Source organism: Chionomys nivalis, chromosome 20, assembly GCF_950005125.1.
Source record: "Chionomys nivalis chromosome 20, mChiNiv1.1, whole genome shotgun sequence".
Classification (NCBI taxonomy): Eukaryota; Metazoa; Chordata; class Mammalia; order Rodentia; family Cricetidae; genus Chionomys; species Chionomys nivalis.
This window is the reverse complement of record NC_080105.1, coordinates 17,800,965-17,945,143: the sequence shown is the minus strand read 5'-3', so window position 1 is coordinate 17,945,143 and position 144,179 is coordinate 17,800,965. Positions and strand designations below refer to the sequence as shown.

The 144,179-nt window shown below is 37.0% G+C and overlaps 1 pseudogene; it reads right to left on the bottom strand.

The window, feature by feature from the left end:
* Positions 1-118,423: 118,423 nt before the first annotated feature.
* LOC130863209 (glycolipid transfer protein domain-containing protein 2-like) lies at positions 118,424-119,463 on the bottom strand (annotated as a pseudogene).
* Between the last annotated feature and the right edge of the window lie 24,716 nt (positions 119,464-144,179).

Below are 144,179 nucleotides of genomic sequence, written 5' to 3'. Positions count from 1 at the left end.
GCAAATGCCAAGGTCTGATGTTTGAGAATGTGTGTCCTTAGAGTAGGCCATGTCATTCAAGCTCTGAAGTTTGGTATTTTCAATTACCTATTAACATTTCAGCTTGAGTCCCTCAGTCACTTCTCTATCAGAGAGAAAATTTTTACATTTTACTTTGATTTGCATTTACCTTCATCTCCCACTTGTCACTCAAAGATGCCATCATTACTAAATTTTATCAACCTATAACTTGCCAGTCATTAAGGAAAAAGCCTTCTTTCTCTTATTGTTTCTTTGTTATCGGATTTCCACTAATTTTAGATTGTATTTTATGTCCTCTAGTTTTGCATTATTTCCCTCATCAATAGCTCAATTCAAATTGCCATTATCTTTTATCTAAGATAACAGAATAAACCTAATTATGTTCACCTTTCCTTCTTTCCTCCCTACCTCCTTCCCTCCCTTCCTTCTGTTCTCCCTCTATACCTTCTTTCCTTTGTCCTTTTGCAGCAGGATTTCACATCGCACAAGATAGTTTTAATCATGCTATGTGTATAAGATATGTATTTTGTATTTCTGATCCTGTATCCACATCCCATGTGTTGGAAGAAGAGACACATGACTTCTTGTCTGTTCTTTACCATTATCAGCCACTTTCTTATCTAGAGCTAGAAATGAACTGCATTAAAGATAATATTGGTATATTCCTCATTTTGCTGAAACTATATCCAACAAGAGTTAACCATGATAATTTTACCAGGATATGCTACACTTTCACATGATTCACTAGTAAGTTACAGAAGGTTAAATAATATTTTCAGGAAAAGACATGGAGCAGGAAAAGATAGTACTGATGTAACACAAGCCAAGAAAGTGAAACAACGTATGTTCTAAAACATTTTTAAAATAAAAAGTCCTAGAAAACACTGTTATCAAACTTCATGTCTTTATGGTGGGATTTGATGCCATCCTCATTTCCTTTTTTTAAAATAAATTTGCAAAGAACATGACTTTTTCATGGTTGATATGTGCTGTTTTATAATTAGGGGAAACAATTCTGCCGATATCACTCACTGTTGGTCTAAAATGTCACAGAATGAAAAGCCGAGGAGCACTGTCCCCATGACTTCACCTCTTAAACATGTTCATTGTCTTCAGGCCACATAATTTGAAAAAGACAGCTAAAATTCATTTATAATAAAATGTATACTTAGGAGAAAAGTAGTAATATAATTAAAATCTGATTGATGAGTTAGAGGTGTTGAAGTCATCAGTTCATGGCAAGTTACCTGATGGAGATTTATATCTTTAGTCCAGTCTGTTTAATAAGTGCTGCCTCGTCCATACTGGCTCAGTGTGTGCGTCATGCCATTCTTCTGTCCCCTGGGTTTGTCTTATTTAATTGTAATTCATTTGTTTCTTTGTGTGCAGCTCGGCATTGGCCCCAGGGCCTTGTGAACATTAGGCAACTACTTTGCCCTGACTGTTTCTTACCCCCCATGATTATGTTTTAAATTTTGTATATTATCTCTTAGCTTCCAGGAAAAGCATTATACCGTTTCTTCCATGTTTATTTGTTGATACTCCAATAAATTAAAAAATGGATTCATTGCTTCCTGGTTATCTCGAAATGGTGGTTGTACTGTTTTGTTCTGGACTACACATCTTCTTGAGTCTGAACTCTGGCTACTTCTCTAACAGGTTTTAGTGCCTAGAACATAATACTGACTCCAAAGAACAGTGATTAAATAAGTGAAAGCAACAATGTGTTTTTTGTCTTACTTAGTACTTTAGGAAAATAGCATAAAGATGTTACTTTCATAGGTTGAAGATCTATGGTTATGCCGAAATCGAATAGAGCCTTAAAATAAAAATATTTGCTGTATGCAAATTCAGTGTTTTCCACCCCAATCTGTCTTTGTCTTTCAGAATTTGCATATGCTATCATTTGCGGTGTGTGTGTGTGTGTGTGTGTGTGTGTGTGTGTGTGTGTGTGAGAGAGAGAGAGAGAGAGAGAGAGAGAGAGAGAGAGAGAGGGAAGGTGGAAGATGGGAGGGAGCAAGTCCTGTTATAATGCAGAAAATGGTTAAAGAAACCCCACGAAAGTAAAGGTTAAGCATTCAGTCCTTTTGAAATAATCCAAATGGTAATATCACCATTTGGTCTTAGCTTGAAAATCTAGCATGACTTTTACAAACCAATTTTCTGAGCTGCATTGGCAATCAAATACTTAGCTTTAGCATGCCGTGAATCCAAATGGGCACATCAAGTCTAAAACGGCATGTATTTTAACATTTTTCCACCTCTGCAAGTCTCTTCAGAATCACAGGGAACCAGGGCTTCATTGAACAGAAACACTGAGTCAAGTGTTGTGCTGGAATCTTCTCTTTAAAAAGATAGTTTTTACATTGCTTAAATTGCCTTCTGTTGTATAATGGAAGTAATATAAAGTCACATCCATTCAATGCAGGAAATATTCAGGTTTATTACTATTTTAAGAAAAAAAGATCTGATATGCCAGAAATCACATCTGCAAACAATCACAAGGCAAACCTTTTCTCATTTTACATCATTTTTGAAAGTATGAGAATTGCTAGATTTTATGAACTCTAAAGATGATCTTGTTGGAACTACAATTTATCCCCACAGCTATACCACTGATAGGTAGGTAAGTGTTATTCAAACCAAAAGGCACCATTGATACCAATGATTATGGTTTCAAAACCATGTGTGCATTGTGTGAATAACTGCTGCTATTATGGCATGAATACTTGCAAATTTTGTGCAGTACATAATGGTAAAAGGATATCTTATGAGGCTATAGGAAAAACATCAAACTAATCCCAGCTTACTCCATTTGTTCCACAGGCATAAATGTGCTCTGTTTAGTGAAGCAATTAAGGCTGTTCCAAAACACCAATAGACTTTTAAATAGGGCTAATAAAGTAAATTAAAGTTCACATAAAGAAAGCTGATGATATTAAAATATAAGTGATGCTGCCTACAAAAGTCTTCTAGAATTAGGAGAAACAGATTACAGTATGAAGCAATGGATACACATATAAAAAAGCAAGACTATCTCTAAGGCATTATTAGACTGATGTACTTAAACAGTGGTGTCTCTTTATGTCCTCTATACTTCTAGGGTTGTACAATTATTTCCTTGTTCTCATGAATAAAAAGTCTGATTGAATTCATATTTCTACTAAATGTTTTCATTCCTTCTTGATTTTTTTTAAACCACCGATTCTGAATGTTTGGGACTAATTTCTCTCTGCCTTTGGCTAGGTCTCGGAACTGTGTGTTGAATTTTAAAATGCAAAACAAACCTGTGTGTGTCTTTCAGAGTTGTTATGGGACTTCAAGCTCATTGTAAGAACTGTGTCATCAAAGCTGAAGAACAGCAGAGAAAGTAACAAATAAGGCAGCACTGAACACTGATTGAATTCTCTACAAAATCCATTTCCCATTTCACCATCCCAAATTCTCACTCTGTAGCACCCACAAAACAAAAGAAAAAACAAAGGACAATAAGCGTAGATTGCTTGTTTAAAAATGCAACACTATTGTTTTTCTTTGCTTGTTATATGACCTTCTAAATGCTTTGTCACTTTACCAACCAGTATGTGTGTGTGTGTGTGTGTGTATGTGTGTGTGTGCATTTGTATGTGTATGTGCATATTTGTGTACAAGACCACAGTAGCCAGATGAGGATGTTGGGTGTCTTTCTCTGTCATTTCGTCTTTCTCCATCTTTTGCCTTGGCACAGCATCCCTCACTAGGCCTGGAGCTTACAGTTAGACTCAACAGTCAGAAGCTCCAAGGATCTGCCCAGGTTTTCTTTGTTTCCTCCTGTTGGTCTTCTGCAAATTGTGGTAAATTTTATCAGTTAATGCAATATTTCCCCATGCAGCTTAGCTTTTTATATTAACACACATCTACAAAGTCAAAACAGATGCATAAGAAAAGAGTGATCTTCAAATGTTACATTTTAAATACTATGACTTTCTGAGTTCAATAGCAACTCATTGTTCTGTAGTGAGAATTATGCCCATTCTTAAAATAAAGATGGAATTCTTAACAGAATAAGTATTTAACACAAACTTTCTAGTTCCAGCATGTCAGTGCTCAGAAAAATGAGAAATGTAAAATGTGGTATATCTCCTCATAACAGAACATTTTTACAATAGTGAAAGAAAATAGAGTGAGGCTAGAGCCGTAATAAATTTCCAATTGCCACTTGTTTGCCAGGCCAGGAAAGCTATTTACCAGTGGCAAATTATTTAAATCACATTAGATGGCAGCAGCCGCCTCAGAGATGTGTGGAGAGAAAACAAACTTGTTTAATATGATTATCTTTTCAGTCAGAGCAGCCCGACAGAGAGCAGAGGGCGTCAGAGGCAGCATCAATAATCAATTTGCCTTATTTTTTTTACAAGGAAATGACATCAAGTGTTTTTTGTTGTTGTTGTTTGTTTGTTTGTTCTTGATAAGTTCATAGATGTTGCTGTTCTCATCAGCTGTCCTTCATATGGTGACTCAATGCTGAGTCTAAACAGCACAGAACTTAACTTCTAAAAGTGATGTCCAGAGAACATGAAGAACTAAGTTTATTTATTTATTTTTTTATTCTTATCTGAGCACATGGGGAGATAAAAGGGAGATACGCTGGGAGGGGATTGAGATTTGAGCATTACCTACCTGAGACAAAAATAAAAAGTGTCCAACATAGGCAAGTGGAATGTGGAAAAGCTTATCTGGACAAATTTATTCTCCTTAAATGTGAAGGGATAATAAAAATGTGAAAAACTAAAATCTGACTATTTTCTATCTTACTATTTATCAGCAAGTATTAAAATATAATGGGATATTTTATGTTTTATTTAACCAATGTTGTTAGCTTGGCTCTCTCTCATGAACCCCATCATTCTGACTTTTGTGAATTTTTGTCTTAAACTGAAGTTGAATGTACAGATCCAACCTGTTACATAAAAATATAATGTCTTCACAGCAAGAAAAGGGCATTGCAATACTGAGGTAAAGAGGAAGTGGGAAGTACACTTGAATGCATTGACACAGGGAACCACTTCCTAAATATAACCTTAGCAGCACAGACACTGAGAGAAATAATTAACAAATGGGACCTCCTGAAACTGAAAATCTTCTGTAAAGCAAAGTACATGATCAACAAGACAAAACTGCAGCCTACAGAATGGAAAAACCCCACATCAGATAGAGGTCTGATCTCCAAAATATACAAAGAAGTCAAAAAAAATGAACACCAAAATGATCACATAATCCAATTAAAAATGGAGTATGGACCTAAATGGAGAACTCTCAATAGAGGAATCTAAAATGGTCGAAAGACACTTGAGGAAATGTTCAGCATCCTTAGTCATCAGAGAAATGCAAATCAAAACAACTTTGAGATTCCATCTTACACCTGTAAGAATGGCTAAGATCAAAAACACTGATGACAACTTATGCTGGAGAGGTTGTGGGGAAAAGGGAACACTTCTGTTTGCTGGTGAATGCAAGCTGGTACAACCCCTTTAGATATCAGTGTGGCGATTTCTCAGAAAATTAAGGAATATTTTAAATGGATTTGTTGGGAAGAAATTCTGATTTATATTGCAAGCTTGTTGACTCTTACCTTCCAAGAACAATTTCAAATGCTTTAATGGATATGACCTGTCTTGAAAGGTATGACATCTTCAGATAGGTTGGTTGCTGATTATCATAAGTAATAATAAATTTAACAATTAAAAAGTTACAAATAAATAATCACTATGGAAGTTTTTACGACTTTCTCACTCAATATTCTTTAGAAGAGGTTAGTTTTCTTGTCTTCATTTTCTTTAAGTTTATTAATGGAAAACTGTAAAAACCAAAGAGGTGATTACAATCCAAACACATTAAATACATTCATGAAAATATTTTAAAGAAATCTATTATTTTATACCATTAATATATTTTAATTAAAAAAAGAAAATGAAAAACCCATTCAGGGCTAGAGAGATGACTCAGTGTTTAACGACCCTATTAGCTCTTTCAGAGTGCTAGTGTTCAGGTTCTTGCACCCACAGGATAACTCATAATCCTCTGTAACTCCAGTTTCAGGGGATCCAATATCTTCTTTTAGACCCCATGGGCACAAGACATGCATATGACACACAATCATACTTACAGGATAAAACATGTATACAAATAAAATAAAAATAAATAAACCCTAAAATCTCAACCACTGATCCTAGCATTCCATGATTTTATTTTCTACTAAATAAAAAAAATTGAAATGTCTGAAATGAATTTTTGTTGGCTTTCTCTGTTTTCCCCTAAGTAAAATGCAAATTCTACAAACACAGGGATCCTTCCTGTTGTTTTTGAACTCTGTGTACCAGCTTCCTAGAAGAATGTGAGCAAGATAGTCTTGAAATAAACAATGGTTGAATAAATGAACAAAAAAGAATAAGATTATCTTTAAACTTTTGAGGAGGAAATCCACATATCCTAATCAATTAGCACAAATGTTCCTCTACTTTCTAATATGGGGTTTTCTTTACTGTACCATGTTGGGAATTTTATACTAGCAAAGATTCCTCGTGTTTTTATCAGCATTTTGATTGACTGCTGAAGTTCTCATAGAAAAGAGCTTCTAATAAATTCTCCAATATCGCCATTTTTTTCTAGGCTGTGCGAGGGGCACACGGCACTTACAAAGAACCCAACGTCCTTCCCAATACCCACAGGATGCCTGAAATTCTATCTTCAGAGCATCTAGCACCCTCTTCTGTCCTCTCTGGGCACTGTGCTCTCATTTCTCTTAATGAATTGGGTCTTTTTCTGGACAGTAGTATTACATTAATGTTGTATGAAGCTGCGGTGGGCTGCGTTCCCAGCGCCCAGCCACCCGCACTGTTAGCTTTACCTGAAATAATTACATGGAAACTGTATTCTTTTAAACACTGCCTGGCCCATTAGTTATAAGCTCTTATTGGCTAGCTCTCACATATTGTTCTAACCCATTTCTAATATTTCTGTAACCCCACGAGGTGTGGCTAACCAGGAAAGATCTTAACCTGCGTCTGTGTCTGGTGGGAGAATCATGGCGACTGATTGACTCGGCTTCTTTCTCCCAGCATTCTGTTCTGTTTACTCCACCCACCTAAGGGTTGGCCTATCAAATGGGCCTAGGCAGTTTCTTTATTAATTAACCAATGAAAGCAACAGATTAGAAAGAAATCACTCCCACATCATTTCCCCTTTTTCTGTTTAAACAAAAAAGAAGGCTTTCATTTTAACATAGTAAAATTACATATAGCAAAACAGTTATCAAGCAAGAATTACAGTTACAATATTTATATCTATTTTATCTTTTATCATAACTAAGGATAACTACAAATATGTATCCATTCTTCAACTCCATCAAAGACTCCAGAAGGATATAATATTACCTAAGTAAATAGAAATAAGAAACTTCAGACTCTAGAAATGACAGAGACATCTTGTTGCCTGGACAGTCACCCAAAGTTCTTTTGTACTGTTGCAGCATCCATCTTCAGCCTTCAGGCCCATAGTATCCAGCAGACATTTTCATCAAGCAGGAAATTCCAAAGACAGTTCAGGCACTTTTTGCTGTGTCTTGCAGAATGTCTCGCAGACTCTTTCATGAGTCAGGAACACCGAAAGACCATCTCACCTTTAGGCAAGTTCAGCAGTCCTCTTTCTGTGGGTTCTTTGTGTCCAGTTTATGCAACAGTCCAGGCAAGAACAGTTTCTTGCCCAAATGGCTGTCAAACTCCATAAGGAGCCTCTTCAATGCCCATCTTCCTCTTGAAGTAGCTTGGTGCTGCCATGAGCAGACATGTCTCATTGTCATGAAAAGCCCTACATTATTAAAACATTTAAAATGCCGTATTCTGCAGTCTTTGAGAGATATGAAGAATGCCTATCCAACTGAAATGTATCTCTATATATCTAGAAAATCTAACTAACATGACTACAAGCTTTATTATTATTGATGATTATCCATCAACAACCTATATTTCCTATTATACATTTTTAAATGAACTATACAATCACAATACCTTAATCAATATCAGAAATACATATACATATAACAAAATTGATCTTAAAATCCATACCAATGAAAATTTTTCATATCTATATCATACCCCCCTTTAAATGTAAAAGAACATTTATAAACCATATTTGGGAACATGGTTGAAGTTTTTTTCTCTCCAAACTGCTTCCTGCTGAATGGGGGCATCGTTAATTAGGTCTTTCATGGTATAGCCTGTGTGCCAGCGTCATCTCAGTTGGACATTGAGCAAAGTAATTTTTTGAGGGTGTTCACAGCAACCTTTCAGGAGAGTGTGGTCTATCACACCATATTGGGATAGAAGCAATCCACAGGGTTTCATCCTCTGTGAAAACAAAAGAAGACCTTCTCCAAAGCATCATATCCTTAAACCCAAATTCTGAAGTCATAATACCTTTAGAACATATAGGTTGGTTTAGTTTGGCAGCCCATACAATGAAATGTCTCCCTGTATTTAGCTCTTTTACAGTCAAAAAATTTAAAGAAAACACAATGTACATAATCCAGACTCTCTGTGTATTTTCCATTGTTACGTGGCTTATTTTTCTTTATTTCTTTTAATCTATAACTATCTATACTCTGTCTCTTTAAAGACTTTACCCCCCTTTTTTAAGACATTAACTTTATTCTTTATATTCTTTTTCTTCTCTCTCCCAAGCCTACGTACATTCATCCAACACTGTGACTCATTTAGTGGTCTTTTATGTCTGAATCTGTTTTATTGTGAATCTGTAATTTTTTTTACTATCCAGGAGCATTTCTTAAAATGTTATGCAGTTCTTAAAAACTTAAGTTGCACCAAGTAGGGGTAATATGGTATTGCCTGTGTCCTGCCCAGTCTAAACTTTAACTGCGCTGTTATTATGGTAATTACGGTAGTTCCTGCCTGAGACCTGCACAGTTCAGCATGGCTGAGCTGAGCTGCTCCTGCCTCAGAGCCATTTGGTGCCCCTGAGCCATTCACAGTTCCAGGCACATAGCAGTCCACATTGCCATCAAGTAAGCCATAGCACTTTACTCCAAATGCTCCATTTAAAAGCTCTGTCTCCTGCAGGAACCAGACAGAGATTGCAATGTCAGCACAGCCCAGAAAGCCGGCATTTTAAAACAGCCAGTTTTTTCCTGTTGCTGAGTCAGGACAATTCCTTTGCAGCAAGCCACCCACAAACAGCAAAAAGCTGCGTTAAACTCTCTCTCCCCCCTTTTTTTTAAAGCCCTCTCAGGTTTTTAAGTGGATTTAGTCCATCACGTTGAAGCGCCACTCTGTAGTAACATTCCCCCAAGACCAATTCAGGTTACCATGTACTTTCATAAATAACTTATTAAACCATATCCATTGTGTCCACTATGGCTGTTGTAAAGTTTTAGTGGCAGAAGTGCATAATTGCAATGAAGATGGCATGGCTCGGGGAACTACAATATTTCCTAATGAATTTGCAAGTAGAATTTGGGAATGTTTACACTATAGAAGAATATTGTAAATTTAGTAGACCAACATTTATGTTCTATATACACAAAAATTGTTACCCCTCTAGGCCAGATATTAGCTTCTCTTTCAAGAATTTTACAATAGCTTTATATATTTCTAGGCAAACCAAACATTGGTGGCTACTGTTTTCCTTTCCTTGCAAAAGATGTCAGAATTTTACTTTCAGTTCTTTTACTACATTGAATTATTGTTAATGTCAAAAGTCAGAACACTGGATTATATGTTACCTTTTAAAGGTGCTTTAAAGAAAGAACCAGGAGTTAAAAATATATGTACTTAAAGAAATTCCATATGGGAGCAAAGAGGAAATGAACTTGTGTCAGTGCTGATCAGAAAAGCTATTATCAAAGCACAAAGGCTTAGGCTTTAGAAGTAACACTGGACACAGTGTACTGGTAAAGATGAAACAGGAAAAAATAGATTCCTAAGCTCTTGCAGGGTTTCAGTATGCCATTTCTCTCCTTTCCATTAGACTAGTCCGTGCAAAGCGTAATAGAAAAGGGTAAGATAGAGATTAGAACATTGTATAATGACAATGTATTCTATGATATTTGGCAGGATTTCTTCATTCTAAAGACTACTCAAGCTAAACAACAGAATTTTTTGAAATGTGAATTCTTCTCAATAGGATGTAAGTGAATAAATGCACAAACTGGAACTTGATGGAGGAGTTAATTTCATTGGTTAAATAAAGAAACTGCCTTAGCCCTTAAATAGGACAGAAAATTAGGTAGGCGGAGTAGACAGAACAGGATGCTGGGAGAAAGAAGCCGAGTCAGAGAGTCGCCATGATTCTCCCACTCCAGACAGATGCAGGTTAAGATCTTTCCTGGTAAGCCAGCTCGTGGTACTACACAGAATATTAGAAATGGGTTAGATCAATATGTAAGAGCTAGCCAATAAGAGGTTGGAACTAATGGGCTAGGCAGTGTTCAAAAGAATACAGTTTCCATGTAATTATTTTGGGGCATAAGCCATGCGGGCGGCCGGGTGCCGGGGATGCAGCCCTGCCACTCCCACTTCAACAGGAACTGAGCTATGGTGGTTCTTTAAAGTATTCTCTCAAACAAGTGAGAGGACATCTAAATCCTAGATTGACACCCACAAAAAAGTGACAAAGAATAAAGTGGTTTGCTTCAATAAAACCAAGACATTCAATTCTCACAGAAAGAATATTTTTTCAAGACAGGATGTCTCTGTGTAGCTTTGGAGCCTATCCTGGAACTCACTCTATAGACCAGGCTGGCCTAGAACTCACATAGAACTCACATTCTTTAGTCCCAAATGCTGGGACTAAAGGCAGGCACCACCACTGCCCAGGTAACAGGAGGAATTTTTACAGAGAATTCTTCCTCATAAAATCTGAAAGATGAAATACTGGACAGTGCACACAATCTCCCCAGCTTATTAGTAATTAAGACGAAATGATTGATACCAACCAAATGCCTCATCTTTCATCCTTCATCTATTGTGTGAGTATATTGCTCTTCATGTCATGTCATGTTTTAGTTAAATTTGTATGTATTATGTGAGTTTAACCAACATTAATCAAGCAGCAAACTTTGTAAGAACATATTTTATTTTCCTTTCCTAATTTCTCCAAAACTTTACAAATAAGATATTAACAAATACCTGCTTAATTATGGTGAATTAAATCACCACCTCCCTGTCTTCATTAGTGTACTAAATGTATTATTCTTATTCTTTAGTGTTTCTACTCACTGAAGCAAAGCTATGGGAATGTGATCAGGTATCTCCGGAGGTCCTAGTCAATTTAAACTGCAAACATTTCTTTCTTTTATGATTCAGAATGAGATAAAGTAGATCAGAATATTAAAATAATTTTGTATTCATTTCATTGTTCCCAAAGCTAATTTTTAAGATTATGCTGCCATGAATTGGTTTCTTTTAAAAGAATTTTATAATAAAAAAGAATGAGTTGAGAAAAAGTACATAATAGTTCCAAAACCTTGTCATTGATTATAATTGCAGTAATTTGAAATGCAGACATAAAACTCAGAAGCTTAAATGCATACTTTCTCAATAAACTGAGGTGTCCGGAGGCTTGGCTTTGTGTTTTGGCTTGATTGTGTTCTCTTAAAGATTTATTGTCTTCTTGAGACTGCTATATGAAGAAATCATTTAAAAATCATTTTATATCTCACTGTCCTCCCTTCCTCCAAAATTTGTATCTTTTTTACCTGTAAATAATTTCAGACTAACACATTCACAGAAGTCCAACTTGAAGTTTAACCCATCATGTCTAGAGAAACTATCATTCTTGTCCTTCTTATAAATACACCAAATGTAACCTTTTCCTTCAATGTCCTCAAAGCATTTCACAATGTAGACTACATGGTTTATCCTGATATTGAGCTTTCTGAATACAAAATGGTGTAGTTTAGTTTGAATTTATTATGAACGTCTTTCATGCTTTACTGAAATGTCCAAACTCTCTTGTATGACACAAAGTGTATGAAGAGAATAGCATTGCGTCACTGACATTCATGGGTAGCGATTATTTCCAAGGTTTTATGTGCCGAATGCAAAGCAGAAGGTGAAGCAGAACAAGAGAACTTAAAGACTATCGCCCCCTCAAAGGTGATCCAGAGAGAGACTGAAGACTGCCACGTTAAGGAGGCCAATATCCATGCTGAAATGCTATGGTCTTTAATTTTTTAATAATTCAGGGTTGATCTTCCAGTTTCTTGAAATAAATGACTTAGTTCTTGAAATGTGAATAGCTCAGGGTTGAATAGCTTGAAAAAAAAAAAAAAAACTCAGATGTGCCCACTCAGTTGTCGTGGTTACAGATCAGAACAGAAAGGGTAATGGTGTTAATGATGAGGACAGTGACCACACCAGCACGAGCTCATATTGTTTAAACTGTTCTAAATGCCAATCCATCTAATAATGATGTATTTCCTTTGAGGTACAGGAGGATGAAATGCATCTAGAAATATACCTCTAATTTTCTTTCACTAATACTCTAAATTTAACTGGAGGACTGACACTAAAGTTCAATGACCCCACCTACTAGAAATCAATGACCTGAATGAAACCTCTTTTACAGGTCTGCATAAAAGAGAGGTAATGGGCACATGATTTTATACCATGCATTTGGCACTTACATAAATGAACTGACTGGATCTGTTAGATTTTTGTGGGCTTGTGTGAATTAAATGAAATTAAAGAACTTGCTTTATTTCTGACTATGTCTCTACCATTTAATATGTTAATCTGACTGGAAAAAACCTTATAATCACTAATATATACTTACTTTCAGATTAGATTTTGGTTTAATACAGTGGTGCATCTCACTGGTATTTACGTCCCATTTACAGCTTTCTATTTTTAAATATTTTATGCATAGAGCAAAGGGTGTTAAAATATGGTGAACAGTTATAACTTCCTTTCCTGCTTTTGAAGCTAATACATTAAATAACCACAACTCAGTTATCAAAATAAGGAACAACACTGTTAAGTACTCCGTAGCTCATATGCAGCATTTGACAATTGCTCTAAGAGCATCAGTTGTATTTCATTATTTTCATTTCTCCTTGACTTCTGTCAACCAAGAATAGCTCTCCACACTCTCTTTGTTGTTTATGACATGATTCCAGAAGAGTTACTTTACATCTTCTGGTGCTGTTTCTACAAGTGATGTACTTTTTAGATAAGAGTACAAATATGCTGTGTCTTTCTCAGTATGTCAGTTATTAATAAAAATGATTGTGTTAACTTAAATGATCTCCCTCATTGTGTGTGTGTGTGTTCAAGCTACAGGACAATTATACGTGCTATTCTTAGTCATGCCATTTCGAGACAGTGTCTTTCCTTGACCTGGAGCTCACCTCTTAGGTAATGCTGGCTGGCCAGTGAGGCCCCCTGTCTTCTTTTTCTCAGTGGTGAGTGCAGTTGGCATCTTTGGGCCACCAACTAGCTCCCAAGTAAAGACAAACATACATATTATTAATTATGAATGCTCAGCCTTAGCTTAGGCTTCTTTCTAATTAGTTTTTTTATTGTAAACTTAAATTAATTCATTTCTATTCATCTATGTGCTTTTCTGAGTCTCATTTACCTCATCTACATACTGTCCATCCTGCTTTCCTGCTTCCCCCATGTCTGGCCGTCTGGTCCCAAATTCACTGACTGGCACCCCTTTTCTCTCTGCCTTGCATACCTGCTTATCCCTCCTCTGACTAACAAATGGGCCTTTAACTTTTTATTAGATCAATTGGATGCATTAGGCAGGTAAGGTAAAACAACAACATATCTTTGCACAGTTAAACAAATAAAGCATTAACAAATGTAATACATCTTTACATAGTTAAACAAATATTCTATTCCATAACAGGTCAGGTTAAAAAAGAATCACATAACATGAGTTTTTTTTTTTTTTTTTTTTTTTTTTTTTTTTTTTTTTTTGTGTGTGTGTGTGTGTGTGTGTTCCAGCGTTTGACTCAGTTTTTGTTGCTTGCAAGGCAAACACTTCATCAACGGAGCTATTCCCAGGCTCCAACTTGAATACTTTTTAAAGATTAGGCCTCACAGGTGTTTCAATTGGAACACTTTCAAATGATAACATGTTGCCCTTAAAATAAAGTTTCTGTTTGTTCTGTTTGCTCTCACCCAATTTAGCACGTAATTCAATACTTAGCATTCATTATTGATTCTTTTTTGTGATAATTTTTAATTATTTCAAATAATTATTAATCAATAATTAATCTAGGCCCAGTAAGATGACTTTCTCTGTTCATTACATATTCTATACTTTTAGTTAAAAACACACAATAAGGAGAAATCATACTTTTGCTATCTCTCTTTGTCTACATGTTTTACCAAGATTTCTCATTAAAAAGAGTAAAGAGTTTAGAGTACATACTGTTTTTGTTAAGTCCTGGGTTTAGTTTCTATTACACATATCATGTGGGTCACAACCACTGCTAACTCCAGTTTCAGACAACCCAGTGCCCTCTTTTGGTCTCTGTAGGCATCTGCATTCACATGGTGTGCATATCTACATTCAGGCATACAAGAATAAAATAAGTAAATCTTTGAAAATACTGTTTATTGATATACATTTTTTGGCTATGGTTTAATATCATCATTATAATGTTGCTCAAATTGCCCCCAGATACTATCATTTAGAGCACCTTAAAATATGTTTCAGTATCTCTGATGAAACCTCCTTTTCACATTTTATCTTTTTCCTCAAAATAATTTTTAAAAAATTAATTCTTTCATTAATTAATCAATTAATTATTTTTCCCATTTCCTTTACAGTTTCCTCTCCATCCCTCCTTTTCTCTCAGCTCCTCTCCCCAATGTCACTTAGGTACACATAGTTACCACCCGCTCCCCTTCTCCCCTTTCCCTCCCACTCCCCCCACTCCCCTCCCCCTCCCTCTCCAGTCCTAAGAGCAGTCAGGGTTTCCTGCCCTGTGGGAAGTCCAATGTCCTCCCCTCTCCATCCAGGTCTAGGAAGGTGTGCATCCAAACAGACTAGTCTCCCACAAGGCCAGTCCATACAGTAGAATCAAAACTCAGTGCCATTGTCCTTGGCTTCTCAGTCAGCTCTCACTGTCAGCCACATTCAGAGAGTCCAGTATGATCACATGCTCCATCAGTCCCAGTCCAGCTGGCCTTGGTGAGCTCCCATTAGATCAGTCCCATTGTCTCAGTGGGTGCACACACGCCTCGAGGTCCTGACTTTCTTGCTCATTTTCTCCCTCCTTCTGCTCTTCATCTGGACCTTGGGAGCTCAGTCCAGTGCTCCAATGTGGGTCTCTATCTCTGTCTCCATCCATCGCCGGATGAAGGTTCTATGGTGATATGCAAGATATTCATCAGTGTGGCTATAGGATAAGGTTAGTACAGACACCCTCTCCTCTGCTGCCCACGGAACTAGTTGGGAAAATCCCCTTGGCCACCTGGGAACCCCTCTAGAGCCAAGACTCTAGCCAACCCTAAAATGGCTCCCTTGGTTAGGATAACTTCTTCCCTGCTCCCATATCCACCCTTCCTCCATCTCAATTATCCCATTCCCCCAAACCTCTCCCCAATCCTCCCCTTCTCCCTTCTCTCTGCCATCTCCCCTTTCCCTCAGTCCACCTTCACCACCCTGCTCCCAACTTTTGCCCGACGATCTTATCAACTTCCAATATCCAGGAGGATAATTATATGTTTTTCTTTGGGTTCACCTACTTATTTAGTTTCTCAAGGATCATGAACTATAGGCTCAATGTCCTTTGTTTATGGCTAGAATCCACTTATGAGTGAGTACATACCATATTCCTCTTTTTGGGTCTGGGTTACCTCACTCAGGATAGTGTTTTCTATTTCCAACCATTTGCATGCAAAGTTCAAGATATCATTGTTTTTTTACCGCTGAGTAGAACTCTAAAGTATATATGTGCTACACCTTCTTTATCCATTCTTCTATTGAGGGACACCTAGGTTGTTTCCAGGTTCTGGCTTTTACAAATAGTGCTGCTATGAAGAAAGTTGAACAAATGCTTTTGTAGTATGATTGGGCATCTCTTGGGTATATTCCCAAGAGTGGAATTTCTGGATCCTGAAGTAGGTTGACTCCCAGTTTCCTGAGAAACTGCCACACTGCTTTCCAAAGTGGTTGCACAAGTTTGCATTCCCACCAACAATGGATGTGTGTTCCCCTTACTTCACAACCTCTCCAGCATAGGCTATCATTGGTGTTTTTGATTTTAGCCATTCTGCCCAGTGTAAGATGGTATCTCAAAGTTGTTTTGATTTGCATTTCCCTGATCGCTAAGGAGGTTGAACATGGTCTTAAGTGTCTTTTTGCCATTTGAATTTATTCTGTTGAGAATTCTCTGTTCAGTTCAGTACCCCATTTTTTAATTGGGTTAATTAGAGTTTTAATGTCTAGTTTCTTGAGTTCTTTATATATTTTGGAGATCAGACCTTTGTCTGATGCAGGATTGGTGAAGATCTTCTCCCATTCATTAGCTTGCCTTTCTTTCTTACTAACAGTGTCTTTTGTATTACAGAAGCTTCTCAGTTTCAGGAAGTCCCATTTATTCATTGTTGCTCTTATTGTCTGTGCTATTGGGGTTATACGTAGGAATGAGTCTCCTGTGCCCATGTGTTGTAGACTACTTCCCACTTTCTCTTCTATAAGGTTCAGCGTGGTCAGATTTATATTGAGGTCTTTAATCCATTTGTACTTGAGATTTGTGCATGGTAATAGATATGGATCTATTTTCATTCTTCTACATGTTGAAATGCAGTTATGCCAGCACCATTTGTTAAAGATGCTTTCTTTCTTCCATTGTATAACTTTAGCTCCTTTGTCGAAAATCAGGTGTTCATAGGTTTGTGGGTTAATATCCAGGTCTTTGATTCGATTCCATTGGTCAACATCTCTGTTTTTATGCCAATACCAGGCTGTTTTCATTACTGTAGCTCTGTAATAGAGTTTGAAGTCAGGGATGGTAATGCCTCCAGAAGTACTTTTATTGTATAGATTTGTTTAGGCTATCCTGGGCTTTTTGATTTTCCATATAAAGTTGTTTATTGTTCTCTCAAGGTCTGTGAAGAATTGTGTTGGGATTTTGATGAGGATTGCATTAAATCTATAGATTGCTTTTGGGAGAATTGCCATTTTACTATGTTGATCCTCCCAATCCAAGAGCAAGGGAGATCCCTCCATTTTCTGGTATCCTCTTCAGTTTCTTTCTTCAAAGACTTAAAGTTATTGTCAAATAGATCTTTCACTTCCTTGGTTAGAGTTACCCCAAGATATTTTATGCTATTTGTGGCTATCGTGAAAGATGATGCTTCTCTGATTTCCCTCTCTGCTTCTTTATCCTTTGTGTATAGGATGGCAACTGATTTTTTGGAGTTGATCTTGTATCCTGCCACATTACTAAAGGTGTTTATCAGCTGTAGGAGTTCCTTGGTAGAGTTTTTGGGGTCACTTAGATACACTATCATATCATCTGCAAATAACGAAAGTTTAACTTCTTCCTTTCCAATTCAAATCCTCTTGATCTCCTTGTGTTGTCTTATTGCTATTGGTAGAACTTCAAGCACTATATTGAAGAGGTATGGAGAGAGTGAACAGCCTTGTCTTTTTCCTGATTTTAGTGGGATGGCTTTGAGTTTCTCTCCATTTAATTTGATGTTAGCTGTTGGCTTGCTGTATATAGCTTTTATTATATTTAGGTAAGAACCTTGTATCCCTAATTTCTCCAAGACCTTTATCATAAAGGGGTGTTCAATTTTGTCAAATGCTTTTTCAGCATCTAATGAAATGATTGTGTTTTTTTTTCCTTTCAGTTTATTTATATGATGGATTACATTGATAGATTTTCTTATGTTGAACCAGCCATGAATCTCTGGGATGAAGCCTACTTGATCATAATGGATAATTTTTCTAATGTGTTCTTGGACTTCTTTATAGAAGAAGGTATGCAGGTTTACAACTAGGTCTTAGATTTGGTTCTATTGATTCAATCTCTCTATTTTGATGGCAGTGTGATGAGGCATCTTACTATAGCTCTGTAGTATAGCTTGAAATGACAGGCGGTAATACCACTGGAAGTTCTTTTATTGTACAAGATTGTTTCAGCTATGCCGAGATTTTTGTTTTTCCATGTGAAGTTGAGAATGTTTTTTTATGGTCTGTAAAGATTTGTGTTGAAATTTTGATGGGGATTACAGTGATTTTGTAGGTATCGTTCAATAGGATGCTCATTTTCACTATGTGAATCCTACAGATCCAGGAACATCCATAACCATATTATTTATTCACCTTTGTGAAAGGTGTTGTTTCTCTAATTTCTTTCTCAGCCCATTTGTCATTAGTATATAGGAGGGTTATTGATTTGTTTTTTAGTTAATCTTGTATCCACTCACATTGATGAATGTGTTTATTTGCTGTAGGAGTTCCTTAGTAGAATTATTGGCAGTGGTATATGTGTGTGTGTTTGTGTGTATGTATGCATATATATGTATATATATGTATAATCTGCAAATAAAGGTAATTGACCTCTAATTTATAATTGTACTCTTGTAATCTCCTTCAGTTATCTTATTGCTTCAGCTATAACTACAAATACTATATGGTATAGATATGGAGATATTAGACAGTCTTATCCTGTTCTTAAATTTGATGGAATCACTTTGAGTTTCTCTCAATTTAATTTGATGTTGGTTGTTGACTTGTAATAATTGCTTTTATTATGTTTAGGCATGTGCATGTATCCCTGATCTTTCTCCAAGACTTTTATCATCAAGGGCTGTTAGATTTTGTTGAAGGCTTTATCAGCATCTTATGACATGATTATATGATGTTTTTCTTCCAGTTTGTTTATATGATGGTTTACATTAATGGATTTTCATATGTTGAACCATTGCTACAACTCTGGGATGAAGCCTACTTGATCATGGTGGATTATCTTTCTGATGTGTTCCTGAATTCAGTTTGCAAGTCTTTTATTGAATACTTTTTCATTAATGTTCATAAAGGAAGTTGCTCTGAAATTCTCTTTGTTGAGTCTGGGTGATTTGGGTATCAGGGTGACAATGGCCTTATGATATGAATTTGGCAATATTCCTTCTGCTTCTATTTTGTGGAACAATTTGAAAAGTATTGGCATTATCTCTTCTTTGGAAGTTTAGTAGAATTCTGCACTAAAACTTTCTGGCCTGGGATTTTTTTATTTTTATTTTTTTGTTTGAAGACTTTTAATGACTGTTTCTTTTTCCTTAGGGTCATTTTCTTTTACTTTTTAATTTTTCTCATATCACTGGCTAGTCCAATATCATTGTATTTTTTCCTGTTTTCCATCTTTGAAATTGGTCATTTTTCTTCATTGTATCTTTTTTAAAAATTATTTTTAAAATGTGAAGTTTTTAAACACCGATACAATATATTGTGTTTTTATTCACTCCCCTTTACTCTCCCTGTTTCTCTCCCATTACTTCTGACCCTCCTTTTATTCCCAGGTATCCCCCTTACCACTAACATGTCTCTCTACTTTTCATTTGCAGCACATCTTGTGATTGCAGCTGTAGCTGCAGTGAGTTTATGACAATAACCACCATGTCGTCTCCATAAGACCATGCTACATAGCACATCTTCCCCATCTTCTAGATCTTGTAATCTTATTCACTTTTCCATATTGTTTTCTAGGTATTAGAGAGATTATACAGATCTCTTAACCCTAAAGATTCACCAATGATTTATTGCTAATGCTTTGCCAGGTATGAGTCTTTGTCTCAACTACTGACCACTAAAAAAGAAGCTTCCCTGCCCAAACCTGAGAATAGAGCTGGCCTACTCTATATAAACATAAGTAATTTTATCAAAATGTCAATTTAGGGCATGTTATCCTCTTAGCCATATGCTTTTGATCAGATTTATTATATCAGGTATATATTTCCTTTTGTGGAAATTTGATCAAGTCACAAATTCAATCAGAAAGTAGAAGGTTATTCTCCAAATAATCACATCACTATGCATCAGCTGGCATATTTGATGGGGAGGTTGGCACTGTAAGATTCTGGGTTCAATGCTGGATAAAATTGTTGGTGTTTTCCCTCAACCTAGCTAACTGCATAGTACTTTCTGACCTGATAATCACTAGCCAGCAGGAAGGAATTTCTACTTAAGTCCATCTTGGATTCTCTGGTCCTGTATCCAAAGTGTGTACTGTTTTCAGCAACATGATCTTCCTGTTTCTTTATGGTGAGCAAACAGGACTCAGACCCATGGCATATATTTTTTGTAATTTGAAGACACATGTGCCTTCATTATTGCTGTTTCTAGATCATCTTCATGAATAGAGCTAGGAAAAAATACATGCTTATGTATATGTATCTATACTTTTGACACTGATGCTCTAGAATTGCAGATTGACATGATTCTTACTCATCTTCTTAATTTTAAACTCTTTGACCATGAAAACCTAGGACCTTAAAATTTGCAAGTATTTATTTGCTTATACCAAAAGCACACATAGAACTTTTGCCATTTTTTAAGTGGGACACACTTTACAGATAACTAAGTTAGAATAAATTATTCTCTTACTTGTGTGTGCATATTTATGATTCAGTCTTTAGGTTTATAGTCTGCAGTTGAAATGTTGCTTTAGAGTTACTTGGGTTAAATATTTCTCCACTACTAATATTTGATACTTTTATCTACTTATAATTAAGCTTACTTATTTGAACTCTCCTTTTGTTACCTTCTGTATTTTCTTTAATCTTAATAACATGCCTTTATGTGTATAATATATTACTGTGTTTTAAAAATAAGCTACAATATAAAAATTAGTTATGGTCTACAAAGTATTAGTTATCCAGCTATCATAAACTAATTCTCTTACTCTCTTCATTCAGCTCATAACAATCCCAAAAGGTAGACACACATTTTTGTTTATCACTTCTAAACTTTCTGTTGTACAAATTATCAGATGCATGTGTATTTAGGTATATCCATTTCTTACAGATATCATGAGAAATATATATGTATATATACATATATATTCACTTATAGTTAGTTCTTTTCACATAAAATAGACTATAGAATTGACTTTATTTAATTTTACAGTGATAAAGTATTTAGAGGTGTGTATTCTTACATTTTGAGTCATCTTTAGCCCCAGGTTTAAATTCTCAGTAAACTGATAGCTAAGATTTTTGTTACCAATGGTATTAAATTCATATCTCAGTATTATGAGTGAATTTGAGCCTATCAATAGGTTGAGACATTACTATAATCATGTATTAGAATTCTCTAGCTGTTTTTATTCTATTTCTACCCTACATTGGATATTTGCGGTTTATTTATTTATTTCAATGTTCTCAGGATCTACCAAGGGCCTTAAATGTGGTTTCTTTTAAGTCATGTCAATTCTAGGTTATATTATTAAATTTTAAATCAACATTTAATAAAGTGATGAGATAGCCCCCTTACGCCAAGGTTAACAAACTGTTCTCACACCATCAGTTTTAAAGTGTATCATGTTCCAAAGTTCTTTGATATCCCAAAGCCCATTTCTCACCTTCCTTCTTCTGTGGGACACAGCCTTAAGAGGATTTTCTTGAGAGTGTTCACGTACCCATTAGATACCTGCCTTTTCAGTGTAATCCTTTCTAATCCTGAGAGGTTGTTCATCCATTAAAAACACTGGTACTCACCTCTGGGTCACAACCTTTAGAGCGTTTTCTCGCCATTAAGCTGCATTTATATGTTCCCATGAAGAGGTGAGTAGTTTGATGTTGGAAAATAATTTTCTTATGAAAGAAAGGGTTCCTTCCTATGTTTGTACCTATGTCTTGTTGGTATTTCAAATATTCTACTGTTTTACTCATTAAGAGTTTACATATTAAATTACATCTAATTCTAATGAATTCAAAATCTTCTTTGATAATATTAATGAGAATTTCTCTGTCATTTTTCCTTGAACCTCTGAGAGTTACTGATGTACATATAGTTTTTTAAAGATATCAAAATTTTCAAAATCTTTTGAGTCAATTTTGTCATTTATTCTCTATAACCTTTCTAGAATGTAAGCATATATTTTAAAACTATTTGCAATAATTTTTATTAACAGTTTTTATTTTTTCATTGAAAATAGGTGTTTGTTTTCTAACATATTATATGTCACAATTATAGTTTCTTCTTCTGTAATCTACCCAGTTTCTTGCTTGTCTCCTATCTGGATTCATTTCCTTTCAATTTTTCAATAGAAAACAAATAGCTTCTAAAAGATAATAAAACAAAACATTATAATACAATATATAAGATAAAACAAAAATTATCACATAAGAATTGGGCAAAACAAATGAACAGAAGGAAAAGATCCAAAAAGAAGGCACAAGAACAAAAACTCAGGATAGAAAAATAATCATATACAGTAAAGAAAAAAACCTTCCAGAGGTATCACTAACCCTGATTTCATGCTCTACTACAGAGCTACAGTAATAAAAACAGCATGGTACTGGCATGAAAGTAGAAAGGAAGATCAATGGAATTAACTAGGTGACCCATTCATAAATTCACACACCTATGAACACCTGCATTTAACAAAAAAGTAAAACTTATACATTAAAATATGAAAGTATCTTCAACAAATAATGCTGGTTTAACTAGATACCACTGTGTGGAAGAATACAAATAGATTCATATCTATCATCTGCCACAAAACTCAGGTCCAAGTGGATTAAAGACCTCAACATAAATTCAATTACACTGAACTTGATGTAAGAAAAAGTGGGGAATAGCCTTGAATGCATTGGCACAGGAGACCATTTTCTGAATAGAACACCAGTAATACAGATGTTAATATCGATAAAGAATAAATGGGACCTCATGAAACAGAAAAACTTCCATAAGACATAGGCCACTGTCAATAGGACAAAACTGAAGTGTATAGAATGGGAAGAGATCGTCACCAATCCTACATCACACAAATGGCTTATCTCAAAAGTATATAAAAAACTCAAGAAACTAGGCATCAAAACTACAAATAATCCAATAAAAATGATGGTAAACAGAATTTTCAGCAGAAGGATTTCAAATGACTACGATATACTTAAGGAAATATTTAACATCCTTGGACATCAGGGAAATATAAATTAAAATGAATCTGAGATTCCATCTTACACCTGTTGGAATGTCTAAGATCAAAAGCACAAATGACAGCTTATTTTGGAGAAGATGCTAGGCTGGGGGAACACTCCTCCACTATTGGTAGGAGTACAAACTTGTATAGCCACTTTGAAAATCAATATGGTAGTTTCTTAGAAAATTGGGAATCAATCTACCTCAAAACTCAGCTGTATCACTTTTGGGTACATATCCAAAGGATATTCAGTCATACCAAAAAGACACTTGCTCAGCTATGCTCATAACAGAATTATTCATAATAGCTAGAACATGGAAACAAGCTAGATTCCTCTCAACTGAAGAATATATAAAGAAAATACAGTACATTTACACAATGGTGTACTACTCAGCTGTGAAAAGCAGTGACATCTGATTATTGGGGAAGGTCAGTTCAGGAACCCTCTCCACTATTGCTAGGAGTCTTATCTGGGGTCATCTTTGTGGGTTCCCAGAAGTCTACCCTAGCAACATGTTTTTCCTAACCCACAATGACTCCCTCTATCAAAATATCTTCCCTATCACCCTCCTTCTCCATCCTGGCTACAACATGATCATCTTGATCCCTCATGTTCACATCTCCCATCCTCTCCCCTCCTCTCCCCCTACTCAAGTTTACCCAGAACATCCCATTTACTTCTTCTTACAAGGGAAATAAATGCATCACTGTTAGGGTCTTACTTGTTACTAGGGCTGAGGATTGTAGCCTGGATAGCCTTTTCTTTGCATTTAACGTTCACTTGTAAGTGAGTACATGCCATGTTTTTTTCTAGGTCTGTGTTACCTTACTCAGGAGAATTTTTTCTAATTTTACCCATTTGCCTGAAAATTCTATGCTGTTATTGTCTTTTATAGCTAAGTAATACTCTTTTGGTAGTTATACCACATTTTCTCTATCCATTCTTCAGATAAAGGGCATCTAGGTTGTTTCTGGGTTCTGCCTATTATGAACAATGCTGCTAGGAATATAGCTGAGCAAGTGTCTTCGGGGTTTGTTTGCGCATTTATTGGGTATATACCCAAGAGTAGTGACACTGGGTTTCAAGATAGATTGGTTCTCATTTTTCTGAGAAACCACCACATTGATTTTCAAAGTGGCTGTAAAAGTTTGCACTCCCACCAGCAGTGGAAGAATTTTCCTCTTACTCTACATCCTCTCTAACATAGGCTGTCATTAGTGTTTTTGATCTTGGCCATTCGACAGGTATAAGATAGTATCTCAGAGTCATTTTGATTTGCATTTCTCTCATAGCTAAGGATGTTGAATACTTCTTTAAGTGTATCTCAACCATTTGAGTTTCTTTTATTAAGAATTCTCAGTTTAAATATGTATCCATTTTTAAGATGTGATTATTTGATATTTTGATGTTTAGTCTTGATATATATATATATATATATATATATATATATATATATATGATATCATGATATCAGTTCTCTGTCAGATGTGGGGTGGGTGAAGATCTTTGCCCATTCTATAGGCTGCTATTTTGTCTTATTGACAGTGTCCTTTGCCTTACAGAAGCTTTTTGGTTTCAGGAGGTTCCATTATTAATTGTTAATTCAGTGTCGGTGCTATTGGTATTATATTCAGGAAGTAGACTCCTATATCAATGCATTCAAGACAACTTCTCACTTTTCCTTCTATCAGCTTCAGTGTAACTGGATTTATGTTGAGGTCTTAAATGCACTTGAGTTTTGTGTAGAGCAAAAGATATGATCTATTTGCCTCAAGTCTGATGATTGAAATGATCAAGTCTCACAGGATATTTCAGTCAGGACTTGGCCATAATCCCAAATTTTCTTTAGGTCCCCATAATATTATCAGCATCCTCAATCAGCAGGAAGTAGTCTAGAAAAACACACCCAAATTTTCAAAACGTGGATTGTGCATGTTTGTCTTTGCTTATCCTTTTGGTTACAAATTGTTATGGATAATGGTCAGGGGCAAAAAGTTAAACAAAGGAGATTAGATTAAGAGTTCTTGTTTTGAAAAAAATGGGGGGGGGGGAGTTTTATGGGACAATGGTCTTGTACCCTGTAAAGATTTGTCACATATATTGATTTAATAAAATGCTGATTGGTCAGTAGCCAGGCAGGAAGTATAGGATGGGTGACCAGAATCAGAGAATTCTGGGAAGAAGAAAGGTTCAGTGTGCAGTCATGACCCAGACACAGATGGCTAAAGATAAGAATGCCTCACTGATAAAAGATACCAAACCATGTGACTAACATAGATAAAATTTATGGGTTAATGTGAGATGTAAGAGTTAGTTGATAAGAAATCTGAGCTACTAGGCAAACCAGCTTATAATTAATGTAGACTTCCATGTGTTTCTTTGGGACTGAACAATTGCAGGACTGGGAGGAAAAAAAAACATTCATCAACAACTGTAGTTGGTAAGCAAAATAAAAAATCTCTCTCAAAAGAAGCAATGACTATGAAATTTCTGGCAAACAAATAGCAACTAGAAAAAAATGTCATCTTGAGTGAGGCAAAGAAGACCCAGAAAGACAAATATGGTATATACTCAGTCATAAGTACATAATAGCTATAAAGTAAAGGATAACTATGCTACAATCTTTAGACACAGAGAGACTATCTAACAGGGATGGGCCAATGGGGGATATATGTATTCCCGGGGAAGGAAAAATAGAAGAGATCTCATTGGTGGACTGGGAGTGGATGGAAAAGGGAACATCAGAGGTCAGATTGGAGACTGGATAGAGTAGGAGAGTACTGAGAATATGACTGGAAAATATGAGCATTTTGGTATCAGGTAGAAATCTGATATAAGGAAAACTCCCAGGAATCTACAAGATACTGTATCAATGGTGGATGCATGGCCTGAACTGGCTATCTCCTGTAACTGGTGAGACTTCCAGTAGAGGGATTAAGATGCTGGCCCATGTACCACGATTTCTTCATAAAAAAAAGTCCAGAGTCAGATATTGGGGATAATGCTGAAAGATCAGAGAGATGTGGGAGTAAACTACAACCATATTACCCACTCAACTTCCCAGTTGTAAAGAGACTGAGTTTTTGTTTCTTCCTGTCTTATTACTTCCTTTCTTCACTCAGTCATATTACTTCCTCTCTGTACAGATGTTTAGACATCTATGGTTATCTAGTGGTTATTTTCACCTTCTGATCTTCTGGAAAACTTTATTTGTACAAATAAAATATCAGCACATTTCCCCCTTTACTCTAAAAATTTTAAGGTTATAACTAATATAAGGAAAAGTATATACAAAAAGTACAATAACTATCTACAATATATAGGCAATAAATACATTAACAATGTCTAGTTCATTAACAATGGACAAATTCAGAGCAAATAGTCCTATATTTCCTATCTTGGTAGGTCCAGAAGTTGTACCTAATTTACTTTCTATTCTAACTTGCATAACCAAAACTATGTCTCTTAACCTTATACACTTTACTTTTCTTTAATGAATTTCTTTTCTGAATCTGATAAAAGGAAAACAATAACTATAAAGTCTTCAACTCCATCAGAGTCCTGAAAAGGAAATAATATTAACTGAGTAACCAGGAAAACAAGTGACTCCCCCAAAAAGGAAGAAATGACAGAAATGATGGCTACCTGGACAGTCATCCAAAGTTCCTCTGCAACATAGGGGCATCCACTTTTGGCCTATAGGCCTAAAATATCTGACAAACTTTTCTGTGAAGCAGGGTGTTCTGAAGGGTGTTCTACTTTATCTTGGCAATGTTTGATAGTCCTTTCTTTTGTGTCCTTCTGGTCCAATTTTGATATGAGATTCTTTTTCCGTATACTGTGAATACCATTGGTCAATAAAAGAATTGGTTTAGGCCTATAGCAGAGCTATAGCGGAACAGAGCTAGGCAGGGAAAACTAAACTGAATGCTGGGAGAAATGAGACAGAGTCAGAGAGAAGCCATGTAGCCCTGCTGTAGCCAGACAGAACTTTACCCAGAAAGCCAGAGCCATGTGGAGATACACACTGTTGCTGGGGGAGCTGCTTGTTGGTTCCCAGGCATTCGGCTAGTTTAGACCTGATATAATCACACAGAAACTGTATTACTTAAAACACTTCTTGGCCCCTTACTTCTAGCTTCTTATTAATTTGACTCATCTCCATTAATCTGTGAATCACCACATGGCTGCGGCTTACCGGCTAACATTCCCAGCATCTGTCTCTGGTGGCTCCATGGCTTCTCTCTGACTCCACTTTCCTCCTCTCAGCATTCTGTTTATTTTTAAAGTTATATAGTTTATTACATGTGAAAATAGTATGTTTTTGATCTATTAAATATTTGGGAAAGAAGTAAAAATATTACCCAAAAAATTAGAATAGTTTTAGCACACTCTTAGTAGGAATGTAAATTATTATGATTACTGAGCATTAGAACTGCCATCCATTTAATCTAATGAATGGCCCCACTGTTGGGTATATTTCAAGAAATTAACATCAATATACTGGAGGTATCTATACTTGTGTGATTGTTTTACTATTCATGAAAGTCAAATTATGTAATCCACATAGGTACCCATCCTTTGATGAATGAGTGAAGAAAGTATGGTATATGTATGCTCTCTCTCTCCCTGTGTGTGTGTATATGTGTGGGTGTGTGTTCATATGAGTGCAAATGCTCTCTCACCCACATACTGAGACAATGGGGATGATCAATTGGGAACCCACCAAGGCCAGCTGGACTGGGTCTGAAAAAGCATAGGATAAAACCGGACTCACTGAACATAATGGACAATGAGGACTGTTGAGAAGTCAAGAACAATGACACTGGGTTTTGATCCTACTGCACGTACTGGCTTTGTGGAAGCCTAGGCAGTTTGGATGCTCACCTTAGTAGACCTGGAAGGAGGTGGGTGGTCCTTGGACTTCCCATAGGGCAGGGAACCCTGATTGCTGTTAGGGCTGACGAGGGAGGGGGACTTGATTGGGGGGGGAATGGGAGGCTGTGGCAGGGAGGAGGCAGAAATCTATAAATAAATAAATAAAATAAGAGAGAAAACAAACAAACGAAAAAAATCGGCCTGGAGGGATGGCTCAGCCATTAAAGGCTGGGCTCACAACCAAACATAAAACATTTCAAAAATAAAAAAAAAAAAAGAATCCAGAGCCGATGGATGACTTGGAGTAGTATGTATAGGTGGTTATGAGCTACGACATTCATTCAGGGAACTAAAATCCTCTGTGACTGCATCAGTATATGCTCTTATCCTCTGAACCATGGCTTTTGATCTTGAATAGCAAACTTTTAATAAAGATTTCTAAATTATTTTATTGTTACAGAAAAAATAATTCAACATAATGATGCTGGATTAAAAATTATGAAATATCCATCCATAAAATGCAACAAAAAGTGCCAAAATAAAAGGAATGAAGAATAAAATAATGAATTTGAGTTATGGAACTGATATTACTAGGTGAATTTAAACAATATATTGAAAAATTATATGTATTCATATATATGCTATAAACAGATTCACACATTACATTTTTCTATTTTAATATATGCCAGAAATTTATATTTAAATGATCTCTTGCATTTATATCCTCTTAACAGAACTAAATGGATGCTTACTAAGCTTCTGGAAGAAACAGATTATGAGAAACCTAGAATGTGAGAAGTCATGACATTTGTTCTGATAATTTGATGGTGTGCCAAGCAAAGAAACTAGATTAAAATGGGAGTCACTGCAGTTACTCTTGTAGGTTGACACAGAGATTAAATGTAAGTAGAATTAATCAATGAAAGATTCACTCTAATAAATTAAAAAAAAACATTCTACCAAATGGTCTAAAACCTTAAACAAATAATTATAAACCAAAATTTCCTTAATATATGTGAAAATTGCAGTGTTCTAAGGAAACATCATTACTTGGGGTTACAGTATAAGGATGCAACAGACACTCATCATGTTACCAATATGGTACCATGGAAACTGAATCAGTGAATTTCACATTGGGACCCAACTTTGGAAGTTAAGCTTTTTAGTGTATAAAAGCCCTAGAGTTTTTATTACTATAAAAAGCCAACAATTTTGCTATCTTAAAGCTGAACTGAAGTTTCTGAAGCTCTTAAATTTATTTCAGTGTTGCCCATTTTTACCACAAAGAAGCAAAAAGTAGGAGTCATGGAATTTAAAAAAGACATCTGGTATGGAAATATCAAATACAACTGTTATCATTATCAACACCAATAGTAAAAAGGAAATTAATACAGACGTGCCTCAGAAGAACTATGGATGTAGGGAACTGAAGAAAACACCACCTTCTTTTGGACTCAACAACTGTTCTACAATACATTAATTATGAGTTTCAGAAGATATACACTGGTAACATCTATCCTTTTTCCTTCACACAGTTAATATCTGACTATTGTTATGCACTGTTCCAAGTTGAATATAAAATATTGTAGAAAACACAGTGCTTTACTCCACAGTCTGTGAAGTAGAGACATAACTTTGAATATGCTATTTTGGCTTAATAGTAAATAAAAACATTTGAAGCTGTACAATGGTAGGAAAAACTGTTTGACTTTGAGAACAAGAAAAGTAAGCAGGAGGAGTGAACTCTATGGTGGTCATTCAGTAATTATGACACAACAAAAATACAAGATAAACAAGAATTAAAGATAATATACGTCTATACAAATAAAAGAATAGAAATGCAGATGAGAGTGGAAACGTGTTAACCATTTAAAGAAAACAATAGCATCAGTTCAACAGCAAGAACAAATGAATAAATGAAATAGAACTAATTGAAAAATCTGTAGCTCCAATTGCCATCAAAGAGTCTTCATTTAGTGATGGATGGAAACAGATGCAGATATCCACAGCCAACCCCTGGACTGAAATCCAGGAATCCTGTTGAAGAAAGATTGCATGAGCTGGGGAGGTGAGGTCATCCTACAGAAATAACTAGCCAAGGCTCATAGGGGCTCACAGACTATGGACCAACAGCTAGCAAGCTTGCATATGGTTGATGTAGGCCCTCTACATATGTATGAGAGTTGTATAGCTTCATCTACCTGTTGAACACCTGGTGATGAGAGCAGAGTGTGGCCCTAAAGCTTTGGGTGTCATTTGGGAACCTATTCCTCATACTTTGTTGCCTTGCCCAACCTTAATACAAGGGAAGGAGCTTAGTCCTACCTTAATGTGATATGCCATACTTTGTTAACAGCCACGGGAACCCTGTTCCTTTCTGAACAAAAACAGAGGAGGAGTGGATTGGCGGGTCAGAGAGGAGGTTGGAAAGGGGAATGGGAAGAGAGAGAGAGAGGAAACAGTGGTCAGGTTGTAAAATAAATGAATAAACTTAATTTATAAAAATTAATTATATTTGCATAGAAAAACCCTAGGTAATAGTGAAATTCAAACCATAACAGGCATAAACTCAACCATTTTCATAGTTACAAAATGTTTACAGGAAATCTTTGTCTACCTAAGTACAAAGACTTAAAGTTTTCCAAAAGATAACTTTTACTTTTACAGTTAGAGAAGAGCAAGGCAATACTAGTTAGATATATTGGTACATAGAATTATGGCTTTTCTACATACATGCGTAGCTCCCTCGCTCACCATTATGACAACATAATAAAGATTTTTATGTTGTTGAAAGAAGTTTCTATTTTTTAATTGTTAAAATTGTTCAATCATCATAATTTCATATATTTTTGAAGTATATTGAACTGAGAGACAGGATTAGTAATCTCTCCTTCTCTTTCCAGCTCAACACTGATTGTTCTATTTAAGATCTAGAGAATACTATGCTATTCTAAAAGATTCTAGTTTTTGAGCACTAACTATTCCCTTCAGATTTTGAGGCAGTGATGAAATGTAAATATTTCTTTTCTCTAAACAAAGAAGAGAAAAAGCCCATTGAAGTATTCGACACACTGGGGAACATTCAACACATAAGAATTTGTGACTTCCCCCACAAGATGGTATCCTAACCCTGAGGTCTGTACTGGAGTAATGAGGAGCACGCTGCATCCCTCTGCTGGCTAGCTTAACCCCTGAAATAACCACATGGAAATCTGTATTAATTAAATTGCTGCCTGGCCCATTATCTCTAGCCTCTTATTGGCTAACTTTCACATCTTGCTTTAACCCATATCTGTTAATCTGTGTATCACCACGGGGTCATGGCTTACTTGGAAAGATTCTAACCAGCATCAGTGCCAGGCCGGAGAATCATGTCATCTGCCACACTTCCCGTCTTTGCAGCATTCTGTCCTGTCTACTCCACCCAACTAAGGACTGTCCTTTCAAAAGGCCAAGGCAGCTTCTTTATTCAACCAATGAAATCAACACAAATACACAAAGGCATCCAACACCATTTCCCCTTTTTCTGTTTAAACAAAAAAGAAAGGCTTTTATTTTAACATAGTAAAATTACATATAACAAAACAGGTATCAAGCAAGAACTACAGTTACCATATTTATATCTACTTTATCTTTTATCATAACTAAGGAAAACTATAATTATAACTATCTTATTCTTCAACTCCATCAAATACTTCAGAAGGATATAATGTTACCTATGTAAACTGGAAGTAAGCAACTTCCAAAACTCTAGAAATGACAGAGACATTTTGCTCCCTATACAGTCACCCAGAATTCTTCTGTACCATTGGGGCATCCATCTTTGGCCTACAAGCCATAGTATCCAGCAGACATTGCCATAAAGTAGAAAATTTTAAAGACAGTTCAGTCACTTTCTTTTGTATCCTGCAGAATGTCTTGCAGATTCTCTCATGAATCAAGAACCCTGAAGGATCATCTCACCTTTAGATAAGTTCCGCAGTCCTCTCTCTGTGGGTTCTTAGTGTCCAGTTTATGCAATAGTCCAGGCAAGAGCAGTTTCTTGCCCAAATGGCTAACCAACTCCATAAGGAGGCTCTTTGATGCCCATCTTACTCTTGAAATAGATTGGTGCTGTCAGGAGCAGACATGTCTCACTGTCATGAAAAGCCCTAAGTTATTAAAACATTAAATGCCATATTTTATAGGCTTTTGAAAGAGATGAAGAATGCCTATCTAACTGAAATATATCTCAATATATCTAGAAAATCTAACTAACATGCCTACAAGCTTGACTATTATCCATGATTATCCATTAACAACCTATATTCCCTGATTATAAATTACATTTTTAAATGAACTACACAATCACAATACCTTAATCAAGATCAGAAATACATTTACATATAACAAAATTGACCTTAAATTTATATTAATAAATCAAGATTTATACCATTGCAAATTATTCATCTCTATATCATATCCCCCTTTAAATGTAAAAGAACAGTTATAAACAATATTTGGGAATATAGACTTAGTTATTTCTCTCCAAACTTCTTCCTGCTTTATGGGAACACTGTTAATCGGGTCTTTCATGATGTATCCTGCTTGCTAGGTTCCTCTCAGTCAGCAATTGGGCAAAGTAATTTTTTGAGGGTGTTCACAGCAACCTTTCAGGATGGTGTCATCTATCATACCCTATTGGTATAGAAGCAATCCACAGGGTCTCATCCTCTGTGAAAACAAAAGAAGAACCTCTTTTCCAAAACATCATATCCTTAGACCCAAATTCTGAAGTCAAGATACCTTTATAATATAGATGTTGGTTTAGCTTGGCAGCCCACATAATGAGATGTCTCTCTGAACTTAGCTCTTTCACAGTCAAAAAATTTAAAGAAAACACAATAATATACAGAATCCAGGCTCTTTGTGAATTTTCCACTTTTACATGGCATATTTTTCTTTATTTTTTTAATCTATATCTATCTGTACTCTGTCTTTTTAAAGACTTTACATCCTTTTTTAAAGAAATTAACTTTATGTTATGACTCTCTATACTCTTTTTCTTCTCTCTCCCAATTCTACATATGTCTAACACTATGACCCTTTTAGAGGTATTTTATGTCTGAATCTGTCCTATTGCATTATCTTTAATTCTCTAGTGTCTTGAAGAGCTTTTAAAATGCTAAGCTCTTAAGAATCTAAACTGCGACAATCCCAGGTCAAAAACAGGTACTGCTTGCTTGCCCCACCCAGTCCAACATGGAGGAGCCGCTTGTGCCTCTGAGCCGTGCACACTGCACCGCTAGCATGGAAGAGCTGCTCTGTATGTTGGCTCCACCTCTCTCCAATTTCAAAATGGTGAACGTACCATTTCTGCTAGCTCTGGGGTCGCCAGGTAGGAGTCACACTCAGCACTTTAACTCTGAGACTAAGAATGTGGCACATAAACTCTTTGTTTCTGAGTTACAGCCAAATCTGCCATGCAGATCACTGCACAGCCTGGAAATATCTCTCTGTATGGTGGCAGGAATCCACCATGATCTCCTGCCTGCCCAAACCTGATTCTGACATCTGCCCAGCCAGGAAGAGCTGAGCCATGGGCATGGTCTCAGCTACTTCCTCACGATCCTGAGCAGATACACAAACACCCAGGCCCACAAATGCTCCATAGCTGGAGTTGTCACCAGCAGTAGGGCCCAGGAAGCTGCATTTTAAAACTGCACGCCATATATATATATATATATATATATATATATATATATATATATATATACATACACATATATATAGCTGTTGAGTCAGGAAATTTTCTCTTAAAGAAGCTATGGCACAAAGCTAGCTGTGCTAAACTTCATATTTGTGTCTAGAATTCTTTTTTAAGCCCTTTCAGGATTTACGTGGAGTTAGTCAACCAGGCTGGGTGCCAATCTGTTGTATAGAGTGCGGGCCCTTTGTTCTGTCCTGCCCGGCTAGCTTACACCTGTAATATATCCTTCTGAATTATTTGATGGAGTTGAAGAATAAGATAGTTATAATTATAGTTTTCCTTAGTTATGATAAAAGGTAAAGTAGATATAAATATAGTAACTATAGTTCTTGCTGTTTTGTTATATATAATTTTACTATGTTAAAATTAAAGCCTTTCTTTTTTGTTTAAACAGAAAAAGGGGAAATGGTGTAGGATGCCCTTGTGTATTTGTGTTGATTTTATTGGTTAAATAAAGAAGCTGCCTTGGCCTTTTGATAGGACAGCCCTTAGGTGGGCAGAGTAGAAAGAACAGAATGCTGTGAAGACGGGAAGTGTGGCAGATGCCATGATTCTCCGGCCTGGGACTGACGTTAGTTAGGAACTTTCCCAGTATTCCACGACCTCATGGTAATACACAGATTAACAGATATGGGTTAAAGCAAGATGTGAGAGTTAGCCAATAAGAGGCTAGAGATAATGGGCCAGGCAGCAATTTAATTAGTACAGATTTCCGTGTGATTATTTTGGGCATAAGCTAACCGGGTGGCCAGGAGCCAGGCGGGATGTTACAAAGAACCCACTCCCTCATAGCACACGGTAGTGTCATGTAGGAATATGTGTACTAGTCATTTTGCTGTAGTAGTTGGAGAACCAGCAACAGACTGCTGCCTGGAAGCAAGCCTAGAAATAGAAGTTGTAATGCTGAAGAGATGCTTGGAGTTTTAGTTTACAGTCAATTTGCTGTTCAGTGTTGTAGTTTATGGATCAATATATTTTACCATAGTGTACTATGTGGATTTATTGGTCAATTTCATAAAATGATGCATACCAGATGGTTACTTTTTAATGTGAGTATAATTATGTGATATGTGGGTCATAAAAAAGTACCATAATGAGGTACCAGACTAATGAGGCAACTTTAGTTGCTTACCATATTCATTGCTAAGCACCTGTCCATTCATTGATGGAAGTTCATTGAAATCTTTGACGTTATTTTCTCCTTAAGTTAAAAAAAAAAGCACAAAGGACCATTTTGGTGTTAGTTTGAATGGTACAAGTACATGAGACAAGCTCAGTTGCCATTGAAATATGCATTCTTCTTTACCTTTGAAGAATAGTTCATCAGCCCCATTAAGAAAAACAAAACAAAACCAACAAAAACTAGCAATGCAAGGAATCGCAGAGCCAGTGTCAACTTTTTAATATACTTTGTAGATTATATTTTTCTTTACTGATGGAAGAGAAAATCGGATCAAAACTACTGCTTAAGTAAGATTTATAAAATATAGAAAGGCATATGACCAACTCGCTTCACCATTGTACTGAAGTGTGGAGAATATAGAGATTACAAAGGAGAATGGTTTCTTACAGTTTTCCACTTAGTTTGTTACTGTAATGTGGTTTGATTTCTTACATACTTCAGTGAGGCATTATTGGTCTTTGGTCACTGATTATTGTGAAATGCACAGCATTTAATAATGCTTATAAAGATTGTAGGAAGAATATATGTTGGGAATATTTTTAAAATACACAGTTAATTGTCATCAAAACAGATGGTCTACCTTTATACCAACAAACAGTAATGATTATTAAGTAGCTTATCCTGATATACAACAATTCATTAAAAAGGTGATTAGTGAAGACAGAAACAATGGTTTCTATCAGTGAACCAGTACTAATTTGTCAGATATATATTTGTATACACATGAATAATAACAGAACCTATTATGCCATTTTCTAATAAAGTGCTAAAGGAAAGACATTAAAAAAGAAATTCTTCTATATCAGTATAAAGGTGACAATGCATCTTCTGGCTTACGGAGAGGAACTGCAGTCTACATTGGCTTACTGATTCAATGACAAAACCTGTTCCCCTGGTTTTTGTCTGGTCCATGCACACTAACTTATTATCAATGTCTTACATTCCAGGGAACCAAAATTAAAAGCCACTCTTTTATAACTGTAGGGTTAGCTTAGGCTACACTGGGAACTACTCAAAAGTAGACGCACATGGCATAATTCATGCTTGGAAATGTATGAGGCAAGAAAAAGAAAGCCTAAGGGAGAAGAAATCCATAAGTGCTACATTGGATATAAATGAAAAGGCATGTGCCCCTGAGCAAAATGACATTAAAATGTCACTATGAGTTCCGTCATAGTGCTAAAATATGTTGCTCATAAAGGTGAGTCACGCATAGCAAAGATGACATTGGACAGGTTATGGAAGATTCAAATTCATTTAGAAAGTTGTAAAAATTGAGGAACAAGTGAAGATAAAATTTTATTTTTTAGAAAGATTTAAGTTTTTAAAAATGGGGATGCAGTATCTACAATGCTTCATTTTCAAAATCTGTGTGTTAGACAGGAGAAAGAAAATATAGAATTTCAATTTCTTTGGAAGAAAGCAAGCCAATTTCAACAGTGGATGTACATTTTATGTTATGTAAAGTAGAATTTTAATGTACTTGAGAACACAATTTACCAATATAATGTGCTATCTTTGCCTCAATATTTTTTATGTATGTTTCGTGATAAGCAAAGATAGCAAAAAGTTCTCAAACTTATGTAAACTAAGTAATAATACAAAGTATAAGCTGCTCTAGAAGAAGTGCTTAGCCAACCAAAAAGAAGAAGGTGTATTGTTCAGAGAGAGCCTGAGAACACTCAAAGAGTGAGACATTCAGTTTTCTTGTGAGGAAAGTTGCCCCTAAAATGCAGTTACATGCCTGACCCCAATCCCAGTGCCCATACATAAAAACAGGATGTGGAAGCAACATAGTAAATTCTTTAAGTCTGTAGAATGGTGGGTAGAGTATGAATTCAGTGGGAGAAAACCATGGAATCTGTTAATTTACTATGTCAAATTACATTTGTAGCTAATAAGTTTGAAATAATATTACTCTTACTGTATTCTGCACTAAAAAAACTACATGTGAAAGGAAAGCCTACTTTCAGACCTTAATATTAAAGAAGACTCAATAAAAGTAAGAGAAACATTGCATATAATAATAAGTAAATATTAACACAAAGTAAAAATATTTCCTCATGGAAGGAAAAGTTGACTTTTATTGTAGAAATAACTCAAATGGAAATAATAGTCTAAATAAGGAATGTGAAACTTATAATGCCAATAAACTTAGGTTATAGGTACTATGTTCAATGAGCATGCTTGCTATCACAAGGACATTTACAGTGCAGTGTCTTTAGTCATTAGAACTGATCACCCAACCAAAACCAATTATTGGACAGTATGTTCTACACTGAAGAAATTGTCATAAACAGCAATTAAATGTTCTTTTCTAGGAAACTAGATAAAGCAGTTCAAGCATGAATCTCAAATGATTTTCAGGGTGAGCTACATTGTTGCTTGTTGATCACTAGGAAAAGTAGAGAGATCTTATTTTATTAATATCTATCGGTCTGCCTGTCTGTTTATCTGTCTGTGTCTGTCTGTCCATCTACCCATCCATCCATCCATTCATCCATCCATCCATCCATCCATCCATCCATCCATCCATCCATCCATCTTTCCATCCACCCACTTACTCATTTACCTAAAATTCGATTTTAGTCACAATATATTTAAGTGATATTTTATTTGGCATGAATGAAAGTGGCACATAAATCATATCCTTTTTATTTTATAACAAATCAAAAGAGCAGTAATTTTATTGTTTTATTGAAACTAATTGTTATTGAGTAAATTAGAAGTAAGTTTTCTAAAATAACATGGTGTGGTAAATTTATCAAAAAAGATCCTGGATTGTTTTCCAGTTATGCTTGCTTTTCTGACCTTAGTGAAGTGCATTCACTAAGCATTTGACTTTTACTTACCTACACAATAGCAACAAGTCTTTTACTCTATCAGAATGAATTACAATATGAAAGTAAAAATCGACACAATAAAATTATATAATGAGTGAGATGACTCACTCAGATGTGAGATGACAGACTCAGAAAGAAAAATCACCATGTTCTCTTTTATTTGGGTATCCTAGATCAGAATGTTTAGATGTGAGTATAAAACTTGGAGTAATAAAAGAAACTATAAAAGTAAAAATGGATTAATATGGAGGAAAGGGAAATAAAAGGCAAAAGCATTTATGTGGGGGAAAATGGAAAAAGTGAAGGCGTGTTAACTTGAGAATGGGTGGGATAACACAGAAACAGAGAAGTGGAGGTGGAGATAAATAACACAAAGACTGTTTGAAAATATTGGGGAATATTTTTTGAAATGCTCTATATATGTAACTTGAAGTTACAATAATACTTCTAGATCAGGATACAATACAATGCAATAATATGGTTACATAATGCTTCTCCCAAAAGCCATACAATGTATACAAAATCACAAGTACCAGGCTGGAGAAACCTTGTAAGTTTTTGGTCAGGGGGTCAAGAAAATCCAATAAAGGCTTCTTATTACCCTTGATTGCCTAGCAGAATTTGAAGCTATTTCCCTATTGCTTAAGATAAAATTCACTTCAGAAAAGTACTTGGAGGAGTCAATCTAGATCTAATGTGGGAACCCCTCCCTGAGGATTAAATTTAATAATATCCAGAAGTGTTATAAACCCTGTAAATGGAGAAAAGCAATTAATAGTTCTATCCACTTTTGACACTGACATACCACAACAATGTCCATATTGGTGAGATTTTCCTAAGGTGCAATAATGACACATAAATTGGGGACAACCAACAGCTGTCTAATTGAACTTAAGAATGTTTTAGGCACTGTAAACCAAGCTATGGAACCTAAGGAGACCCTACTATTGCCGCTATTCTAAACCAGTATAGCCTCTCAATGCATTCTAAATATTCATCCTTATACACAGATAAATATATTTCTTACTACCCATCAGTGAAACTTCTTTGTGCCTCAGAGCGAGACCATTACAGAAAGATGGAGGTGGTCAAAATGCAGAGAATAACTGACTGCTTGTGGCATAGTCCAGATTGCTACATCTACAGATAAACACAGAATGGGGACTGGAATGCAGTAAATGCCAAAGGGCCAGGATATCGGCTAGAGAACTTGTCTTCCATATATGATGTGGAGGCTGCATCCATGAAGTGTCAACAATCTGTCACTAAAACAAGGCCTAAACAATGATATCACTAGTTAATATACTAACATGAATAGAGGAAATATAACTGAGCCATGTCTTTAGATGACAAACTATAGGAGGGGATAGTAGGGGGACAAGGAAAGAAATGATGTAGTCCCTCCATTGGGGTTATTATAATTCCTCAATTATAAGGGAAGTTTATAACAAAGCTCTAAAAAAAGATTTTCATGAGGTATGCTCCAATTTCATAGAGAGTTTAAGCTGTAGGAAACTTGTTTTAAAATCTTTTAATTTTTAAAAAGGATAGAAACACACTCAGGGGTGGATTCTGGCAAATTCCAAAGGTCTTTACTATCTTTTTTTTTTTTTTTTTGATTTTTTTTTTTTTGATTTTTTTTTTCTTTTTTTTTATTATATATTTTTTTTTATTCTTTTTTAATTAAAATTTCCAACTGCTCCCCGTTTCCCATTTCCCTCCCCTCCTCCCACACATTGCCCCCTCCCCCCTCTCCCCTCCCCTATCCCCACTCCTCTTCTCCTCCCCCCAGTCCATTCCCCCTCCCTCTCGCTACTGAAGAGCAGTCCAAATTCCCTGCCCTACAGGAAGACCAAGGTCCTCCCACTTCCATCCAGGCCCAGGAAGGTGAGCATCAAAACAGGCTAAGCTCCCACAAAGCCAGTTCATGTATTAGGATCGAAACCTAGTGCCATTGTCCTTGGCTTCTCATCAGCCTTCATTGTCCGCCATGTTCAGAGAGTCCAGTTTCAACCCATGCTTATTCAGTCCCAGTCCAGCTGGCCTTGGAGAGCTCCCAATAGATCAGTTCCACTGTCACTGTGGGTGGGTGCACGCCTCGTGGTCCTGATTTCCTTGCTCATGTTCTCCCTCCTTCTGCTCTTCATTTGGACCTTAAGAGCTCAGACGGTTGATCCAAATTGGGTCTCTGTCTCTCTCTCGATCCATCGCCAGATGAAAGTTCCTGTGCCATTCTCCTTGGCCTCTCGTCAGCTCTCATTGTCCGCCACATTCCGAGAGTCCGGTTTTATCCCATGTTTTTTTCAGTAGCAGTCCAGCTGACCTTGGTGAGCTCCCAATAGATCGGCCCCACTGTCTCAGTGGTTGGGTGCACCCCTCATGGTCCTGACTTCCTTGTTCATGTTCTCTCTCCTTCTGCTCCTCATTATATCCTATAATCTTACTGATGAATATCTTGCATATCGCCATAGAACCTTCATCTAGCGATGGATGGAGATAGAGCCAGAGACCCACACTGGAGCACCGGACTGAGCTCCCAAGGTTATAATGAGGAGCAGAAGGAGAGAGAACATGAACAAGGTCTTTACTATCTTTAAGTGCGTTCCTCCTACTTAATCTTATTTGAAAGATGCAGGGGTATGCTGTTATATTCCAGCTCTTTTCTGTTCTGTTAGTGTTTCAGGGAGGGGAAGCCACACAGAAGGCTCCTGAAGACACTAAAGCAAGGCTGCTGCTACTTAAAACACATTATCCTGAGAGTGGGGAGACACACAGCCCCTTCCTGCTTGTGAAAAATCACTTAAACACTCAACACAAAGCACACTCAGGGGCACGCTCCCAATCCCAGACTCTTAAGCACCAGAGTCAACACTGTCATTCTGTGTAGTTCACAGCATGGTTTCTTTATGCAGAGAAGAGAACACTGGGTTCTATAACAGGCTGTTTCTAATTACTGTGTTTATGTAACACATTTTATCTCCAAAGCTTTTTAAGAGGCTGGGGAAATATCTTGCTAGTTGAGAGAGCTTCCTCCTACTCCAAAGGATTTCTGAGTTCAGTTCTCAGGACTATGTCAGGTAGCTAACAACCATTTATAACTCCATCTTCAAGGTACTCAACATCTTCTTGTGGCCTTTGGGGACACCCACACTCATGTGGCACACACTCATATAGACACACATATAAGAATAGAGAAAAAAATTTAAAATAATCATCAAGTCTACATCCTCAATGAAAATTTTACCTTTGAAAATGAATATACATTTATCAATATGGATAACATTTATGAACAAAATATGATTACTTACATTTTTTAGTCTAGTCTCAGGGAATATGGTTCAAAGTATTGAGAGAAGTGAACAAGACAACTGAACATGCCAGGGCATTACCGGAAAGCCACAGCCACAGGGTGCTACATAGATGACAAGAAATAGGTTAATTTATAAGAGAGAGCTAGCCAGTGAGAAACCTACGCCATTGGCCAACCAGCTGTAATTGATATTAAGCCTCACAATGGTTATTTCATAAGTGGCCATGGGCTCCCAGTAGGTGGAGAGAAACTGGTCTAAGGGGACCAGTGGGATAGAGAAAAATCTCCACTGACATATGACAAAGTTAGGATCTTAAGAATTAGATTATGAAAACTCTGCTTTCATGAGAAAGTTAATGCCTTCATGCAATAACTCATGACTGATTGAATAGCTCAATGGATCAGTGAATTAATTCCAACATTGTGGTTGTAATATTTTGGCTTTCTGTTGTGTGTGGCCTCTTGCTGTGTAATATATTGTGCCTCTTCAAAGAGAAGCCATCAACAAGAAAACACTCTTCAATTATGAATCCTGTCATCTTGGACATTTAGCTTCCTGAACTGTATATTTCCCAATGTGTGATATTTAGTGATAGAAACAGAAATAAACAAGGATACCAAATTAACTAGATCAATGAATCTCATCCTTATCCTTTTTCTGCTGTTGTATCTCATAATACACTCATCTATTTAGTCAATCTTTCTTAATTTCTATTCTATGAAGAATGACAAAAATGTAGGTATTATATATAGGAAATTATGACCTAAAAGTCAGTATCCTAACAAGTAGCTAATAATCATATTGCATAAAAATGAATACAGGATAACACCTGATGTTACATAGTGTTAATTTCAATGTATGCAAGGTAATGGGTATGGTAGACCCTTTTTTTCTGTTTTTTATTTATTCTTTTCTCACATATTACAACCAATCACATTCACCTCTTCCTTTCTGCCCCTTCCCCCACATCTCTTTTCCCTCATATCCAGTCCTTCTCCATTTCCCTTTAAAAAACAGTAGGCCTCCAATGGATATCAACCAAGCAAGGCATAAAAGTCATGATAAAATTAGACATATGCCATCATATCAAGGCTGGATAAGACAACCCAATAAGAGGAAAGGGATCCCAAGAGCAGGCTAATGAGTCAGAGACAGGACCAGTTCTCACTGTTAGGAGTTTCACAAGAACACCAAGCCATACAACCGCAATATTTGCCGAGGACCTGGGTGAGACCCATTCAGGAACACTGACTTTGGTCTCAGTTTCTGTGAGACCTGGTTATTTGATTCTGTGGACCATATTCTTGTAGTGTCTTTGACCCTTCCAGGCTTCTACAATCCTTTCTCACCCACTTCCACAGGATTCCTCCAGCTCTGCCTAATGTTTGACTGTGTATCACTGCATCTGCTCCGATCAGTTGCTGGATGAAGCCTCTCTGATGACAATTGGGGTCATCACCAATCTACAAGTGTAGCATAACATAATAAAAATCATTTTATAGACTGATGTTTTGCGAGTTTTGTTTGTTTGTATCCTGGGTCTCTGAGCTTTCCTACCTCTGATTTCTGCACATCAAAGAAGTGTTAGTCATGGGCTTCTTCTTGTGTGAGTTTCAAGTTGGACCAGTCATTGTCTAGACACGCCCACAAGTTCTGTGCAAAGAAAATGACTGGTTCAGACTGCATATTTCCCATTACTATGAGAATTTGCTAGGGTAACCTCAGAGATTTTTAGTCTCATGAGGTCTTTCTTATTAATTGTTGATCTCAGTGTGTGTGTTATTGGTGTTCTTTTTAGGAAGTTGTATCAGTAGTATTGGCCTTATCTCCTCTTTGAAAGTCTGGTAGCAGTCTACTTAGAAATTTTGTGGCTACTTATGTATACTATCATATTGTCTGCAAATGATACTTTGACTTAATTATTTCCATATGAATTCCTTTGATCGTCAGTTATCATTTCTTCAGTTAGAGCTTCAAGTGTAGTGTTCAATATGTGATTTAAGCTTTTGTAATAGTCTTTTACAAAGGTAGGTACCCTTATTTGTGGTGCCTAGATGTTAAGAATTGAAACATCATTTTAGTGACTTTTCCCTTTGATAAGTCTGAAGTATCATTTCCTGTCTCTTTTGATTGATTTTGGTTGGAAGTCTGTTTTGTTAGAAATTATAATAGCTACCCAAACTTGCTTCTTGTGTCTATTTGTTTGGAAAATCATTTTCCAACATTTTAGTTTGAGGTAGTTTAGGTGTGCTTTTTCTATGTAGCAGAAGGATAGCTCTGGTTTCTATATCCATTCTGTTAGCCTATATCTTTTTATTGATATGAAGCTATAATTTTGTTTTTTAATGGTAGTTGTTTCTGTGTATGGGAGTTCTGTGTGTCATCTTTGGGTTTTGTTGGGGTGACATTATAAATTTCCTGTGACTTCAAGGGTCTAGTTTACTTCTTTGTGCTGGAATTTTCCTTCTAGCATCTTCTCTTGGACTGAATTTTTTGATAGAAATTGTTTAAATTTGAATTTGTCATGAAATATCTTGTTTTCTCCATCCATGATGATTGAAAGTTGTGCTGGGTAAAGCAGTGTGGACTAGCATATGTGGTCTCTTAAAATCTCCAAGACATTTGTTGAGGTCAGTTGGTTTTTAGAGTCTTTACTGAGAAGTCAGGTGTTATGCTGATAGCTCTGCCTTTGTGTGTTACTTGGCTTTTTTTTTTCTCTTGCAGGTTTTAATATTCTTTCTTTTTCTGTATGTTTAGTCTTTTGATTAGTATGTGGTGGTGGGAACTTTCTTTTCATCATCCTCAAAACTTCTTGTATCTTTATGTACGTGTCCTTCTTTAGGCTAGCAAAATTTTCTTCCCTAGTTTTGTTACACAGTTTTGTTTTCTAAACCTTTGAGTTGGGACTCTTCTCCTTGATTTTTCTTAATATTCTTAGGCTTGATCTTTTAATAGTGTGTTAGATTTCTTGGGTGTTTTCTGTCAAGAATTTTTTAGAATTAACATTTTGGGATATAAGTATTTCTTCTACTGTACCTTCAATGACTGAGCTTCTTTCTTCCAATCTCTTTTCCTCTGTTGGTCATGTTTGAGTCATTAGTTTCTGTTCACTTACCTAGATTTCCCAGATTTCTCTCAGTTTGTATTTCCTTTACCTTTATTGCTTCTATTTTGATTTTCAGGTCTTGAGGTTTCATTCATTTCCTTCACCTGTTCATTTTTTTCTTGACTTTAAAGGCTTTCTTTGAGGGATTTATTCATTTTCTCTAATTTTTGTTTATGTTTTCCTTCAATTTCTTCAAGGGATACAGTTACTTTCTCTTTAAGAACTTCTATTATCTTCATAAAGTTAGTTTTAAGGTTTTCTTCCTGTGCTTCAGTTGTATTGGATATTTTGGGCTTTCTGTAGTAGGATAGGTTGGCTCCAGTGGTGCCATATTGCCCTGGCTATTGTTATTGTGTTCTCACTCTGGCATCTAGGAATCTGGGTTTGGGCTGATTACAGTTCTAGGTGCTGATTTCTGAAATTGCCTTGTTGGATTCATGTTTTGTTCCTTGGTTTTTGTTTCCTCATTGGTTTTCTTGTCTTTGTGAAATGGATTTTTGGTGGCTGTCCTGACCTCTGTCCCAGTAGGATGTCTCTCTCTGAGTTGGTGAATAGACTTCTAGAGGCTACCTTTGCCTTTTTTCAGCAGAGAGTCTTTGTAGCAGGTGTGGGGGGGGGAGGGATAAAGCAAGGTAATGGGGGGAGGAGTAGGCATTAGGCATAGTATTGGAGGCTACTAAAAAAGTGAAAGAAGTCACCAGGTGGGACATTGGGCCATCTACCTGAGGTTTTTTGGGCCCAGTGTGACTTCTCATCCTGCCTTAGTTTGCCTATCTGTTTTTTTGACTGTAACAGAATACACCTGATCTTATGACTTGGTGTGGTCTGCACCTGAGTAATGGGTATCCTTCCATGTATGGATGTGGGCATGGCAGCAATAGTGGGTCAGGAAGTGATATCAGTGGCTTGGGTTTCTCAAGTCTGAACCAAGGTATGACACAGTAGAAAGGGCAGATGCTTTTCTTACTTCTGACTTCATTCTTTTGTTAATTAAATTTCTTCTTATTCCTAGATTTTTAAGAGACAAAAATGAATTATAAACATCTGTAGTGTAAAAAAAAATCTTTCTTAATTGTTTTCAGTTTGAGTATTAAATACATGTAAACAATGATACATGATAGCTGCCCTTAATTCCCCTCCAGTCTCCCCAACTTCCCCATATCTTGCTAACACACTTTTCCAACCTCATGTCTTTTTATGTGGCTTTGTGTTTTGATAACACACTAAATTCAGATAATGCTGCCAGGTATAATGTTTTAAATTATCTATACATATGGAACAGCCCTGTTATTCAATTACCATAAAACTGACTTTTTTGCTTAGTAAAAATATTTAAAATAAATCAGTAGTTTTCAAATATGCAGCATAATTATAAGTATAGCCAACATTTGTAGGAGGAGAGAGCTGCTTGTTGGTTTCCAGCCACTTAGCCCTGAAATAATCACAAAGAAACTGTATTAATTAAATTACTGCTTGGCCCATTAGCTCTAGCTTCTTATTTGCTAACTCTGACATATTAATTCAACCCATTTCTATTAGTCTGTTGCTTAATTATACATTACACTTTTTAACTGAGCTGCACAAACACAATACCTTAATCAAGAGCAGAAATATACATATAACAAAATTGACCTTAAGTTTGTATCAATAAACCAATATCCATACCAATGCAAATCTCTGTAGCATATCCCCTTTTAAATATAAACAATTATTTATAAACAATATTGGGCATATGGCATAGTTCTTCTCCAAGCTGCTTTCTGCTTTTTATTGGGCAAAGTAAGTTTATGAGGGGTGTTTAAGGCAACCTTTCAGGGGCTCTTGGTTCATCAAACCCCATTAGTCTGGAACCAATCCACAGGTTCTCATACTCAATAGAAACAAACAAACAAAAAAAAAAACCTCTTTGTCAAAGCAACATATTCTTAGACTAGAATTTTGAATTCAAGATACCTTTGAAATATATGGATTGGCTTAGTTTAGCACTCCACAGAATCAAATTTCTCTCTGCAGTCAAAAAATTCAAAGATACCACAATAATATACATAATCCATACTCCCTGTGAATTTTCCATCTTTATGTGTCTTGTTTTTACTCTATTACCTTTTCTACAAGTTTAATATTTATTTTATTATATTTACTTCTTTAGTCTATGACTGTGTATACTCTGTCTCTTTAAAGACTTTGTTTTATATTTTTAAAAAACCATTTACTTCATTTTATAATTCTCTGTACTCTTTTTATTCTCTCTCTCTCAAGTCTTTGTACATTTATCCAATCCTGTGACCCATTTAGAGGTCTTTTATGTCTGAATTTGTACTATTGTGTATCTGTAATTATTTTCTAACCAGAAGTGCTTCTTTTTTTATTAATTTATTTATTTATTAAAGATTTCTGTCTCTTCCCCGCCACCACCTCCCTATCCCTCCCTGTCCCCCAATCAACTCCCACTCTCTCATCAGCCCTAAGAGCAGTCAGGGTTTCCTGCCCTGTGGGGAGTCCAAGGACCTCCCACCTCCTTCCAGGTCTATTAAGGTGAACATCCAAATAGCCTAAGCTTCCACAAATCCAGTATGTGCAGTAGGATCAAAACACAATGCCATTGTTCTTGACTTCTCAGCAGTCCTCAATGTCCGCTATGTTCAGTGAGTCCGGTATTATCCCATGCTTTTTCAGAGCCAGTCCAGCTGGCCTTGGTGAGTTCCCGAAAGAACATCCTCATTGTCTCAGTATGTGGGTGCACCCCTCATGGCCCTGAGTTCCTTGCTCATGCTCTCTCTCCTTCTGCTCCTGGTTTGGACCTTGGGGTTGTAGTCTGGTGCTCCAATGTGGGACTCTGTCTCTGTCTTCTTTCATCGCCTGATGAAGTTTAATATCCAGGAGGATGTCTATATGTTTTTCTTTGGGTTCACCTTCTTATTTAGCTTCTCTAGGATCACGAATTATAGGCTCAATGTCCTTCATTTATGGCTAGAAACCAAATATAAGTGAGTACATCCCATGTTCCTCTTTTTGGGTCTGGCTTACCTCACTCAGGATAGTGTTTTCTATTTCTGTCCATTTGCATGCAAAATCCAAGAAGTCATTGTTTTTTACTGCTGAGTAGTACTCTAATATGTATATATTCCATACTTTCTTCATCCATTCAGCCAGAAGTGCTTCTTAAAATGCTAAGCACTTCTTAAAAACTTAAGCAGCACCATTGCTAGGGGAAATATGGCACTGCTTGCTTATTCACCCAGCCCAGCATGGTGAAGCTGCTTGCCACCTCTGAAAGCCATGCAGAGTGCCCCATCTCTAGGCACATAGCCAGTCAATGTTGCTACCAAGCAAGCTCTATCACATTGCTCACAAACCCCATTTAAACGATCTGATGCCAAATCATCCAAAAGAGCCAGTACCTTTTGTGCTGGCAAACCAGGAAGCTGCCGGTTTTTGTTGTTGTTGTTGTTGTTATTGTTGTTGTTGTGTTTTGCTTATTAAGAAACCACACAGTTTTACTGTTCCCTGTGCCAGCTTAAAAATTCTAGACACAAAAGAACAGAGTTAAGCATGGTTTGGTAGCTGCATTTTTTGGGGGTGGGCTCTGTTTGCTAGAAGCAAGCAGGGACATGGCTCCTTTAGAAGAGGCCTTCCTCATTCAGCAGTAGCAGGAAAAAAGCCATGACATTTTGAAATGCTGGCTTTCTGGGCCATGTTGCCAGTATGAACTCTGATGAGGCTCAGCTAGCTCAGTAGGTATAGCATGAGACTCTTAATCTCAGATTTGTGGTTTGGTGTCCCATGGTGGGCACCAATTTATAGGAGGAGGCCCAGCCATCCAGAACCAAAATAACCACACAGAAACTATATTATTTAAAACACTGCTTGGCCTATTACCTCTACCTTCTTATTGGCTAACTCTTACATCTTAATTGAACCCATTTCTTGAATCTGTATATCACCACATGACAGTGGCTTACCTGCAAGATTCCAATGGCGAATGCAGATTTAGCTAGCTCAGAATAGCATGCTAACATGGATAACTACATCCACATAAAACCCTGAAAAAGCTTCTAGCTGGGCAGCAGGGAACCAACAAGTGGCCTTCTTCCAACAAATATTTGTACAACAGGTCTTTTGAACTCTTGTCTTTTATTTTGTATTCTTATTATATTATATTTATTTATTTTGTGAGCATCAAGAAATGTGTGTGTGTGTTTCAATGCATATGACATATATGTGGAGGTCAGAGGGCATCTTGTGGGAGTTGATTTTCTCTTTCTACCTTGTGGATCCAGGAATGGACTGCAAACTATCAAGTTTGTGTAAACCAACTTTTTCCACTGAGCCATTTTGCTAACTTATTTAAGCAAATGATAAAGAATACTCTTTCATTGTCTTCTGAGGCCCTCTAATACTTTAATCTTCATTATTTATGAATATGATGGTAATAATATAAAATTACAAATCTAGGGCAAAAATTATTAAAAAATGTTTCCCACTGAGTGTTCGCTAATATGGATACATTGATTACCTGCATTTTCATTCATTTATTTAAAAAACCATTTTCTTTAGAAATAGGCTTGATTGACTACATGATCCTCCCATCTCTACCTCTTCAGTTTTGTGAATGCAAGAATGTGAAACCTTACCCAACAGGTTTTCATTCTTAATTTTCTATATGTTCTTATATTCTATAGCTAGATATAATCTGTTCCACTCTCTTACAGCCTCTTACTAGCCTCTTTAAAACTTTTAATATTTTTTATGAATTTTACTTATTCAGAAGTCTCTAACATGTATAATTTTTAGCTTTGGGAATTTAGAAAGCCATGTTATAAAAGTGTTGGCACTTTTATTTATTTTTTTTTGAAGCCTTGGGATTTGCTTGTTCACAGTAGTACTCTGTGTCAATGTGTGATTCTCATCTGTGTTTCTGTTCTTCGTCTTCTATTGTGAGGACACAGATTATATTGAATCAAGAAACACTCACATGGCATCATCTTGCAAATACATCTTTTTAAGTACCCTATTTTCAAATGTAATTGTAGGTTTAAAACTTAAACATCTAATAGGTTTAAAGCTTCAACATACAAATTTAGACAAAGTACATTCTACTCAAAACTAGATTTAAATTTGGGGACTCCAGAGCTCAAGGGATACTTGTTTCTACATTTAAGAAACTAAATGGTGTTTTGTCTATTTGTGATAACTGCACGCTATGTCTTGGATGTGATTCTACTGTATCTCATATGACGTAAAGCTCAAATCACTAGCTGCTCTTCAAATTTTTTCCTCCCACCTCTTAGCAAAGAGGAATATGGTGAAAGTAATAAATAAATTTAGACTTGACCCCAAGGGATCACCTCAATTGCACAGTATCCTCCATTCTAATCATCTGATGCTAGACTGACAAGGAGTTTTATTACCATGACTTTCTAAAAAACTCACACACTAAGTCTTTCCCCTAAAGCTACAGAAATCAAAATAAACAGTGCTACTAAGACACTGAAATATAAGAATTTATGTTACAATGAACAGGTTTAGGCTTAGTAAAACAAGAAAACCAGAATCCTCAAAAATACCTGGAGAAAAAAATGAAACACCCCAGAAATCAAAAAATATATTCAAATAAATATAAGTCAGAAAATTAAGGATTGCTGGAACTTTGCTTTATTTGTACAAATGTGGATTTGTACAAACATAGACTTGACAATTTTTGGGTTTTACAAAATCTTGTTTTATATCCAGAATTTGGAAATAGAAGTATACAAATCGGTATTGAAAAATTAAACAAAATCTCCAGTTTAAAAATTACTTAATAGCAATTTAAATTTGAATTGACCTAAGAAGATCAAATTCCTTTCTGATTATAGAGCACTTAAAATCCTTAACTTATAATAATTTTTCCTAAAATTTCTTAACCAAAATATTCAATTTCATGGCATCTTAAAACACACAACACTATTTTCTTACTATTTTCCAGTTCCAAAGCTTTGCTTTTAATCTCAAAAGCCATTTTTCATATTGTTTGTGTTGTTCTCTTATATATATTGCTTCTTGCAAGATGTAATACATGCATTTGAAATTATGATACTTCGGAGAAAATATATACAATGATTTTTTGCTCTCACATTAAGACCAACAAAAATTGCTACATCAGATTAAGAGATAAATTACCAATGAGAATAAAAGCTGGTTTAGAGATGCCAATAAACGAATGGAGAGTTCTCTCATCACTATGAAATAGAAATAGAATTCAAGGAACTCAGGAAGAAACTTATGAAAAATATCTCAACACAATTTCTACGTATAATGGAATGTTTTATTGCTAGTATAAAGTTTAATATATGTAGTACAAGCATTTCTTTGGAATTAAATATTATTTGACATTTGTGTTCTTATACAAACCTTATATTAAAATTATTGAATTCTTTTCAGAAAATTCATAATGTAATGAAATATATTAGTACAATAATATTTTTACATTAAGCAAAAATTCATACCTGCTCTAGTATCTGTTTTTTTTCAAATAGAGGTTAAATTGATCAAATCTTTTATGAGTTATTGTGTGATGTTTTTGAAAAGAAAATCTGGAAAATTTGATGATGTCTTGCAACTTTCTGTTTCATGAATTAACTATATTTGTCTATTTGTGTTCATCATAGATGGAATGTCCATGACTTAATTCTAATATGAATGACTTGTTCCTTTTTTGATAAATAAAATATAAATTAAATGATTTGGTTAAATTTTCTGATATCAAATCACTCATTTACCTTCTACATAACACAAAAAAAGGGGAAAGTAGAATGAGTCTCCTATCTAAAAGAAGAATGGAAGGAAGGAACAAAAAGGAATCACATAAAATATTTGAAATAGAGTTTCTCACATTTCTGAACCTCATCCCCGAAAGTTAGGAAACAAGGAGGCCATAACATTGAGGCTCTTCAGGCAGTGATTTATGAAGTATGAAACTCAGTGTGCTCTATGACTTGAGATGTTTCAGGCACAACCAAGTTAAGAGAGTAGGAGCCTCAAAACAAGAGAGTGGAGAGAACAATGCAGCAGAATACCACAGAGCACTGGCTTGACACCATCATGTGCTCAGCAGGACACCAGTCAGCAAATACATACAGGAAATCTATCTAAGGACACGGAAGAGTCACTGGTAAAACATTAAGAACAAGACCTGATATTCACAGAGAACCAGGAGTAATGATTAATGCTACCAATTAAATTGGGAAACCTCAGTTCATGAATCTTGGTAAAGTATTCAGAATTATAATTTTTTAAATAAAAAAATGTATTCACTTAGAAACATTTAGAATATCAACAAAACAGCTGCATTTTTTTTGCAGTTGCAGAGTGTTTAGTTAACAGAACAATGATTATCTTCATATAAGCTGCATCAGAGACAACTAAAGATTAAAAAAAAGACCAAAACAAAACCATGAAAAAAATACCTACCCTCCCCATATGTAACTAATTTGTGCTGTGCACTAACAAGAACTTGCTTTAAATTTTTCTGCAAATTTACAGCCCCCAGACTGTACCAGGCAAGGTCCGTGGCTATTGAAAAAAAACACAAGGACAGGTCTTTCTAAAGACACATTCAATAAAGTACTGAATGTACAAGAAAAGACCCTGTACAGTTTAAAAACAAATCTTACACAGCCTTACATTTCATTTTTTTTAAAGGAGTTGTGTGCAGGGGGTTAAATGCTTCATAGACAAGAAAAAACTGCCCTAGAACCAACTTATTCATCATCATCATTTTTTTCCTCCTCCTCCTTATCTTCTTCTTCTTCCTCTGCCTCATCCTCTTTATCCCCTCTCATCTTCTATTTCCTTCTTTTTCTTCTTTTTTCAGTCTTGAACATCCCTCCCCCCCCCCTTTTTTGCCACATTGGGTTTTTCTTTAGCTCTGCAAGCAACAGCATCCTTTTTGTATTCCTCTTTCAGCTTGGCAGCCTTCTTTTTGTAGACTGCTTATCATCTGCAGCTGTGTTGTTCCGCATCTCTCTCAGTTTCTTTGCAACATCACCAATGAATAAGGCAGGGAATTCCTCTTTGATTTTTGGGTGATACTCAGAATAGAAAAAGGCCGAAGGAGACCTTTTAGGTGCGTTGGGGTCCTTGAACTTCTTTTTGGTCTTCTCTTTGGGGGGATGTAGGTTTTCATTTCTCTTTTATTACTAGTCTTGGCCATGTCTTCAATCTTCCCCTTTTCTTTAGCAGACATGGTCTTCCACCTTTCTTAGCACTACTTTGTGAACTGAGAAGCTGACAGAAGCCTCCGGGTGCTGTTTGTGTTCCTCCAGACAAGTTCACACAAAGAATGTTTATGAGGACATTTTCCCTCTTGGATTCTTAGGCTCTCTTTTCCTCATGTTTAGTTGATTTTCTACTGCAGAGTCACCTAGTGCACAACCAGCTCTTGTTTGCTTTGGACACTCTCTATGGAGCTCCATGTACTCCAGAATTATCTTTAAAAAACAGCCATATACTAAAAGCACAAGTTTTGACTAACAAATATCAATAATAATACAAAAGGATCAATGTATTTCCAAGTAGGTAGCCTGGTTCTCAGAACAAAGCAGATTTTAGAGTAGAACAAAAATGACTAGCAACACACTGAGTAAAGTACTTTGCATGTGAGGTATAGTCATGCAGATGAGGCTGAAAGTTTAAACTCTAATAATTACTACTATGGATCCAAACCACCACATCACTGGCACTGTGCAAACCACCACATCACTGGCACTGTGATAGAATGGGCAGACAGTGGCATTAAAGGTATTATCAATCACTGCATGTATTCAAAAAGGTAAGGTAGAACATAGATATTTATCACAAAGTCCAAATTGAACTGTTGTGATTTAAATGTGTTATGTAAAAAGCATTGAAGCCATGAAGATATCAGGTACCCTACTGTATCTTTCAAAGACAATGTTTCTCATAGATTCTGCGCCAAGTCTGGTACCCATAAAATCCCAGGGATTCTCTTCTTTCAGCCTTACACAGTGCTGGACTATACGTGTATATGTAATCATGTCTAACTTATTATGTTACTAAGAGGGATTTGAACTCATACTTTGCAACTTGTTACCCACTAAATCAGCTTCCCATCACTTTCATTATATTTCTGATAGCTCAAAATAATAAACCATGGTTTCTATAATATAAAAACAAAAGTAACAATAGCTATAACAGAAATGTGTTAGTAATAAAACCAATGTATATTGTGAAGTACTTACTGCCATGAAGTGTCATATTACCACATTATGACAGATTGCAAGACTAAACATACACACTATAAACACTAGAGCAAAAACATAAAATGTCATTGAGCAAATAATGTTAATAGACCCATATGGTGATTGGATTATTTTTTAAAAAGATATATGGAATTATAAAAATTTTTTAATCATAAACAAAGACTGAGAAAAAAGAAATAAGAATGCTAGAAGACAAAACATTCATAATCCAAATATTCCTATTAGAAGGCAGGGAATTTCAAGATAGGCATGAAGACTCGAGTTACATCTTAAATAAAAATATGGAAGATGATAAAATTACTGGTCATCATGAGCACATAAAGTCAGTCCAAAGGAAGTTTAAAACACAAATTTAAAAGTCACATGCATATAAGAGAATGAGAATATTCAACAGCACTAGTGTTTGTGTTTAGACAAAGTCTTATAACAGTCAGCGATAAAGGCTGACTGTGAACCTAGCATCTTCCTGCTGAAGGCTCTCAGGTGCTGGTATCAAGTGGTAAAGTCCATAATACCAGATGAGGGGATTTGGAGGATCATCCTTGCCTCATTATCAAACCACAGAGATACAGCAACTTATAAAATCACAAAGATATGCAGGAAATTGATTACTGGTCAAAGCATGAGATCTGTGAACCATATCTCTATCTGTATGCAAATCTGGCATGCTAAACTGCCGTAGAGTTCACAATGTTGTGATTTAGTGTAGGCTTTCCTGTAAAAAACAAAGGCTTACTGTTGTCCCTTTCTTTAGGAGATAACTCAGATGGATCTTCTAATTACCAGGATAGGAAACCCCCTCAGGAAAACTGTATAATTTTGGAGTGTTTTAGAGACAGTCTAGACGCCACAATATATGCTGATACAATGGTTCCTCCTTCCATTGCTGACTCTCCCCTATTGAGAATTTACATCACACAATTGTGCCTTTAACTATTGTCTATTCTCAAGTCTCCCTGTGAAACTTACATAGTGACGTCTCATGCCACAGTCCACTTTCCTTCCTGCCAGGATTTTCTGCTGTAGTATTCTCTTTTACAATTGTTCATGCTCACTCCTAAGAGTGTCCATAAGTTACCTTATAGTGAATTCCAGCTATGTGTCAACTTAATTAGGATTAAGATTAATTGATGGCATTAACAAGGAGCATGGAGCAAAGGGGACTGAGCAAGAGCCCAGCAACATTGAGATTACAGGTGTTTGTCATTGTGTACATGTATTAGACATTTTTAAATGGTAAAAATCTTTTGCAAAACTGATATATATATATGCATATATATGTATATATGCACGCATATTTATAAAACAACTAGACCAGTAGTTTTCCAGTCCATTCTAATCCTTGGAATTTGCCTTAGAAATCAAGCTATGGCCTTAAGCATACACATCCATGAGTAAACACACTGCCCTTATTTGTAAGAGCCCTCTGAATGACTGAATGGAAAATACCAGAGGCAACAAATAGTGAGAATTCAGATAATGTGAAGTGCTCAGTTCATCTCAGAAGAAAAGAAACTGGTCCAAGGAGAGTATGGTATATTACATACAGCAAAAATAGCTTTTATAAGGCCATGAAGTGGGATGGCGAATGAGATATTTGAGAAATAGAGACAAATGTGAAAAAGACCAAGAGATAAAGACAATTTACCAGAGATAGTGCTATAATGATGAGATAAATCTGGAATCATTGATACCAAAGCACACAATTTTGAAATTTTAAACTTTCTGGGAAACATGATAGATTTATTCAGTCAAATTATGTTTGTAGATTTTGTAGTAGCATTTGTGTTGTCTACTACGATAAATCTGTTCTCTGTTACATTTGTGACATGTTTAACTTTACAGGTTACCAAATGTCTAGACTACAGATTCTTAACTATTTCTACTTTGATAATTACTTTATTAAAGAATCACAACATGTCAAAAGAGTAGAGAAATAAAAGACTCAAGACCATTTGTATGTGTAGTTTGTCTTGTTTAAGACAGGTGTTATTTGGCTAGGAAAGGCTGAATCTGAACTCACAACCTCCACCTACAGCTTTTCAAAACCTGTTTTAAGAGTATTTGGGGGGGCTGGAGAGATGGCTCAGCAGTTAAGAGTATTGCCTACTCTTCCAAAGGCCCTGAGTTCAATTCCCAGCAACCACATGGTGGCTCACAACCATCTGTAATGAGGTCTGGTGCCCTCTTCTGGCCTACAGGCATACACACAGACAGAATATTGTATAAGTAATAAATAAAAAAAATATAAAAAAAGATAAAAAAAAAGTATTTGGGGAAGTAAAAAGAAATGATAGGTTCACTGGGTCCTGGAAAATGATAATTTTGAAATAGGAATTTATTGAGAAATGATTTATTATTATATTTATTAAGAAATTTATCAAGAAATGAATAAAATGAACTGGCAGAGCTTTGAAGAAGCTTGTAAGTGAGGACAGTTTCCTGAGAATTCGAGGGTCTGAGCAGACAGGAAAAGAGATTCTGTACACTAGGGGAGATGGTACTGAGATCTGGATATTCAGTCTGAGATGACATTTGTACTGTAACTGAAGATGTATAATTGATTCTTAAACACAGAGGGCTGAACTCAGTATCTTACCCTGGACTCCTGAGAAGGATGTAAGATATGTCTACAATAGAGAAAAATGAAAGAATTGGGTATGAATCACACCGGAAAGGAATTGAGATACAAGAAGACAAAGCTGGAGAAATGTGTGAAAGAACTTCCAGATTTATTGCTGAGTAGAGGCAGAAGAATGTGCAATAGTTGCTTAACCATATACTGCACACAGATACCAGAGTAGTTTTCTTTTTGAGCTATTATCATCACATGCACATAACTTCTTAATGAATTCATTTGCAGTTGTCTCTACCAGCTAGACTTCCAGAAATGAGATTGGTGAGTAACTATGTAAATGCTCCTTAATTTTGGTAAGATAATTTAAGATTGCTTTCTATCTGTAACTTTTTCAACATTTTTTGGTAGTGTTTGTTACTCCCTGTTTTACCATAGACCTACCAAGTGACTATTTTCCCAAGATGCAAGGCAACTCACAACATTTTATTGTAGTTGTATGTTTTATCTTTTCAATTTATTAATATGAGCAAAGAGCTGTTTGTAAAATACAGCTTTCACATTTTTAACAGAAAACTATTGTTTTTGACTTTTGCCTATTATTTTCTATTGAGTTTTGGATATTTTTCTTCCTATTTCTAGCAAGTCTTTCCTCTCATTCTATCTACAACTTTCATTGCATACATTTACACCCTTGGCCTTTTGCTAATCTACCTTGTATTGCAGGATGGCCAACCATGAACCTTGATGCACTTTGACTGTCCTATGCTGCCAAAGTTCAAAACACTTTGTTTTTGTTCTGATCATGGGTGGCCAATGAAATATGAGGTAGAAAAATTTTTTGAGAGACTTCTGGGAATTTTGTTGCTGTTGTTGATCCAGGGAATGGAATTAGGATTTTGCACATCCTGGACAGAGACTAGTAACTTAACTCTCACTTTTATTTATCCTCTGTTGTTTTGCAAGGGGCTTTCTTTCTCTTGGTTTAGGCTGTACATGCAGTGACCATTTGAAATACTGCTGGTGCCATAGAATTAACAAGGTGGGAAGACACTTTTACTGACTATTCAAACTGGTGCTTGAAAAGACCACGCATTATCATTTCCATTTCTCTGGGAAATGCATGTTGCATGCTCACCATGGATTAAGTGCATGCCTGCAAGGGATAAACTTGCATTGTTTCGTCTAATTTGTAATAAAGATGCTGCAAGACTCAAATTTAAGTTCCTACTGAAGTAATCTTTTCTAATGTTTTTCTCACTCTCAGGCTATATCCATACTAGAACACAACCCTAAATCTAGGGACACTTTGAGCTTTTTATTTTAATGAACACTGAAGTGTGATAGCTGTCAGTCTAGTGTCATTAGCTTGTCAAGGACCCGGTTGGCTTCTCAGCCTCTTTAATGATGCCTTTGGGTAAAAGTGACCCTCTAAACCTGATCACCTTCTGTTTCTCTAGTTCCATTTATCTTTGTCCTCAAATGCTTTAGTTATTCATTTTTTTTTCAAGCAATGTTTTTAAATGTTATCCAACTCATTTCTTGCAGACAGTGATGATCATGTTTTGAGCTATTTGACACATTTCTGAAATTTGATAATAGAAATCTCTATAAAGAACTATGAAGCACACTGTGTTTGATTTTATGATCCTTGTTTTAATATTTTCTAATGCAGTTGTATGTGTTGAATCAAGAGCTATTTAGTGAGTTTTAAAGTAAAAACTGCAGACATGTTTATCAAAACATCCTTTGTAGAGATTTGAATTATTTGAATATTTCAGCTGTCATTCTGGCATTGACAAAACTACCTAAACTTCCTATTTCTCAACTTGTTAGAAATGTTCATAAATTCAACTAATTTAGTATTAATAAATTCTTAAGGATATGAGTATGTTTTCAACTAGTGGGAGAGGGATCCTTTGTGGACACGAGCACATAGAGAATACAAGATGGATGAGTCTTTAAAAATAGAGTGAAAGAAGCAGTGCTTCCACCTTATCTATTGAAAAATAAACAAGTTCAGAATTGGTGCTTCCTTTAGAAATGCACTGAATTATTTAATACCAGCAAATGAGAGGCCCTATCCAAGTGCAAAGTATAGCACTACGATCAAATGAAGAATTTAATTTCCATAAATCTAAGCCCATACATAAACTAGTAACTTGATCTTCTGGCCCAGAATAAATTCAAGGCATTTGTTATGGAGCTAAATTAAAAGTCTTTCATTTTACTTCTTTCTTGTAATTGCCTGGGCCTCAATATGGCTTTACGGTAAAGGCCAAGAATTAACTTTGAATGCCCAGTCAGTGATTACATAAAGGATTAGCTGTTACTGTTTGGTGTGTATTGATGCTCTGATTTCCAGGGTCAACTTACTAATATAACCCCAACTCTGTTAGTGCCTGCTCTCTCTTGGTGCATTGCTCTACTTTTATGAAAGAATTAATAAGCCTATAAAATATGAGGAACACAAGGCTGTCACCAGATATTGATCCACAGCCAGCTTTCTACTGGTGACATTAAATTAAATTTCATCTCTCCTCATTGTAAGTCTGGACAAGGGAGTAATAAATAATGCTCACCCTTCTTCTAAGCATAGTTTTAGGTTTACATCAAAATAAATTCAATGATAAGTTATGTAGTTTTTATTTCACACCATGAGCATTTTTATAGAAATTCATATATAGCTCTTAGCCACTATCCTTCTTTTGCTATCTCACCAAGCATAGCATCAAATCATGAAGGATTTAATATTTCATGTCTTCCTCTTCTTCAGCTAAATATAAATAATGTTATAGCTAAACCCTAAGACAACACAGGACTGCATATGTTAACCCTTCCATTTCAGCTGCACATACAGAAGATTAACACAAATTAAGGTCCAAATCTGGATATTAATACTCATGTATTCATGAATTGGATAGGGAGAGAACAGTGGAAGAACAGGCATTCCTGTCTTCCATCCTGTTTAGCTTGTTTACATCTTCTTGCATCACCACCAAACATAAACACCCAGGACTGTCTATATATGCTTAAAAGATTACCAGAAAAAGAATACAAAAATTATCATTTGTCCAAATATGTCTGTTCTAATATAGTAAAATATCTGAGACTAGACTATAACCAAACCAATCTAGCTTATAACTGAATAAGCCAAACAAAACAAAGTCAATAATTTTTTACACAGGTCTGGGGGCTAGAAAGCCAAAGATCAAAACAATGGCAGGTCCAGTATTAATTTTCCTCACAGTAACTGCTGCCCATGCCACTGAGATGGAAGAGCCTGTGGGTCCAGGTTTATCCTTTTAAATCTTGGGGAAGAGCCCTAATAGCATATGTGCATTTCTTCCCTCCTTTCTAAAATGCTGGGTTTAAAGGTTTAGTATAGATTTTGGAGGGGCATATATGTTTCAAAATGTAGCATGCGCTTTCCGTAAGTAATTCATTACATTCCTGTACATGGATTAAGATTAACCTACTAATGTGTAACAATTGGGAGGAAAACTAGGAAGTAGTTTTTCCTATGTTTCTTTGTAGTACTGTATCAATATCATATTTCTCAAGTTTGTCTTTCCGTGTTGGGTTTTCAAACTTTTCTTTGGCTTTTACCTTCCTCTTGTGTTATTCATCTAAACAAGAATTTCTTCATTTAGATGAATAATATAGAATGATTTGGAATGATATAGAGTGCCCCTTCTAACAAGCAGCTCTCAGATTCATTTATGTACCCTAGATCTCTCCTCTAAGCACTCTCTTAAACTTGCTTACTTTTATTGTTTCTAATATATCTCAGAGGTAACTCAAATTAGAAGTGTCTGAACCATAAAACTATACAGGCCATTGCTGCTGTTCTTGGTTGCCCAACAGAACTTGATGGTAAGAGCCTGTGCCTGATGACATCACACAGTTTGGTCAGAGGACATGGAGAAATCAAGTTCATACAGACCAGGAAGCTTCCTTCCTTCTTGGGCTAGAGTTCACAGGACTGAAAGGCATTCTGTAGAATGCTGGGGGGAAAAAAAGAAAGCAAAACAAAACAAAAAAAACATGAAAAAAAAGCAAGAAAACAAAAACAAAACAAAACAAAGAACCCTATGAGCTACAATAATGTCTGCATGGCAAGATATGTTCTTGGGTACCATAGTAGCAAAAAATATTAGAGAGGTAACCAATCACTTTCTTATTGGATTTAAGATCAGTTCCACAGAAAAAAATTAAAAAAAAACTGGTCAAGAACCTTTGATTGGGGACCTTATTCCTATGAACAGACCTCCTACTACTTCTACTACTACTATGCCAAATGGACACAATATAAAACTGCCCTTTAAATTCATATTTGTATTCCCATATATTAGAGCAGCTCTCATTTGTTGAGAGTTGAGATTTTGTTGTTGTTTTTTATAGTAGTTGGTGGTTAACACAGAAATATATAACGTATTAAAGTGCAGAGATTATCAGTAGAATGTTCAGTCAGAAATGCAACTTCACATCTCCCCTCCCTCAAGGCCAAGAGACCAGCTGCAAGGAGAAGGTCCGATGATTATAAGAACCAGAAGACATGTAGGGCTAGAATAAAACAGTGTCTGCAGGGCATAGCACACCCAGGCACTGATGAGATCATTGAAAAAAACCTATATGTGATGAAGCCAGTCCACATTTTATCACAGAGGAAAATGAGATCTTGAACCTCAGTCTGCAACTGAGGACAGCTACTGCTCTCAGTCATATTGACAGTTGGTTGTGTCTGACTGGGGAGAATCAGTTTCTTTGAAAGTGTGGTCCCTGGTAGGCAGATCACTCTAGGGATAGCTTCATACCCATACGTATATGGGCAGTGCATCGTTGGAAAAAAAATGAAGACTGGAAGTGTTGAGGGAGTTGGGAGATGGTGGTGGATCTGATAAGAAATAGGTAAATGAGTCAGGGGTGAATATGAGCAAATTACACTGTCTGAAATTTTGAAATAATAAAATTGTTATAGTAAAAAATATCTGATCCTAAATTTTTTATTAATTTATACAAATGTTATATACATTCATATTGTCTAGCCAGGTCATAGTTGAAGTGGCAACTTAAAGGAGCTAGTATCTCTCTCTTATTTCCAGCTCACAAACAATGAACCATTAAGCTTCTTGACCATCACGAAGAGGAATCTGTTCCTCTCTCCTCATTTTCCCTGTTATTAGTATATCTTTCCAAATTGTATTTGCTGTAACCTAACTAGTCTTTCTGGTTCAGTTCCTTCCTCCTTCTCGTCTTTTGGCACAGCTGAGCTAATTATATCTTCTAAAAACAAGTGACATCACTTGGTGGGGGATATTTCAAGACACAGTTTCTCTGTGTAGCTCTGGCTGTCCTGGAATTCACTTAGTAGACCAGGCTGGCCTGGACCTCAAAGATCTGCCTTTGCCTACCCCACAAATGCTGGAATTGATGGCTTATAGCATCCACTGGGCTACTTTCCTAAAATAGTACTTACAAAATAAAATCTTTCCCATCTCTCTCAAAGTACACTTTAAGTACATTTTGCTTTCTTTTCTTCTGTATCTATTTGTTTCAGTTATCAACTATTTTCTCTTCTCAGAAGTCTGACTTGAGACTGTGCTTTCTTGTGCTGATGACCTTGGGACTTTCACATGACTTTGTTAGGCCTATGAAATGTGGTCTTTGTCACTTTGAGACAATGTTAATCAAAATACAGCATAAAATTTGTTGTTCTCTTGTCACTCATGGACAGTGTCGGGAACTTGAAGATATTAATGAAGGGAAATAAAGTAGTGTCCTGGCATAAAGAATAAACTCCACTCAAATATGGAGGAAGCAGGAGGTCCAGAACATGTTGTAACATGGCAGAGGAGAATTGAGGATTTTGAAGCTTCTGTGAGACAGGAGAAAATCAAGATACAGATTTAGATATGGCCTCTGGATACTGGTTGCTCTGTTGTATTCTCAGTGATAGGGGGCAGTTCCTAAAGTACACTAGCTTATTATCATTTATTTATTATCATTATTATTGTTGTTGCGGTTTTATTGTTATTGTTTTTGTTACTTCTTTATTTGCTGAGGCTCTACAATTGAAAAGGTAACAAAAATGTTAAGTGCCTATAAGAAGTCCAGGCATTTCCATCATAGTTAGGGGAAGTGCTGCAGACATAAGAATAGATCGATCTTTCACATAAGGCCCCACTCCTAAAATGTTCCCTAGGGATTAGTTTTCTCCTTTCATTATTTGCTTTGATTATCCCTGTCCTTGTATCCATACATAAACATATCAGACCATTTCTTTTAAGTCCTGTGAAACAGGTCCAGGAAAAAATGGTGTTATTTCTCTTTGCTTTCATCTTTTGGACAAGTTTCCAATTGTCACCTTGTATTCAGTTGACAAGGTGTTAGAGTAAAACAAAGGCTTCTTTTTAATTTCACTCTCAAAATCTACCTTCTCTCAAATTTTGAGGTTGTACTGTAGCACGCAATCTAAGAGAGATTAGGTGAAGGGAGGGAGGACAAAGCCTCTGGAGTAGAGGGAAGCATCCTTCTTACCCACTCTGATTCCTTAAGATCTGATTGATTAGAGATCCTTCTCTTCATGCCCAGCTGTTTCTGTGTGAGCTTAAGTGTAATTCTGGGAGAAGCAGAGACTATGACTTGAATTCCCAACTGTTCTGTACATGTCCTGTGCTTGGTCATGGTTTTAATTGACCACTTGTATACATTTTGTCTTTCTTCCTGGACTAAGTCCTTGCAGCAAGCAACTCTGAGGTTATTTATTCAATGTAAAGGTAATGAGGTTATCACAAACACTCTTAAAATGATTAAATAAATAAAAATTAAACGAACTATTAGACTGCTAAGTTCAAAAGGTGATATCTTGTAAATGGAGATTACTTGTTCATTTCCTGGCCACCTAGACCCAAATAATCATACAGAAACGAAATTAATCACAACACTGTTTGGCCTATTAACTCAGGCTTCTTATTAACTAACTCTTACATCTTAAATTAACCCATTTTTGTTAATCATAGTATCATTACGAGCTGTGGCCTATCAGTAAAGTTCCAGCATCTGTCATCTGTTTCCTTCAGCAGCTACATGGCATCTCTTTGACTCTGCCTATTCTCTCTACATATCTCTGTTTGGATTTCTCACCTGACATTACTCTGCTAAGCCATTGGAGTAAACAGCTTTATTCATTAGCCAATAATAGCAACACATATACAGAAGGACTTCTTACATCAATTTCTTGCATGGATAGCTATGGATGGGCTTTCGGTTTTAATTCATCACTCAGGTTAAAAGTACAAATGGAATATGTTTATTTTTCTTTGGACCTAGTACTCAAAGGAATACCCTTTGTGGAGAATTATCCATATAGTGTCTAGTCTAGGACCATTATAGTAAATGAATGATGGAAGCTGAGAGAAGAATTAAAGCAAACAGATGACAAGATAGAAGAGTGTGGTGCAAAGTTAATTAGGAATCACTAGACCTAGTATTAAAGCACTGCAGATAGTGAAGTCAGCATTTGCAGCAGCTTGAGTAATGGAACTGCCTCTTAGTCTGACATTTTTGTCATATAGCTGGACTTCTAAGAAGGTGGGAGGAAGGTGGTTGCATAGATGAATTCCAGAGACAGGAGAAAGTCTGGGGTGTGGTGGAACTCTTGAGTACCCTCAACAGTTATATGGTATCTGTCACCTCAGCTTGTCCCTACGTTTCTGTTCACGCACAATCCAACCAGTATGCTAGTGCCTGGGGACTTCTTGATGGCACCTCTGGTTCAAGTGCATTCCTGTTTAATGCAGGGTACCTGGGTGTGATCCATGCCTCTCCCACACTAGGTATTGGGTCAGTACAGATATCTGTGGACGTCACAGTAAACATGGACACTCTTGAGAAGGTGCCTCTCAGCAACTTGCCAACTGCCAACAATGCACAAGGGAGGCCTTGACCTGACACACATTAGGTTCCAGGCTGCAGTGTGCAGCATGAAAGCCATGTAGAAAGGAAAACTGGAGCATGATTAATAAAAACTCAGAGACAGAAATTGGTGTTCAACCTGAAGGTCAGTAAAGGAGGAGAGCCAGCCACTAGCTCTTACTTCTACCTCAGTCTGAAAAGGTGATTCTGCCTCCAGGAATCCTCAGAAGGAGACTGTCTGAGTGGTGTCTCCTTCCATCTTACATTCCTCTCTAGTGCTGGAATTAAAGGCGCGCACCACTACTGCTTGGTTTCTATGGCAAACTACGGTGACTATTGGGATTAAAAGTGTATGTCAGCACTGTATGATCTGTTAAGCTGACCAGGGTAGCTGTTTTACTTTCTGATCTTCAGGCAAGCTTTATTTATTAAAATACAAATAAAATATTACTACAGAAAACTACAGACAGGGTGATATGTACTGCGAGAATGAAAATTAGGAATCAAGAAATAAGGAAAGGTAAGATTATGCCTCCTGACTGGCTCACCCATTGTTAAAGGTAGGGATCTGAGTCCTAGGGCACATGGTGTATACAGTACAAGAATTAAAGCACTGAAACATGATTATAAACAGAAAAAAATTTATTAAGAAAAGGAAAGCACTCTGGAGACCTGGAGTTCAGTAGCGAGCTGAGGGAAAGGCTTATCCTCGAAATCCCTGGGCCCCCAGCTTCGTCTCCCTTTATGAAGCACATATATAATACTGGCTTATCCTTTTTTTATTTTCTGTGGGCTTTTCTTAGGTATGTTCAGTTCGCTTCATGCAACCTATCTGTGAATGGTGTCCAACTATTTCTGACAAATGATCTTTTTCTTGTGAATCATGATGCTGCTGTCAAAGCTTCTATTCTCCTGCCACACTGGCAATACAGGTATGCGATACCAGTCCAGTGTGGACAAATCAGTTTCTTCACACACTTCCCTTCTTGCACACTCTAATGTATTGTGCTTAAATACTAAATTCTTTCTAAGTGTGCATAAGGCCACAGTTGAGCAGAAGGAGGCTTTCTGATTCTCAACCACCTTCTAGGTTCACCTCGACATTATTCTTCCACACTGCTTAGAGTTTGCTTGCTGTCTGTTTATTGTATATAGTTTTGTTTTATGTTTAGAGCCCTCTTATTTAGACAAAAGGGGGAGGTATTCATTTAGCCAATAGCTTTTAAGATATCAGTCCATTAGGGCATGGTCTGAGGAATTACAAGCATATACAGGAAGTATGCTTGGCCCTTTTTTATTTCCTTTTGCTTGGTTGGTGGTAGGAGTTTGATTCACAGCTCCCAGTGCCCACAGAGAAGAGGAACACTGTGGTTTTCTTATAGTGAGTGTTTCTTAATAAACATTTGTTATCTTTATTTTGGACTCTTATAGACCTTCTTTAATTATGCTACAGATAATGAAGTATGAATACAGTAAAAGTACATGATATTCACTAATTGAACTTCACTGTTAAACTCATTGCATTGTGTAATGAATAACTACAATGAATGATAATGACAACAATAATAGTAGTAGTAGTAATAATATTTTATAAGAGAATTCCATGACAGGTTCGAGAATAAAGGATACCAATGCAAGCCCTGGCACCAGAAGAGCAACTAGTCTTTCAGAAATTCAGATAACATGGCCTCACAAATAGATCTGCATATATGTATTTTCAGTTACCATTTTTCTTGTAAATTCTTACATTGTACAGTCAACTTGAAGGGAAGTTTGAAAAAAAAATCTCTGTAAGTCTGACCAAAACAAACTAAATCCATTTCCTTCCATCAGTTCCTGTTTCCTGGTACTTTTGTCATACTTTTAGCAATAAATATTGGATTCCAATAATACATAGACTAAAGTAATACACAAAGATGATGGGAAGACAGAATGAGGTGGAGGGGAAAAAGTGGTTCGCACTTAATTTCTCAGCTCCTCTCTCAAATCTTTAGTCTAGGGTCATTGTTTATTGTTTTTTAGAAAGACTAACTGGTGTAACATGAAGGGCCAGGCTGCTTGTTTGTTGGTATTTCCTGTCCTGCGCGATACCACCAGCTGTTTATCCCCAAAGAAAATCACACATAGGTCTCCATAAATTATAAGGCTGATTGGCCCATTTAGCTCTAGCCTCTCACTGGCTAACTCTCACATCTTGATTAACCCATTTTTCTGATCTATGTTAGCCATGTGGCTCAGTACCATATATATAATATTATTAAAAATTTCTGCCTCCTCCCCACCTCCCTTTTCCCTCTCCCTCCCCCCACTCCCTACACCCCATTCTCCTCCCCCTCCCTCTCCAGACCAAAGAGCAGTCAGTGTTCCCTGCCCTGTGGGAAGTCCAAGGTCCTCCCCAGTCCATCCAGGTCTAGGAAGGTGAACATCCAAACAGGCTAGGCTCCCACAAAGCCAGTACATGCAGTAGGATCAAAACCCAGTGCCATTGTCCTTGACTTCTCAGCAGCCGTCGTTGTCCACCATATTCAGAGAGTCCGGTTTTATCCCATGCTTTTTCAGTCCCAGTCCATCTCAGTGGGTGGGTGCCCCCCTCGCAGTCTTGACTTCCTTGCTCATGTTCTCCCTCCTTCTGTTCCTCATTTAGACCTTGAGAGCTCAGTCCATTGCTCCAATGTGGGTCTCTGTCTCTATCTCCATCAATCGCCAGATGAAGATTCTATGGTGAAATGCAAGATATTCATTAGTATGGCTATAGGATAGGGCCATTTCAGGTTCCCTCTCCTCAGCTGCCCAAGGAACTAACTGGGGACATCTCTCTGGACGCCTGGGAACCCCTCTAGAGTCAATGCTCTTGCCAACCCTAAAATGGCTCCCTTAATTAAGATATATACTTCCCTTCTCCCATATCCATCCTTCCATTATCCCAACCATCCCATTCCTCCAAGTTCTCCCCATCCTCCCCTTCTCAATTGTCTCTCCCCATCTCCCCTTTCCCCCATTCCACCCCACCCCCAGTTCCCAATTTTTGCTCAGCAAACTTGTCTACTTCCAATATCCAGGAGGATAACTATATGCTTTTCTTTGGGTTCACCTTCTTATTTAGCTTCTCTAGGATCACAAATTATAGGCTCAATGTCCTATATTTATGGCTAAAAACCAATTATGAATGAAACACTATCCTGAGTGAGGCTCAGTACCTTTATGCAGTGGGGCGGATGACATCCTGCTGCTTCGGTGGTCTGGGCAGGAGTGGAAAGAATCAACTTCCTCCTTCCCAGAATTCTCCTGTTATTACATCATTTCTACTTCCTCTCTGGTTTTCCCACCTATATTTCCTGCCTGGCTAATCAGTGTTTATTTAAAACAAGACTGACAGAATACAGACAATTCTCCAGCACCAAACTGGGGTTACAGGGATAACAATATTGACCTAAACATTGCTCATCTATCTATGTAAAATATAGTATAGGACTACTTTTCTATAACATTGGCTGTAGGACCAGATTATGGAGCAATATAGTAAATTCTGATGCGGAAGACATAAGACAACACCTCATAGACCTTTTTCCCACCTTTTCTGAGTAAGTAATTTGCCTTCCCAACTTGTCCAAGGCTGTATTTGTATTCAAGTGTGTGGTCTCAATACATCCTTACCTTCAGATTGTGAGCTCTAAGGCACAACTCTATTAGTCTAGTAATTTTTCTACATAAATTAATGTCTCCAAGCCCTTGAGCACCACTTACTCCTAAAACAGCTATTATGTATGCATCGTTGCAATCTCAAATTCTTTTATAGTCACAGTGTTGCATAGGGTTTCATTTCTCAGGCTGGAACTTGAATATGACAAATCTTATGGTTTATAACCTTCCTGTGAGTAGAGTTTCCCTGTATATCCTATCTGCTGCAGATCTGCTAGATACCTAAGGTTGTATAGTATGGAATATGGAGAAACTCTCCTAAAAGAAAAATTAGAGAGCTAGGAGCCAGCCCAGCTGCTACTAACACTGGTGTAGTAAGCATGTTTGATACATAAAAGGCAGAGGTGATTTACATTTATAAATTTTCATCAAAACTATTAATTAATTGAAAAGTGAAGCTTTGGACCAGGGCTTCACAAGTTAAAATAGTGCCTTCCATTGAGAAATCTTAGTACTCAGCCATGATAGGAATATCTACACTGACAGGACAGTATTCCTTGGACTTTAAGTCAATGCATTAAAATACGAATTGATATTTTGAAGTGTTCCACAGATCTGATGATTATTTCACCAAACGTAGTTCTATGAGAGTGAAACCCAAATCAGTAGCAGAGTTCTGAGCCCATCAGCAGATGCTGACATTTAAACAATCCAGAGTTTCACTCAATTTAGCAGCATTTAATTTATTCATTTATCATACAAAATACCTTTTAATTATTTCTGTCATTTGCTGAAAATTATCATTTGCAGCCATGCAGAAAAAGACACCCAAGAGTGTTGCATAAGCATCAGCACCAGTACCTACATCTTAATAAAAGGTGCCAACTCTGTGTACATTCCTGGACTTTGTTATGTGAGTTTGTGACACAGACCAATTTCACAATGAAAACTAAAAGGCCATGTCTAATGTCTGCATTTGAAGAACCTAAAAACTAAAAGGCAGTGGACTTCATTTTACAGACTTTAAAAATAATTGATTGGGAAAATTGCTAATTGTCTACCCTGGATTAATCAGCTTACAAAGAATGACAGAGAAATATAAACCATCTGTAAAGAATTTGCCTTTAAAGAAATTATAGATTTTTTTTTTTTTTTTTGGTTTTTCAAGACTGGGTTTGGAGCCTCTCCTGGAACTAGCTCTTGTAGATCAGGTTGGCCTCAAACTCACAGAGATGAACCTGCCTCTACCTTCTGAGTGCTGGGATTAAAGGTGTGTTCCACCACTGCCTGGCTAAAAGTTGTACATTTTCTAAGGAGTGAGACTTCTAAGAACAATATTCAAGAAGAGACCCAGAGAAATGAGTCTGATGTGGGGATTTAGTTTTTTTTCCTTAGGATCAGTGTCAATGACAGAGGAAGTGACTGAAAAGATTTACTTGGGTTCATGGTTTAAGGGAATAGAGTCCATCCTTGTAGGAGAGGTATATAGACAGAAGAAAGGGCCTGCTGTGGTGGACAGAGATGGGTTACATCTGGACAAAGCATATAGATTGGAAACAGGACTGATTTGTAAGAATAACCCACTTAGTTCTTCTAAACCCTACATTTCTTTTATACATGTTTTTACTAATTATTTGGAAATTTCAATTTTACTTCAGGTACCCCAGTCCCACTCATTTTCCACTCCCTCTATATCCACCCTTCATCTTTACAGATCCCTCCCCCCAAAAAATATAAATAAAAATATTAGTTAATGAAAACAAAACAAAAAAGCCAGTTTATTTTTTTTTCTTGCCTCTCTGTCACCTCTTCGTTCATCCTGGTGGCATTAGGAGCTGTGGTTGTCATGCAGTATATCCTTTTCTTCCAGCAACTTTACTTGCAATTGTTCATTGTAATCAGTGGTTGGTCTGATTCAAGGCCTCTGGCTTCTAGTGTACCCTCAACACTGAATCCTGACTGAAACTCCTTTTGGGCATACTGCTGTTGCCTAAAGTCATAAAGATTCTGTGGCTATGGCTCCACAAGTTCAGCCACTTCTTATCCTCCTGGAGATCATAGATGGGATAGATGTTGGGTGGGCCAACTCAAAGCATAGCATATGGGCTTGCACAGTAGCTGAGTTGGTTTGTCTGGTCTTCACTGGAACCTCCTTCTTCAGGTAAAGAGCAGAGCCAGCACTCCTGGTCACACTCTATTGGGTCAGCTCTCTTTCACTGTGAGAGGTAGAGGCAGGTCTCCTAAGGCAGGGGCCCAAGTCTCTCATAAGGGGCAGGGCCATTTCTCCCTCTGCAGGACAAGCAAAGATCAGGGTCAGATTTCAAAATGTATGGTTCATATGGCCCCTGGTGGTAAGAATTGTTAATCGTTCTCATAGACAGAAAACTAATTTTGCCAAGGATCTACTTGTGACAGGTTAGTGTCCACACTGCATCAGGCTTTTTGCAAATCTCCCTATTGTATGAAGCTGACATCAGGTGCTACTCTGGAGATTTTATAAAACCAACATGAAGCTGCCATTGCAATAATATCTAGCAATAATTGCACTAATTGCTCCGCTTCTTAAAGTCATTCATTCATTCATCCTAAATAAGTTTTTTTTTTTTTTTTTTTTTTTTTTTTTTTGAGACAGGGTTTCTCTGTAGCTCCAAAAATACAGTTCGTGCAATAGGAATAAATCTTGGTCCAATTGCCTGTGGATCTACAGACTGCCCAAGCTACAGAAGTGTCACCTGTATTCAAAATTTACTCCTATGTAGGTTTCTCTAGCTATTAGTTCAGAGTCAGTGACCTCCCTATAACAGTGGTCATCTGTTTCTGTGGGTTTCTCCATCATGATCTTGGCCCTTTTGCTCATATAATCTCTCCTCCCTTTCTTCAACTAGACTTTGAGAGCTCAGTCAACAATTAGGGTGTTCATCAATCTGATAACATGGGAAGGACACTTCAGGAACCCCCTCCACTATTGTATGAATCTTAGTTGGAATCATCCTTTCTGATTTCTGGGAGTGTCTCTAACACCAGATTTATCCCTAACCCCATAGTGGCTCCCTTTATTAAGTTATCTCTTTCGTGCTCTCCCTCTCTGTCCCTCCCCAACTCAACCATCCTGTTCCTTCATGTTCTCCTCTACCCTCCCATTAACCCTCATACTCACTCCCAGTTTACTGAGAAGATTTTTATTGATTTCCCCTTCACAGGGACATCCATGCATGTCCCTCTTGGGTTCTACTTGTTACCTAGCTTCTCGGGGCTTGTGGAATGTATACTGGTTATCATTTTCTTTATATCTAATATCCAGTTATGCGTGAGTACATACCATGTTTGTCTTTCTTGGTCTGGCTTACCTCACTCAGGATGTTTGATTTTTTTTCTAATTCTATCCATTTGCCTGCAAATATCAAGATGTTATTGATTTTTACCATTGAGTAATACTCCATTGTATAAATGTATCATTTTTTTTATCCATTCTTCAGTTGAGGGGAATCTAGATTGTGTCCAGTTTCTGGCTATATGAATAACACTACTATGAACATTGAGCAAATGTCCTTGTGGTATGAATGTGCATTCATTGACTATGTGATCAAGAGTAGTATTGCTGGGTCTTGAGGTAGATTGATCCCAATTTTCTGAAAAATTGCCATATTTATTTTCAAAACAGCTGTACAAGTTTGAACTCTCACCAGCGGAGGAGGAATGTTTCCCTTACTCCACATCCTCTCCTACATAAGGTGTCATCAATATCTTTTATCTGAGCCTTTCTGACAGGTGTAATATGGTATCTCAGAGTCATTTTGATTGCATTTTCCTGATGGCTAAGGATGTTGAATATCTCCTTAAGTGGTTCTTTGCCATTTGAGTTTCTTCTGTTGAGAATTCTCTATTTAGATATGTATTCCATTTATAATTGGATCATTTGATATTTTGATGCCTTGTTTCTTTTTATATTTCTGAGATCAGTCCTCTGTTAGATGTGGGATTAGTGAAGATCTTTTCCAAATCAGTAGGCTGCTGTTTTGCCTTATAGAAGTTTCTCAGTTTCAGGTGGTTCTATTTATTTAGTTTTGCTCTCAGTGTCTGTACTACGGTGTTATATTTAGGAAGTGCTCTCCTATGGCAATACATTGAAGTCTACTTAGTACTTTCTCTTCTATTAGGTTCAGTTTAGCTGGATTTATGTTGAGGTTTTTGATTCACTTCAACTTGAATTTTGTGCTTGGCAATAGATTTGGATCTCTTTGGATTTGTCTACATGTCAACATCCAATAAAAGCAACACATACATAAAGCCATTCCAATCATCTCCTGTTTTCTATTGAAAAAAGGGATATTCTCACCTTTCACCATAAAATTACATATAACAAAAGTGTTATGAAGTAAGGATTACAGTTAAAATATTTCTCTATGAGTCTAAATTTTAATATCTAATTTATCTTTTATTATAACTAAGGAAAACTATAATTATAACTATCTAGTCTTCAATTTCATCAAAGAACCCAGAAGGGTATAACATTACTTAAGTAAACAGGAAGTGCCTTGTAAGCAACTTCCAAAACTCTAGAATTGGCAAAGACATCTTGCTGCCTGGACAGTCACCCAAAGTTCTTTGGTCATGTTGGGGCATCCATCTTCAGTGTACAGGGTTATAGTATTTGGGAGACATTTCCATGAAGCAGGAAATTTGAAAGACTATATTGCCTATATTGGCAATTTGTCAGTAGCTTTCTTTTGTGTCTTGCAGAATTTCTGGCAATCTCTTTCATGAAGCAGGAACACTGAAGGACTATTTCATCATCTTTAGGCAAGATTAGTAGTCATTTTTGTGGCTTCTGCATGTCAAGTTTATATAACATTCCACCAAGCAGTCCAGGCAAGAGAAGTTTCTTGCCTAAATGCTGAGCCTTGTCACATTGAAGGGAAATTTTATAATGAGTTTCCTCAATGCCTATTAAAATCTGTGAAGTAGTTGGTGCTGGCAAGAGCAAACATGTCTCATTGTTGATAAAAGTCTAAGTTCTTAAAGTCTTTTTAAAATGCCATATTTTATAGGTCTTTGAAAGTTTTGAAGCATACCTATCCATCAGATATATATCTCTGTTTATGTAAAACAACCTAACTAACATGACTGAAAGTTTATTATTATAGATGACTGTCTATTAACTTGTATATCCTAATTATACATTACATTTTAAAATGAGATGCATAAACATAATACCTTAAAAAGAGTAGAAATATACATATAACAAAACTGACCTTAAATTTGTATCAATAAACCAAAGTCAATACCAATGGAAAGTATTCATTTCTTTTTTTTTTTTTTTTTTTTTTTTTTTTTTTTTTTTTTTGGTTTTTCGAGACAGGGTTTCTCTGTGGTTTTGGAGCCTGTCCTGGAACTAGCTCTTGTAGACCAGGCTGGTCTCGAACTCACAGAGATCCGCCTGCCTCTGCCTCCCAAGTGCTGGGATTAAAGGCGTGCGCCACCACCGCCCGGCTGAAAGTATTCATTTCTATATCAATCATATCCCCCATTTATAAAAAATAAATTTTGGAATTTGAGCAAAGTTTTTTGCAAACTGTTTCCTGCTGTTCATTCGATGAAGTATTTTTAGGGTTCAGGGAGACCTTTTGGAGGGTCTTGTTCCATCAAACTATATTAGTCTGGAAGGAATCCAGAGGTTCTCATCTTCTGTGGAAAAAAAATAGAACCTCTTTTCCAAAGTAACATATTCTTAGATTCAAGTTTTGAAGTTAAAATACTTTAAAAATATATATGTTTGTTTACCTTAGCAGCTCCCAGAATCAAATATCTCTCTGCAATCAAAAAATTCAAAGAAAACGCAATAATATACATAATCCAGACTCTGTGTATTTTTCATCTTTCCGTTGCTTATATTTTAACTCTATTACTTTTTAGTATTTATTTTATTATATTTTCTCCTTTATTCTATGACTATCTGTACTGTTGTTTATACTCTTTTTCCTGTTTCCCTCAAGCTTATGTATATTTTTAAACACATTGTGACCCATTCAGAGGTTTGTTCTTGTCTGAATCTGTCTTCATTACATATCTGTAATCATTTTCTGAGCAGGAGCACCATTTTTCTAAGTGTCACGTGGGCATGGCTAGGACCAACACAGTGGCTCTGCCTGTTGGATCTGGCCCAACAAACATGGTGGCAGTATGCTCATTGCCTCTACTATCCATGCTCACTGCCACAGCTCTAGAGACTCAGCAGGTCTAAGTCACCTTTAAGCAACTAGTAACATGCTGCCCACATACCCTATTTAAGTGCAGGACCTCCCAAAAAATTGAGAGTTGTTTCTACTGCCATCAAGAACCATAAAGTCATCTCTTTGTTTGGATTTTATACACAGGGTTTCTCTGTAGCTTTGAGCTTGTCCTGGAAATAGATCTTATAGACAAGGCTGAACTCATACTCACGGAGTACCACCTACCTCTGTCTCCAGTGTGCTAGGATTAAAAGCATGCACCACCTCTGCTCAACTGGAAGACATCTCTTAAAGAAGCCATGTAGCTTTTGCTACAAATACTGAATCAGGAAAAATTCTCTTAAAGGAGCTATAACTCTGCTTGCCCCCAAGAAACAGTCTATCTGAAAAAAAATGTGGCTACCAAAAAATTGCACTTGTCTCACATTTTTGTGGGTCTAGAAGTCCTCTTTCTTTCTTCTTTTTTTTAAGGTCTTATGTAGATACATGCCTGACACTGGGTGCCATTTGTAAACGGAGACTACTCTTTCATTTCCTGGCTGCCCAGACCTGAATAATCACACAGAAACTATATAAATTGCAGCACTGTTTGGTCAACAGATTAGGCATATTACTAGTTAGCTCTTACATCTCAAAATTAACCTCTTTCTACTCATTCATCTGTGTATCACCACAAAGTTGTGGCCGTTGGGGAAGATTCTGGTGTCTGTCCTCTTCAGCAGCTACATGATATCTTCTTGACTCTGCCACTCTCTCTCCATATATATTTATGTTTGTATTTCCTGCCTGGCTTTACTCTGCTAAGCCATTGGTCAAAAATCAACCAATAAAAGCCACACATATACAAAAGAACATCCACATCAATGATATTATTTGAAAGGAGAGAAAGTTTGACTTTTTCCTTTCCAGCTTATATCCCCTTGATCTCCTTTTGTTCCTTGTTTCTCTAGCTAGAACCTTAAGGCCTCTATTGAATAAATATTGGGAGAGTGGGCAACCTTGTATTTTTTTCTGATTTTAGTGGAATAACTTTAAGTTTCTTTCCATTTAATTTGATGTGTAAGGACATGGAAAAATTTAAAAACTTTGCAAGATCATGAGCTGGTTAGGATACTAGGTTTGAGTAAAAACCACAAGATGTTCCAAGATGTTCCTGGCAGCTAGCCACCTGTCGACACCCATAGCAACAACCAATACTAAACACTGTATATACATCCACAATTATAAACCCGACCTATAGTGTTGTAGTTTCAGAATAGTGACCCCAACATTGGCTCATATATGTGAATACGTGGTTCTTAGTAGGTGAACTATTTGTGAAGGATTAGTAGGTGATTCTGTACTGGAGGAGGTATTTCAATGGAGGATATGTTTTTAGCTTTCAGAAGGCCATGTCATTGCCAGTGAGCATTTGCTGTCACATATTTGTTGATCAAGATGTGAGCTCTCAGATACTGTTGTAGTGCCATGCCAGCCTGCCTTCTGCCACACTTCCTGACATGTAAGTCCCTAATAAACTCTTCATTCTATAAATTGTTTAAATCAATGTGTTTTATCATATCAGTAGAAAAATAACTGAGACATGGGTTATTTTCCAAATTCTACTGTTTAACAAAAAATAAAACTTTCATCAAATGTTTATTTGTATTAAATGCATTATTCTAATAATTTTGACAATACCTGAGCCTGATGCCATTATTGTATTCTACATGAGAAGTAATTAAAGGAAGGTGAGGTTAAGCAATTGGACAAGCTCACATTCTAGTGAAATATGTGTGTAAACAACTCTATTTTATTAGTTTACTATTAATTAGTAATTAAAACAAAAATATACTATAATTATAGTTTTAATCTACTTACTGTCCCAAGAAACAGTCCAAATATTGGAAAATCTTTGGGAAGTGAAGATTTTAGGTACATCAACCAGTCATCAACATTGGCATCAGAAAGAGAAGAATTAAAGGCAGAGAGATAGAAGGGAAGAAAGAAAAGAACATAACAGAGTTGACTCTGATTTTCTGGAGAGAGCCCACAGGCTAAGCACTCACAAGTATCTATCATCTCCTTTTATAAAATTTATCCACCCTACAACTGAATAGATGCACATCTTTGTAATTTATATTTCTAGTAATTAATGTTATGGTGAATAATATTATTTTACAAGCTACTCTTTGGAGGGTTAATGAGAAAAACTTTAGCTTATAATTCAATCTCAGGATAATTCTAGAGTAAATGGGCACATTATATATTAACAGATTTATTTATCACTGTTTTCCAAAGCTAGATAAAATAATCTCCCAATCTGATGATTTGTCATATTCCAGATAGTACACACAGAATTGAGGGTACTAAGAATTTTATGAAATTATGCTGAAGATTCTTTTCTGCTAATTTCTACATATGACAGGAACATAATTGGGGTAATTATCTCTCTTAAAAATAAAGCAATTGAGTTCCTTTTGCTTGAAAGATCTGATGGAATTTTGAATCTTAAAATTATCCCAATAATCACCTGTTTCTTACTTGTAAAAAATAACTAAAATGAATTGTATCTGAATAATGGAAAGTGTGTCTCTGGAACTTAGAGCACCTCTTTAGTCTAGGTGGTAATTGTTGAGTTATTTGAGGTTTTATGAATAGAAAATAAAAGTTTGAAAATTAATAGTCGCATATATCTCACGAAAAAGAGTAACCTCTAAATTAAAAGAGAACTTAGTATTCACTGTTGTTGTCAATGGCTTGTTGCTGCCTCCTGTTGTGTGATCCCTGTTTCCCGGGGAGGGGACAGGACATGAGAACATGTGGAGGCAAAGACACAGATTCTAGGAGATTTCAATAGAGAAGCCCTTTATTGCAAAAAAAAAAAAAAAAAAAAAACAAAACAAAACAAAAAGTTCTGGGGGTTTATAAATTTAGGGAAATTAAGCTGCCTCAGGAATGTTTTGGTTGGTTCTTTTGAAACTGGCAGTTGCTGCGGTTGTGTTGTGATTGGCTAAGAGTGTGCATCTTTAGTTACCATGCTTTTGGTCCACTGACAGGTTGTTTTGGCCTATTTTTCTTATTCATTGTGAGTTTGCATGTGCTTACTTGTGCTTTCACTACTGTGCTGCTCCATTCCACCCTTTTTATTTTATTTTTATCGGACGACCTAGTGAGAGTTATGGATTTTAACAAGCTTACCTTGGTCACACCCCCAGCATTTTGGGCTGTGCCTGTCTTAGGTTGGCCTGCTGGAGAGCCTCTAACCCACCTTTGACTACTATTCCTTGACAGGTTGGGTCCATGGAAGGTCCCAAGAAGTCGGAAGCATGTGGAGACTTTTAGAGAAATATGGACTCTAAATGACCTCCTACTTTTGTGTTAGTCAAGCATTGACCATCTCCCTTGGAGGCTTTTGTCCAGTGCACTCCATAACCATTAACACCTGGAGTGTTGCCTTGTTCACCTGCTGATGTCAGGATCTTAGCTGTAGAAGATTTAAGCAGAAATATTAGAGTCACCACCACCTCCCCTCCCATAAGGCACCATGCAACAAGTTTAAAGGGGTCTAGCAGGGACTTTATGTGATCGTACACCATACATGGCTAAAAAATGTAGTAGACAAAATCCAATGATTTGTCTCATGTTGAGATAAGTAGCATAAGTTCTGATTAAATATTTATAGCTGCACAAGGGTAAACCAGGTAAAAGCTTATGCAAATTTCGAGGGGACAAATGAAATTGCTGGTGGAAGAGTCTAGCCTGAGACAAGGGCAATCATAGTCATAATTAGATGGTCTACTCTGTGGTTGCCTGTTACTAGTTTTCCTGACAGCTCCATATGTGATCTAATAAGGTATATGTGTACTAGCGGTGTTCTCTGGACCATAGTAAGCCTTGAATATTTAATGTGGTTTTGGAGATAGAATCCTTAAGGGATCTAGTTTTGCAAAAGATAGTATTTTGCAAGCTTGTGTGGCATAACTGCTATTGGGAAAAACATTTATGGGTTCTGATTGGGTCGTTTCCAATACCTTAAGGACCGCCAATAACTTCCCTAATTGAACTGATCCAGCATTTGGTTGGGTAACCAGCATAAAACTGAGCTAGGACCTCTCAATGTGGGTGACAGTCACGGGGCATGGGTAGTCTATGGGACCACTGGTTGAGAAACCAGTATTTATTCCTAGAACATTAACTGGCTTTTTGGAGCCCATTCCCTATGGAGGGATACCTTACACAGCGTAGACACAAGGAGGAGGATTTTGGTCCTGCCTCCATTGATGTGATAGACTCTGTTGACTCTCCATGGGAGATCTCATCTTCTCTGAAGAAAGGATAGGGAGTGAACTGGGGGGAAGGAGGGGAGAACAGGAAGAGGAAAGGAAGAGATAATTGGAATTGGTATGCAAAATAAAAAAGATTTTATAGAAAACAAAGTAAAAATAAAAAAATATTTTTCAGGTTTTTCTTTATACAAGGAATTTTGTCATCTTGGCATAAGTCAGCAGTTTTTGAGGATTTCAAAGAGATCTTATGGATTTTTTTTTCTTTTGAGAATGTTTAGGGTATATTTTAAATTTTAAAATATAAAAGATTATTCTGTATAGTTATTATTGCATTCCTTTAACTTAAGTAATTATTTTTCTGAATAGAACCTGAACAACACATTGATAAATAAAAAATAGAAATCAAGAAAAAATTAAATACTTCCTAGAAATGAATGAAAATGGATACACAGCACACCTAAATTTATGCGCACATTGAAGGCAGTACTAAAAGACACATCCATAGCATTTAGTGACTATTTAAAATATTGGTGAGATATAATACCACCAATTCAAAAGCACACCTGGAAGCTTCACAACAAAGAGAAGACCTGTCTTGGTTAGAGTTTCTTATTACTGTGAGGAGATACCACAACCATGACAGCTCTTATAAGGATAACACTTAATTGAGGGGACATGCTTACATTTTCAGATGGTCAGTACATTATTATCATGGTGTGGAGCATGGCAGCATGCAAGTAGATGTGGTGCTTGAGAAATAGTCAAGAGTCCTACATCTTGAAGACAACAGGAAGCCAACTGAGATACTGGGTGATATCCTGAGCATAGAAAAACCTCAAAGATGGTTCCCACAGTGAGACACTTCCTTCAAGAAGGTTATACCTACTCCAACACAGCCACATCTCCTAATAGTGTCTCTCCCTATTAGATTGTGACACCAATTACATTTACCACATTTTAGTTTCTGCCCCCTAATGATTGAAACAATATCATAAAGCAAAGTTCATTTAGTTTAACTTCAAAAGTTCCCATAGTCTATATCAGTCTCAAAAATGTTTAACAGTCCAAAGTTCAAAGTCTTTTCTGAGATGCATGTACTCTCTCAACTACAATCCCCCATAAAATCAAAATCAAGAAACAGATCACATATTTCCAACATAAAAGAGCACAAAATAGACATGACTATTCCAAAAACACAGGAAAAGGAAATTAGTGACTAAATACTGGATCAAAGAAATATCCAAACTCTGGATCTCCATGTCTGATATTGAAATGCTCTTCAAATCTCCAACTTTATTTAGCTTTGTTGACTGCAACACACTTCTTTCCCTTGGGCTGATTTTACTCCCCATTCACAGTTCTCCTCAGCAAGGATTCCACAACTCTGGCATCACTAACATCTCGAGCTCTCTAAGACAATCCAGATTTCAAGTTCACAGCTTCATGAAATGGTCTTTCTTCTATGCCTCCAGTCTGGGATGCCCGTGACATTTGCCTGACCTCTATAGATTTATTACAGTACTCCTTTCTCTTAACTCTAAAGCCAGAACCATGTGGTCAAAGCTACAAGACCTGCTGCTTGCTGGGGCTTGATCATGACTCCCTTCTTCAATTACATCTTTACAAACTTTCAGTCTTCCACTGCCTAAGCTTAGCCATCCTGAAATTAGATCTCTAAATATGCCAGATTGAACTCAAACTCAGAGATCTGCCAGCCTCTGCCTTCCCAATGCTAGTATTAAAGCTGTACCTTACCACACTCAGTTCTAAGCTTTTATTTTGTTCCCTTTTACAAGTTGGAAACTTAGCTGGGTGAGATCTTGCCATAATGTCAGCATTCCCTTTATTCTATTTCTTAGCCATTTATCTCCTTGGATATAGTACTCCATTCTACTTTCAAGTGCTCTTTTTCTCCTCATAATTTACATTTTGGTAATTTATCATGCTCAGTTTGGTCCTTTTCATTGTAAATCTTCATTAGAGCTACCAATAATAACTAGAGGACAGAGTCTATAGTCAGTTGTTTTGAAATTTCTTCAGTCAACAGAATTAATTCAAAAATTTAGCCTTATGTAGACTATTTGGAAAAGGACAAAAAGCAGCCACTTTGTTCTCCAAAATGTCACAAGCCAGTCTCTAGGTTGGCTCACATTCTTCTCCTCTAAAATCCTTTTGATCCCCACAGTTGATCAATTCAGCACCAGTTTTTCATGTTCTTATTAGTAGGACCTATTAAGCAGCATTTAAAGCATTCAACTTCTTTTCTAACCCCAACACACAAAGTCCATATTATTTTAAATAAAAACATGGTCAGGCCTACAACAGCTATACCCCAGTCCCTGGTACCAAGTTCTCTATATGTTAGGATTTCTATTGATGTGAAAAGGCACCATGACCACGGCAACTCTTACAAAGAAAACATTTCATAGAGCAACTTGCTTATAGCTTCAGAGGGTCAGTTCATTTTCATCATGGTAAGAAACATGGTGGCATGCAGGCAGATGTGGTACTTAAGAAACAGATGAGAGTCCTATATCTTACAGGCAACAGGAAGTCAACTGAGATACTGAGCAGTATCCTTAGCATAGGAAACCTCAAAGTCTGTTCCCACAGTGACATACTTTCTCCAATAAGGCCACACCTACTCCAACAAAGGCACATATCCTGGTAGTGCCATTCCCCATCAGATTACAGGGAGCAATTACATTCAGCCTGCCACAAAACATCATACCCCAAAGTAGTAGATGGCAAGAAATAATCAAATCCAGGATTAAAACCAATGAAATAAAAACAGGCAATCAGAAAAAAAAATCAATGAAATAGTTGGTTCTTTGAAAAAAATTAACAAAATTGACAAACTCTTATTCAAATTAACTAAAAGACAGAAAGACACTATCCACATTAACAAAACTGAGATGAAAGGGGAGACATCACAACAGACACAAAGGAAATTCAGAGACTCATGTGGACATTCTTTCAAAACCTGTACTTTAAGAAATTTAAAAATCTAAAATAAGTGTTGATATATCCCAATTACCAAAGTTAAATCAAGATCAGAAAAGTAATTTAAATAGGTGTACAATTCTAATAAAAATAAAAGGAACATTTCACAATTTGTTTATGAAACCACAGTTACCCTGATATCTAAACTACATTAAGACCGAACAGAGAAAGATAATTATAGATCAATTTCCCTTATGAATAGACATTTGAAAATTCTAAATAAAATACTAGCAAAACTAATCTAAGAACACACCAAAAAGATAATCTACAATGATCAAGTAGGTTTCAAACTACACATGCAATGATGGCTCAACATAGGTAAATGGATAAATGCAATTCACTATATAAATGAATTGAAAAAATACTACCTGAACATCTCATTAGATACAGAAAATTATTTTGACAAAATCCAACACTCCATCATAATAAAAGTCCTGGAGATTAAGGCTACAAGGGACATACCTAAATAAAGGAAGTTTGCAGCAAGCCCATAGCCAATATCAGTTTAAATGAAGTGAAACTAAAAAGCAGTTCCACTAAAACCAGGAACAAGACAAGGTTGTCCACTTTCTCCATAGTTAGTCTGTATAGTACTTGAAGGCTTATCTAGAACAATTACACAACTGAAAGAGATCAAGGGGATACTTATTGGAAAGAAAAACCTCAAATTGTCTTTAGTTGAAGATTATATGCTAGTATATAAAAGTGACTTAACAATTCTACCAAGAAACTCCAAAGCTGGTAAACACTATCAAGAAAATAGCTAGATAAAAAATTAACTATTAAAAATAAGTAGCCTTCCTAGTACAAATGACAAATGGACTGAGAAAAATTATCATGGAAACAATATCTTTTAAAATAGCCTCAAATAATATAAAACATCTTAGAGTAAGTTTAACCAAGAGAATAAAAGATTATGATGAAAACTTTAAGATATATAAGAAAGAAGTTGAAGAGGGTATAAGGATAATGAAGGATATTCTATATTCATGGAGCAGGAGAATTAATATAGTAAAAATGGTTATCCTACTAAAAGTAATCTATATATTCAATAAAATAACCATCAAAATTGCAAAACACTTCTTCACAGATCTTGAAGGGACAGTCTTTATCTTCATGTGGAAACATAACTACTCAGGATAGTTTTAAAAATCTTGAATAATAAAAGAATTGCTGGAGGTATTACCATCCACAACCTCGAATTGTACCACAGAGATAAACTATTTAAAACACCATGATGCTAGCACAAAAAAACATTAGCATCAATAAATTTTAAGACTTGGATGCAAATCCACACAACTATGAACAAGTGATTTTTGAAGAAAGACTGCATCTTCAAATAATGTTGCTGTGAAACTACAGGGCTACATATAGAAGAATACAAATAGTTCTATACTTCTCTGTACAAAATTTAACTCCAAATGGATCAAAGACCTCAACATAAGAACTGATACATTAAGCCTGATTGATAAAAAAATAGCTAAAAGTCTTGAACTCATTGGCAAAAGGAAAAGCATTTTGAACAATTCTTTGGTATAGGCATTAAGACCAACAGTTAATAATTGGTACAAAATGAAACAGAAAGACTTCTGCAGGGCAAGGGTCACTGTCATGTGGATAAAGCAAAGTGGTCAAGTAGAGAATTGGAAAATATTTTCAATAGAGGACTAGAATAAAAATATATAAAGAGCAGCAACAAAACTACCGACATATAAAGAAAATAAATAACCCAATAAAATGGGGTACACACCTAAACAGAAAATTATCAAAAGAGGGGTCTCAGATATTTGAGCAACAAAGAAATGTTCAATATCTTTAGCTCTCAGTGAAATGTAAATGTTTTACTCATTTAGAAGGACTAAGATCAATGAACCAAGAGCTGCTCATGTTGGCAAGGATGTGGCACAACTGCAACAGTCTCCATTGTTGGTGGGAGTATAAACTGTATCTATATACTACTATAGAGATTAGTGTGGCAGTTCTTTAGGAAGATGGGAACAGATCTACCTAAAATTCCAGCTATGCTAATCTTGGGTGTATAGACAAAGGTCACTTCATCCTACTATAAAGACACTTGCTCGACCATGCTCCCTGCAGCTCTGAAGCATGATTCTAATTAGTCTTAAAAATAAAAACCCAGAGTCAGATATATTGGGTGACAACTGAAAGATCAGAGAGGCAAAGCAGACATCCACCAGAAACTTTTTACCTCTATGTAATCTCTGACTGAATGGGGGAGATCAGATTTCTACATAACTTCAGACTGAATGGGCCAAGATCCTGTATTCATGCACTTTATATCCCTGTCTCTACCTTACTAGTGCTGGAATTAAAAGTTTGAGCCTTCCATGAGCTGGGATTAAAGGTATGAGTCTCCCATGTGCTGCAATCAAAAGGCTAAGCCTCCCATGTTTTGGGATCAAAGGTATGAGCCTCTACCAACAGGTTCTGTTTCTCTTTTAGACTGATTCAATCTTGTGTAATCTAGTACTGGTTGTTGCTATTGTGCTATTTTTATAGTCTAAACAGCATGTGTTCTCTGATGTATGGAGACACAGAGATGGGCAAGGTATATCACAAATTACCATAGGCTATACCTTGAATTCCTCATCTTCCTGCTCTGATGGAGGAGGGTCATCTGTCTATGTGTTACTTTCATTGGTTAATAAAGACACTGCCTTGGCCCTTTGATAGGACAGAAAATTAGGTAGGTGGAGTAAACAGAACAGGATGCTGGGTAGAAGGCAGTGAGGCAGCTGCCATGGGATCAGACGTCATGGAACCAGCTGCCAGGTCAGACATGCTGAATCTTTCCCAGTAAGCCACCACCTCATGGTGTTACACACATTAGTAGAAATGGATTAATCAAAATGTGAGAATTAGCCAATAAGAGGCTGAAACTAATAGGCCAGGCAGTATTTAAAAGAATACAGTTTCCGTGTAATTATTTTGGGTAAAGCTAACCAGTGCCTAGGAGCTGGGCAGCAGGAAACAGCCCACATCTCCTTCTACAATTCTTCAACACTGCTTCTTCCTCCCAAGTGATGAGATTAAAGGTGTATACCAACACTGCCTGGCCTCTATAGTTAGCTAGAAGCTGGCTCCACCCTCTGATCTCCAGGCAAGCTTTATTTGTCAGAACACAAACAAAATATCATACAATATTGAGGAATGTGCAAAGAACACAGAGATGCAGTTCTAGTATGTTCAAAAAATGTATTTTCTCATTTGACAATAAAAATTTTTATGACTTAGTGAGGATAGAAGTGCAAACAGCTCTGCCACTTAAAAACATTCTTTTTCCTTCCTAAGTAGTCCCAAAACACTGTGTCTCATGCCATTTCTTCACATATGTATAGTATTTTATGGAGGCTTAGTGTAGTCATAAAATTTGGAGATACTCTTCTTTAAAAACTGGTTTAGGACCAGGACTTATCAAACTGAGCTAATGTTTTGATTACAAACTAAGTATTACCAAAGCATGTAGCATGTTTCTGGCTATATTAGATGTAGAGATATCTAGTTTATGCCTTGGTTATACCATTATGTCATGTCTTCTATAGAAAAGACTTTCTTAACCTGTTCATTGAAGTCAGTGATTTGTTGTTCTTTTTCTGTTCTCTCAGATTACACAAAAAACAATCTCTCTTGGGTATTTGCACTATTGCTCCTTTGATGTTCAAATATTCCCTTTTGTCATGTGTCCTGGTTAGATGTTATGTTTCAAGAACACCTTTGTCATTGTTTTATGTCACTTTGTTTAAAATATTCCTAACAGCGTATCAGCAACGATTATATTTCTTAACTTGGTATTTGGCTATTGTCAGACTGTTATGATAAACAGGAAGTAAATTCAAGCAACAGGAGGAGGAATCTGGCTTTGTGTTTACCATGATATTCTTGTAATAAGACTAGGGAGCGATATGTTTGTACAGTTGTATATGTAAGTGATTATAAAGCTTATAAAAATAACATTCAGTTTAGAAGATAAATACAGTCTCATTTCATTTAAAGTATGCTAATAACTATAAATATGCAAAAAGATGCAAAATAGCTCCAGATTTGGTATTCCAGTTATCTTTCAAAGTCTAAGAAACGCTCCCTCCAAGGGTCTTGTTTTCATGGTGTCAGAAGGCTCCATGCAAGTTTCCAAGGGAGGGAAGTAACTGATAATATACAACCTATAATGGCTGTGAATCATGTGAATAAAAAAACCAGTATAACAGCATAACTCTACAGGTATAGTAGTCACGGCACACATAAATTCTGTGATAAGAAACAACACTCTAATTGAAATAATTGAACAAGAAAAAAATTGAACAAGAGATATACCACATCTGGTACTGTAAACAAACTACTCAGTGCTAAAGAAATCATTCTTCCAACAAATATAATCTTAAGAAAAATCCATATGCAATTTGTCTTCATATCCATAGATAAGTGTAATATCAACCCCTCATCAATGAAACTTCTCTTTGTAACAGATGAAGACCACTACAGAAAACCACAACCAATCAAAATACAGAGTTGTGGAGCCGAGTCACAATGGATGCATCAACAAAATGCTTTCCCACCTGACTAAGTAGGTTCAGGGAACATTGTAGAAGAAGGGTGAAGAAAGACAGCAATAGCCAAAGTGTGAGGAAAGTTTCTGTTTTTGTGTGTCCTAGTAATATCAGAGCCTGAACCTTTAAAGACTTACCAAACTGACCACCCAGATTTGATTTGAAGAAGGAGGAAGAAAATGAATACACCAGGCTGTACAGGAAGAAGCCCACAGAGGCCTCAATTATATACAAAGAACTATGGACAAGTGAGAAAAATAGGAAATGGGAGAGTTGGTCTTTCCCAGGGATGAGCATACCAATTGGCTAACTGTGCCACAGAATAAGCCCTGAAAACTTTCAAGAAACATTATATGGACTCAAAAGGTTATATTCAGGAGTATATATGTATATACAAATACACATATGCATACAGTAACAACAATTGATGATCATAGAGTCCATGCAATTGTAGAAGAGAAGGGAAATATATAATGAGAAGTAGTAAAAAGGGAAGGGAGAAATATTGCAATTAAAATGAAAGGAATAAAAACAATGGTCTCATAACCATACATATCTTATAAAGAGAAAGCCCAGGAAGCTTCCAGTTATTCCTTCAAAGACTGGGACCGTATTTAGAGAACTCAAGTGTCTTCAACCCATAAATACTTATTACATTTATAATGTATGAGTTACATTCACAAAATGCATTCAAATCACAAGAAAAATTGTGAGGGGTATTTATATGTCACCTCACAAGAACATCATATGATGCATAATTATACAGGATACACAGCAGCTCTAAATCTCTATGAAAGTGAACAACATTGACTGGACGCACTATGTTTTAATAGATTCTGTACTACCAAACAAGCTCTTCTCTCAAGGAAGTATGAGCCTGAGATCATCAGAACAGAGATAAAAGAGTTTTAAGGTAAAACAAACACAAACAAAACAAACAAAAAACAAAACAAAACAAAATAAAAATGATGAGAATCCCTATGTCAAGAAAATATTTCCTGTACTTTCTTTGTGTCTCCATGAAGCTTAATATACATATTTAAAAAGAAGGTGGAATTTGAATGCCCACAACACACTAATTACAGAAAGAAGTTTCTAGACTATCATGCATTAGATTGTTTCGTACTTTTAGCCTATGACTAAAAGAAAGGAGAACACTCCATTGATTGGCAGTTCACACTGCTCCATTATGGGTTTGGCTGACTTTAATGGTGAGCTCTTCCCTTTTGGTCTTGAGAAATAAACTCATATCATAAGGAGTCTTTCATCCTGGTACTTTAGTATGTATTTTTCCATCTCTTCTAGATGGTTTGTTGAGTCTCTCTTTTAGTTCTTAGTCATGCACAATGTGTATATGTGCATATACTCTAGTTTCTCTCTGCTGACACTCATTTGTCTTTATAAAGTCTGCTTTGACAGAACCCAGGACAGCTTAGCTACAACATTCTCATATAGATATTCATATATAACCTAAGGAAAAAGATTTATGTAAATAGATACCAAGGGAAGTACTGATTTTATCAGTCATAGTCTCCAAATCTGTCAGTTTGTCAAACCTAAAAAGAAAAGCAGCTTGAAAAACACTTGAGGGTTCTAGAGACTCTCATCTTAAATGTAATTCCTATAGATTCCATCTTTTTGAAGGGTGGATGTTGCTGATATGTTCAGATCTCTTAGAACTCAGATACTAGTACAAGAATTTTGGGATTTAAAATCCAATCCAATTCCATTTCAAGCATTGTATGTTCTTTTTTTCATTCACTAGGGGAAATAGAGGTCTTTCAGGTTTTCATGTATAATTTTTTTGTAAGCATTTGTAATAATTATGGGGAGATAGAGTGGTTGGCTGTTGCTAAAGGGCTTATACCCTATCAGTTTTACTGCAATTGCTATTTACACTCAGGTTGTGGAATTTTCCTCTGTATGCCGTGAATACCATTGGTTAATAAAGAAACTGTCTAGGGCCTGTGCAGGGAATAGAGGTAGGTGGGGAAAACTAAACTGAATGCTGGGAGAAGGAAGGCAGAGTAAGAGAAGCCATGTAGCCCTGCTTGTGACAGATGCTGGGAACTTTACCTGGTAAAGCACAGCCACATGACAAAACACAGACTACTAGAAATGGGTTAAATAAAGATATAAATGTTAGCCAATTAAAAGCTAGAGCTAATGGGCCAAGCGGTGATTTAAATAATAAGGTGTTTGTGTGGTTATTTTGGGTCTGAGATTCCATGAGGCTGGAAAACAAACAAACAGGTCTCCTTACAATACCCCCTCCCCAAATTCTTAACAATTATGAAAAAAGCAGATTTTTTTTTATGTAGTAGGCTTATTGCATGTAGGAATAACCATAGAGGCATACTTTTGTACTCATTTTGTCTGTAATATGTATGACACTTAATTTTCTTTTTGTGTACATCAATGCAGAAGAAAATTGACAAAAGGCTTATTTCTATAGGAAAGTTATTTCCATTGAGTAAACGGTTTTGCAGTTGGTGCTTACTAATAGGTATATGCTCCAGCTTAAGAAATGCCTGTAGTTGATCATAGTGTTTGCTGTATGTATGTATGTATATATGTATGTATGTATGTATGTAACTATCTGTCTGTCTGTCTGTCTATCTATCTATCTACATCCTAATATGTTACAGAAACTTTATTTATTTATTTTCTTAGGTTTTTTGAAACTAAAAAACTAAATCTTACATAATTTACATATTTTTTTACCACTTACTGTCTTCTAATTCACATAAGTCTCTGTGTCTTTTGTTATACAAAGTGATTGGTTTTCAAAGAAGAAATAGTTAAAGATGGTAGAATGAGAAGATAATTACCCCGATATGAGAACACAGGTTAGTAGTGGTATGTCCCACTGTTATGCAAGTGGATAGAGATTGAGTGTCTAGCAATCTCTATTATAAGGAACCGTTCATTGAATAAGAATTTTGCAAACAGAAGACAAAATTGCATTCAATGTTCATATACAGAAATTCAAATTAAAAGGAGTTGATTTGACAATAGTGTGCCTGGTCTATTAGAACTCCAAGCTAATTAAAAGACAGAAATAGAAGAAATTGGAAGTCAAAATGTTTTGCTATTGGTAGTCCCTTAAATATGGCTCATTTACATATCACAGTGAATTTGTAGAGATTGACTCTTTAAAGTTGGATTGTTTTCTTCATATGTCCTAAAACGGAGTGGACTATAATAATAGTATGATATGTAGCACTTTTTGCATCTATATTTTCCTGTTAAATGCTTGCCAAGTCTCAAGTGGCTCTGAGAAATTTGTAATAACATATAGGGGCACTCATAAATGAAAGTAAACAGAGCATCATAAATTAAAGATAAAAGTGAAGTACTTTCCACAATGTGTTCTTAAGTTTGATGAATGGGAAATATCCTTTAAAAAGCCAAGAAGCTCAATGAAGCCAAACGATGGTGTTTTCTCCACATCCGTCATTTAGATGGAAAGAGAGACCCATTCCTATTTCTTTCTTTTTGTTTTGACTGCAGTAATGAGGGCCTGGGGAATTCTTAGTCTTTCCTGAAAGGTTTCCTCTTATTTCAGACAGAGCATGTGATTCATAATGAATACAGTTTGGCTATTTTTGTCATGAATCTTTTCTAGAGAGTACCTGCTGTTTCATTATTCAATTGAAGAGGCAGCAATCATGTGTGGTCAGTAGGTGTACCACTTGCTGGGGCAGATTTTATATTTGAGATCATCACTTAGCTTATTTACTCAATTCACTGCAAAGCGCCTAAAAGATATCTATTTTTCCCTTTCCCCTGTTCTTATCTCAATGCTCTTTCTCACTTTAACATCTTAATGCTAACCTTGCAGAAGCAGGTAGCAAAGATCTTTAATATTTTCTTCTCTTTTCATGACCTGCATTTCCATTTGAAAATCACCTCTCCTCATTCTGCATAGAATTCTGTTATATTTTCACTGCCATAAATATCTTATGTTTTGTGTAATGGGTATGTGTCTGAAAATTACATACCTTTATTTAAATGTTCCTTTGAAATGGGTATGAAATCCATTGGCATATACTGAGACAATTTATGGAGTGTAGAGGTGAAAGCCATGTGGCAAAGAGAAAGATACTTGTTCATTATAGAGACCTGGTATAGTTTATCTTTTTCATGTCAGCTTCACATAGCGGCAGCTGCTCTTGGAAAAAAAAAAAAAGGCTAGCCCAATCACAGCTTGAAAACAATCTTTCTAGTCTCTCACCAACCTTTGGGATAGTCTGGCAAACTAAAACGTCAAAGAGTGGCAGATATGAGAAGCAGTTGCAATGACCTCCTGCGAGTCTGCCTGCCTCAGGTGACAAGAGATCTGTGTCTACCCGCATGCACAGATGAAAGTTTACAGCTGAAAAACATTAATCAATACCTTATCAAAAGGATTTTGCCTGTCAGAAGTCTGTGGATACTGCAGTAGGTTTTAAAACAGAGCCTCGCATTTAAAGTCTGTCTCTTGCGACTCTATTTCCATTTCCTTCCCAGTGAATTTCCACAAAAATGCATCAGATAATTAGAGTTGCAATTGAGCTGTACTGAGAAAGTGCTGAAAATAGATTGAAAATACTTCAAATAAGCTACCTAGCCACAGTTGCAATGTAGACTCCAATTCAGTTAAGCCTGTTCAAGTAATATTAAATTTTAGATGATGTGCAATTCCTGTTTTCACTGATATCAGACCAACTGATGATAAAGGTAATCATACTAAATGATATAAATACAAAAATATACAAAATTATTTGTGGTTGGTTGAGAAGAATTCATATATACTTATTATTTACAGTGTAGATTTGGCATTCTATTGTGAAAAACAGAAATAAAAATATCCCCCCTGAATCTAAACTTTTCTAATCAAAAATTTTGGAGCATTCTGCTTCTAGATTTTTGGATTTGGGTAGCTTCACTAGAAAGTATTTATGAATATTTTCCAAATCTCTAAAATTGGAAGCACATTTGTTTTCATGCATTTTGAGTGATCAACATTTAATCTATGATGTTCTATGAACTATAATAATAAAAACAGTAAAACTAAGGTATAAATAATTACATTACCACAGTCAATAGGCCAGTTAATAAGAAAATGCAAGAGGGAGATTAACAATGGTGTGGACACGCTGACTGCAAGTGAAAACTATGGTCATTACCATTTTCCCCCCAGCCACTTTAAAGTTGAAGTTACTTCCTGTATCCTTCCTGCCAAAGTGACTCAGAAAGAGAGATTTGGCGTTTAGTTGCTTTTGCTAAAGCTAGATTCTACTTGAATTTGATGAGGCATAGAGAGAATCATACTGGAGAGTCCTCAGAATATTTTAACCAGATATATAAAGAGCTAAATACAAGGCTAGAAAAAAAATGAATTTATTTGAAGGAAAAGTTGCCTCCTACGAAGTACATTAAAAGGTATGTGCTCTTCAATAGTAAATGGTCAAATGACAGGACCAAGGAGGACCAAGATAAACTGAGGACACAAGCTAGAACTAGTGAGTGACACACCTGCCACTGGAACTGTTCTCCTCCATGGATTCTGTCCCCCACAAACCTTCTACAGGTCCATGCCATCCCACTTCATCCCTGGTCCTGTTGATGCTGGGTCCTAAGAGCAGTCAGGGTTCCCTGTGGGAAGTCCAAGGTTCTCTCCATTCCATTGAAGACTAGGAAGGTGAGCATCCAGACTAGGCTCCCACAAAGCCGGTACATGCAGTAGGATCAAAACCCAGTGCTATTGTCCTTGGCTTCTCAGTCAACCCTCATTGTCAGCCATATTCAGAGAGTCCGGTTTGATCATATGCTCTATCAGTCCCAGTCCAGCTGGCCTTGGTAGCTCCCATTAGATCAGTCCCACCGTCTCCATGGGTGGACGCACCCCTCACGGTCCTGACTTCCTTGCTCGTGTTCTCCCTCCTTCTGCTCCTCATTTGGACCTTGGGAGCTCAGTCCAGTGTTCCAGTGTGGGTCTCTGTCTCTATCTCCATCCACCGCCAGATGAAGGTTCTATGGTGATATGCAAGATATTCATCAGTGTGGCTATGGGATAAGGCCAGTTCAGGCACCTTCTCCTTTGTTGCCCAAGGAATAAGCTGGGGACATCTTCTTGGACACCTGGGAACCCCTCTAGAATCAAGTCTCTTGCCAACCCTAAAATGGTTCCCTTAATTAAGATAAATCTACTTCCCTGCTCCCATATCCACACTTCCTCCATCCCAATCATCCTATTCATCCAAGTTCTCCCCAATCCTCCCCTTTTCCCTTCTCTCTCCCCATCTGCCCTTACCGCCACCCCACCCTCACCCCTTTGCTCCCCACTTTTGCCTGGCAGTCTTGTCTACTTCCAATATCCAGGAGGATAAATGTATGTTTTTCTATGGGTTCACCTTCTTATTTAGCTTCTCTAGGATCATGAATTATAGGCTCAATGTCCTTTATTTATGGCTAGAATCCACTAATGAGTGAGTACATACCATATTCATCTTTTTGGGTCTGGGTTATGTCACTCAGTAAAGTGTTTTCTATTTCCATCCATTTGCATGCAAAATTCAAGATGTCATTTTTTTTTTCTGCTGAGTAAAACTCTAAAGTGTATATGTGCCATACTTTCTTTATCCATTCTTCTATTGAGGGGCACCTAGGTTGTTTCCAGGTTCTGGCTATTACAAATAGTGTTGCTATGAACATAGTGGAACAAATGCTTTTGTAGTAGGATTAGGCATCTCTTGGGTATATTCCCAAGAGTGGAATTTCTGGGTCCCGAGGTAGGTTGACTCCCACTTTCCTGAGAAACCACCACACTGATTTCCAAACTGGTTGCACACGTTTGTATTCCCACCAACAATGGATGAGTGTTCCCTTACTCCATATCCTCTTTAGCATAGGTTATCATTGGTGTTTTTGATTTTAGCTATTCTGACAGGTATAAGATGGTATCTCAAAGTTGTTTTGATTTGTATTTCCCTGATCACTAAGGAGGTTAAGCATGACCTTAAGTGTCTTTTGGCCATTTGAACTTCTGTTGAGAAATCTCTGTACAGTTCAGTACTCTATTTTTTAATTGGGTTAATTAGAGTTTTAATGTCTAGTTTCTTGAGTCCTTTATACAATTTGGAGATCAGACCTTTTCCTGTTGCGGGGTTGAAGATCTTCTCCCAATCAGTAGGTTGCCTTTTTGTCTTAATGACAGTGTTCTTTGCTTTACAGAAGCTACTCAGTTTCAGGAGGTCCCATTTCTTTACTGTTGCTCTTACTGTCTGTGATACTGGGATTCTACGTAGGAAGTGGTCTCCTGTGTCCATGTGTTGTAGAATACTTCCCACTTTCTCTTCTATCAGGTTCAGTGTGGTCTGATTAATATTGAGGTCTTTAATCCATTTGGACTTGAGTTTTGTGCATGGTGATAGATATGGATCTATTTTCATTCTTCTACAGTTTGACATCCAGTTATGCCAGCACCATTTGTTGAAGATGCTTTCTTTCTTCCATTGTATACTTTTAGCTCCTTTATCGAAAATCATGTGTTCATAGGTCTGTGGGTTAAAATCCAGGTCTTCTACTTGATTCCATTGGTCGACTTCTCTATTTTTATGCCAATACCAAGCTGTTTTCAGTACTGTAGCTCTGTAATAGAGTTTGAAGTCAGGGATGGTAATGCCTCCAGAAGTTCCTTTATTGTATAAGATTGTTTTGGCTATCCTGGGTTTTTTGTTTTTCCATATAAAGTTGATTATTGTCCTCTCAAGATCTGTGAAGAATCTTGTTGGGATTTTGATGGGGATTGCATTGAATCTATAGATTGCCTTTGGTAGAATTGCCATTTTTACTATGTTGATCCTCCCAATCCAAGAGCATTTGAGATGCTTCCATTTTCTGGTATCCTCTTCAATTTCTTTCTTCACAGCTTTAAAGTTCTTTTCAAATAGATCTTTCACTTCATTGGTGAGTGTTTCCCCAAGATGCTTTATGGTATTTGTGGCTATTGTGAAAGGTGATGTTCTTTCTGATTTCCCTCTCTGCTTCTTTATCCTTTGTTTATAGGAAGGCTACTGAATTTTTTGAGTTGATCTTGTATCCTGTCACATCACTGAAGATATTTTTCAGCTGTAGGAGTTCTTTGACAGAGTTTTTGGGGTCACTTATGTACACTATCATATCATCTGCAAATAAAGAAAGTTTGACATCTTCCTTTCCAATTTGAATCCTCTTGGACCTCCTTATGTTATCTTATTGCTAGTGCTAGAACTTCAATATACATATATATATATATATATATATATATGTATTTCAATACAACATATTTTTGACTTCTATTCTGAAGTGAGGATATTCTTAAATATAGATTTCTTTTATCAATATTAATTAATATTATTACCATTATTTTTTATTGAGCTGTACATTTTTCTCTGTTCCCTTCACTTTTTTCCCCTCCTCTTTTACCCTCTCCCATTACCTCCATACACAGTTTCCTCAGGATATCTTGTCTTTTTCTCTTTCTTATATAGATCCATATATTTTTTTAGGGTCCCCTTTGTTGTTTAGGTTGCCTGGGGTTGTATACTGTTTGTTAGTTTTTCCTTGCTTTATTTCAAAAAGCCACTTACGAGTGAGCACATGTTATATTTGTCTTTCTGGACCTGAGTTGCCTCAATCAATATGTTTTTTGCTAGCTCCATCCATTTGTATGCAAATTTAAGGTGCCATTATTTTTTATTGTTGTATAGTACTTCATTGTGTAAATGTACAACAATTTCTTTATCTGCCTTTCAGTTGAGGGACATCTCAGTTGTTTTCAGGTTTCTGATATTACAAATAATGCTGCTATAAGCATATCTGAGCACATATATGTGCTCAATGGTATAATTGAACATCCTTGGAGTATATATCCAAGAGCGTTATTACTGAGTCATGAGGTAGATTGTTTTCTAATTTTCTGAGAAATAATGATACTGATTTCCAAAATAGCTTTTTCTATGTTTTGAAATTTTCCATGCATTCTAACCAGCAATAGAGGAGTGTTTCCTTTACTCCCACATCCTCTCCAGCATAAGCTGTCATCAGTGTTTTTGATTTTGGCCATCGTGACAGATGTAATATGGAATCCCAGATCATTTTGATTTGCATTTTTCTAATGGATAATGATGCTGAGCTTTTCCTTAAGTGTCTTTAAATCATTTGAGATTTGTATGTTGAGAGTTCTCTGTTTTCTATACACCATTTTTTATTGAATTATTTGTTCTTTTGATGGATGTCAAGTTGAATGAGTTCTTTGTGTATTGAAACAGGTAAGCTATGTTAACACATGTAAAATAAGGAACAGTGAAAATCAAGAAGTGTTCTAAAAGTCTGTGTGCAACTGTGAGGCTAAACATTCTAAAATGCATATAATTGGAGTCTCTCAAAATGAAAAAGAATGTAAAGAATCATGGAAAAAATGATGTTTCTAAAAGCAATGAGAAAGAAGCAGCATGGAAAACTTCAAAACATAGAAAAAGCTGAAAGACATCCCCATGTAATCAGTAACAGTGTCCTTGGAAGTACTCCCATTAAACCACTAAGATTTAATGGCAACCAATCTCTAAAATGTCAGAGAACAGGAGTAACACGGAAGAACAATTAAGGATCACAGGAAGACTTTATTTCTAGAAAATCTGTACACTGGTAAACAGTGATATATTTTTATTCTATAAAATTGAAAAGGAATCAGTGAATATAATTTTAAAAACCATATAACCACAAATAAAAAGAAATGATTGCGAAACTGCAGTACTATTTGTGATCAATAGCTTTGGTAAATGGACAGTGACAAGATTATATTGATTTTGGCAAAGTTGTTTGTGATAATGTGTTAATGTGAAAATAGTACTGAGACAGGTTTTCTTCCTCAGACAGGATCAATGTAGAGTTGCCTCACATCACCGTCAGTGTTTATGACTCAATGTGTAATGTGTGTCTTTGTCAATATAGCAAAGTAAGGCACAAAAAAAGGAGGCCTCAGTTTTGAAAAGAATAAATAAAGAGCTGGTCTTATCAGTGGACAATATAATACTTACAGGATACTCTTTATATATTAAAGCAACTCAACTTCACAAATTATTCAGTGTTGTGTAACATAAAATCAATCAAAAAGTAAGATAAAACTTTAATTAAAAATGTAGAATGTACTTGGGAGGCAGAGGCAGGCGGATCTCTGTTATTTCGAGGTCAGCCTGGTCTACAAGAGCTAGTTCCAGGACAGGAACCAAAAGCTACGGAGAAACCCTGTCTCGAAAAATCCAAACAAAAAAAAAATGTAGAATGTTATAGATTGATCAATCAGCATAATATACTTATATACATACTAACCATGAAATTTAAAAAAAAAAAGACTAAATGAGTTTCTGCACATTAAAAATAAAAAGAAAACAGAAATAAAATTATCTAATAATAATGAAACAATGAACAGGTAAAACTCTCTTTCTTTAGTGACATGATTGTCAAATAGGAGGAAATGTTAATAAAGTGTTTGTTAATTTATTCTACATAATTTATTATATATAACTTATTATATATAATTTATTATATAAAAATAATACATGTAAAATAATTCATAATGTTAAGAGTCAGATTCTAGTCTATGGCCATACCACCTTGAACACACCCAATCCAGTCTGATCTCGGAGGCTAAGCAGGGTCAGACCCGGTTAGTACTTGGATGGGAGACTCATGGGAATACTGGATCTTGTAGGCTTAAAAAAACCAAAAGTTAAAAAAAGAATAGGATCCTACTCTGTTGATGGGTATATGTTTAAAGAAATACACTTCATATATCTTTTGTAACTCAGAATTGTGCAGATAGTTACATTTTGCATATAAATTAACTTCCGTAAGTTTGCTTTAATGTATGAGCACACTATCATCTTTAAAAATATATATTATCTTTGTCATCGTGTGTATGTATTTGTGTGTGATTCATGTGCATGTGGAGGATGGGCATATTCACAGTGTACATGTAGAGGTTGGGGGCCAATGTATATGAGCAGGTTCTATATTTTGTATTATCAAAGAATTATTTTTTAGGTAGGGTTTCTCTTCTTCTTTCTGTTTTGCTTAATATTTCAGGTCAGCCTGTCTGTGACTAATTCTTCTACCAACACCCCTCATCTCACAGATGGAATACAAGGATTAAAGATGTGTGCCTCAGTGTTCAGCCTTTTATGTGGATTCAGGAGCTTAAGCTCAGGTACTCAAGGATGTGTGACAAACATTATAACCTCCCACCCCAGGAATTAACTTGCTGGTGGTCATCTACCCAAAAGTTGTCTTAATTTAAATTCTTTATTTTAGCTTCTAAAATATGTTCATTCTTCAAATAAATATTCCTTAACATTCATGTATATATTTGTAAATAAAAATTGAACTAGAATACCTTTGCTTATGAAAAGTCTTACTTTTTTTAACTGTTTTGAATTTGTCAGGGAAGTTTTTAGTTTTTCAAGTTATTTTAAGTTTAGATAAAATTTCCTATTAGGTTCCTTATTTTCCCTTTACAAAAGGATAGGTGATAAATTTTTATCATATTTATCTTTAAATTGTCAGCATATTTAAAGTTATCAAACAGATAATATGGGCTTTGAAAATTTTCCTATAAACTAATTTGTATCCTTACTATTCCATGCTAACCATGAACTTAATTGAGAGGCCCAAAGTATATGAAATGTCCATGGTATAAATGTCATGGGGCTAGAAAATACAATCTATGAGGACATATGACAATGCTTACACAAATGAATTACAGACTAAATATCATTCCTTTGGATAACAGATTGACATATTTGGTTTGCCCTTTGCAGTTGATCTGTTTTAAGATAACATATCAACAGCGAATCAACTGAAGTAGCTTTATAAAGACAAAGATTGATGAAATTCAGATGAGTAACCTTGATCAAAGTATTGTTCTATCTAGTTGGAAACCCAAATTTCGAGATTTAATTCTTCCAGATTATCTTCTGATAAAATGAAAAAGTAACTGTTCAGATATTGTGAATGAGATTGGGATACATAAGACTTCTCAAAAGCTGATAAAAGAAATGAGAAATTAGTAAAAAAGACTGAATTGTTGAGAGTTACTGGGGAATGGTGTTCACAATGACAAACCAATTACTCTCCTGTTTCCTAAGGCAACTGTATCTCAGGACAACTTGCCCTTGTCCATATCAGCCTTACACTGGTGCTTTCTGGAGTCTGTAAATTTATGCAGAAGGACTCATCTACTATAACGATGGTGACTCTTAGGGCAGGTAAGCAGGAGTCTCCTTAGATTTGATGCTGTGAAGGCAGTTGTCCAACCATGGTGGATTAGAACTTAGTATCTCAATGCCTCCCTTTTCCTCCAAGGCAGCAATTCTAAGGAATATGGACTCTTTTGTCTCTGGTATCTCACAGTGCAGATTGGATCCTCTTTTTAGGTCAAATCTATTTATTTATTGATTGATTTTTAATTGATTTTTATTGAGCTATGTATTTTTCTCTGTTCCCCTTCATTCTTCTCCCCTCCCCTTCTATCCTCTCTCATAGTCCCCATGCTCCCAATTTACTTATGAGATCTTGTCTTTTCCTACTTTCAATGTAGATTAGATCGATGTATGTCTCTTGTAGGGTCTTCATTATTGTCTAGGTTATCTGGGATTGTGAACTGTTGGCTGGTTTTTCTTTCTTTTTGTCTAAATGCCGCTAATAAGTGAGTACATATGATACTTGTCTTTCTGGGTCTGGCTTACCTCAATATGATGTTTTCTAGATCCATCCATTTTCCTGCAAATTTCAATAAGTCATTATTTTTTTCTGCTGTGTAATACTCTATTCTGTTAATGTACCACATTTTCTTTATCCATTCTTCGGTTTAGAGGCATTTAGGTTGTTTCCAGGTTCTGGCTCTGAGAAACAATGCTGGTATGAACATAGTTGAGCACATGTCCATGTGTTATGATTGAGCATCCTTTTGGTATATACCCAAAAGTGGTATTGCTGGGTCTTGAGGTAAGTTGTTTCCTAATTTTCTGAGAAATTGCCATAATGATATCCAAAGGAGCTATAACAGCTTGCACTCCCACCTGCAATTCAGGAGTGTTTCCTTAACCACACATTCTCTCTAGCATAAACTGTCATCAGTGATTTTGATTTTGGCCATTCTTACAAGTGTAAAATGGAATATCAGAGTTGTTTTGGTTTGTATTTTTCTTATGGCTAAGGATGTTGAGGTCCCATACCAGTGTCTGTGCTACTGGGGTTATATTCAGGAAGTAGTCTCCTGTGCCAATGCTTTCAATTATACTTTCCACATTCTCTTCTGTTGAGGGAGAGAGGGCCTGCTTTTGGTTCCAGCAGCCCAGCTGGATTGCACCTGAAATAATCACACAGAAACAGTATTCATTTAAACACTGCCTGGCCCATTAGTTCTAGCCTCTTCCTGGTTAACTCTCACATCTTGATTCAACCCATTTCTAATAATCTGTATGTCACCACGAAGTTGTGGCTTACCAGGAAACATTCAGCATGTCTGACCTGGTAGCTCCATGGCAGCTCTCTCTCTCTCTCTCTCTCTCTCTCTCTCTCTCTCTCTCTGCTTTCTTTCTCCCAAAATGCAACTCTGTCTTTTCCTCCTACCTAAGTTCTGCCCTATCAGGCCAAACAGTTTCTTTATTGATTAACCAATGAAAGCAACACATAAACAGAAGGATCTCCTACACCACTCTTCTATGAGGTTCAGCAGGGTTGGCTTTATGTTGAGGTCTTTGATTCATTTGGACTTGTGTTTTGTGCATGGTGATAAATATGGACCTATTTTCATTCTACATGTTGATATCCAGTTATACCAGCAACATTTGTTGAATATGCTTTCTTTTTCCCATTTTATATATTTTGCTTCTTTGTTAAAAATCAGGTTTTTGTAGGTATGAGAATTGTTATCTGGGTCTTCAATTCAGTTCCAGTGGTCCTCCTGTATGTTTTTATGTCAATACCACGTTGTTTTCTGTACTGTAGCTCTGTAGGAGAGTTTGAAAGCAGGGATTGTGATGACTCCAGAAGTTTCTTTATTGTACAGAATTGTTTTGCCTATCCTGGGTTTTTGTTTTTTCATATAAAGTTGAGTATTGTTCTTTCAAGGTCTATGAATAATTTTGCTGGGCATTGCATTGAATCTGTAGATTGTTTTGGTAAGACTGCTAATTTCACTATGCTATTTCTACCTACCCAACAGCACGGGAGACCTTTCCATTTTCTGGTGTCTTCTTCACATTTTTGGGTGATGAGCTGCTTATTAGAGCTCTTTTGTCTCACTTTCACATGTCTCTATTGAAATTTATTACTGATTAACCAGTTAAAGACAAATCTTGTTTGCTGTGCTTGCTATAGAGGGGAACACAATCTAAAAGAAATCAAGGAATAATTAAATATGGATAACTAATGCTGAATGTATGCATTTTCAGACATTTTTATATTTCAAATATTTTATACTGAGTAATTGCATGTTATTGACTGCTAAGACAAATGATAAAAAATGGCAAAAACATGTAAAAGTACAAAGGAGAAGAATTGTTGAATAAAACTGTAAAGACATTATCTGCATTCTATTTTGCTTTCAAAATTACAAAAGCAATTACATACCATAAATGTATGTGTTCAGGGCCAGGAACAAAATAAGTTTTTGCAAGATTCTATCTAAAGAACCAGTAGATATTTTAATCAACAATTAACAGGCTATGACTCTTTCATTGAAATTCTTTTTTGAAAAATTGAATAAAAAGAGTGATTTATATGGTCCAGTTCTAATTCAGAAAGGGAAAGCCTTTGAATATTTCACAGACTAGGCAGAAACACTAAACCACCCTGGCTTGGGAATAAACATGATGGTGACTATCTCTAGCCATGAGAGTTCTTACTATGCAATAGTAATTGAGTAAGTACAAGCTAACCACTGTTCCTGGTGATATATGTATGATATTGAGTGAAGCACAGGGCTCAGAAAATTATTTTTTATTGAGAAAAATTATCAGAGAAGAATAATACAAAATCTAACATACATAACAATATATAATATGCTAAATATTAATAGATATTTACATTATATATAAATCAATAAATATATTAACAAATTTATAATATGCTAAATAATTTATAATATATTAAATATAATTTGGAGGCCATGGAATCTTTTAATGAGAAGATACAATGCAAAGGAAGTATGAAATAAGAAAGTTTCCTGGGAAGTCATTAGGGACGCATGCGTGGAATGGGCCATAATTAGCAAACAGCTGAGGATAAAAATAGAAGATGAGGTGAGAGAAAAGCAAGGTACTCATAAAAACGTAAGAATATTGCATAGCTTTTTTCCTGTTATCAGACACTAATTTAGATATATTTATTTATTGCTCTCTGTTTTATAACCATGCACAGGGAGGCATGAAGAAGCTGTGTAAAAAATATAGTTGGGAAGCACAGGGGTGATTAAACTCAGTTAATATTTTGAGTCAAAATATGGCATCTCAAGAGAAGGAAGAAACTTAGTGCATAATAAAATAAAACAACTTTTACAAAAAAAAATCCTTTTATGTTTTTGCTACATTCCCTGCATTTAGAATCATATATTTTGAAGACTGCCCATTGTTCTGCCTTTATGTCACTTGACATATTAACAGCTTCTGACAGGCCTGACAGCTTCTCAACCCAAAGCCCTGATTCTTGCCATCTCTGTGGCCTCATGTCCCTAAGTTATTGACCATTACTTTTGGTTATGTCACATGCTCACTACCCTAACACTGTTACAGTTAATATTAATCCTAATTCATCTTCAAAATTAATCATTTCATTAAATTTTACATCTGTGTGGATTATAGCTTGAACAGGGCAAAGCTATAATCTATAAATTTAATTTCTCATTTAAGTCCAACTAGGATTTGAGCCATTGGAAAGCACATTTTTAGGAAAATTCTTTGACTGTCTTTATTTTTCTATTTACATTAGTTCTTAAAGAAAATCACTCAGGTAAAAAATTGAACCTTTTGGTTGTGAGCCTAGCCTTTAACGGCTGAGCCATCTCTCCAGTGGCACACGCCTTTAATCCCAGCACTCGGGAGGCAGAGACAGGCGGATCTCTGTGAGTTCGAGACCAGCCTGGTCTACAAGAGCTAGTTCCAGGACAGGCTCCAAAACCACAGAGAAACCCTGTCTCAAAAAACAAAACAAAACAAAACAAAACAAAACAAAAATTGAACCTTAAGGCTTTTGTTGGGTTTGGTGATGCATGCTTATAATCCTATTATTCAAGAGGTTGAGACAAGTGGATCAAGAATCTGAGACTGACTTGGGATACATGAGGTCTTGTCTGAAAATAAAAGAAAATGACAGCAAAATATTAATATTACTGGTACCAGAACTGGGGCTGTAGGGGATAGGAACAGGAGGTATTAGGTTGGAGATGAAGGGAGAAAGTACTAGAAGAGAGAACCATAACTGGGGTACATTTCAAGGATGCCATGGAAATTTAAAACCATCGAAACTCCCTGGAATGTATGAGGGTGACCCTAATGTAGACAATTAGGAATGGGGGACATAGAGCTTGAACTGATCATCATCTGTAACCAAGCAACGTTTCCAGTAATGGAACCAGGGGATCAACCCAGCCACAAAACCTTTGACCTACAAAGTTTCTTGCCTGCAAAGTGTGCTGGGGTAATGGTGGTATAGAATTTGTGAGTGGCCAAGCATGACTCCTCCAACCTGAGACCCCATGCTGTAAGATGAAGTCCACATCTGATACTGACTGCAGAGCCAACAATCAGAGGCTGGAGAGCCCAGAGACCTACAATAGAAATAACCATGGTCCAAAAAAGCAAATGAAATGATTCCCAATGATATTATGCTATACTTGTATGCCAGAGACTAGCATAATTAGTGTTAGAAAGGATTCATCCAGCAACTGATAGAAGTAGGTGCAGATACACACAGACAAATATTAGATGGAACTCGAGAGACCCTATGGAAGATGGGAAGAAGGATTGTAGGACCAGAGGGGTCAAGGATACCTCGAGGACATGGCCCACAGAATCAAATAAGCAGGTATCGTAGGGGTTCATAGAGACTGAAGCAACAATCAGGAAGTCTACATTGCTATGAGTTAGGTTCTTAAATATATGTTATGGTTGTGAAGCTTGGTGTGTTAGTTCAGGCATCTGTACTGGCCTGCCCTTGATGTCCTGACAGGGTACATCTTCAGCTGCAGCCACTAGGAATACCCTGTGCATGTTAGCTTCATTCCCTTTTAAAGGTGGTCCTTGCCCACCTTCCGTCTCATCCTTTCTCATTTTGTTTCTGCTTCTCTGCCTGCCTCTCTCTTCTCTTCTGTTACTCCCATTCCTAGAGGCTGGTTTCCCTTACCCCATTTCCCATTCACTTTCCCTCAATACTAAACCTTTCCACCTGAGCTCTGTTGCATGGCATCATTCTCTCACACATTGCTTTTTTACAAAAATTACAAAATGGTCTTGTTAATTTGTATATTCTATCTCTACCTTTTGGTTAGTTTGGATGAGGGTTTGTCTATTTTGCTAATTTTCTCAAAGAATCACCTCTTTGTCTCATTGATTCTTTGTTTCTATTTTATTGATTTTAGCCCTCGATTTGATTATTTTCTGGCTTCTCCTCCTCCTGGGTGAGGATGGTTCTCTTTGTTCTAGAGCTTTCGGATGTGCTATTAAGTCACTTGTGTGAAATACCTCCAGGTTCTTTATGTAAGCACTTAGAGCTATGAACTTTCCTCTTAGCACTTCTTTCAAAGCGTCCCATAAGTTTGGGTATGTTGTGCATTCATTTTCATTGAATTTTCAGAAGTTCTTAACTTCTTTGTTTATTTCTTTCTTGACCCATCGTTGATTCAGTTGAGCGCTGTTCGATTTTCATTAAATTTAGGCTTTCTGCAGTTCATGTTGCTATTGAATTCTGTCTTTAAGTCATGGGATCTGATAATATACATACAGTCCACAATCCTAGAGAAGACAGGTATCAAGGAGAACCCTAAGAGAGACATACTTGGATTCCGTACCCCTGGGGAAGGGGAAACAAACAAGAAATCCTGAGAAAATTAGTAGTGGGGAGGTAGGAAGGATGGAAGAGGATGGTATGGGGAGAAGGGGAGGGACGAGGAGAACATGAGGGAATGGATTGCTCAAGAAAGGGAAAAGACAATGAGAGAGAGAAAGGAAACATATTTTGATTAAAGGGCTATCCAGAAACATAGCACTATGGAAATTCCTTAAGGATGACCCCAGCTAAGACTCTAATGAACAGTGGAAAGGATGCCTAAACTGGCCTCTCCCTATAATTAGACTGGTGACTACCTTAATTATCATCATAGAACCTTCAACCAGCAACTGATAGAAGCAGATACAGAAATCCACAGTGAAGTCCTGAGCCAAACTACCTGGGACCAACCCAAGAGATTGAGGAGCAATAATATGAGCAAAGGGATAGACCATGATGGTGATTCCCACAGAAACAGCCGATCTGAGCTAGTAAGAGCTCACTGACTCTGGACAGATAGCGGGTGTACCTGCATAGGACCAAACTAGGCCTATAAAATGTGGGGGACAGTTGTGAGGCTTGGAGAGTCCGTGCGGCCACTGGCAGTGGGACCAGGATGCATGCCTAGTGCTTGTACTTGTGTCTAGGAACATATTCCTTTTGGAGGGACACTTTGCTCAGCCTAGGTATGGCAGAGGGTCTTGGTGTTGCCTCTAGTGAAATGTCAGACTTGTTGACTCCCCATGAGAAGCCCTACCCATCCTGTGGACTGGATGTGGAGGTGTGGTGGGGAGATGACAGAGGAAGCAGGAGGAGGGGAGGGAGCAGGAAAGGGGATAGCTATGTAAAATATGAAAAGACTGTATTAAAAAATCTTAATGAATAAGCTAAAAATAAAAAACAAAATGTAACCATTTTATTTTGGAGTAATTTTTGTTTTAGAGAAATTTCTCAAAGATAACATAGAGTGTTCCCATGTGCTCCTTCAGTTGGTTTTTCTGACACAATGTCATTTGGTACTTTAATACATTTGTAAAGAAATAAAATAACATCTGTCACTGTCATTTAAAAACATGAAAAATAAAATTACAACATGGTGCTCTTGTGGGACTCCTAACAGTTGGAATCACTGGGGGACTGCTATCTCTAACTCTTTGGATGCTTTTGAGACCCTTTTCACCCTATAGGGTTGTCTTGTCCAGTCTACATATATGTGCCTAGTCTTATTATAACTTGTTATGCTTTGTATGGTTGATATCCCTAGAAAGCTGTTTATTTCTGAAGGGAAATGGAGGAGGGGTGCTTCTGGGGGAGAGGGCAGCTGGGGTTTGGGAGATGGTGGAGTGGAGGGAGGGGAACTGGTCTATGTTAGTATGTAGTAAATGAGAGAAGAGTTTTAACAAAGGAAGAAGATGACCTTAAATTGGGAGGGAGCATGGGAATTTGGGTTGTATCTGTAAGCAGTTTGGGGAGAAATGAGGGGTGAATATGATCAAGATATGTTTCATGGATTAAAAATTTGGCTTATGATTGTATTTAGCACCTTGAAAAAAAGTTAGTGGTAACAGTTGTTATATCCCTTCTAAGTTTGGGGTGTATATCTTTTTTTTGTTTTGTTTTGTTTTTTGTTTTTGATTTTCAAGACAGGGTTTCTTCGTAGCTTTTTGGTTCCTGTCCTGGAACTAGCTCTTGTAGACCAGGCTGGCCTCGAACTCACAGAGATCTGCCTGCCTCTGCCTCCCAGGTGCTGGGATTAAAGGCGTGCGCCACCATCGCCCGGCTGGGGTGTATATCTTAACAAAGAAAGCTTTCAGATAAAAAAATATTTTTTCTGAAATTTGTTCAATCCGTTCGCGCATTGACAAAGAAAATGCTAATGGATATATATTTGAATATATATATATATATATATATATATATATATATATATATATATATATATATATGGATACCCTTAAAAGCAATAAGAGAGACTCCACCATGATAACCGGGTAGGTAGTCAGAGAAGGGAGAACATCTTCCTCTGTCTGGATATCCTTTGTTAGGGCCTACAGGAAGAATTACCTTCTGTTCTCGCTTGAATTATTCCTTTCAACAAACACAACTAAGCAAAACTTGCATGGCTCCACTGAAGATGCCTATATAGTAAGAAACTACCACAGTTATATGGCAATTCCAAATTTCTTAGGTTTATTACAAAGTCCTTCTGGGAAATTACTTAATGCACTATTTTTGCTGGCCTGGTTATTTTGCTTTTAAACATATTTTTAGAAATATTTTAATGGGAAGAAGTCATGAAAAAGTTTTTAGAAATCATTATCCAAGCTATGTCTGGAATGTCTTTTGCATTGATTCTCAATCTTTAATGAACATAATACAATGGTTCTGATTATCTTTAATAAACCCTACCTCAGGAAAGAGTGTATTTATAACTAGAAACAATGTCTTCATATGAGCAATATAGAAACTTGCTATGTATGTGTGATTTGGGGAACAGTGCTCCTGAGGAAATAAACACTTCTCTCCTAACTTATGTTCCTCAGACACTGTGGTCATCCCTGCATTCATAACTGGCCCTTACAAAGAAATGCGTGGTAAACTCTCAGGAATTCTAGAAAAACTGATGACTATATTAATTCTCAGAATGTCATTCTCCCACCTACTTTACTCCTTTTTATTAAAATAAACAGAATAATGAATCACACATATTGCTCTTGCTGCTCTGGACTATATTCTGTTTACATTGGTTGTCAGAAATATGAATTTCTTATATCTATGAGTATTTTTATTAATTTTTCTTTTTACCAGTGGTAAAAGACATTAGATAATAGAATGGCAGAATTCAAATATTGCGGCAGAAATCGATGCTCAAGCAAGAGTTCACCAATATAATTTGTAGTACTCTATGTTCTTCATGGTGATATTCTATACAAACCCTACTTTGTGTTCAGAATATTAGTGTTTAGCTTTCAGTCTTTTATATTTTCCATAAAGGTCATCATCCTTCATCCACATCCCAGGCTGTACATTGTAGTACAGCCACAATGATTTTTTAATAGACTGTTATACAAACAAATGTAGTCTTTGTGGAATGTACATATATCTTTGTTGTTGTAACAATGACTCAATTTAAAAGCAAAGAGCTATTATGCAGTAGAGTATTGAGCTGATTCAAATGGTGGTGACAAATTACCAAGGTCAAGGTTAATAGAAGCTACAGTTTTCCTAAACTACAAGTTTTTGAAACCTAGAGACAATGTACTTTCAGACTTGGTTTCTTGTAGAGCAAGTGCCTAGTACATCCTAAACAAATATTTTCCAAAGAGGACAAATGTAAATGAAGGGAAGAAGACAACTTATCCATTTGCAGTCCTCTCCATCGGCTCCATTCCTAGGTCTCAACAACATACATCTACTTTGCTTCTCTGGAGACCTCACTAAATGAACATTTCATAAAAAGGAGATTTTCCAGCACATGACTTTTGTGTTTCTTTTTCACTTACCATAATACTTTTTATTTTAACTTTATTTATTTTTTGCCTGAAAGATTATTTTTATGGCAAATAATATTCCATCAAGAGTCATGTATCATGATATTTATCAGTTGATTAATATTTGTGTTGCTAGCACTTGCAGTTAAAAATATTAAATCATAAGAATGTGTAAGAAACGTTCATTTTTACTTCTTTGTTACATTTGTGTAAAGCTGTTAGTTGTACTGTGAGCTTTACATATAACAACATGTAACAACAAGAGGTATTTGCCAAACTTTGCCATCACTTACATCCCAGGATCAATGTCTGAGGTTCTCATTTAGCCACACTTTTCATTACGTGATTTAAAAGAACATACAGTTACTCCTTCTCAACAAATCTTCCTTTTTAATCTCCCTATTTTCATCTTGTATTTTTTTGTGGTCCACACATTTAATTAGTAGTAACTGTACATCAATTTTGGGGGATTATTACTGGAGCAATAGTAATTTACTGGTGGTTGCTTTAGGGGAGTATGACTTCCCTACCCCATTAGTTACTGCCCAGGGTGAGATGAAGTCTTACAAGCCCCTGCCCACTCCATGAGGGAATGTTGAAGGGTCTAATCTTGTGCAGGTAGCAATTGCTGACTTGAGTTGATAGTTTCATCAGCCATGGCACACCCAGTGCTCCTCAATTTTTTCCACCTCCCACCTGTGATATTTCCTGAGATTCAGAGAAGATAATATATATGTCTTATTTAGGGTGAGAACTCAGCAGTTCCTTATTCTTGGCACTTGACCAGGTAGGAGTCTCTTTAAATACTGTCATACCTATGAAATGACATCTCCCTTCTCTGGTCACTGGAGACATTGCATTTTTCTCCTGTGAGTAATTGTTAAATTGTATATCTTCATAGGGCATGTTTTTCAGTGCTCTTGATATTTTTAAATGGAGTTTTTGTTAGTTTTGGTTGGTACATTGTAGGAGATTTAAAAACATATTCTAGAAGCTATTATCAAAGCCTATTTTAACAATTGATCCTCTTAGGTACTTTTTATGTAAACATTTCTAACATTCTGTTCCATGGTTGCATTTTCTTCTTCTTTTTTCTGTTTTTTTATTTATTTTTATTTATTTTTTTTGTTGAAAAAATTTCCGCCTCCTCCCCGCCGCCCATTTCCCTCCCCCTCCTCCCACTCTTCTCCCCCTCCCCCCACTCTTCTTCCCCTCTCCCCCCTCTTCTCTCCCTCCCCCCTCTCCATTCCCCCTCCCTCTAGATACTGAAGAGCAGTCCGGATTCCCTGTCCTGTGGGAAGTCCAAGGTCCTCCCCCCTCCATCCAGGTCCAGGAAGGTGAGCATCCAAACAGGCTAGGCTCCCATAAAGTCAGTTCATGCAGTAGGATTGAAACCTAGTGCCATTGTCCTTGGCTTCTCGTCAGCTCTCATTGTCCGCCATATTCAGAGAGTCCGGTTTTATCCCATGCTTATTCAGTCCCAGTTCAGCTGGCCTTGGTGAGCTCCCAATAGATCATCCCCACTGTTACAGTGGGTGGGTGCTCCCCTCGAGCGGCGGTCCTGACTTCCTTGCTCATGTTCTCCCTCCTTCTGCTCCTCGTTTGGACCTTGGGAGCTCAGTCCGGCGCTCCAATGTGGATTTCTGTCTCTATTTCCATCCATCGCCAGATGAAGGTTCTAAGGTGATAATCATGGGATGTACTCACTCATAATTGGTTTCTAGCCATAAATAGAGGACATTGAGCCTATAATTTGTGATACTAGAGAAGCTAAATAAGAAGGTGAACCCAAAGAAAAACTTAGTCATCCGCCTGGATATGGGAAGTAGACAAGATTGCTGGGCAAAAAACCGGGAATTTAGCTGGGCGGTGGTGGCGCACACCTTTAATCCCAGCACTCAGGAGGCAGAGGCAGGTGGATCTCTGTGAGTTCGAGGCCAGCCTGGTCTACAAGAGCTAGTGCCAGGACAGGAACCAAAAGCTACGGAGAAACCTTGTCTCGAAAAATCAAAAAAACCAAACCAAACCAAAACAAACAAACAAACAAACAAAAAAAAAAACGGGAACTTGGGGTTTGGGTGGGATGGAGGTAAAAGGAAATGGGGGGAGAAAAGTGAGAAGGGGAGGATGGGGGGAGCTTGGGGGAATGGGATGGTTGAGATAAAGGAAGGGTGGGCATGGGAGCAGAGAAATATATATCCTAATTAAGGGTGCCATCTTAGGGTTGGCAAGAGACTTGACTCTAGAGGGGCTCGAAGGTGTCCAGGGAGATGTCCCCAGCTAGTACCTTGGGCAATTGAGGAGAGGGAACCTGAAATGACCCTATCCTATAGCCACACTGATGCATTTTCTTCTTGATGACATTAAAAAAAAAAAAAAGACAAGTATTTAATCTCATGATGTCTGGCTAACTTACAGTTTTCTTTGATTATTTTGCATTTTTTAATTTTTAAGAAATAACTGCCAAATCAAAATTTCTGAAAGTGTAAATATCTGTGTTACTGAAAAACAATTTATAGTTTTAGTTTTTTTCATTTTTGTTGTTGATAAATTGAGTTATCTTCCAACATAAAAATTTATATCCAAGCTTTTTCCTTTCCTTTTCTTTTCTTTTCTTTTCTTTTCTTTTCTTTTCTTTTCTTCCTTCTCCCTCCCTCCCTCCCTCCCTCCCTCCCTCCCTCCCTCCCTCCCTCCCTCCCTCCCTCCCTCCTTCCTTTCTGTATTTTAGATAGTTTGTACTTATGTAATCCCAATGAGCGTGGACCAGCCTAAGCATTCCAACTGCTACGTTACAGTTGTGTTGCACTGCGTCCAGTCTCAGTACCAATCACTTGCCTGTGAAGGTCAGGATATCGTGTAGCCCCTATTAAAGTCGACATTTTTTTTTATTTATTTATATATTTTTTTATTGAAAAAAAAAATTTTCTGCCCCCTCCCCGCCTCCCATTTCCCTCCCCTTCCTCCCGCCCCTCTCCCCCTCCCCCCACTCCTCTTCTCCTCCCTCTCCAGCCCCAAGAGCAGTCAGGGTTCCCTGCCCTGTGGAAAGTCCAAGGTCCTCCCCACTCCATCCAGGTCTAGGAAGGTGAACATCCAAACTGTCTAGGCTCCCACAAAGCCAGAACATGAAATAGGATCAAAACCCCGTGCCACTGTCCTTGGCCTCTCGTCAGCTCTCATTGTCCGCCATGTTCAGAGAGTCCGGTTTTATCCCATGCTTTTTCAGTCACAGTCCAGCTGGCCTTGGTGAGCTCCCAATAGATCGGCCCCACTGTCTCAGTGGGTGGGTGCACCCCTCGTGGTCCTGCCTTCCTTGTTCATGTTCTCCCTCCTTCTGCTCCTCGTTAGGACCTTGGGAGCTCAGTCCAGTGCTCCAGTGTGGGCCTCTGTCTATCTCCATCCATCGCTAGATGAAGGTTCTATGGTGATATGCAAGATATTCATCAGTATGGCTATAGGATAGGGTCATTTCAGGTTCCCTATCCTCAGCGGCCCAAGGAACTAACTGGGGACATTGCCCTGGGCACCTGGTAGCCACTCCATGTTCAAGTCTCTTGCCAACCCTTAGGTGGCTCCCTTAACTAAGATATGTGCTTCCCTGCTCCCCTATCCAAACTTCCTTTATCCCCAATCATCCCATTTCCCCAAGTTCCCCCCATCCTCTCCTTGACACTTTTCTCTCCCCATCTCCCCTTACCCCTATCCCACCCCACCCCCAAGATTCAAATGATTACCGATAGATCTGGGCTGTTTCTGCACTTCTATTATGCCAGGACTTGCAAGGCTGGTCTAGGAAGATACCAAGGTCAAGGGCATCTTGAATGCCATAGTGAGGATCTCTCAAAAACAATAGTAAAAAGAAATGAAATGACAAAAATTGGAAGAGTTCATTTTGATCTTAAAGTCAGAGATTCACTCCATTCATACACAGTGTAATTTCTTGTAAATTAAGGTTAATTCTATCATTCTGATTTCATCTTTGTATTTTGTTATGTTTCAGTTTTCTAGTTCCAATTCTTTCATTCTTTTGACTAATAGCTATTTTCTAGGGAGTCTTTGATTTCTTTTGTTTTTTGACTACATATCTTGAATTTTTATTCTGATTATAGAATTCAGAATTAACATTTTGTTGTTTGGCAATCTGCTTGATATCAACACTATTTTAATTGCAAAGCTATCCAGAATGTTTCCTCTTTTAAATCGCTATGCCTTCAACACTTTTCAATATTAGTGTTACTCAATTTGAAGTTATAAAATAATACATCTATTTTATAATTATTTCCTTATAGAATATCAAATCTTATAAGAAATTTACACAGGCTAAAGATTTATACATGTTTATAGTTTACTTTCTAGATATTTTATTGGCCATCTATTTTTTTCCTCTGTACTCAAATCGGTCTTGCTTCAAAGTGATTTACTAGACTTTGTTGACTCCCCATGGGAAGCCTCACCCTCTCTGAGGAATGGATGGGCTGTGAGGAGGGTGAAAGTTTTAGGGGATCAAAAGGAGGAAAGGGAGGGGAAACTGGAATTGGTATGTAAAATGAGAATACATTGTTTTGAAAAATAAAGTTAAAAAGGAGGTGAAAGAAGTATGTCTCCTATTGTTTTTCATCTGTGTCTGACTCTTTTACTAATTTTGGGGGCACTATTTCTCATATTGGGTCTTAATACATGGGGAGATGCTTACTCTTACTGCAACTTGATATGCCATGTTTTGTTTATACTCTTAGGAGATCTGCCCTTTCCTGAACAGAAAGAGAGGATGAGAGTACTGGGCTGGAAATAGAGGCAGACTGGGGGAGGGCACTGGGAGGAGAGGAAGTAGAGGAAATTATGGCCAGTCTGTAAAGTACATACATACATATATACATACATACATATATACATACATACTTACATACATACATACATTAAAAAGAGAGACTCAGATCAAGAAAAAGCCTTCTGCTTTCAGGTTTGTCATCCCACTGGTGATACAGATCAACTTCTCAGTGGTTCTTCTTTAGAGCAGAAAATATATCAAAACATCTCTTCGTTGCAAGATTCTTCATTCGTCATCAATTATAGCATAAAACTTCTGGATAAACAAAACAAGTAAAATAAAATAAAATAAAACACAAGAGCTGCAGTGCCAAGATTTCAGATAGGCACTCAATGAAGCAGAACAAATCAACGAAGGAGGGGAGGACCAAACAAAATGAAGAGACAAACAGCAGTTTCTAAACAACTAGCTTTGAGAAAAGCTTTGAAGTAGTAAACAAATATTAAAAACTATGATGATTTTTCTAATGAAGATATGCAAAAGACATTATTTGAAAGTATGGCATAAAACTATTTGCTTATATTCAATTATTCCACACCATTTTGCTTTTTATATACCCATAGATACTATCAGTGTGCTGGACTACCAGAACACTGCACTCTTTATAGAGAAGATCTACACAAAAGACCAACTTCGATCGCATTGGCAGATGTAGGTGCTATTTCTCCTCCTAGAAATAAAAATAAATGTTCTTATAAGTTTCCTTCCAAATTAGCATTTAATTTAATCATGCAAATAGTTTCTTAACTAACTTGCAAAAGATAAGCAGCAATTACATCATTTGCATACAATTACTGAATATAATTAAATAATGCATACAGTTATTATTATACCAGAAACTTGTTTGTTAGTATAAAATTTAAATGCTGCAGGACCTTTTGAGATGAAGCAACAGATAAAGTCCCTTTCCACTTAAGCCTGGCTACTTTGTTTGAGCCCCAGAACCCTTGTTAATGTGGAAACCTTTGACCTGTAGGTTGATGTCATGGCATACACGTTGTTCCTTACACATCTTGGGCACGAATAAAGACCATAACAATAATAAAAATTGATAGAAGAGAGGAATAATATAACAATTTATATACCAATTTCCTAATTTTAGTTCAAGATATATAAGAAAACCTTTAAATAAAATGAACTGTATCCACAATACGACCTTTAAATACTTATTGAAATACCATAGTCTACACAGTTTTATATTTTGCAATAAAATTTAATTGTGAAACTTAAGGAATGTTGGCTAACATGTTGTCCTAGATCTGTCTGAACAGTGGTCAGTTAACAAGAAAAATTTTTACCATAACCATGTATATGGGCTGACTGATGTGTTCTTCTTCTTGGCACTTCATAATTTTTTTTTCGAGACAGGGTTTCTCTGTAGCTTTTTGTTTCCTGTCCTGGAACTAGTTCTTGTACACCAGGCTGGCCTCGAACTTACAGAGATCTGCCTGCCTCTGCCTCCCGAGTGCTGGGATTAAAGGCATGTGGCACCACTGCCTGGCCGGCACTTTATAATTTTGACATTACTGTTTGAGTGATATGAGTGCCACAACTAGATTTTATTTTAATTGATATTTATAGCAAATTTATCCAGAGAGTATTTAGTATGTCTTAACTAAATCTTTGTCTAAAAGAAATACATTTCTGTAAATTTAAAATGACAAAAGAAATTATCAATATTTGAATTTAAATTATTGCTATTAAATACAATTTAATTCATAAAATACATAGTCATTTATATTTTTAGATTATTTATAAAAGCAATTATAATTTTCTCAATGAATAGGTTATTATGCCTAATAATTTATTCTCAAATTAGTTCAGTTAAGCTAAACAAATTGGTGGAATAGCTCTCAAATGAGTTTGAAGAAAAGTTGAGAATAAGTGAATACAAATGTTACTAATTGTCTGTCATGCAAAAGTCACTTTCTGGTGGATTCAGAGGGAAAAACAATACTAAGTGTTATTATGCCTCTCAAGAATTTCTTTTTGTATTTTTATTGAGCTCTATATTTTTCTCTGCTCTTCTCCCTGTCTCTCCCCTCTGCTTTAGCCCTCCCTCAAGGTCCCCATGCTCCCAATTTACTTAGGAGATCTTGTCTTTTTCCACTTAAGATTTTGGGATAGTATGAAATCTATTCAAACCATGCTAATACAAACTTATTTTATTAGAAATAAATGGATGGTACTAAGAAGTATGAAAATAGAAAGATGTTAATAAAATGAGACACAAATTTTATTGAACGGTTCAGAAAGACTATGATGAAGAAAGTAATTGTGACGTGTATTAAGAATAGGCAGATTTGCCTTCGTAGAGTTAAAATTTTATAGAGTACGCATAGTAAATTTGGAGTTCAAAAATGGTGAAGAATGTAAATATAGAACAAAAAATTAAAAATAAAACTAATTTTAAAATTAAAAAATCATAGTTAAAGCCGGGCGGTGGTGGCGCACGCCTTTAATCCCAGCACTCGGGAGGCAGAGGTAGGCGGATCTCTGGGAGTTCGAGGCCAGCCTGGTCTACAAGAACTAGTGCCAGGACAGGCTCCAAAGCTACAGAGAAACCCTGTCTCAAAAAACAAACAAACAAACAAACAAAAAAATCATAGTTAAATAAATATAAGCAGATGTCATATTAGAGAGAAATTGAAAAAATGTAAATCCATATCAAACTTTATTTTTAGATGTATAATATATGTGTATGTATGTATATATAAATTTACATACACATACATATATACATGCGCATATATATGATCATTTAAGATGATACTATACTATGGAATGCATACATACATGTGTATATATATTACACACATATGATCACATAAAAAACACTATACTATGGTAAATGTTGGGTGTTGTTTTGAAAATTTTATAGATTTGAGTAACATATTAACATGTACACAGTTATTGTAATGTTAGGTGCATAAATTTAAATCTCACAAAGACACTATTAACAATTATAATTTCAGGGAATTTTTAAGTGTTGAGTTAACTTTAACTTGCTTCTCAAATAAAAATAAGTAGACATTTACAATAAAGTCTGCTTTTATTTTATTATATACCTTAGTAACTTCTGCATTTCTGTGGTAAAACCCCTTGAGGATTAGGGTTCAAGGGGGTCCAAATGATGAGAAAGGCACTGCAACACACTGAAAGCTTACATCTCAAATGGCAAACAGGAAGCAGAGAGGGTCCTGGGATTGACACACGAATTTTGAAACTCAAGGCCATCCCTAGTGACACACTTCCTCACGTCGGGTCACATCTACTAGGCTTCCCCAAACAGGGGAACCAACGTTTGACTACCAGAGACCAAGCATGATGATGATGATGATGAAGATGATTATAAACAATGGGAAGGAATCCCAGCGTTCAACAGGGCTCACATGGGAGGTTTTTTGGAAGAAGAGAGAGAAGGGGCAGAAAAGGGTACAGGAAGGGGGCAGAAAAGGGGGCAGAGACTGGTCCTTGAGAACAAGATCGGCAAGAGGTGCGGGAGGAGAGAGAAAAAGAGGTGGAAGGTGTCCCACCCTTTAAAAGGGAATATAGCAAATATCCACAGGAGGTGCTCTTTCCAGTTGCAACTTAGGTTGTATCCTGTTAGGACCCCAAGGACTGGCTGGAACAGATGCTTGAATAGTAACATTCCTCCTTTTTGTGAGGAATGTAAGAAAGGTAAGGAGTTAGAAAGGGGTAGCTTTTGAGGTAGAAATGAGGAGGCCATGTTCTTGAGACTGCTTGCTGATGACCTGGGTGACATAAACCATCTTTGGGGGACCTGAGAAAGCTGGGGTGCTGACCATGTCCTGGGGTATCTGGCTGTTTTACTTCGCTGTCCAGGCTCTGTGGAACCATCAGATGCTGCTTGTACCTGGCAAAATGCTGACTGAGGTGGATCCAAGTTGACTTCCTGGACTCACAAGAACTGAAAGCACCTTTCCCTTTCCCATCACTATAGCATCACCTTGACATCCTCTTTCTTTCCAGTTTGCTAGAAGACACAGGTGTTTGTTTACTGAAGGAAGTCAGTAGTAAAAATTGAAACAGAACAAATTTGTACTAAACTGGTAAGGCTGTCTTCTAAGAAGGCAAGGAAAATTGACAGGGGAAAGATCACCAGGGCCAACTGGAAACAGGAGTTGAGTAAAGAAAAGAAAGGGGGAACCAGTGGGTGCTGAGCAGGAGGACAATGACTTTCACATCTGAGCTACACATTGCAGCAAACAAACAGGACGTTTAGAGAGGAGAGCAGACAGAAAAAGAAAGTGGAGAATTCTTTCTTGGTTTCCCAATTTCCTAGTTCGAGGAATAATGAGGCCAGATTTAATTTGAAAGGAGTGGTCAGTGGGTGTCCAAATGATGTCCCAATGGGGGTGGGGAGATATAGATGATGACACAGATCCCAGGAGTGAGGCAGAGAAGACCCAACGGTCTGCAATTCCTAGAGTCCCAGGAATTAGAGAGGATCAGATTAAGTAGGCACAGACTGTCTTATATGTCATCATGCAAGAACAGGGGCAAAGGGCTTGGAGAGACATCATTTCCTGGTACCAGGACTTCGAGAAAAACCAGAAGGCAAAGAGAGGACCGTGTTTGAGAAATGAAGCCTCACATCCAGGGGAATGGTCAGAGGTGGATAGCCTCACCAGAGACCAGTTGCCAGTATTGAATAGAAGGCAAAGCCTCAAGAGAATGAGAAAGCAGGTTTGTTGCAGACAGAAGAGAGTGGATCTGTTGAGGGTGAAGCAGGTTGGTAGGGTCCCAATGTAAATTGACTACTTTTAGTCAAGGATGAATCTTTGACTATAACATACACACACAAGCTATTAATGTTTTATGGGCATATAAATTCTTTTTTGTTGTTTATCTTTTCCTTTACTGTTTCTGTTCTGTGACTGTGGTGACAAAGAGACTGTTTCGCTAATTTGAACTTTCCATAAATTCTATGGTAGCTCATAGGCCTAATGTAATTTAGTTGCTATTTAAAGAGAAAGAGAAAACAAGAGAGAAAAGGAGAGAGAGAAAAACACAGAAGGTGGACAAGGCTCAACTTTTACAAGAAAACATTTTGTCCATGGCTTTAGTTTAATGACATTTGATTAGAAAGGAAAAAAAAAAGATGAGATAGTGAAGTCTTTATATGATTAAAGCAATGGTATATTTATTATAGAGTTTTATTTGTTTGTATAAAGAAAAAATGACATCTCTGAACCTGAAAGTGTCTGATGTGAGTAGAACAGAAATGAACATTGCTGGAGTTGAAGCAATCACAGAATCTAAAAAGACTGAATATATGATATTCAATATATCAGATCAAAAGACTGAATATATCAACTTATGAAAAATACCCTAACTTTTGGAAAGATTTAAGGTGGAAAAAGGGTCACCATTATTGATAGGTAATAGTTTATAAATGTGGTGATGGCCATTTGGTTTGCTGGTTGGCTAATTTATTTGTCTCAAGACAGCAGATTTCCTTGTAATCTTTCAAATTTAGTCTTGTTTCTCCAAATGTTGAATAATCTGAGGATATTGGTGAGTGAAGAATATGAAAATTCCCTGATTTTCTCTTGTATTCAAAGGCCTGAGCATTAGGACTGTGTTGAATTAAAAGCTGCGATTTGAGGCAATAAATTAATTTCAAGTATAATGTGAAGATATAGTAGAGAATTCTTGTTAAGAATTGTATCACTTCCATTTTTTTCTGTGATAGTGGAATTGAGAGTCTACATTTCTAACGTTGTCAAATGCCATTCAATCAACACAATTTTCTTTATTGATTTAAGAGCATGCCCATATCACCATATTAAGCATTAGAACCCTTATTATGGAACTCTAGTTCTGAAATCCATTTCTAGTATCCAGTAATGGCTATGAAGGATGGCAATAGCCCATATTTTGTTAAAATGACTGTTGGCTGTAAATTCTAGCCTCCAGTAAAACTAAGTACATGATCCTTTAATTCCCTTGACGAAGGACTGCATATTTTATCTTTAAAATATTTATGAATGTTTTGTCTCAAAAAGACTAAGAAATTCTTTACTGAGTATATTTGGGTCTCCCTATTTTCTAACCATACACATGAAAAAAGGAGAGAAGGAGAAAGAGAGTGACAGAGACAGACAGACAGAGAGCCTCCTACCTGCATCTTTAAGAACAGTGCTCATTGGAAATTAAAATAACTTTGTGACCTGAAATAATCAGAACTTCCTATACCTCATTTCAATTACTTCAAATCTAGCAATACTTTGTGGCTATTAATTTCTACACCAACACCTCGATTTTCAAAAAGATGCTGTCTACATTCGTTTTCCTATTTATATACATACTCCACTCTGTGGAGGCAGAGCTGGGACCAGCGCAGCGCGCTGTGCAGCGAAAGCGGCTTTCCAGAACCAAGGCTCTGGCTGGTTCCCAGGCGTGGTCCCTGGTAGCTCCAGTAGTCCTGTTTGCCGCTCTCACATCGCCATAGTAACCCAGCCACGCTTAGTGCAAAGCATCTGGGCTGGGCATGCAAGCCTCCAGGGCGGTCACCTTGTCGAAGGCCTCATTGGTGGTGAAGGTGAAAACAGAGCCAAGCTGGGATAGAAACCTGTTTGGTGGTGGAAAGGTGGAGATGACTTGAGAAAGAGCAATCCATCGTTTGGAAGAGGGCTTTGGGGAGGGAGACCACTCACCTGAGTAGTTTCCTCAATCCTGCCAGATACTGAGACAACTCCAGATCCCCTTCCGGGCTCAAACAGGCCAGGAAGGGGTTCATCATGCGACCCAGCACCCACTGAGGCCCCAGACAGGGAGGCTCTTCTTTCCCCAGGACCACCAGGGCTGTCAGTTCTGGACTGATCTGGGAGGTAGACACAAGAGAGATGGGTGAAAAGTTCCTAACCTGCTCGGCCTACTATTGGATTCTGAAAAAATCGTCCCTCCGTTTTAGCCGGGTTTTCTCCTGGTTCTTCTTATCATCTGAAGGGAGAGGGGACCAGAGAGGAGCCTCCTTTCCTTAGCTTCTCAGTCTGGGACCCCTGTTTTCTTGTTCAGAGCCCTTAGACTCTGGCCTTAACTCAAACGTACCTGGGAAGGTAGCAGTCTCTCTGGGTTGCAGGACTGCAACACCCGCCTGCAGCCTGTCAGGATACCAGAGGTGATCTGAAGAAGGGCAGTAAGGGCTGGAGAAGGAGAAGGGGGCTCGAGTTCCCACAGGCTGGACTGCTGACTTCTCTGAGCCGGTAACACAAGAGGCCACGCATGAAAGAGTCGCACACTGGTGTGAAGAAATAACAGCGTGAGGATAGCGAAAGGAATTGCATGACAGAACCAGCGTCCCGGGGCTGGGGATGTCAGTGAGACCCCCATGACTTTTGCTGGCACATGTCACCTAGCTGGGTGGTGGCTTTTGCCTCCCGTGGTATCCAGAGGTGCAGATGGTTAATAATTAATCTATTAAGGCCCCCTCCCCTGTGTCCTTTGCCCCAGAGATCAGAGCCTGGCGTGAGGAACCTAATGAAGATTTTGGGGGGTTGGCATGTGACATGTTACCTTTACATGTGGGACTAACCTGTAATAAGAGGAAGCCTCTCATGGATCCTACTTTAACCTTGGGCACGAATTCATTAGAACCCGAGGATAATGGGTCTTTGTAAATCTCATGTGGGGACCGAGTAATAACACTGTGAGTGGAAAAGCTGATCCCAATTGCCCAATAACTCTTGCTAGGGGGCGATAGCAAGGCTCTTCTTTTACATGCTTATGATTTAATTTTTTTTTTATTATTGAAAAAATGTCCACCTCCTCCCCCCTTCCCATTTCCTTCACCCTGCCCCCACTCCTCTTCATCTCCCCCCACTCCTTTCCCTCTCCCTCTCCAGTGCGAAGAGTAGTCAGTGTTCCCTGCCCTGTGGGAAGTCCAAGGTCCTTCCCCCTCCATCCCAGGTCTAGAAAGGTGAGCATCCAAACAGGCTAGGCTCCCACAAAGCCAGTACATGCAGTAGGATCAAAACCCAGTGTCATTGTCCTTGGCTTCTCATCAGCCTTCATTGTCCGCCATGTTCAGAGAGTCCGGTTTTATCTCATGCTTTTTCAGTCCCAGTCCAGCTGGCCTTGGTGAGCTCCCAATAGATTAGCCCCACTGTCTCAGTGGGTGGGTGCACCCCTCGTGGTCCTGACTTCCTTGCTCCTTCTGCTCCTCATTGGGACCTTGGGATCTCAGTCCGGTGCTCCAATGTGGGTCTCTGTCTCTATCTCCATCCATCGCCAGATGAAGGTTCTATGGTGATATGCAAGATATTCATCAGTATGGCTATAGGATAGGGCCATTTCAGGTTCCCTCTCCTCAGCTGCCCAAGGAACTAACTGGGGACATCTCCCTGGACTCTGGGAGCCCCTCTAGGTTCAAGTCTCTTGCTAACCCTAAGATGGCTCCCTTAATTAGGATATATACTTCCCTGCTCCCATATCTACCCTTCCTTTATCCCAACCATCCCATTCTCTCTCCATCCTCCCCTTTTCACTTTTCTCTCCCCATTTCCCATTACCCCCATCCCACCCCACCCCCAAGTTTCCAATTTTTGCCCGGCAATCTTGTCTATTTCCAATATCCAGGAGGATAACTATATGTTTTTCTTTGGGTTCACCTTCTTATTTAGCTTCTCTAGGATCACAAATTATAGGCTCAATGTCCTTTATTGAGACAGGGTTTCTTTGTGTAGCTTAGGAGCCTGTCCTGGAGCTCACTTTGTAGACCAGTCTGGTCTCGAACTCACGGAGATCCACCTGCCTCTGCCTCCCGAGTGCTGGGTCTAAAGGTTTGTGCCACCACCTCCTGGCATAATTTCATTTTTAAGGTCCACATTAACTTTTCCTTCACTAAAACAATCTTTACTCTCTACTACCATGATAGGCCCTAAACTAGATTCCCCAGAATATAAAAGTGTTTTCACCGCTGGCCATGGTGGCCCAGGCCTTCTTGTAATCTTAGGTATTTGGGAGGCTGAAGTAGGAGTATCAAAAGCACAAGGCCAGCCTGTGTAACTTATCCACACTCTGTCTTAAAAAATTTTAAAGTGTGAAAAGGGCCATTCCTACTCCAATAGCAATGTTTAGAGATGCTCACAACGGCCCAGCATTTGACATACCATTATAGGTCTCTCTAAAATACAGACTAACGAAAATGGCTATCTGGAACTCCTGGTAACAGAATTGTTGATCTTTATTTCAAGAAGCTTGGGAAGGCATCAAAATCCAATAGTGGTGTGTGTCCTAGCAGACTTTGAGGAGTTTGTGCTCTGAGACCTAAAGTCCTCATGACATTTCTTACAACAACAACACTAGCAGAGCATAGGGTGATTCCGCTTGTGGTAAATGTGTTCATGACAGGATCTAGTGAATGTTCCGTATTGAGGAGCGGAAAAACCCTTGTTGAAAGCACAAATACAGGTCAGAAAGCTAAGTAAATATTATGCTTTTTTGTTTGTTTTTTCAAGACAGGGTTTCTCTCTGTAGTTTTGGCTGTCCTGGAACTCACTCTGTAGACCAGGCTAGCCTCGATCTCACAGAGATCTTACTGAGATCCTACTTCTGCCTCCTGAGTGCTGGTATTTAAGGTGTGTGCCACCATTGACCAACTAATACTAAACGTTTTAATATAATAAAAATCAAACTTTGTTCTGTGAAAAAAACATTCAAAATAGTTTAAAATTAAAAAAAAAAAAAACGTATCAAAAGGGTTAGGAGTTTAGCTCAGTGGTAGAGCGTCTTTCTAGTGTGTGCAAGACTCCAGTTCAACCCCCAGTACTCTGTGTGTGCATGTGAGTGTGTATGTGTATGCATGTGTGCGTGTGCGTGTGTGTGTGTGTGTGTGTAGCACAGCTCGAGCTGCACTGGGAGCATCTTCTGTCTTCCCGACTGGAATGTGAGCTTAGATGAAGACAGGTGCCTTCTCCCTCTGTGTATTCTGAAGACTGAACCCGTGACTGCGTGTGCCAGGGAAGCACTTAGCCTTGAGCTGTAGCATCTTCAAATCCCACTTTTCCCCCCTTTTTCCTTTTTATTTTTGAGACAAGGTCTAAACTGAGCAGGTTGATTCCTTTGATTTATTTGCTTCTTTGAGACAGGGTCTCTTTGAGACAGGGTCTCTATATGTAGGCCTGGTTTATTGATTTATTTTTGACAGTGTTTCTCTATAGCCCTGACTGTCCTGGAACTCACTCAATAGATCAGGCTGTTCTTAAACTCATAGAGATCTGCCTGCCTCTGCTTCCTGAATGCTGGGAGTAAAAGTGTGTATCACTATGGTCCACATCCCAGGTTGGTTCTGAATTTTCTATCCTAAGCTTTCTGAGCCACTGCGATCACACACAGGCTGGAGCCACTAGACCTACTTACTTTTCATGGTCATTTTAGGCATCTGGAATATTGTTTGCGTCAAATGCATTATAAATAAATAAATATTTGTTAAGGAGAGCAATGTGTCTGAATGAGGCCAGTAAATCAGAGATGGTCCCTGCCCCCTGCCAAATCTAGTATGTTTTGTTTTCTTGTTTTATGAATTAGGGGTCCATCTACTGGTCATAGGAGGGAAGGCATTCCGGAAAAGGAGTGAAAAAAATATAAGCAAGCCAGGGCAAAGGGGGTATAATCCCAGAACTCAGGAGCCTGAGGCAGAAGGATCAAGAGTTCCAGGCCAGCCTGGGGTATATAGTGAGCTCCAGGCTAGTCTTGGCTACACAGTAACCCCTGTCTTAAAGAATATCAGAAGCAGAGGAAGAGCAGCTCCATTTGTTCAGTTACTTCAGTTCCTGTTCTTAAAGTCTTAGAATTATTTCCACCTCACTGGTTATGGTGCCCCCTGCTGCTAAGCCTAGCACTTGGGAAGTCTAGACAGAAAGATTCTGGAGAAGGTCAGCTTAAGGCAACTGTGCTCGGCCAACCTTGCTTGGTGCTTTATGTTAACAAATTAAGAGGAAGGAATCTCAATTTTAAAAAGTCTCAGCTGGGTGGTGGTGGCACAGGCCTTTAATCCCAGCACTCAGAAAGCAGAGGACGGTGGATATCTGCGAGTTCGAGGCCAGACTGATCTACAGAGGAAGAGAAAGTTCAAGGACAGGCTCCAAAGCTGCACAGAGAAACCCTGACTTGAAAACCAAAGTGAAGGGCTGGAGAGATGGCTCAGAGGTAAAGAGCATTGCCTGCTCTTCCAAAGGTCCTGAGTTCAATTCCCAGCAACCACATGGTGGCTCACAACTATCTGTAATGGGGTGCCCTCTTCTGGCCTGCAGGCATACACACAGACAGAATATTTTATACGTAATAAAAAGGAGGAAGTGGAAGAGGAAATAAAGAAGAAAGAGGAAGTAGAGGACAAAGTAGAGGAAATAAAGAAGAAAGAAAGAGGAAGTAGAGGAAATAAAGAAGAAAGGAAGAGGAAGTAAAGGAGGAAGAAGAGGAAGTATAAAAGGAAGTAAGGGAGGAAGTAGAAGGGGAAGTAAAGGAGGAGGAAGAGGAAGTAGAAAAAGTAAAGGAGGAAGTAGAAGGGGAAGTAGAGGAGGAAGAAGAGGAAATAAAGAAGAAAGAGGAAGTAGAGGAGGAAGTAAAAAGAGGAAGAAGAGAAAGTAAAAGTAGAAGTAGAAGAGGAAGTAGAGGACCGCCGGTCTGTCTCCGCCCGGCGCGCATCGGCCCGCCGGGATTACTCTTAGGGATGATGAGGGAGGGGGACTTGATGGGGGAGGGGGAGGGAAATGGGAGGTGGTGGCGGGGAGAAGGCAGAAATCTTTAAAAAATAAATAAATAAAAATAAAAATAATAAAAAAAAGAGGAAGAAGAGGAGGAAACAGAGGAAGTAGAGGAGGAAGACAAGGAAGTAAAGAAGAAAGAAACAGGAAGTTCACGTATACCTGAATATTTTCTCTATTCTGGTCTTTGTTTTATAAATGCTCACAGGAAGAAAGCAAATATATTCTCATTTTGAGTAGTGATTCTTTTCTTTGCTTTATAAAAAAATCAGAAATATTATAATAGAGTAATAATGAGCATAGTATATGTCAGAAACAGATAAGCCCATATTTCTGACAATTGTCTTTTTTTTTCATTTTATGAGAATATTAAATTCCAGATTACTTTTCTATAGGAAAACACAACTTCTCAAGTATTAAATGTTATGACTATGAAGGCACTTAGAACCATACATAAAATGTAAAATAATAAAATAACCCAATATAACTTTCTATAAACTTTCTGTCTTTAACAGAAATTATAAGGGGAAATTTTCTTATTTAAACTAAATGAGTGCTTTCATTTGTTTAAATATGGTTTTGTCTTAAATATTTGCTTCTTAACCATTCAAATCAAAATAGTCATTGCATTATTTATTTTCTTATAATTAAAATTAGAAACAATGGCTCCAGAGATTTGAAGAGTATTTGTACGATTAATTCAAGTTTGGTGTTAAAATTAATGAGCTCAGGTTCTACTGGAGAATGACAACAGTGTTAAATAGCAGACTGGAAAAGAAAACTCATATGAAATGTTAGCCATTTCATTGGAGAACATTGTTTAATATTTCAACCATGACAAGGTGTCTAAGATATATACCTGTATACATATAATTTGGAAACAATTTGTAAGCAACAGTTTCAAATAGTAGAAAATATCCTAAATTTTAGAAAAGTATGGATGATTGTCTAAGTTTGGTAACTATGCTTTGAAGTTGACTACTTTCATTTCATGCTTAGTTGGCAGTGAATTTTTTTTTTTTTTTACTTTGGGCTTGGTCTAATACTCAGCTTATTTGCACTATTGTTATGTTAACACTCTCATCTATAGAAAAGCTTTTTTTTATTTTTTTTAAAACAATGCCATCTCTAAGATAAAATAGACCTTCGTACCAGATTAAGCACTCTCGGATGCAACATTATATGTGGAGATAAGCAATAGCTCTCTTGGTTAGATAGATTCCAAGCCTTCATTTCAGTAGAAATTCATAACTGTTTTTCTGTAGATGGTTAAAAACAGTGGCAAGAGAAGTAAACTTTTGGTGTATTGCTAAGTGGTTAAGTTGTCAACTGCCTCCTAAACATTTATCTATTTTTTTCTATCCATAGATATGTCCTGCTTTCAACATTGGTTACAGGAACTTCTTATTAAAATGGGTAGAGGTTAATGAGACTGTCAAACTGCTGAAAATAAGTAGGTGTGAGTACTCTCTCAGATCAAACATCTATGTCCACCCTCTTCCCCAAGCCTCGACAGTCTTATAACAGTAGGTTACTGTTCTTTTTTTAAAAAAATAAACTTCCTTCTTATGTTCTGTATTCATTCCAATAAATTACATTATATCTCAATACCTACCTATTCATTACTTGGTTATATCAATGATTTAACTCAAAAACAATCACCTTCCCCCAACCTCCCTATACCAACTGGTGCCAATTAACATTAGACTACAAGAGGTAAATTACAATTAATTTGATCTTAATGATTGGCCAGGTTAGAGAACAGAAATAGAATTATTACATTCATTCTAGATGTTTATGACAAGTAAAGCCTTGAGAGATAGTTTTGTGCTTTCTATATCTATATAAAACAATTAAACATGCATTACACAATTCACAAATGAAGTGAATTGCTATACCATGATGATTATTGTTTAGAAAAACACACCCACTGCAACTTACAAACCTATTTATTCTTTGTCCAATGTAGATCTTTCGTAGAAAAAAAGAATGAAGTATTTCTCTATAGGTTCACACAACATCTCTTTACATTCTTTACATGAAATGTGTCATTTATAGTTAATTTCATAACTCTTACTATGTGAATAATGCAACTATACAGTTATTACTCATAGTGCTATGACTCTATATGGTAGTAGCACAAAATAGATTTTCTTGCACTTCTATTTCCTAGTACCATGCATTTAATGCTGGGTCTGTAATTACAAACAAGGCTGCATCATCAATCATGCCCAGAGTGAATGTTGGCTATGAATGCCTTCTAAAAGGTTATTTGTTCATTGATGATGCTCCAATGCAAGTTTCATTGTTTCAAGAAAACTTTGGAAAACAATTCTCTTATAAAATTCATTCAAAGAATGAAATAATATAAATACAGAATAACATTTTTTTTCTTCAGAAAATATAGCTTTTGGTGCTTTTAAGCCACAGTCAATGCATTAGGAGCATATGATTTTCACTAAGGTTGACTTCACAATTGTCTTCTTTATGCCACTGTCAAAAGAGGATAAGTGAAAGGTGTCCCTGTGGAGACAAGAAAGCAGTCTCATTCCCCATAGGTGATCAGTCTTTTCATTGTCACAGATCTAGACTAAGCTGAGAAAATTTGACATTACTGTATTGATTGGATGCAAAAGAAGATATTGATGTGAATAACTCATTAGCATTATGGAAAAATGTTCTCAAAATCCCTTGGAGAAGAAGATAGATGTGGCCATCATGAAATATTGCTTTTCATGAAGGTGGAAATCTGTAGCACGGGAACTGAGCAGGCGTCTAAGAAGTTGGAACACATTGAGAATTCCTGATGCCTGCATACCACATTCAGGTACTAATGAGAAAGAGCAATGTGGTTCAAACCCACATGTAATTCAAATTTTTAAAAAGTCAGCAGTAAAGCATTTGTTATGTCTAATCTCGAGTTTATCTCATGTTCTACGTCAAATAACTTACTAGCACTAGTCTTGAGCCCCAGACTCAAATGCTTTTGTAAGAACACTGACTCTTCAAGAGGATCTAAGTGCAGGATATGGAGCTCCATGGAAAAATTGGTCAATCAGAATATCAGAAATGGAAGCAATGGGTAAACCCTGACCCCTGAGCCATTTGAGTCCTAATTTAGCACAAGTGCTAGTGAGTACTCACTGTAGGCAAACACTCTGAAGTGGAAAGATGAAAGACTGTGACAAGCAGGATTTAGACAAAGGTTTAATGTAAGTTTTATTTATTTTTTATTTAGTTAAATGGATGAAAGCTTCTTGAGTAGTCTCATTCTCTAGAAATACATATAAAATGAGAATCATCAATTACAAAATATTAAAAGGTACACAAGTTAAATTGTCAGAAAAAAATTAGAGATGAAGAGAACCTAGAAACTCCAAGTTATGTCTAAAGACTCCCAGAGAGTGGCTCAGGAAAAATGTCTAGATATAAAAATGGCATGGGATTGTAGAAAAGTTTAAGAAAGTAGAGAGTCCCCAAAAGCAGGTCTCATCTATTCTTTTCAGAATAAGAAGAAACTTATTCTAAAAAGGAAAAGAGCAAAACTCAGCATGGGGAGGGGGTGATCAGGAAAATAATAAAACAGTGTGGAAAAATAAATGTTGATTACTCATAGGTTTTGTTTATTTCTTTGGCAGTATAGCACCATCCTAAGAACAGTATCTTGGAATGTGGAAATAATTCAATCAGAAGGACATGAAGTGATGGAGTTCAGTGGGAGAAGATTTGTTTGCCAACACATTCATTTCAATAACCTGATACATTTAATGAGTTAATATGGGATATCAAAATTCCTACCCTTACAAAATTATAACAAAGAAGAAACAAATCACACAGTTCAGTATTCTGAATAGCAGTAAAAATTTAGAAGACGATTAAGCACAGAGATAGGGTGAAAAGGTCATTTCAATGGATGTTTTACAGTGCTGAAATTTTGTTTAAATAACCTTATGGATGTGATGCACAAATACAGGCAGAATATTAATGGGAAATGATCTTAGAAAGTGCAATCTTGTCAGAGCATACACCAAAGCATAGAATGTGACAAATAATATACCTGTATACTAGAAAATCACTCACTGTACCAGCAACAGATATGTGAACCTAGAAAGAATAGAAATATAAGCACAATACAAATAATATTCTTGTGTTTTGATTTGGGTAGAAATTTTTAGTACCTTAAATATAATATCTTAGTTAGGATTGCTATTGCTGTTATGACACATCATGCCTGACCAAAAAGCAAGCTGGAGAAGAAAGGGTTTAGTTCATTTATACTTCCATATCACTGTTCATCGGATGCAGTTAGGGCAAGAACTCAAGCATGACATGAATTTGGAGGAACGAACTGATGGAGAGTTCATCAAGGCACTTTGCTTGCTGATTTGCTCCTTGTGGTTTTCTCGCTCAGCTTTTTCATAGTAACCAGGACCAAAATACCAGGGTTAGCATCGCACATAATTTTCTAGGACCTCCCACATCTATCACTAATTTAAAAAATGCCCCATTGACTGGCCTATAGCTTATACTTATGGAGGTATTTTTTTCCAATGCTGTTCCTTCCTCTGAGGTGACTATAGCTTGTGTCAAGTTGACCTAAAGGTAGCTGGTACCAATGGTATGGTTGGAAAAGAAACTCTCCTTCTTAGTTGTAGGAAACCAAGCTATTCATAAACTGTTAATGGAAATGTGGTATTCCATTTGCTGCTCATTGAGAAGGGATTTCTGTTGATATTTGAAGCTTTACTCCCATGGTAGTATCCATAGGCACTCGCTATGGCAGTGGCAGGAATTTGTAATGCAGATTCTCACTAATCTCAGCTTCTTTGCATTTTTCTACATTAAACATGCTCTCACTCTTTTACCTATTAGAAGAGAGACAGAGACAGAGAGAGAGACAGAGAGACAGAGAGAGAGAGACAGAGAGAGAGAGAGAGAGGAGAAAGGAGAAAAGGTACAGAACAGCGAGTGATATCACATTTCCATCACTAGTTTACGAATACCTTGATTTCCTAGAACTAAAAGAGGCAGTTTCTTTTCTTTTCTGCCCGTACTATTGGTGGTGACCCCCACCTATAAATTATTTTTATTGCTACTTCAAAACTGGAATTTTGTTGTTGTTATGAATCATAATGTAAATATCTGTGTTTTCTAATGGTCCTTGGTGACCACTGTGGAAGAGTTGGTTCATTCAACCCTAAGGATTCATGACCCACAGGTTGAGAACTACTGATATAGATGGAAACAATAGAAGAAACACAGAAAAAGATTTCAAGATAGCATCCCATGTGTTCAGTAAACTGTAAATTAGTTCTGTATTCTGTGCTTGATTATATAGATTTCATAGAGATTGAATATGTTGGTTACTCAAAAGCAATGAATGAAAGATATTAGCAACAAATCCAACTGCAATAAATGTTGCTGAAAAGGAATAAGTTTTGCTCCATACACGACCTTTTTATTTAGATAAAGCTAAGGGACTTTGTCTCTCACATGGTGTTTGAGAACCATGGAACATTTTATGATGAATGCAAGGAAGATAATGCAGAGAAGGGTATAGATTTCTTTAAGACTATTTCCTTTCATTTATTCCTTGGTGCTTGCTAAGATTGGGAAAATTAATCACAGTAACACATTGACATTTCCCAGATCTTCCAAGTAATTGTTTTAAGTTGGGTCACTAGAGCCCATAAGAAAGAAAGAATTCTATTTTCTCAAAGTATTTATTTCTTGAATTCTTTGTGAATTTGTTCTTAAACATTTTCATTTTCCAAATAAAACTGTATGTCTTTATTTTGAAATGTGTATATCCTTACCAATAAGTTTATCAAGAAACTTTGTTGAGCCTGTTTTTATATAATATTTCTAATATATTCTTTGATAATTTTATACTTCAAATATGGATTCCATTTGTTTTCACCCTCCATACCACCCTGGAAACTCTTACCAACTCCATACTCAAAGGTTGACTGGCTTGATCCTGTAGAGGTCTTGTACAGACACAGGTGTCATGAGATCATGAGAGCAAGGGTCCTATTATGTTTTATAGAAGTCTTTCCAGACTTCTGACCCTTCGAATCTTTCTGTCCCCTCTTTTGTCATGAGCTTTGAGATTTTGTGGGAGGATGTAAAACATGGGTGTTCAATCCGAAACTGAGCACTTCACAGATACTTGTTCTCTGAACTTTGGTCGGGTGGGAATCTCTGCAGTAAACACCACACAATTTGCAGTCCTCTGGAGAGCTGCATAAATGGGGGATAATGCTCCTCCCAGAATTCATAGGTTGCCAAATAGAAAATCAAATGCTATGTGTGGGATACTTTTAAGTTGTGAGTAATAAATGTGTCAAAGACTGTAAAGAGAATGCAAGTTGTTGCCATTGCTCTTGGTTGCCCCAAAATTGATAATAAGATTTTATGGAATTAGACTGGCTCAGTGGCTAAGAGTATTTATGTTGCAGAGGACCCAGATTCCAGTACCAACAGTGTCTCCCTGCCTTTAGGGTATCTGACCTTCTTGTTTTGATTTCATGGGTACCTGTAATCACATGCACATATCAAATGCATATGTACATAATTAAATATATAAATTCAAAAATGAGAGCAAACTTTTAGAATAAATCTTAAGTTTTGTACAGACAGGCATTCAGTGAATATTTCCAGTATGGAATACAATGGGTGATAGGGAAATGGTGAAGCCAGATTGTATAGAAATTTTGTTTATTTTGTTTTGAAAATTAATTACTCTTTTTTATCAGTGTATATGTGTTTGTCTCTGTGTGTCTCATGTGTCAAGTTGTTAAGTATAAGATCAGAGGGCAACTTTCAGGAGTCAGTTTTTTCTTTCTAACCATGGGGTATGAAGCTTAAAGTCAGCTTGCCTGGCCTACACAGCAAGCACCTTTGCACACAGAGCCATCTTGCAGGCCCTAATTTTCTCCAGTATTATGTTAGTATATTATTATTTCAAGAACAGTAGCTAACATTGTGTGGAAGAATAAAGAGAGAGAGAAAAGAAGAAAAGGAAAAATGGTATACAATTTACTATCTAAACTTTTTAATGTATTTGCAAGGAAAGGTGTATGAGTTTCATTTTTATTGAGTTTCTCTGATAGACATGTGACTATGTTGCCTGTCCTTATCAGTATGGAGCACATGTAAGAGGGGCCACAGATAGGTTTTACAGGGGGCGATTTGGAGATAATGACTTGTGGCTGCAATAACGAGAGGTAATGCGCAATATACCCTTGTGAAGTCTGGTGACAGGAATTAAATTAACTCGTGTCACTATTGTGAAGCAAGGTTAACTTGAGCTGAACTGTATCACATCCCTGAATCTAGTTAATAACGGCCCTGCCACAGAATGGTTAAGAGATAAATGAACTGAATTGTGACATAAGGAAAGCTGGCAATGATGCCAAAGTCTGAGGAAATCCATAGGAAGTTACTATTCCAGGAAATGTATGTATCTAAGTAGAAAGAACATTTCAGTGCAACACAGTAGATATGTCATAGTAGGAGTGTTTTAGCATGACAGCAATCTTTGGTCCTATTCCTCAATGGAAGTACACTACCAATGTTTTTGACTCTTTATGCAAGCACACTGGCGGTCACCAATGTTGCTTTTTATTTTTAGGATGAAAATTTTCAGGGAATGTGTAACTCATGTTGGATGTATTTTGTTTGCATCTTCTAAAACTTGTTCCACCAAAAAATATTTAATATCATTCCACTAAATCTATTGGTGACACTTGAAAGAGACCAGGTTCCCTTATTTTAGGTATGGTTAGATTAAGAGAAAACATTTTACAGTATATAAATAAAACTCAGAAAAGTATACAAGAGTTATTAATATATTTTCAGATAAATTATGTAGTTGTTTGGTTGAATTTCTTGCCCCTTGGACACAATTGCCCTTTTAAAGTCCAGTACAACAATTGGAGTCTCCTTGTAGGACAAACATTATTAATTTACCTAGTTTCAGAATGAAGGTGTTAGGCAGAAGCTTCTCCATAGAACTGCAAGTGAGGAAAAAGTGTAAGTATTAAAATAAAAAGTGGAAATAATGCCATAGGCCAATAGTAATCATTTGCTAATCATTGATTCATCGCACAAGTATTAATTCAAAGATCTTGTAGTTGCCAAACAGTATGGTAGTTATTAGAAATGAAAATGGGGATGATACACAGCTCCACATTTGATGGACTAACAGTCTTATTGGAAGGGAATCTATCTTTTTCTAAAGAAAGTGTGGTGTTGCGGAGAAGACCAAATAGGAATAACAGGATCTAACAGAGATCACAGAAGTCAGAACAGACTTTCTCAGCCAGGGATTTCTGAGCAAAATTTAATGTCAGGGAAGGAATTTTCATAAATATTTTGATCAAACATCCAGACAATGTCAAAATAAAGACAAAATGCAACAATTTACCTGTACTCTATTTAGTTAGACATCACAAATGCCATCTGTAGTTCATCCTCTTTGCCTTGCTAAACTTGAGGTAGGAGCATAAACCTGGTTGGCAGCAAACTTGTGGTTCTCCAATTTCATCTTCTCAGAGCTGAGGTGGCAGACGATGAGCTACCTGTCTACCTCGTTCTATCTGAAAGATACTTCTTTTCTTCCCTGAGTCTGATACTCTACTGGTTAGACTATTCCTGCTCAAGAAGAGCTTCAATTTACTATTAGCTACAAGGTATAGACAAGGGTCATTAAGGTGACTGAGCAGAAAGGAAGCCTTCACAAACCTGGTGACCTGAGTTCAATTCCCAGAACCAGGGATGGAAGGAGAGATCCACCTCCCAAAAGTTATCCACTGACTTCATTCTCACTGTGGTACTGCCCATGCCCTCCCTCACATCCACTCATCACACACATACAAAAATACACACAAAATACTACTAAGAAATTAAATTTGGACTTCTAGAAAATGAAAAATTATAACAGTGTTATTTAATAATTTTTAGTATTACTCAGATACTGTCATCAAAACACACACAAATATCCAAAGTTGAGTAACATATAGTACAATGATATGACATTGTCAATGGTGAATATTTCAGGAAGCTAAGCCTTTTCTGTATTAAAACTCACAACAGAAATTTATTTGTATGCCTTTTAGGTTATGTACGGAGGTTAGAGAAACAGTTCACCAAGGGAAGTTAGCTGCTGTGACAAGTGCAGGAATATGGAGGAATGTGTATTTTGAGCTCAGTAGAATTCAACATGATCTTCAGAATAGAGTTCTGGCAAATAATGAATACATATAGCAAAGCCATAGCAATCCACGAATCTGTGCATCTTAGAATGATCAATGCCTTTTTGGTACGTCATCTGTTCCAATGAGAATTGTTAAACCTTTGCTAGTTGTTCTCTTATTGTGATAAAATAAGGACTAATGATCCCCTCTGATACGCAATTTTAATGAAGTCTCAGAAATTTTGTTGCTGCCTTCTTTATGTTCTTTCCCACGTGAAAACCTTCTCAGGGGTCCCCCAGCAGCACTTGTAGCTCTTTATCATGCAGTATAGCGAAATCTAGAATGACATCTGAATAAGTTATTTACACTGATGGTTATCTCTAATACACTGTGAGCATTCACTATGTATTTACTGTTACTTTGCCTACAGCACATGGGAGGGATTTTTCCCAAGAAACTATCAATAAGTGGTTCTTGAAGGAATATGTGAAAAAGTGTATCAAACCTTAAAAAAAAACCTAGTAATTATCATATATCAAGAAACAGATAACCTAAAATCTTGCTAATTCACTGAATAACAAAATGTATTATTGGGATGTTTGCTTTAGGTTGAAATGGTAAAGTCTTCTTTTGGACATATATGTATTAAATGAAACACCATCTACTTCATGCTTATGTTATCTGCATTGTTAATACTGAATAGAATGTCTTATAATGATTTGAAGAGGATACTTATGAATAAAGTTTAAAGATCAAACAGAAAAAGACCTCCTTGAATCATCTATTATTAATTGATTTTTCATCTTCAACATCATCTATAGATCTAATTTCCAAGCACAATTTCCTTTAGTGGGGCTGAGCAAGCCAGAGAAGGATATTGATGCCATAGCAAGAGAGTGTATTTCTTTGAATGATGATTGTTTTTTTCTTTTTTTGTTATTGAAAAAAAAAATTCTGCCTCCTCCCAGCCTCTCATTTCCCTCCCCTTCCTCCCTTTCCTCTCCTCCTCCCCCCACTCCTTTCCCCCTCCCTCTCCAGTCCGAAGAGCAGTCAGGGTTCCCTGCACTGTGGAAAGTCCAAGGTCCTCCCCCCTCCATCTAGGTCTAGGAAGGTGAGCATCCAAACTGGCTAGGCTCCCACAAAGCCAGAACATGAAGTAGGATCAAAACCCAGTGCCATTGTCCTTGGCTTCTCATCAGCCCTCATTGTCCGCCATGTTTAGAGAATCCGGTTTTATCCTATGCTTTTTCAGTTCCAGTCCAGCTGGCCTTGGTGAGCTCCCAATATATCAGTCCCTCTGTCTCAGTGGGTGGGTGCACCCCTCGTGGTCCTGACTTCCTTGCTCCTTCTGCTCCTCATTGGGACCTTGGGAGCTCATTCCGGTGCTCCCATGTGGGTCTCTGTCTCTATCTTCATCCATCGCCAGGTGAAGGTTCTATGGTGATATGCAAGATATTCATCAGTATGGCTGTAGGATAGGGCCATTTCAGGTTCCCTCTCCTCAGCTGCCCAAGGAACTAACTGGGGACATCTCCCTGGACTCCTGGGAGCCCCTCTAGGTTCAAGTCTCTTGCCAACCCTAAGATGGCTCCCTTAATTAGGATATATACTTCCCTGCTTCCTTTATTTCAACCATCCCATTCCCCCAAGCTCCCCCTATCCTCCCCTTTTCATTTTTCTCTTCCCATTTCCCATTACCCCCAACCCACCCCACCCCCAAGATCCCAATTTTTGCCTGGCAGTCTTGTCTACTTCCCATATCGAAGAGGATAACTATATGTTTTTCTTTGGGTTCAGCTTCTTATTTAGCTTCTTTAGGATCTCAAATTATAGACTCAATGTCCTTTATTTATGGCTAGAAACCAATTATGAGTGAGTACATCCCATGTTCCTCTTTTTGGGTCTGGGTTACCTCACTCAGGATAGTGTTTTCTATTTCCATCCATTTGCATGCAAAATTTGAGAAGTCATTGTTTTTTACCTCTGAGTAGTACTCTAATGTGTATATATTCCACACTTTCTTCATCCATTCTTCCATTGAAGGACATCTAGGTTGTTTCTAAGTTCTGGAAGTTCAAATGGCCAAAAGACACTTAAGCTCATGCTCAACCTCCTTAGTGATCAGGGAAATGCAAATCAAAACAACTTTGAGATATCATCTTACACCTGTCAGAATGGCTACAATCAAAAACACCAATGACAGCCTTTGCTGGAGAGGTTGTGGAGGAAGGGGTACCCTCATCCATTGGTGGTGGGAATGCAAACTTGTCCAACCACTTTGGAAATCAGTGTGGCAGTTTCTCAGGAAATTTGGGATCAACCTACCCCAGGACCCAGCAATTCCACTCTTGGGAATATACCCAAGAGATGCCTTATCTTATTACAAAAGCATTTGTTCAGCTATGATGATTGTTTTAAAAGAATGTTTGAAACAACATCTTACAAATATATGACCAAATCATATAACATTATTTATTGTTGTATTTCCATTGAAAAATAAAACAGGGACATTGAAACATCTATGAAGACCTGTAAGTAGTTTTATAAAATGATTTGAAATTAGACTGAGAAACACTCCTTGACCCAGCAAACTCTGAGTGAATTACATGTCACATCAAATAGTTTTCTACATATTCATGGATGTTGCACCTCAGACTCTGAGGAATTTTAAAAGAAGGTAAGTTTATCTCATTATTAAATTTATTTTTAAATCTTTTTATTTGAAGCAGAACTACATCACTTCTCTTCACCTTCCTCCCTCTAGCTCCTCTCAGCTGTCCTCCTGCATGTCCCTTCCATGTTCACTATCAAAGTGAAAGCCTCTTTTTCTAGATTATATTTGTTACACACACACAAACACACACAATCATGCCCCCCCACACACACACATACAATCTTCTGTATTAGTTGTTTTTCATGTGTATATGGCTTCAAGGCTGACCATATAAAGAGAAGAATTTCATCTAGCCTGAACTTATCCAGGACATCTTTTTATGACCACATGTGATACAACACTGCCTAGGGACAGTTCCAGGCTTTATTATTTTATGTACTTTTCGTGGCCTTGAAATCAAATGGCTCATACATTATGGTTCATTTGAACTTTGGATGGACCAGAGGTGAACAGTGATGCCCTTAGTTCAGTGCTGTGCATAAAATAATGCCAGTTTAAATTCTTAGAGTGTGTGCATCCACAGGTACAATATTGCTACAGTCATCTTCCCATTCAGAGCCACTTTCCAACTTCTGTTGGGTAATGAGAGGTGACAGGTTAAGAAGACCATAGGGCTGACAGCACACAGCCAGTATTCATTCCAGAGACCATTTTATCCTATGATTTAGTGTGAGCCCAGAAAGGAAGACTGACTCTCTAACGTTTATAGAAACAAACAGTTCTGTCTAGAACACCCTCTGTCTCATGACACTCAATTTAATCAAGGAAAGTCTTGCTTCTGTTAAAAAAAAGATGTAAAAAAACAGACAAAAGAAAAAAGAAAGCATTCTAGGGATATAAGGACTGATGCTAATTGATCAACAGAATGGGAATAGGAATGAAAGAGCGAAGGCAACAGAAACACAGGATGATACCATCGGGGACCATTCGGAAGAAACATAATTTTCATGTTTGCACAAAACACTAAAGTGAAGGAAGTTAAAAAGTAAGGTTAATAGTATATGAATTTTTAGACATAAAAATAATAGTATAAAAACAAATTTGTTTATTAAAGGAAAAATTGCTTCTAGACAAAACCCGGATAGCTTTCAAATATCAGTTCTGTTCAGTATTCTTCCACACGCATGTCTGTCACATAAGATCAGGTCAACGGTGGTTATTTTTCTCTATGTAGAGGCTCTAATACACCAAGATTTCAAAGTTAATAATAGTTAAAATAAACCCAAGTGTACAGAAATAAATAAGTGAAGGGTGAAAAAGATGACCCAGCTGTTAATATCACATAGTGTTCTTGTAGAAGGTCTGAATTCTGTTCCCTGAATATAGGATGGCCAGCTCACAATCACTCTAATTTTAGCTCCAAGAGATAAAATAATGTCTTCCTGGTATCTGTTAGCACCTGCATTCATGTATACATACCTAACACACACACACACACACACACACACACAGAGAGAGAGAGAGACAGACAGACAGACAGACAGAGAGACACACACAGAGAGAGTTTTAAAATTCTTTAAAAATAATAAGTAAAAATTTAGTGCTTTAGTTTTAATAATGCAAGCATGAAAACAACAGCTCCATCACGGAATTCCATGACCACAGATGAAAGCAGCACCTGCTTCAGTGCCTGGACCAATCATTCAATGAACAACATGTCAGACACTGACTGCCCCTGAATGAGGACAAAGTCAACTAGAGACCGTCTTGGCTTAGGTTTTGAATGGTGATCTGGAAACCCAGTGATCCAGTGTCAAAGCTTGTGCTCGATGATCATGGGAAAATATCTTCTAGTGAAGTGAAACAGAAAAACTGTTAGAAAGATGAGAAGTCTGGGGAGGAAGGGAGTTTACTCACGTTCAAAGCATTAGGATAATTTAAATTTTCTTTTACAGGAATATTAAAATATACACATGAATACATTTTCTGATATCTGTGAAGAGTTAAAAAGTTGTAAAATTCAGTTAATTTTTCCACTTTTAATATTTCTACCACTTTTTTCTATCTTCCTCTCTCATCCTCCCTTTTTAATGTTCTCTTCTTCCTTTCTTTCTTTTTCTCCCATTTTTTATTTCACCCAGTCTTCCGGTCTTTATGTCTTGCTCTTTATTTCTCTGGCTCAATTTTCTTAAATCGGAAGAAATGGATGTGTAGCAAAATATTACATGGTTTGCATGTCCTCATTCTCTCCTCTCTCTCTCTCTCTCTCTCTCTCTCTCTCTCTCTCTCTCTCTCTCTCACACACACACACACACACACACAACCACACACACACAATTTAAATGGAAGGAAAGAAATTTGTTCATCTTGAGTATTCTGTTATAAATACAAAGAATATAAATCTTTCTGTGTGTCTATGTCAAAAAGGGTATAAATTGTGCTTGCTGTGGTACAATAAGAGCCTTGCTTGAGAAGACTACTGAAGAAATATTCATTTGTTATCATGACTCTCGGAGGTATTACTGTAATTCAGCTTGGCTTTATAGAGGTCATAGTTTGAGACAGCGTGTGGTGACCTGCGTTTTTTTTCCTGACAGTTTATGTTTAAATATGGGACTCAAGTATCCGGGCTATTACTCTCTTACCCTTAGCTTTTGAAACTCTGCTTTTATGATTATGGTACAAAATTAAATATTGTCATCCCCCAGAACTATAAGACACACACTTACTTTAAGATAAACTATAATTTAGTATACTAATATTTATATTGATAAGAACTATTTTAGTTTTGGAGACAATTTCATGTTCCTTTAAAAAAATAAAAAGATGGCTAACATGCTATTTCAGTCTGTGGTTCTCAGTTCCCTAATGCAATGATCCTTCAATACAGTAGTTCATCATGTTATGGTGACTCCCAACCATACATTTATTTTGTTGCTACTTTATAACTGCAATTTTGCTACTGTTATGCATCATAATGCAAATACATGATATCAGATATGTGACCTCTGTGAAAGGGTCCTTCAACTCTCTCAGGGGTCATGGCCTGCAGTTAGAGAACTGTTGATTCAACCATTGTATATGCTTGCTGTGCCGCTTAATGATCGGGGATTGATTCCTGTTACCCACAGTAGCAAGAGATAACTCCCTTTAAAAAGTTGTTCTCTGACTCCATAAATGCCCCATGCATTGCATGCTGCCACTCACACAAAAATGCACACACATACACACACACACACACTCACGCACACACACACACACACTCATGTTATATATCATCTGTATGTACGTAATATGTTTAAACCTTAAGAGATTCTGACTCAATGTTTGATTGCAAAGACTCATGGGAATGAAGCATACACTCCAAGTTACCAAATGTTGTACCACTTGTTAGGATTTTTTTTCTTTTTAGTTTTCCTTATGGTTTTTAAAGATATAGTATGATTGTTGTGTGGTGCTTGCTGATTTTTAGTCTTTTGCTCTTTTGGGGACACCCACCACCCAGCTCCCAAATCAATCACACATGGAGACTTATTACTTTTAAATATGAGGCCTTAGTTTGCCTTGCTTTTAGTCAGCTTTTCTTAACTTAATGATCCAGTATCTTTTGCCTCTATACTTTTGTCTGTCTCTATTCTGTATACCTTTCTCTACTTTTCACTCTGTGGCTTGCTGTGTAGCTGGGTGACTGACTCCCGATGTCCTCCACACCTTGATCTTAATCCTTCTTTTTCTCCTTGTATTTATTCCCTCTGCCTGCCAATCCCTCCTATCCTATCTCCCATCTTTCCATTGGCTGTTCAACTCTTTATTGAACAATCAGTTGTTTTAGACAGGCACAGTAGCACAGCTTCACGAATAGATGCAACATAAAGGGATACAACACATCTTTGGATCATTAAACAAATATTTCACAGCATAAACAAATGAAATACATCTTAAAATAATATGCTACAACATTATGAAGGAAAACCTATGCTTCAACAGTGGGAACATGAATGTTCCATTTCAGAATGACTCAAGATATCATATATTTTTTCATGATTTATATTCTGTCCCCAAATGTATATTCTAATATATGTTCCTTTTAGGAAGGTCACCCAAACAGAAGGTGGAGCGCAGCAGGCAGTGGATGAATATCTCGTGTGATTGTAATACATATACTTTCAACACGTTATCGGCAGTTTCTACCGCATGCCTGCAGGGATTTATGATCCCCCAAGAATAATAAGTTTTGGAATGGAAAAAACTTCAAAGTCCCATTGAAACTTAGATTTGTTTACTTTGGGATGCCAGCGTCGTGGCTGTGGCTGCCTGGCATACATGGCCTGACCGGAGGAAATTGTCTTCTACCGGGTACACATCATCTGTGTCATTTATTACGTGAAGTGAACACTGAGTGCTACAGCTTGTTTCTTTTCTGTTCAGGAATCTAGATAAGATCTGAAAGACTTTGGCCAGAACCATCATTTTCCTCAGTAGCTATCCTCATTTCCCAGTTTACTTTGCAAGGTTTTGAATACTCCCTCTTCATTGTGGAGTTATCATGCCTCAAACTTCAGAAGCTATGAGTATTCCAGGGGCAAGTACTTAAAAATGTTGCTATGTAATTAAGCATTTTGCCGGTGACACACAATAGCTAATATAAAAACCCTAAAGTGTCTGATTTAATTCTTAGGCAACTGACATTTAGTATTGCTGGTCTGCCAGCACTACTCATTGCTAGAGTGCATGTTTACTGTGTATGAGGTTCTAAGTTTGAATTTGAATACTGTAAACACACACACACACACCACACCACACCATTCACAAACTCCAAAGTGTAGAGTATTAGTTAAGGCATATTTTCCTAATGTACTTTAATTCAATTTTATCTAAGTAGAAACAGAACCACTAGAAACAGAACCACAAATGCAAGGTGAGCTTGCAATCCAGTCTGAATGATGTTATAAAAAATAGGAAGAAGGTTTTATCCCATGCTTTTTCAGTCACAGTCCAACTGGCCTTGGTGAGCTCCCAATAGATCAGCCCCACTGTCTCAGTGGGTGGGTGCACCCCTCGTGGTCCTGACTTCGTTGTTCATGTTCTCCCTCCTTCTGCTCCTCATTAGGACCTTGGGAGCTCAGTCCGGTGCTCCAGTGTGGGTCTCTGTCTCATGGGATAAAACCGGACTCTCTGAACATGGCGGACAATGAGAGCTGACAAGAGGCCAAGGACAATGGCAGGGGGTGTTGATCCTACTTCAGGTTCTGGCTTTGTGGGAGCCTAGACAGTTTGGATGTTCACCTTCCTAGACCTGGATGGAGGGGGGAGGACCTTGGACTTTCCACAGGGCAGGGAACTCTGACTGCTCCTGGGACTGGAGAGGGAGGAGAAGAGGAGTGGGGGGAGGGGGAGAGGGGCGGGAGGATGGGGAGGGAAATGGGAGGCGGGGAGGAGGCGGAAAATTTTTTTTTTCAATAAAAAAAAAATAGGAAGAAGGACACAAGAATGGGTATTGTAAAAGAGAAGCTCCAGAAGACAGAGACAGAGATTTAAATGTGGGAGTTGCAACTCAAAGAAAACTCTACTGGAAGACAAAGGGGAAGTGAACTGTTTGATTGAACCTTCTGGGTTTGAAAGAAAGAGTGACCCTGTGACCCATCCTTTAGAATTGTGTCCCCCCAGCAACTGTGCCATGATGAATAGCTATTTGTTTTAAGATATTCCATTTGTGGTATGTTGTTATGGAAGTTCTAGGAAATAATAACAATTTCTAAGACTTTTCTTTAGTGTTTGCTTATTAGTTATTATTGCTTGGGCAGATATTTCAGAGGCATGCCAATACAGCATAGGACCACCAATGTGTGTGTGTGTGTGTGTGTGTGTGTGTGTGTGTAAATATACTTTCTTGGATGTCATTCTACAGAGACTGCCACTTTTGATGTTTTAGACTAGATGTTTCAATGGATGGTAGACCAACAAGCTCAAGGTATCTTCTTGTCTATACCTTTACAAGTGTTTGTGTTAAAAGGGCATGCCATCATGCCCAGCTTTGTAAGTATGTTCTGGGCATAAACTAAGTACTCAGTGTACAAGGGAAGTGTTTTAACAATTGAGTCACCTTCCTTACTTCCAGGTGCACTGTTTTTCTTGTTGTTTGTTTTTTATAAATAAAGTTATAACTGTTATTTGCACATAAATATTACAGAAAAATCTTGGATTATAACCCATGACTCAAAATCAACAGGCTTGGGTAGAACTACACAAAACTAGTAAAAAAATCAATGAAATGATTCCTAATGATATAATGCTATATTCAAAGATCATCATCAGAGTGGTTTTCACTGCAGCAAATGGGAGCACATACAGAGACTCACAGCCAGATATTACTCAGAGAGAATCTAACAGGTGGTCTCTGTTGGATTCCTTGGAGCTCTAAGAATCCCACAGAAGAAGCGGTAGGAAAGATTGTAGGAGTCAGAGGGGATAGTTAACACCAGGAGAACATGCCTCACAGATGTCAACTAAGCAGGATGTACACCACAGAAGCTGAAGCTATAAGCACAGGACCTGCATAAATCTTCACCAGGTGCTCTCTGTACATCCTCTGGCTGTTAGTTTGGTGTTTGTGTGAGATTCCTAACAGTGACAGTTAGTGTGTCTCTGACTCTTTTGCCTGTTCTTGGGACTCTTCCTCCTATTGGGGTGCCTCTTCCAGCCTTGATATGACAGCTTTGGCTTTGTTTCATTGCATCCTGTCTTGTTGTGTTCAATTATTGTCCTTTGGAGGTTTGCTCCTTTCTGAAAGAAATGGAGGTACAGTAGATCTGGGGGATTTGGGAGATGGGAGAAATAGGAGGAGTGGAGAGAGAAGAAATTGTGTTTGGGATATATTATATGAGAGAGGAAACTATTTTCAGTTGAAAAATAACATACTTATGTATAGATAGCTAACCATATCAAAAGAATAGGTAAGCAAATCTTCAAATATGAAATATAATGTTGATTGGATGCAAAAATATGAGAAAAAATGACTTTTATTCTTTGCCATATTGTTTTGGCAGTCTAGAAAGTCACATTATTTGGGAGATCCTATTATATTTGGATGCATACCTTCCTAAGCCTGGATAGAGTGGGGAGGGCCTTAGACTTCCCACAGGACTGGAGTGGGAGGGAGGAAGGGTGAGTGGGGGAGCAACAGGGAAGTGGGAGGAGGGGAGGAAGTGGAAATTTTGATTGGTATTATTTATAAAGTAATAAAAATTCTGCAAATAATAATAATAATAATTCCCCACCTTCTTTTAAAATTGATTTTGTATATGTTTTTTTGAGTGTACGTACATGTGTTTGCTTACAAATGAAATTTTAAATATCATTTCAATTTTCATTGAAAACTTTCTGAATCTATTGGACCACGACATAATTCAGAATCTTAACTTCTTCATGTGTAAACATGTTTTCTTGCTACAATGGATGACATAACAAAACAAGCAAAATAAAATAGTTGAATTGAAAAAAAGAAAGAAAGTTGCATTAAACACATCTCCCTTAAGATTTAGAATGTTTGAGTTATGGTTCTGTTTTCATTAACTGGAAATCTTTAAATACAGGTAATTTTAGATTTGTGAAAACTAGTACACTTCTCTTTCATCAGAGACTCAAAGAGCAAGAGCTGCTGAAAGCACTTTCAGAAGAAGGAGGAGGAGGAGGAGAGGAAGTAAATTAGGTCATCTGTCTGGGTTGAGCACACCATGAAATGGATCATAGAACTTGTAGACTATCCTTTGCTTTCTCTTTTTTCCTTTGGGCACTAAAGATCAAAGCAATTATTGTGAGTGAACCCCACTCTCATGCTGCAAATATGTCATCGATTCGTAGTTTCCTGTAAGTTTTAAGGATATAGCCTCATTGTGATGAAGGTGCCTTGGCTGGCCGGAGTTCCTTCCCTGTGACAATTATATGTGTGAAAGGTTATTGCCAGAGAGCTCAGGGGGCTGTTGCTGAAATACAGCTGTTGGGGTGACAAAGCCATTTTTCATTTAATACACACTTCTGAAAGGCCTGTCCCCACACACCATATTTATAGGCACAGCTCCAATGGTTCAATTTTCCTCTAGTTCTGCTTCCGTAAAACTTCCTTAATCACCTGGGGTTGGGTGTGTGATTCTGATGCCATTAACCTCATAAAGGGTCCAGTTAAAATGAGAACCACTTCAAAGGTACTCATGGTGTATGTTATAGATACTGTAATGAGGAACACTGCATTCCAAACTAGGGATACCAAAACTTTAATAAAATGGGACAGCAGGGCTCAATGTTATTGTTTTGTAAAAATCAAACTCTCATAGTGAGATGTTTTAATTTTTTTTTTTTTACTTACATGAGTCTATGTGTTCTGTATACATACAAGTGCCTGAAAGAGAGCATCATATGTTCCGGAATTTATAGATGGTTGAGAGTCACCATGTGGGAGTTTATACCTGGACTTGTTCTCCAAAAACAGTAAGTGCAATTAGCCCCCGAGGCATCTCTGTCTCATCAAACCAT